The sequence below is a fragment of the Mobula hypostoma genome, chromosome 17 (assembly GCF_963921235.1).
Source record: "Mobula hypostoma chromosome 17, sMobHyp1.1, whole genome shotgun sequence".
Classification (NCBI taxonomy): Eukaryota; Metazoa; Chordata; class Chondrichthyes; order Myliobatiformes; family Myliobatidae; genus Mobula; species Mobula hypostoma.
The window spans coordinates 10646651-10790829 of record NC_086113.1 but is presented as its reverse complement, the minus strand read 5'-3'; the positions used below and the strand labels follow the sequence as shown (position 1 = coordinate 10790829).

The 144179-nt window shown below is 39.8% G+C and overlaps 7 protein-coding genes and 1 long non-coding RNA gene across 9 annotated transcripts; 1 reads left to right on the top strand and 7 right to left on the bottom strand.

Moving 5' to 3' along the window:
* Positions 1–69574: 69574 nt before the first annotated feature.
* hoxa1a (homeobox A1a) lies at positions 69575–70958 on the bottom strand. The gene is made up of 2 exons (XM_063069297.1): positions 70334–70958; positions 69575–69927 (listed from the first exon to the last, which is right to left on the bottom strand). Exons 1-2 carry the CDS (start codon positions 70956–70958, stop codon positions 69575–69577), a joined length of 978 nt encoding a protein of 325 aa, XP_062925367.1.
* A 3963-nt stretch (positions 70959–74921) lies between these two features.
* Positions 74922–84237, bottom strand: hoxa2b (homeobox A2b). Its single transcript, XM_063069710.1, has 4 exons — positions 83750–84237; positions 81487–82255; positions 76514–76887; positions 74922–76000 (listed from the first exon to the last, which is right to left on the bottom strand). The coding sequence occupies exons 1-4, from the start codon at positions 84204–84206 to the stop codon at positions 75261–75263; spliced, it is 2340 nt and encodes a 779-aa protein (XP_062925780.1). The 5' UTR covers positions 84207–84237; the 3' UTR covers positions 74922–75260.
* Positions 84238–93435: 9198 nt separating this feature from the next.
* Positions 93436–118533, bottom strand: LOC134357839 (homeobox protein Hox-A6). Its single transcript, XM_063069549.1, has 4 exons — positions 117897–118533; positions 117407–117711; positions 112346–112454; positions 93436–93543 (listed from the first exon to the last, which is right to left on the bottom strand). The coding sequence occupies exons 1-2, from the start codon at positions 118324–118326 to the stop codon at positions 117452–117454; spliced, it is 690 nt and encodes a 229-aa protein (XP_062925619.1). The 5' UTR covers positions 118327–118533; the 3' UTR covers positions 93436–93543; positions 112346–112454; positions 117407–117451.
* Positions 100553–102501, bottom strand: LOC134357837 (homeobox protein Hox-A4). Its single transcript, XM_063069547.1, has 2 exons — positions 102018–102501; positions 100553–101668 (listed from the first exon to the last, which is right to left on the bottom strand). The coding sequence occupies exons 1-2, from the start codon at positions 102433–102435 to the stop codon at positions 101343–101345; spliced, it is 744 nt and encodes a 247-aa protein (XP_062925617.1). The 5' UTR covers positions 102436–102501; the 3' UTR covers positions 100553–101342.
* LOC134357838 (homeobox protein Hox-A5) lies at positions 112817–117400 on the bottom strand. Its single transcript, XM_063069548.1, has 2 exons — positions 114845–117400; positions 112817–114389 (listed from the first exon to the last, which is right to left on the bottom strand). The coding sequence occupies exons 1-2, from the start codon at positions 115428–115430 to the stop codon at positions 114139–114141; spliced, it is 837 nt and encodes a 278-aa protein (XP_062925618.1). The 5' UTR covers positions 115431–117400; the 3' UTR covers positions 112817–114138.
* Positions 118534–124671: 6138 nt separating the features above from the next.
* LOC134357840 (homeobox protein Hox-A7) lies at positions 124672–127944 on the bottom strand. The gene is made up of 2 exons (XM_063069550.1): positions 127445–127944; positions 124672–126484 (listed from the first exon to the last, which is right to left on the bottom strand). The coding sequence occupies exons 1-2, from the start codon at positions 127836–127838 to the stop codon at positions 126252–126254; spliced, it is 627 nt and encodes a 208-aa protein (XP_062925620.1). The 5' UTR covers positions 127839–127944; the 3' UTR covers positions 124672–126251.
* A 141-nt stretch (positions 127945–128085) lies between these two features.
* LOC134357676 (uncharacterized) lies at positions 128086–130346 on the top strand. Its single transcript, XR_010020694.1, has 3 exons — positions 128086–128193; positions 128932–129127; positions 130217–130346. It is a non-coding gene; the product is annotated as an uncharacterized LOC134357676 (long non-coding RNA).
* A 4092-nt stretch (positions 130347–134438) lies between these two features.
* LOC134357836 (homeobox protein Hox-A9) lies at positions 134439–138904 on the bottom strand. Of its 2 annotated transcripts, XM_063069546.1 has the most exons (4): positions 138233–138904; positions 137925–138129; positions 136629–137195; positions 134439–135769 (listed from the first exon to the last, which is right to left on the bottom strand). In XM_063069546.1, exons 3-4 carry the CDS (start codon positions 137167–137169, stop codon positions 135528–135530), a joined length of 783 nt encoding a protein of 260 aa, XP_062925616.1. In that variant the 5' UTR covers positions 137170–137195; positions 137925–138129; positions 138233–138904; the 3' UTR covers positions 134439–135527. The 2 variants fall into 2 exon arrangements, with proteins under 2 accessions (XP_062925616.1, XP_062925614.1); XM_063069544.1 differs by lacking the exons at positions 137925–138129; positions 138233–138904 and having other exon boundaries at positions 136629–137291.
* Positions 138905–144179: the final 5275 nt, after the last annotated feature.

Genomic DNA, 144179 nt, shown 5'->3' with positions numbered 1-144179 from the left:
CGGGTAAATCTCGCCTGTACATAAAAATTATTTTAGTAATATCAATAATGTGATAGCGACATAATGTTTTTCAGCACAGATACAGACCCTTCCTCCACCCAGTCTCTACTAAATATCAAGCACCCATTTTAAACTCATCTGCGCCTATCGTATTTTATTCTCCCCTACATTTCCCTCAGCAGCACTGGCCCCTGCCAGATAGTAGTACGTCTAAAATTAGAACGCCCACCCCACCAGGTATTACCACACACCCTGACAGCCAGCTACTACCACACATCTACAATTACAATAGGTACAATTTACAACAGACAAATTAGTTACAGCCCGCATATCTATGGGATGTGGGAAATGGCAGTACTCTCTGAAGAAGCCCATATCATCAAAGAGAGGTCATGCGAGTTCTACACAGACTGCACCGGAGGTCAAGACTGAATTCAGCTTGTTTGAGTGATGATGAACTGGCTTGGCAAATTGTACCATTATGCTACACAAGATTTCACATTAATTACCCAATCTAGGCAATTTCTTTAATTATCTGTCGTAGGCAATAACCAGCATATTTTAGTTTAAAAGATCAGCATAGAGAACAAAAATTTATACAGCACTATGCAAAAGTCTGGGGCACATATACAAAGTAAGACTTTTGCTCAGTACTAGAATAATTTTATATATTGTACGATACTGCAGAAAAATTTCATGATATACGTGAGTGACAATAAACCTGATTCTGATCTGGGTCTCTACTGTGGACTGAGAGCGGGAAGGGGGCAGGGAGAGAGGAATCATGTTTGGGAAAAGGGGAAGGGAGAGGGGAGGGAGTAGGAAGCACCAAAGAGACATTCTGTAAAGGTCAATAAACTAATTGTTTGGAATCAAATGGCCCTGCCTGGTGTCTCAGGGCTGGGTGTGTCTGCACCCTCACCACCCCCCTCCTGCGGCACTCCACCTTTGCCTTTCCCAACATCCTTTGCTCCTGCCACGTTTGCAAACTCGCCCTCCACTCCACATTGACAAATACAGTACTAGGCCCATATACAGTGCCAATAAAAAAGTATTCACCCCCCCCCCACTGGAAATTTTCATGTTTTATTGTTTTACTACATTGAATGACAGTGGATTTAATTTCGCTTTTTTTTGTAATTCAAATTTTGATTATTATTTATTCTTATTTTACAAAGCAGCACAGCATATCATAGAGCAGATAGATTACAGCATATTTACACAGCCATCCTATGACAGGAAAACAAATGAAACCTAGAAACAGAAAGAAGTTCTAATTTAAGTTTAAATTAACATACAACCAATTGAGCTCACACATCTTGCACTTTTCCCTCCCTGTTAACTCTTCCCAGCATGTGTTCATATGATAAAATCTTAATCATTTCCTCAGTCCATTCCTTCACAGTGGGACATCTGGGTTTTTTCCAGTTTTGCATATAACTCTTGCAGCTGTGATGAGACCCACCTTTAAAATAGTAAATTTGTCATTGTTCACATTAGGTCTCATTGTCCTATCACCCAGGAGACAAAGCCATGGGCACAAGGGCAGTGTAGAACCCAACCAATTCCCCAATAGATCAAGAACTTTGCACTAAAATGGACGAACCATGGAACGCTCCCAAATCATGTGAAAATACGTGCCCACTCATTTTTACATTTCCAGCATAAATTATTATCAACAATCCCCATTTTGTAGAGTCTAGTTGGTGTCCAATAATATCTGTGTACTATCTTATACTGAATAAATTTCCCTCTCGCTTCCTTAATATGTCTACCCACATTTGATAAAATATTTGACCACTCATTATCTTCAATATTGCTTCCAAGATCCTTCTGCCATACTGCTTTGAGATTGTTACACGATTCACCCACAGAGTGCTTGAACATTTTATAAAACACTGATACTTTATGAACTTCCTGTGGTAATGTATTCAGTTAAAGGGTTACTTTGTGGGTCACCATTCTTGAATATACTACTAACGCAATGTTTTATTTGTAAATACTTCCAAAAATTCCCTTTATCTACAAAGTTATATTTCCTCTGTAAATCCACATATGACATAAAAATCCCATTCTCAAAGAGATCACCGACTGTATTTACACCTTTAATCTTCCATTCTTTCCAGTACACCATTCTTTTCCCAATGCATATCTCAGGGTTATTCCAGAGTGAGGAATATAACTGGTTTAAATGTGATATTCTACAGGCTTTATGGATTGTACTCCACACACTCCTTGAGTGAAATAGTATAGGATTTAGATTAGTCTTGTTTCCACATGTTGTGAGAGGATGTTAAGTGGAGAATGTGGTGCAGCCAGGCTCCGCTCTATAATTACCCAATCTAAATCAACATCAGCCCTGTCCCAATGTTTAGCTAACTTGGTCATTTCAAAGGATAATTTATATGCCCTGACGTCTGGTAGACTGAGCCCACCCATGTCCCTGAACATACACATCTTACTCATTTTAATTCTGGGCTTCTTCTTATCCCATAGAAAATCACTAATAATTTTGTCGTACTGCTTGTAGTTAATTTGGCTTTTTTGACACTGATCAACAGAAAAGACTATTGTTCAAAGTGAAAACAAATTGGTCTAAATTTATTACAATTATTAAACATAAAATAATTGATTGCATAATTACTCACCCCTTCAAGTCAATATTTAATAGATGCACCTTTGGCAGCAATTTATGCTTTGAGTCTGTGTGGATAGGTCTCTATCAGCTTTGCACATTTGGACACTGCATTTTTTCCCATTCTTCTTTACAAACTGCTCAAGCTTTGTCAGATTGCATGGGGATCGTAGGTGAACAACCCTTTTCAATTCCAGCCACAAATTCTCAATTGGATTGAGGTCTGTACTCTGATTTGGCCACTCCAGGACATTAACTTTGTTGTTTTTAAGTCATTCCTGCGTAGCTTTGGCTTTATGCTTGGGGTTATTGTCCTGCTGGAAAACAAACCTTCTCCCAAGTCACAATTCTCTTGCAGACTGCATCAGGTTTTCCTCCAGGATTTCCTGTATTTTGCTGCGTTCTTTTTACCCTCTACCTTCACAAGCTATCCAGGGTCTGCTGCAAAGAGACATCCCCACAGCATGATGCAGCCACCACCATGCTTCACAGTAGGGATGGGGTGTTTTTGGTGATGTGCTGTGTTTGGCCAGAAAGCCCAATTTGGTTTCATCAGACCATAGCACCTTCTTTCAGCTGACTTCAGAGTCTCCCACATGCCTTCTGGCAAACTCTAGCCAAGATTTCATGTGAGTTTTTTTTCAGTAGTGGCTTTCCCTTTTCTACTTTCCCATAAAGCTGCAACTGGTGAAGCACCTGGGCAACAGTTGTATGTGCAGTCTCTCCCATCCCAACCACTGAAGCTTGTAACTCCTCCAGAGTTGTCGTAGTTCTCTTGGTGGCCTCCCTCACTCATCCCCTTCTTGTTTTTGAGGACAGCCTGCTTAGGCAGATTAACAGCTGAGCCATATTCCTTCCATTTCTTGATGATTGACTTAACTGTACTCCAGGAGATAGTCAGTGACTTGGAAATTGCCTTGTATCCATCTCCAAACTTCTGCTTTTCAATAATCTTTTCGTGGATTTGCTTCGAGTCTTCTTTTGTCTTCATGTTGTAGTTTTTGCCAGGATATTGACTCACCAGCAATTGGACCTTCCAGATACAGGCGTACTTTTACTGCAATCAATTGAAACACCTTGACTGCACACAAGTCTCCAAAAACAGATCTCATGTTTAACTAATTACGTGACTTCTAAAACCAGCTGGCTGCACCAGTGATGATTTGATGTGTCATATAAAAGGCAGCGAATACATATGCAATCAATTATTTTGTGTTTTATATTTGTCATTAATTTAGATCACTTAGTAGAGATCTGTTTTTACTTTGACACGCAAGTGTTTGTTGATCACTGTCCAAAAAAGCAAAATTAAATCCATTGTGTTTCAATGTTGTAAAATAATAAAACATGAAAACCTGGGGGGGGGGTGAATATTTTTATAGGCACTGTATATAGCTAGGGCGCCTAAGACCTTTGCACAATACTGTATATTCATTTAAGAATTTAAAAAGCTTATTGCAATATTAAACTGAGTCAGCAATCCATCACATTAATCTAAATAGCTGAATTTATTCTCAGCAGCAGCTGTTTGAGAATAAATTTGCCTTTCAGCATTGTATGTCCTCCAAACAGCATACCTTCTAGCCTGGTGGGACGGGTTGATAGGGTGTTAAGGAAGGCGAAAGGCACACTTGACTTTAGTAGTCGAGGAATAGAATTCAAGAGTCAGGAAATCAAGTTGCAGTATTATAAAATTCTGGTTAGGCCACATGTGGAGAGTTGCATTCATTTCTGGTCGCCCCACTGTCGGAATGGTGTTGAAGCTTCAGACAGGGTGCTGAAGAGGTTTATCAAGATGCTGCCTAGATTAGAGAGCACGTGCTATAATGAGAGGTTGGACAAACTTGGGCTGTTTTCTCCGGAGCAGTGGAGGATGAAGGGAGACCTGATAGATGTTTATAAGATCATGAGAGGAATAGTTAGAGCAGATAGCCAGTATCTCCCCAGGGTCGTAACGTCTAATACCAGAGGGTATGCATTTAAGATGGGAGGGTAAAAGTTCAAAGGAGACGTGTGGGTCAAGATTTTTTGCAGAGTGAGTGATGAGTGCCCGGAATGCAATGCCTAGGGTGTTGGTGGAGACGAATGTAATAGAGGCTTCAAGAGACTCTTAGGAACATGAATGTGAGGGAGGTGGAAGGATTTGGGCATTGCATAAGCAGAAGGGGTTCGCTTAGTTGGGCACTTGATTGCTATTTTAATTGGTTTGGCACAACATTGAGGACCGAAGGGCCTGTCCTGTGCTGTACCATTCTATGTTCTAATTCACCTTGCCTATTCAAGTCACCTAGAAACTACACATTTTCACACATTACATACTACCTTCAGTCACAGTTAATCACAGTTAAATCAGAATCAGAACCAGATTTAGTATCACTGGCATATGTTGTGAAATTTGCTGTTATGTGGCCTCAGAACATTGCAATACATTATAATAAAAGCTGCAAATTACAGTAAAAGTGTGTGGGTGTGTTAAAGTAAATAAGTAGTACAGAAATAGGAGGGAAAAAAGTAGTGAGGTGGTGTTCATGGATTCAATGGCCATTCGGAAATCTGACTGCAGAGGGGAAGAAGCTGATTGTGTCCCTTCAGGCATCTATCCCTCCTCCCTGATACTAGCAATGGGAAGAGTGCACGTCATGGTGATGGGGTCCTTAATGATGGATGCTGGGGAGGCTAGTGCCCATGATGGAGCTGACTGAGTTTACAACTTTCTGCAGCTTGTTTCAATCCTGTACCAGATGGTGATGCAGCCGGCTGGAATGCTCTCCGTGGTACATCTGTAAAAATATGCGAGTGTCTTTGGTGATATACTAAATCTCCTCAAACTCCTAATGAAATATAGTCGCCGCTGGTCAAAGCAAGTTTATTAGATTAATCTAATAAGATTGTGGGCTCTAACCTTCATTGAAGAGATTGTGATTTATGAACCCTCCAGGTAGGCAAACCTAGTTGGAAACTTCACATTTATGGATGAATTTACATCTGTAGATATAAAATAACTTATATGCTGGGTTAACTTAAAACTTTTTAACCAAAATATTGACATAAAACATAGAATTAATTTCCAGAGATGTGTGTGATATGTCCTGCAGCAAATCTCACCCTTCTAGTAATTCAGAATTAAGCGGTATACTGTCCTGCCTTCTAATATGATAGATTTCTCATTAAAAGGTTGCAACTCAGAAATATAATCCTTTACTAAAATTGGTCGTAAAATGTAAGTCATTCACCTGTTTGCAGGTGTCCCAGTGAAAAGTGCCATTCTTAAGCTCCAGTGAATGCCACATTTGTTTAGGCTTTTCAAATGTATTGTAAAGATATCAGGTTGTACCCTACCTTAAGCATAATGTGCAAACATTGTGTCCCTTGCCTTGTCATTCTATAGTACAACAGTCAGTTGTAAAATTTTAGGATGAAGACTTCAAATTTAATGCCTTTTTTTCTAAGTATGATAGAAGTAACTGTCAGCAATATGATGCAACTGTTGTCTAGACTTTCTTGCTTTCTATCATCACACAGGTATCATCATCTCTAAAGGCAGTCTCTACATTTCACTGCTAAGATACTCTACTGGGATTTTGCAGCTGAGACAGTAGGTTGGAGATCACAACCCATTATTTTCATCATGCTGACTCTCTGGCTTCAGTGATACCTTCAGGAGAGGCTGAGGGCGGGTTTTTCCCATGAACAATCGTCAATACTAGAGACACCTTGGACCACTATCAGTATTTCCCAGCAGCTTGGTCTATAGGGCAAAACCTTTTGTCTCATTTGAACTTACGTCCATCACTCTCCATATTTAAACCTGCAAAATCTAGCACACAATGATCTGTAAGTCATGGTTCTACCACAGAATCACACAGAATCAATCCAAAAGCTGTAACATCAAATTTGGTATATCACCAGATCTCCGACAAATTTCTACAAATGTGCTGTGGAGCGTATTCTAACTGGGTGCATCACTATCTGGCATAGAGGAGCCAGAAAAAGCTGTGGTGGGTTGCAAACTCAGCCAGCTCCATCGTGACCACTAGCCTGAGGACCTGTTCAAAAGCCAATGCTTCAGAAAGGCGGCATCCATCATTAAAGAACTCATCGCCCAGAACACGTCCTCTTCTCATTACTACCATCAGAGAGGAGGTACAGGAGCCTGAAGACACACACTCTTCCCCATTCCATCAGATTTCAGAATGGACAATGAACCCATGTACACTAACTCACTAATTTTCCTTTTTTTTCTCTCTGTTTTTGCACTACTTATTTAATTTGAATTTATTTATATATATTTGCATTTTTATATATATACTGTATATATATAGTATCTATCTGTGTGTGTGTATATGTGTGTATGTGTGTGTGTATATATATATATATATATATATATATATATATATACACACACATATATAACTTTTATAGTCATTTACGGCATTTTTTATGTATTGCACTCTACTGCTGCTGCAAAACAACGAATTTTATGACACATGTCAATGGTAATAAACGATTCTGATTCTGACATCACACATCCCTCCCTCCCTCCCTCCTTCCTTCCTTATCCTTTCTTATTGCACTACTGCATGTCACATCACACAAGCTTCTTGCTGGAGTGACATTAATCGACAGGTTGTTAAGGAAGGACTGACAATGTAGAAGACATCAGTTACCAATCCAAAGACTCCATGTTTTTATCTTTGCTTTCAAATCCTTCCCTGTTTCCTCCTCCCCGTTACCCTCTGGTCTATGTATCTCCACAATCCCTCCCTTCTGCCGTTCTTTTCCCCTTTTATATCATTCCACTATTATTCACTGCATTCGCAGCTGCATGGAGCCCAGGCTTTAAAGTTCTCTCCTCAAACCTCTTTTCCGTAAGTGTCCACTTAAGCCTGTTTTTTGATGAAACTTTTGGCCTTTTTCCAAATGCCTCTTTAAACAGGACAATGTCAATTTTTGCATGATAATGCTCTTGGGGAGTGCTTTCTTAAATAACGGTTTCCCATTTCATAAAGATCTTCCCAAAGTCCTTTGCCATCGAGTAAAATTGTGAAAGTCCTTCTGGACCAACGCATTTCAGTCTGAAAAATGTACAGTAATTTGTTCCCAAAAAAGCTCAGGGAAGTTAAAAAAAGAGTCCATAAGAAGTCCCAATCAAACATCTTGCAACATGTCATTGCTGAGCAATGTACCACACTAGTCAGCGAACAGCTTGGGAACTATTTGCAGCTCTACTCAACACATCACTGGGCATGTCTGATTGCACTAGAGAGGTCACACAGAAGATTTATGAGAATGCCACAAGAATAGGAAAATTGTAGCTATAAGGAAAGATTGGATAAGCTCAGCTTGTTTTCTTTGGAACACAGGAGGCTGAGGAGAACTTTTGTTTAGGTGTGTACACTTACAAGGAGTCTTTTGAAGAAGATATCTCACAATATATTCTCTCTGAATACATCATCAGTGATAGAACCTGGGGTCATCGGATGTTTCTGGTCTTTCAACATCAGACACACTCACCCAGGCGACCCAGCCAGGGTTGATCAAGCCATGACTTGTGTTCAGGTAGCATGCGCTCTAGATCCCTCGGGACTTGCTTTCTTCACCCAGAGCCATCTTACTTTACTTACTTTATACTTTATTGTCGCCAAACAATTGAGACTAGAATGTACAATCATCACAGCAATATTTGATTCTGCGCTTCCCGCTCCCTGGATTACAAATAGATAGTAAATAATAAAAAATGAAATTATAAATCATAAATACAAAATAGAAAAATGGAAAGTAAGGTAGTGCAAAAAAACCAAGAGGCAGGTCCGGATATTTGGAGGGTACGGCCACAGATCCGGGTCAGGATCCGTTCAGCAGTTGGAAAAAAGCTGTTTCCAAATCTGGCCATGCGAGTCTTCAAGTTCCTGAGCCTTCTCCCGGAGGGAAGAGGGATGAAAAGTGTGTTGGCTGGGTGGGTCGTGTCCTTGATTATCCTGGCAGCACTGCTCCGACAGCGTGCGGTGTAAAGTGAGTTCACGGACAGAAGATTGGTTTGCGTGATGTGCTGCGCCGTGTTCACAATCTTCTGCAGCTTCTTCCGGTCTTGGACAGGACAACTTCCATACCAGGTTGTGACAGACCCTAGAAGAATGCTTTCTACGGTGCATCTTGAGGCTTTCTCTGCTGCCTTGGAGATTTTGCTAAAGGCTCTCATCCTCCTTGTACCAGGGATACCCAATGCGTTGAGTGCTCCGTAAAGAGACTGTCCAGTGAAACCACAGCAGGCCATTTCAATGAGCATGCACTTTGCCTTCCAGCCCTGCCTACAAATTTTGCTGACCAGTTCCCTGTATCCAGCAAGCTTCCTCTCATGGGTATCCTCCAGACGTCCCTTCCAAGGCACTGTCAGCTCCAGCAGAACGATGTATTTTGCTGCCTCTGTGACTGGAAGAATATCTGATATACAGCAGGATGTACTGCTTCCTTTATCAAAGGGTTCAAATGTCAGGGGGAATAAATTTAAACTGTTGGAAAGATTTTTAATTTAGAGGATAGGAGGGGTTTGGAGCTCATTGCTTGGAAGGGTGTCAGAGCCAGAAGCCTTCAGTGCATCTAAAACATACTTATCTGTGGAGCAAAAAAGCCAAGAGCTGAGGAAGCTAAGGCCCTTGGACTGGAAAGTGGGATTTGGTTGGGTAGTATTCAACCATAGTGGGCAACAGAATAAATTACTTCCTTTTGCATCATAAGTGTTTTATGAGTATAAAGACTGACTTTGACATTCCAGAAAGTTCATGGGAAACTTTAAACCATTTCTGCAGAGACACGAGGGGTACAGGCACTTGGTGCACAAATAAAACATAAAAACTCCAGCATATGATCTGAGCCACGTAGAACTATGAAACATAAATCAGCTTGGTGCCTGATTCACATTATGGGAAACAGCCTCCCCTCCATGGACTCTGTCTACATTTCTCGCTGCTTCAGTAAAGCGGTCACTATAATCAAAGTCCCTACCCACCCCAGCCATTCCCTCTTCTCCCTCCTCCCATTGGGCTGAAGATACAAAGGCCTGAAATCACAAAAGGCAGAGTCAAGGACAGTTTCTATCCCACTGTTACAAGACTATTGAAAAGTTCTCTAGTATGATAAGATATCCTCTTGACCTCCACAATCTACCTTGTTATGACCTTGCTCCTTTTTGTCTACCTGCATTGCACTTTTTCTTGAGCGTAAAGCTTTATTTGATATTGTCACTGTTTTGCCTTGCACCACCTGAATGAGTTGTTGCAATGAATCGATTGGCATGAACGGTGCAAGACAAGTGTTTCTTGTACCTCTGTACATGTGACAATAATAAGCCAATTTACCAATTTAAGTACAAGGAAGATACCAGTCTCTTATTATGGAGTAAAGGAAATTACAGTGGTATGAGAGAGGAGTCGTCCAACGTAAATTGGAAAGAGATGATGGCAGGGATGACAGCAGACCAGCAATGGCATGAATTTCTAGGAAAAAAGAGGTAGGTGCAAGTTAGATATATTCCAAAAACATAGTCAAATAGACAAATAGTAGAACTGTGGCTGACAAGGGAAGTCAAAGCTAATGTAAAAGTAAAAAGGAGGGCATACAAATTAACAAAAAATAGTGGGAAGACAGAGGATTGGGAAGCATTTAAAACCCTGCATAGAGCAACTAAAAGAGTCATGGTGAGGAAAAAGAGAAAATATGAAAACAAGCTAGCAAACAATATCAAAGTGGATAGTAAAAGCTTTTTCAAGTACGTAAAAGACAAAAGAGTTGAGAATGGATATAGGACTGCTAGAAAATGAAGCTGGAGAAATAGTAACCGGGGACAAGGAGATGGTAGATGAAGTAAATGAGTATTTCCATCAGTCTTCACTCTGCAGGACACTAGCAGTGTGCCAGGTGTTGAAGGGTGTGAGAGGAGAGAAATAAGTGCAATTACTACTACAAGGGAGAGGGTGCTCAAAAAGCTGAAAGACCTAAGGGTACGTAAATCACCCAGACCAGATGAACTGCACCCTAGGGTTTTGAAAGAGGCAGTAGTAAAGATTGTGGAAACATTAGTAAGATTTCAAATATCATTGGACTCTGACATGATGCCAGAGAACTGGAAAATTGCACATGTCATTCCACTATTTAAGAAAGGAGGAAGGCAGCAGAAAAGAAATTCTAAAGCAGTTAGTCTGACCTCAGTGGTTGGGAAGATGTTGGAGGTTATGATGAGGTTATGGCGTACTTGGTGACATAGGACAAGACAGGACAAAGTCAGCATGGTTTCCTAAAGGGAAAATCTTGCCTGATGAACCTGGTGGAATTTTTTGTAGAGATTACACATAAGATGGATAAAGGGGATGCAGTGGATGTTGTATATTTGAACTTTCAGAAGGCCTTTGAAAAGGTGTCACATGTGAGGCTGCTTACTAAGTTAAGAGGCCATGACATAAGAGGAACATTACTGGAATGGTTAGAGCATTGGCAGACTGGTAGGCTGCATCTTTTTACGCTATATATAATTGATTTAAATGATGGAATAGATTGCTTTGTTGCCAAGTTTGCAGATGATACGATGATTGGTGGAGGGGCAGGTAGTGTTGAGGAAACAGGTAGGCTGCAGAAGGACTTAAATAGATTTGGAGAATGGGCAAGAGAGTGGCGAATGAAATACAATGTTTGAAAAGGCACGGTCATGCATTTTCTAAAGTCATGTGCAGGCTATTTTCTAAATGGTGAGAAAATCCAAAAATCTGTGAAGCAAAGGGATTTGGGAGTCCTTGTGCAGAACACCCTAAAGGTTAACTTACAGGTAGAGTCAGTGGTGAGGAAGACAAATGCAATGTTAGCATTCATTTCTAGAGGTCTAGAATACAAGAGCAGGGATGTGATGCTGAGGCTTTATAAGGCACTGGTGAGGCCTCACCTTGAGTATTGTGAACAGTTTTGGGCTCCTCATCTAAAAAAAGATATGCTGGCAGTGGAGTGGGTTCAGAGGACATTTACAAGGATGATTCCGAGAATGAAAGGGTTATCATATGAGAAACGTTTGATAGCTCTGGGTCTGTTCTCACTGGAATTTAAATGGATGAGGGGGGATCTCATTGAAACCTTCCGAATGTTGAAAGGCTGAGACAGAGTAGATATGGAAAGGATGTTTCCCGTGGTGGGGGAGTCTTGGACAAGAGGGAAAAGCCTCAGAGTAGGGGGGGTGTCCATTTAAAACAGAGATGCAGAGAGATTTCTTTAGCCAAAGGGTGGTGTATTTGTTGAATTTATTACCACAGGCAGCTGTGGAAGTCAGGTCATTGGATGTATTTAAGGCAGAGCTTGATTGGACTTGACATCAAAGAATATGGGGAGAAGGCTGGGGAGTGGGGCTGAGTGGGGGAAAAGCTGATCAGCTATGATTGAATGGCGGAGCAGAATCAATGGGCCAAATGGCCTAATTCTGCTCCTATGTCTTATGGTCTTATCTATAAAACAACTGTCTTACATAAACTACCAAACAGGAAATTCTGTCTGCTGTTCTACATCCAAGTCAGACATATAAAGGAAGAAGGTTTTAACCCTCTTTGATGGCAGAGGGCCAGTCCCAATCTGCATGGCTTGGGAGATGTGAAGTGGAAGGAAGCAAAATAGAACTAAAAAGTGAAAATCCAAATAAAGTAGGAGAAAGAACATTGTCTCAAATTAATGTGATTTGTTCAGCGTGAGCTGGAAAACTGCTGGTTTTTTTTTGTTTGTGTTGGGTCCAGTGCAGTCAATGTGACTGGGCAGAATAATAGTTTGGCATGGACTAGATGGGCCAAAGGGCCTGTTTCTGTGCTTCAGTGATCTGTGGCTCTATTATACTCCCTACGTTAGTGGTTTAAAACTGCAACAACAATAAATTACAGAACTTATATGTCCCACCACAACCCAACATCACTTTAACATACCCTATTAGTTGTCTTATGTATAGATGCTCCTGTGCCTGGTGTCACTTTATCAGCACACTTTACAATCAATCTACCGTACTGTGCAAAATTCTTAAGCACATATATATAGCTAGGGTGCCTAAGACTTCGACACAGTAAACATGGAGTGGAGAGCATGGTTGTAAGTCTGGAGGGAGCAAAGCATGTTGAGAATGGCGAGGATTGAGCGCTGCAGGAGGGGTGTGGGACAGATTGAAGAAAAGGAGTGCCAGGGTGGGGTGAGGGGGTGGGGGTGTTGAGGGGGGATGGAGTCACACCCAGCCCTGAAACACCAGGCAAGGTCATTTGATTCCAAACAATTGGTTATTGATCATTACAAAATGTCTCTCTGGTGCTTCCTGCTCCCTCCCCTCTCCCTTCCCTTTCTCCCAACCATGATTCCCCTCTCCCTGCCCCCTTCCCACTCGCAGTCCACAACTGAGACCCATGTCGAATCAGGTTTATCATCACTCATACATGTCATAAAATTTGCTTTCGCAGCAGCAGCTGTAGGGTGCAATGCATAAAATTTCTACAGTACTGTGCAAAAGTCTTAGGCACCCTAGCTATGTTTTTCTGCCTAAGACTTTTTCACAGTACTGTATGTATCTAAACTATCTTGCGTATTATTGTGTTTTTTATTATTGTATTGTTTATTTTATTGTGCTTTCTTGTGCTGCGTCGAATCTGGAGTAACAATTCTTTACACTTGTGTACTGGAAATGACTTCAAACAATCCTGAATCTTGAAATTAATTTTCAGAGTTTAACCTTGGTAACTCTAAAACCAACAGAACAGTAACATAAAAGGGAAGGGTTTCAACTTTCAGGATAGACAATTCTAATTGTAAAAATTGGATTGTATCCAAAGTTAACACTTTCAGCAGAGGTGATGAAATTTGAATGGACATTTGAACCAAGCAGACGTGACGTATATTTGACTGCAAGTGTCTCATATTTTCCGAAGTAAGGTGTAGGGAAGCACCTGGAGAATGTTCCCTGCAAGCAGCTGTTGCGAGTTAAAGAACCCGGTGTTCTCTATTACAATAGAGGTCTGCCTGTTTGTTTCCATGCACTTTTCTCGCTGCTGTCATCGGGAAAGAGCTACAGGAGCCTTAGCTCCCACACCACCACGTTCAAGACTCAAGATTGTTTCATGTCATTCCCTGTATCCAAATGAAAAGGAAAGCAAACAACTGTTACTCCGCATCTGATGCCACACACAAAAAAACACATACAATAAAGAGCAGAAGAATAATAATAATAAAACACAATAAATACATCGGATAGCTTATATACATAGAGTGGATTGATTGTATCTCCATAAAGCGATGCTAACCACATGAGTGCCTATACATAATGTGACTAACAGGAAATAATAAAGTGGTGGGGGTGTGGAGGGGTGGGTCAGTGGCTGGAGGTGTTGATCAGCAATACTGCTTGGTGAAAGTAATTGTTTTTATGTCTGATGGTCCTGATATGGGATGATACGTAGCCTCCACCCTGATGGGAGTGGGACAAGCAGTCCATGAGCAGAGTGGTTGGGATCCTTCATGATGTTAATGGCCCTTTTCTGGCACCTTTTTGTATATTTGTCCTTGATGGTGGGTGATGTGTAGGGCATTTTTGACTACCTGCTGTAGATGCTTCCTGTCTGCTACAGTACAGTTTCCGTATCAAACAACGTTGCAGCTTGATAGGATGCACTCTACTGAGCATCTGTAAAATGATGTAAGTGTGGACGTGCATAGTCCAGTTCTCTTCAGAAAGTAGAGGCATTGGTGAGCGTTCCTGACTGTGTAGGATGTGTTCTGGGACCATGAGAGGTTAGGTGAGATGTGCACACCCAGGAGTTCGAAACGGCTCGCAATTTCCACTGCCGTGCCATCAATGTGAAGGGGAATGTGAGTGATGCGAGTTCTCCTGAAGCTGATAACCATCTCCCTTATCTTGTTGACATTAAACAAGAGATTATTTTCCTGGCACCAGACCTCAAGCTCTTCCACCTTCCTTCTATAGGCCATCTCATCGCTGTTGGTAATGAGCCCACCACTGTCGCGTCATCACCGAATGTCAATGAGAACAGTTATTACTCTTCAACCATTAGGCTCCTGAACCAGCATGGATAACTTTAGTCAACACAACTCTGAACTGAATCCACAAGCAATGGACTCACTCTCAGGGAGGCCACAACTCACGTTCTCAATATAATTTATTTTACTTATTATTTTATTTGCACAGTTTGTCTTCTTTTGCGTGCTGGTTCTTTGTCAGTCTTTGTGTGTGTGTAGCTTTCAATCGAATCTATTGTAATTCTTTGTCTTACTGTGAATACCTGCAGGAAAATTAATCTCATGGTAACATATGTATACCTTGGTAATAACTTTACTTTGTCCAAATATGAAACAGTGCCGTGCTTTTTCGGTTCACATAAGAATCATAGTTGTATCATGGCTTTCTGTAGTTTTCATTTGAAAACAGAGAATTTTCATCTGAATTCAGAAAAGAAGTGGCTCATCGTGGTTAGTGTAATGCTATTACAGCCTCAGAGGGTTCAATTTCCACCGCTGTTTGTAAGGAGTTTGTACGCTTTCCCAGTGACTGCGTGGGTTTGCTCCGGGTGTGCCGGTTTCCTCCCATGTTCCAAAGACGTCCAGGTTAGGTGATTAGTGGTTATGTGGGCATAACTGGGCATCAAGGGCTCGTTGGGACAGAAGGGTTGGTCACCATGTTGTAACCCTAAATAAATAAATATTTGAAAATGGAACAATTCTGAAATACACATGAAACATATTTCATGGGAATGAGGCTAATAAAATAGTTTGGTTGTGAGCTGGCATGATGTTGATGGGCTGAAGGGCTTCTTTCTCATTTGAGTGAGTATTAGAAGTATTAATGTTGAATAATATATGCTCTTTATAGCAGAAAGTAAATATCCAAGACCACAAATGCATTTTGTACTGTGAGAATCCGTAGTGAACTATTACGTAGTGGTGACCTTTAGCGTTTCTGGCAGTTTCGTTACTGAGAAGAATTGTCTTCCCCTACACCTAATCTGTCAACTGAGGGCACATGACTGTTATTCTTGCTGGCGAAGATGTGGTGAAAGGGGAAAAGGTGTTGAGAAAGAGTGGAATGAAGTGTAACAGAATTAATCTCCTCAGAAAAATAAAAGTAGAGGAGAAAGATACATTTGATTGAGATTTTGAACTTAATATGGCAGAAAGTTTGCTTTGGAATGCAGAGCCTCTGCTGTTTGTCTGATCTGAATGCAGGAGGCAAAGTTGGATACAAATTATAAATTCGACAGGTCAGGCAGCGTGTCTGGAGAGGAATAAACAGCATATGTTTCAGACTAAAACTATTCATCAGGACTGATAAAGTGTCTTGGTCTGAAAAGTCGACTGTTTATTCCTCTGCATAGATGCTGTCTGACCTGCTGAGTTCCTCCAGCATTTTACGTGTGTTGCTCTGGATTTCCAGCATCTGCAGAATCTTTTGTGCATATAAATAGTTAAATGATTTCTCTAACTCTGGTAATTTCTCCCCATCCACCCTCTCTTTTTTTCAATTCCCCTTTCTGGTTCCCCTCTTAATCCTTCTATTCTTCTCACCTGCCCATCACGTCCCTCTGGTGAACCGTTTCCTTCCCTTTCTCCCATCATCTCCTCTCCTCTCCTATCAGATTCTTTCTTCTTCAGCCCTTCACATCTTCCACCTATCACCTCACAGCTTCCCACCTTCCCCCTCATGTGGCCTCACCTATCACCTACCAGCTTGTACTCCTAACCCTCCCCTCCCACACCTTCTTATTCTGGTTTCTTCCCCTTCCTTTTCCAGTCCCGATGAAAGATATTGACCCAAAATATTCAACTGTTTATTCCCTTCCATAGATGCCACCTGACCTGCTGAGTTCCTCCAGAATTTTGTGTGTATTGCTCTACAAAATCTCTTGTGCATACAAATTGTTAAATCACTTTGTTTTACACAAAGTAAATAATCAAATTTTATCTTGATTCAACTAGCCATCTTAAAACTCTCCTCTAGAGTAAGGAATGCAGTTAATGGTCTGACTTATCCTTTCCTGTTTGGCTTTCAGATCCCACCCGGGCTCGAACTTGGTACGAGCACAATTCCCCTCACAAGGTCAAACATTCAAGCTAAATACTATGGGTTTTATACTTTTTATAGACACTATACAAAGTGCTATAGACACTACTTTGTTGACCCACTCCCACTCTGTGATTAGCCTATCAGTAAAACAGCATTTTTTTTCATAAACACAAGAGGTTCTACAGATGCTAGAAATCAAAAATTATGAATGAACAGCAGCATCTATTGAGAGGAATAAAGACTCAATGTTTTGGGCCAAAACCCACATCAGGACCCAAGTTTTTCTTCAGCTCTGGGCTGTGAATTTAAAGGGAGCATCATTTGTGTCAGAATATTATAACTAAGAATGTCTACTAAAGGATTATTTACACCTGTTTTCAGTTCTTGCAGGCTCAGTACACTGCAGATGCTGGAAGCTTGATCAATATCTTCGGAAGATCAAGTAGCATCTGTGTAGACAGATCAAGACTGAGGGCATAGAGGGGAGATGGCCAGTAGAAAGAGTTGAGAGGGAAGGGTGAGTTCATGGTTGGCTGGTGATAAGTGGAACCAAGTGTGGAGGGACATAAAGGGCAGATTGAGACAGGTGGGAGAAGGGGAAGGGTGGTGTCAGGAGACAATTGCTCTTGTACGAATGGTAGAGACAGATCCCAAACACAAGAGATTCTGCGGATGCTGGAAATCTAGGGCAACACACACAAAATGCTGGAGGAACTCAGCAGGTCAGGCAGCATTTATGGAAATGAATAAACAGTTGAAATTCTGGGCCGATACTCTTCTTCAGGATTAGAAAGGAAGGGGGGCAGAAGCCTGAATAAGAAGGTGGGAGGAAGGAAGGAGTACAAGCTAGAAGGTGATAGGTGAAGTCAGGTGGGTGGGGGAGGGAGGTGAAGTAAGAAGCTAGGAGGTGATAGGTGAAAAAGGTAAAGGGCGGGAGAGGAAGGAATCTGATAGAAGAGGAGAGTGGATCATGGGAGAAAGGAAGGGAGGGCATCAGGGGAGGTGATAGGCAGGTGAGGAGAAGAGAAAGGGTAAGAGGGGAGCCAGAGTGGGGAATAGAAGAAGAGGGAAGAGGGAAAAATTACCAGAAGTTAGAGAAATCGATGTTCATGCCATCAGGTTGGAAGCTACCCATATGGACTATGAGTTGTTATTCCTCTAACCAGAGAGTGGCCTCATCATGGCAATAGAGGAGGCCATGGACCAATATGTTGGAATGGGAATGCGAATTGGAATTAAAATGGTTGGCCACCAAGAAATCCTACATTTTGTGGATGGAGTGAAGTTTCTCAATAAAGCTGTCATCTAATCTTTGCCAGGTCTCACCAATGTAGAGGAGGCCAAATCGGGGAGGGGGGTGAAATTGCCATACAGAGGAAATTTAAATACATTTTTAGCAGGATTCAGGGATTGCTGGAAATGTATGACTAATAGATCAATGCTCAAAGAGGCAGATGGTTTTTGTCTCGGAGGGTGCCAAGTTTCAAATCATTTAACCAAACAGCCTAACAGCAAGGTCATCAGCTCTTTGACTTTAATGACGATGAGCTGTTGCTGTGGTACCATTCAGCCAGATATTCAATCTCCCTTTTATATGCCAATTTATCATCTCCTTTAAATTGGCTAACAACATTTATGCGTGTGCTGCAATGGGTACTTCCAACTTATTAACCAAGCCTTTATATTATACTTTGTGCAATTATCACAAGCCTTCCTAACCTTTTGAAGGAGGAAAGAGCATTGATAAAGCAGCTGGTGTGTCAATTGTACAGTGCGAGGGAACTCCCTTATCAAAGTCTGGGTACTCAAACTGAGCATCAGTGACAAGTTATTAGTGAATAAGTTCTCTTTGAACAGCTCCTTCTATAACTTTCCTGAGGATTAAGAGAGACAGATGGAGCAGTAATCGGCCAGACTGAATTTGTTCAGCTTTTGGCAGGCAGGATATAAGTTGACATTTTCCACTTTGTTGGATTGTTGCCTGTGTCGTATTTTAAGAGTCTGAATGGAATCCAAGAATCTTCAGTACTAGAGCTGGGAATGTTCACTAACTTTCACGGAGAAATACAGCCGTCAATCTTCCACTGATTCTAATCCCAATTAACCTCAATTTTTATTCTCCATGTCACTACCCTCAAGTTCTACAACTTAATGGGGCAATTTACAGTGACCAATAAACCTCTCTGGCTGACTCGTTTGGGGCCTGGATGGAAACTGGAGCCATCCAGAGTAAATCCACACAAATACAGCCACAGGGAGAATTTTCAAACTGCAGAGAGACAGCACCTGAGGTCAGCACACTCCTCAGTCCTCAGCTGCTGTGAGGCAGTGACCCTACTAGTTGCACATCTCTGCTGCCTTAATGTAGCTTTGTTGTATCTGAAGGACTGAACCATTTCCTGATAGCGTAATTGGCTGAAAGCTAAGTTTTGTGTTTGCCAGGAGAGATTTAGAGAAAGGGATTAGCTTTATTTGCCACATGTACATCGAAACATACAGCATCCAGGACTTCTTCAAAGGGCGATGCCTCATAAAGGCAGCTCCATCATAAGGACCCTCACCAGCCAGGACATGCCCTCTTCTCATTACTACCATCAGGGAGGAAGTAGAGGAGCCTGAAGACACACAATAAAACTGATTCTGGTTCTTAAATGTGTCGTTGACCTGCAGAGTCCGAGGGGGCAGCCTGCAAGTGTTGCCATAATTCTGGCACAAGTGTAGCATGCCCATAACTTACTAACACTAGCCCGTACATTTTTTTTTTGGAACATGGGAGGAAACCAGAGTACCTAGAGGAAGCCTTTGTCGTCATGGGGAGAACATACAAACTCCTTACAGACAGCGGCAGGAATTTAACTCCAATCGGTTTTACAGCTGGTGGTGTAAGGTGCTGCCCTAACCACTATTGCCACTGTGTTACTTAGGAAACACACTCACTGACTCAAAAGTATTTTGGACTTGTACAGCTTGCTTTATAGAGTGCTGCACTATTCTGCAGTGTGAAGGCCTTCAGCAGTGTGCTTTCTAGTCTACCGCATAATGCTGGTTCAGTTCGTTTTTACACATGCTGTTCACCCTTAACCTGCACCTCTTGTATAGCTGGAAGAGTAATGGATGAAGGCAGGAGAAAATTAGTGTGACAGAAAGAATGCAGCTTGTAAATCAGTCAATGTTATGGAGGGAATTTAGTATGTGTGAAGCAAAGGAAGGTAATGGGATTCTGTCATCTTTCAGCTTTGCCATTGGGTTGGACTCTTAGATTTATTGGTAAGCTAAGTGGGTAACTTAATGGTCTTGCATCTAAAGACCTGGGCTATTTATATGGAAGGGTAAGTTTAAATCCCACCACTATATCTGAGGGAACTCAAATTAAAGTAATTAAATACATCTGGCATTAAAAGGCCACAGTCAGTAATGGCCAATAAGAAGTTACAGATTTTTCACAAAACTCTGTCTGGTTTACTGAACTCCTTCAGGGAAGGAAATTGTTGTTCTTTGCCATTCTGGTCAAATGCAATTTCGGACCCACAGCAGAGGTGTGCAGAGTGAAGTAGATATAAACAATGAACATTGGCTTTGAGAGTGACATTTACAAGCTCTGAATAAGTCAAAAAGAAAGTTCAAAGTCAATTTATTATCCAAGTACATATTTGTCACCGTATACTACCCTGAGATTCATTTTCTTGCAGGCATTCACAGCAAATATAATAGAACCAATGAAAAACTACACACAAAGACTGATAAACACCAATGGACAAAAGAACTGGGCAAATGCAATAAATGAGGAACGGAAAAAGAATAGATAGATAGATAAATGCTGAGAAATGAGTTATAGAATCCTTTAAAGTGGGTTCATGGATTGGGGAAATGGTTCAGAGTGGAGGTGACTGAAGTTATCCACCCTGGTTCAAAAGTCTGATGGTTGAAGGGTTGATAGCTGTTTCTGAACCAAGTAGTGGGGGACTTAAGGCTTTTGTACTTCCTGCTCAATGGCAGCAGTGAGAAGGGTTAGTTTCGGGGGGGGGGGCGTAATCCTTGATGATGGATGTTGACTTCCATCGTGCTCAATGGTGGGGTGGGTTTTGATTGACTGGGCTGTATCTGCCACATCTTGTAGACTTTTCCATTCTGGGGCATTGGTGTATCCATAGCAGGTTGCGATGCAACCAGTCAGAACACTCTCTACTGTACTCGTTTATTAAAACTGGTGACTGTTGGTATAAAATGACACAGATTCACTTGAGCTCTGCTAACTACAACTGTCGGTGATTGTCCAGCAGCTCCTCCTGCGGGAATGCTTAGGTGATGATGTGCAAAGTTCAAAGTAAATTTATTATCAAAGTACGCATATGTCACCATATACTACCTCGTAATTCATTTTTTGCAGGCATTCAGAGTAAATACAATAAAATCAATTTTAAAAAACTACATAAAGACCAGCGTTGATGGAATAGTTGGTGGTGTGTGCTATGGTTGAGCTGTGACGTGACAGTTGCTGCACTATTGCCTACATGGATATTCCGAGCGTGAAAATAAGGGTGAAAAATACACAACTGCACCCTGAGAAAATGAGAAGATGAAAGGGAATGTGTGCAAGGTCAGGTGAATAGAGATTGCAGTGGTTAAGTAATGGAATTGAGGTGCCTTGGCTACTGTCTGAGGGCGATACGCAGCTGGTGAGCAATGCTATCCGCCTGGATTATAGAGCACGTTTTACGAGGATAGGTCAAGAGAGCTAGGGCTTTTCTCTTTGCAGCGAAGGAGGATGAAAAGTGACTCGGTAGAGTGTACAAGATAGAGGCATACATCAAGTAGACAGCCAGAGACATTTTCCCCAGGGCAGAAATGACTGGTACGAGGAGGTATAACTTTGATGGAAAGTTGGGGGCGGGGTATATCAAAGGTAAGCTTTTTTTCCAGGGCAGTGGGACCAGGGGTGGTGGTGGAGGCAGATACATTAGTGACATTTAACAAACTCTTAGATAGACACATAGATGATAGTAAGATGGAGGGCTATGTGGGTGAGAAGGATTAAATGGATCTTAGAGTCGGTTAAACGATCGATACATCATGGGCCGAAGGGTGTATGCTGTGCTAAACTGTTCTATGTTCAATGATCTAATAGTCATAATAATTATGGCATAATTATAAGTCTGGGGTGTACGGGGTGTCCAGGGAGGGGTAGCACCTCTGGTGAAAAGGCTTGTAATGTCCATTCAGGGGCAGCTCACTCACCATTGGACACTCAGATCTCACCTGTGGCTCCAGGTAGCTTTTTGCATGTGACAGCAGCTGCACCCCGGGACACTGATTCAATAGGAGGGCTAAACCAGGAGAAGGTAGCCGGTGGTCTCATACTCCAATGAGATGGGGACATGCCTAACCTTGCATGAGAAGCCATCTCCAGTGGGCTGGGTGGATAAGATCTACAGTGAGATCCAACGGCTAGGAAGGCAATACTGGAACGCTCCATAGAGAATGAGTGAAGGGCATGATGTCATGGTCATCCACTGCAACCGAGGAAGACCCCAGTAAGTGACGCTTAGTTCGTACCGCTGGTTCTGGACTTTTGAGGTCGAGAGAGTGGAACTACCCCAGGCTAATGGCTTTTCCACTTTAAAAACTCTCCCACACAGGTTTCCTGTCATCGTCAGACACGATAGATAGCCACCACTTAAAAATCCATAACTTAATTGTTTGGATTTCTTTTTACTGACCTATTGCTTAAAACTAAATACTTTATGCTGCTGGCATTTATGGCAGCAATGAAGGTTCTCCATCCCTGGCAATTTTCAGGGCTTCATTGATCATGTCAGTAGCTCAGCTTTCACTACTGTCAGTCATGCAAGTCCTGGTGGAGACTCAGAATATACTGTCGCACTTTAATGTAGAAGGATTCTTCATTGCTGTTTCAGAAACAATTCTGTTTTACCATATGTACCATATGTAGTCAGAGTTGTTAGCTCTGAGGTGAACACCCGAACCTAGAGGACCAGTGGATTAAAAGTAAATGTTATCATCTACTTTTCATGACCATTCTGTTGCACAGAGGTTTGCACAATATTGTGGGCCAAAGGGCCAGTAAAGTGATGTTATATTCTGTGTTGTGCAGCTCCAGCAAACTCCTTTCAGTATGACAACAGGTAAAGCAGCTGATCTCTTTACCTTGCCCAGCTTTTCAGTTCCTGTGTTTTCTACCACTGATGATAAAGGTTCTCCAGTGCACACACTCCATACTCGAGGATATTGGATCCTGGTAATTTTGTGATCCAGAAGTTCAGAAGTCAAGAATGAGGCATAAAACTTGATAGTTACAGCTGGTTTATCAAATGTTGAAAGGCCTAGATAGAGTGGATGAGAAGAGGATGTTTCCTTCGGTGGGGGAGTCTAGGACCAGAGGGCACAGAATCAAAATAAAGGGACTTTTAGCCAGAGAGTGGTGAATCTGTGGAATTCATTGCCACAGGCAGTTGTGGAAGCCAGGTCACTGGGTACAATTAAGGTGGAGATTGATGCCTGTCTGTCTAGGTACCATATCCGATGCTGACTTTGGTGACCATGGTTTTCCATATAGATCTATCCTTCGTTTTTTGGATGACTTCCACTTCCCCGATGTGTAGCCACCTGGCTATGCTTTTGATGTACATAAGCCGAGGTCTTCCTCTAGGTTTACTCCCCTCAATCTTTCCAGAGACTATGAGTTTTTCTAGTTCATCTTTCTGAATGATGTGTCCTAGGAATCTGAATTGTCTTTCTCTCATTGTTGGCGTGAGTGATCGAACTGCTTGGGCTCTTCTGAGAACTTCTTCATTTGATGTGTGTGTGGTCCATGATATTTTTAGCATTTTCTTGTAGGACCATAATTCAGCTGCTTCTAGTCTCTTTTCTGTTGCTGGGGAAATGGTCCAGCATTCACTTCCATAAGTCAGGATAGAATAAATGTAGCACTGAAGTATTCTGATTTTAGTGTACGTGCTCAGCTTTCTGTCTGTTAATATGGTCTTCATTTTTTGGAAAGCTTCTTTTGCCATTGCTGTTCTGTATTTGATATCTGTGTTGCACCTGCCATTCCTTGTTATTAGATTGATAGATTCTTGATTAATCAGGGAGGGAATGGTTATTGAGAGAAGGCAGAAGAATGGGGTTGAGAGGAAGATGGATCAGCCCTGATGATAGAGCATATTCAATGGGCCCAAATGGTCCTATTCTGCTCTTATGGTCTTATTAACTGTTACAAGAACAAAGAAGAAAAACAAAGAAAGGAGAGAACAAAGAGGGCAGCGGTCCAGTCTAGACTCCTTTTCCTGGGCGTTACATTTCAATTTTTTTACTGTTCGTGGAGGGTCAGGGAGTCCTAATGGGTGTGCACACAGGTGTTGAGTTTTGTAAATTTACGTGGTTTTTAACTGAGCCAATAACGGAATTTGCCAGTTTATACGGATTCTCTCTGTGACTGTCCTGCGATGAGGCTAGGGTTTTAGTTGGATTGCTAGACAGCGTAGCTTGTTGGGCTGTTCAATGCTATATTGCTATTTAAATAAGTAAAATTAAATAAAATTATAGTTGAAGGTTGATACTTGTAACAAGAAGGATGTCCCTTTCGAACAGAAATGAAGAGGAATTTCTTAACCCAGAGAATGGTGCAAATGTGGAATGTATTGCCACAGATGGTTGTGGAGACAAATCATTGGATATATTTAAAGCAGAGGCTAATAGGTTCTTGATTAGTAAGTCCTAAACACAAGAGGTTCTGCAGATGCTGGAAATCCAGAGCAGCGCACACAAAATGCTGGAAGAACTCAGCAGGTCAGGCAGGAACTATGGAAGGGTTAAAGAGTTGACATATTGGGCCTTCCAGTAAAATTTTACCCCTCCACCTTCTTCTTTTTCCATTCCTCACTCTGACTTCTCTCTTACCTCTTCTCTTCTCTTCTCCTCACCTGCCTATCACCTCCCCCTGGTGCCCCTCCTTCCTTTTCCCCCATGGTCCACTCTCCTTTCCTATCGGATTCCTTCTACCAGAGCCTTTTACCTTTTCCATCTTCCAGCTTCTCACTTTAACCCCCTTTCCTCCTCACCTACCTTCCCCCTCACCTGGCTTCACCGATCACCTGCCAGCCTGCACTCCTTCCCCTCCTGCGACCTTATCACTCTGGCTTCTTCCCTGTTCCTTTCCAGTCCTGATGAAGGGTCTCGGCACAAAACTTCAACTCTTTAAACTTTTCCATAGATGCCGCCTGACCTGCTGAGTTCTTCCAGCATTTCTGGTATGTTACTCTTGAGAGTAAGAGTGTCATATGTTATGGGGCAAAGACAGGAGAGTCAGGTTGAGAGGGAAAATAAATCAGCCCTTAATGAGTGGCAGAAAAGACTCGATGGGCCGTTGGCCTAATTCCAGACCTATGTCTTGCAGTCTCATAGTCTTCTGGTCGTGCTGTCTTATACAAAAACTAGCTCTGACTAAATACTGAGATATTTCTTAGGATGTGCTGGCACACCTCATCAGTGATGTGACCTGGGGTCGTTAGGTGTTTCAGGTCAGACACATTCATCTAAGCAATCCATCCAGGGTTGACCGGGTCCCGGCTTGTGTCCCAACAGAACCAGTCCAAGGCTCACACCTCTTGATCCATAGACATCTGAAGGCTCGCTCAGCAGCCTCTGTGACAGCCCGTTTGGCTCTTTTCTTTGCAGCCCCTGTAATGCCAAGGAGAGAGTAGATTCTGCAGAGCAAGCAGCTAGCAAAACCTCTACACTCCACCTCTATAGGCTCACATCATGTCCTCCACCCCTGTCTCTGCCACTGCTCTACCAGTTCCAGATACTTGGCTTTCTTACATTCAAACACCTCCTCAATCCAGTCTGCCCAAGGAACTGTCGGTATATTCCATGGATACCAATTAACCTATAAAATAGCCGGATTCACTTGCTGCAGAAAAACTTAGAAGCTTCTGGAAAAATACAGAAGCAGCTACTGTATATTACAATTACTGAAAATTCACTAAACAATTACAAGATAATGGAGGATTTTGGCAAGCATAGGAAAGTTTGAACTATGAAAAACGTCCACGAAGAATAACAATTCTGCACCCTAGTGCAACAAGGCTAATGTTTAATGAAACATTGCTACAAATGAGGACTTTTCTGGGAAAATGGGAATGTGTGACCTGGACATCAAAACTAAATAATTAAATAATTGGATTCCACAGCAAAGGAGGTAGGTTCCTAAGTTTATCCTCCCCACCACTGGCTGGCATATGTCATTTATCCACCTGCTGAGGATCCAAGACCTCTACCTTCCTCCCGTCATTCTGAACATTCCTGAATGCAAGGTCCCTTGTATCCCTGGGTTTCTATATTCCCTTATTAAAGCCCCTACTCTCACCATCACAACCTTCCTGTGTTAAAGATTAAAGATCAGCTTTGGTTGTCACATGTACATCAAAACATACAGTGAAATATGTCATAAACACAAAGCCTGCAGATGCTGGAAATCTGAAGCAATGCACATAAAACGCTGGAGGAACTCAGCAGGTCAGGCAGCATTTATGGAAATGAATAATCAGTCAAAGTTTTGTGCTGAGACAGTGAAATATGTCATTTGCATTCATGATCAACACAGTCCGAGGATGTGGTGGGCCAGCCCACAATTGTCGCCATATTTCCAATGCCAACATAACGTGTCCTGAACTTGCTAAATCTAACCTGTACGTCTTTGGAATGTGGGAGGAAGCTAGAGTACCCTGAGGAAACTCATGCGATCACGGGGAGAACATACAAATTCCTTACAGGCAGCAGTAGAATTGAACCTGTGCTACTGGTGCTGTAATTGTGTTAATGCTAAGGGTGACACTACCGTACCGGGCCACTCTTTCTATATGCTCAACATCATTGCTCGAGATTATTTATTTGAGCATTTTTGTACATCCATAATTTATTAACCACCCAGTCTAGAATAGAGTGAGGAAGTCTGCCCATTTGATTCAGATTATGCCTCTCTGGTCTCTGAGCTTTGCCCCAACTGCTAGCCTCGAACCAGCTGAGCTGGGGTCAAACACAGGTTGGGCTGGTGAAAGGTAGTTGTCATTTCACCACCTGAGTCACAAGGCAACCAGATTCCTGAGTGTTTTATCTTATTTATATTAGTGAGTGTAAGTGTATACAGACCACAGGAAGAAAAACATCTCTAAGTTCATGACATTTCACAATACTGCAAAGGGCATTATAGGATTTCTTTCTCGTACACAGGGTCTATTGTACTGATGCAGCGCTGTTCACTGCTGCTTTGCCCCTAGTTTTCCGACCAGATCTGAGCAGATTGAATGACGGTTAGGCTTTCTGCTATAACAAATACTGGAATAAAGTAAAGAGGGAGAATAAACTGCCACAAGATTTGCTCTTGGCTGCTGGCACTTTGATTATAATCCAGATACTGACTTATCTTTAATTCTGATTCTGAAGAACCAGAATAGCTAGGCTTATTGTCACTGACTTGTATGTCATGAAATTTGTTATTTTGCAGCAGAAGTACAATGCAAGGATGATATAAAATTACTAGAAATTATGAAATAAATAGTGCGAAGTAAGAAATAATGAAGTAGTGTTCATGGACCACTGAGAAATCTGATTGTGAAGGGGAGACCATTATCTTTTTAAATGGTAAATATGGTAAACACAGGTAATTATGCCGAGCCTTATATGCTGAGCTTTTCACAATCAAAAGCCTGCAAGTAAGTTTGGCAGAGCCACATTACTCCATAAGTGCCAGAGATGCGTATAAAATGCGAGGGAAACCTTAGGGTCAAAATTGTGTTTTGGCAGCACAGCAAAATAATCAAGCACTTTACCACTGCTTTGAAATCTGTTGAAAAGAAAATTGTGTGAAGGTGTAGGTCAGTTTTCACGTTTGTTCATTCTTGGCTTTGGGTTGGAAGACTGGATGTAACTTCTAAATGCAATCTGCAATGCATTAATTGCTTGAGAATATTTAGGTTATCTTTTTGCTGGAGGATCTATGTGGTTGGAACTATTCGTGAGAAAATGAAAGATCTCCCATAAATTGGACTTTGTTGTTCCCTAAATACTCTTTAGAATGCTATCTCTTTGGCTGTTTATACAACAATATAGACCACACAGTAATCTTTTTGTTTACACAACTGCTTAATGTTGCTTAAAAAGTCCTATTACATGCATAGATCTAAAAGATCTCAAAAACATTAGTCGCCAGTTGTAAAATAATCTAAATTTATTGCTTTATCACAGATCTCCAATTACGATTGTCCAGTATGGATAATATTTTAAGGAAGTAGAATAATTAGAATTTTTGTTTACTTATTAGTCCAGGTCAGAGTGTTGTACAGAAACAGGCCTTTCGGCCCATCATATCTGTACTGTCCTTTAGCCACCCACATAAGTCCCAATTGCCCGCGTTGTTTTCTGCCTGACCCCACTGTAGCCATACCCGTTTTACTTTAACACACACAAAATGCTGAAGGAACGCAACAGTTCAGGCAGCATTGCTAGAGAATAATAAAGAGTCGATATCAGGATTCCTGTTGAAATATCTTGGCTTGAAACTTTGACTCTTATTCCTCTCCTTAGATGCTCCTGACCCGCTGAGTTCCCCCAGCATTTTGTGTGTGGTGGCTCTGGATTTCCAGCATCTGTAGAATCTCATGTGTTTATGATGTCTCTCTTCACTTTGCCTGATCCAGCAACAAAATCTTCCAGTTCTTCCTGCTACACCGTATGGCCAATTACTCTTGCGTATTCCTTAACTGGTTGCCTCTTCGCTCGGCCCACCTTGACTCCTGGTTCACCCTACACGGTTCGCTCGGCCTTCACCCCGTCAGGTCCGCATCCAGCCTGTTTTTGCCCCATCAGGTCCATGTTGTGCCCTGGCCCTCCTTCACACTTCCAGGGCAGTTTGCCCTAAAACCCACCACCTCTGTGCCCTCGTAGTTCATTCTCACTTCGCTTGCCTTCTCTGTCTGTTCATGCTTCTCCCAAGCTTGTGCGCTGGCTCGTCGCCCTGCGCGTGTTTGCATTGCCCGGTCCACTCCCTACCACCCTGCTCCTCACTGTTTCATTCTGCAGCTGAACCCTGCTGCCCGTTTACATCGTCTGTCATCAGCAGCCAACAGGACCATCACCATTTCAGGTCCGCATCCACCCTGATGGTTTCCTTCCAGGTCCGCTTGAGTTCCACCCTGCCTTCACCTTCTCAGGTCCATTTGATATCCACCCTACCTTTTACCTCAGGCCTGCACACAACCATCCTGCTCCCCCCGTGCTTCTCCCTACTGCCCATTCTGTGTCTTCATATTTCACTCATGCGTCACCCTGCCTTCAAAGTAGGCTGGTTCATGGCTTTCTCCTACCTGCCGTGCAACCTCGACGCCCTGCATTTCTTTGCTGTCCACTGTCAGTCACCCATTCTCCTTGTGTTTGCCGCTTTATTGCTCAGCCCATCTGTTCACCCTTCATGGCCCACTATTCCATCGATCCCTCAGGTTGGTGTGAGCTCCACCCTGCCTTCTCCCTTTGCATTCTGTGTGAGGAGCTCCACGCTAGTGAGACCATTCATCAGGACTAGAAAGGAAGGGGACAGAAGCCAGACTGGGTCTGCTTTCGAAACATCAACTGTCTATTCCCTTCCGTAGATGCTGCCTGACTTGCTGAGTTCCTCCAGCATTTTTGTGTACGTAGAGAAGAGAAGCTGGCCAGTACAGGGAAAGTAGAGGAAATAAGCAGAATGACAAGGCTGGTGAACATTGGAGGAAGTCTGAAAAGTGAGACCTCTGCAGAATCCAAAACTGAGGTAAAAAAAATCTTAATGTTGAATCTCAGAGTTTTAAGATTTCATTAAGACCAAGATGATAGAGATATTTACCTTACATAGCTCAGTACATGAGCTACTTCGAGTAAATGATATCACAGGACAGCAACACTGCCGGTTTATAACAAGTGTTACAAACTTCTGGGAGTGTACATCTCACACAACCTCTCATGAGTCCAGAACACATCTTACGCAATCGGGAAAGCTCACCAATGACTCTACTCTCTGTAGAGGCTGAAGGAGCAGGACTATGCTCATCTATACTCATATCCTTCTTCAGATATGCAGTAGAGAGCATGCTGCATCACTGTAAGGCACAGAGAATGCACGACGGTGGACGGGAAATCTCTACAAAGGTGAGTCAAAACTGCCCAAAGCATCACTGCCCAAGAGAAGGGCCGATAGGCTGGTGCTAGAAATGGACCAGGAACATCATGAGGAATCCCAACCACTCTGCTTATGGTCTGCTTGTCCCACTGCCCTCAGTGGGAAGGCTACTGGCATCAACACCAGGACCACCAGACTCAAACATGGTTACCAATGAAACGTCCTCCTTCTGCAAGGAAAGGGGCTTTCCTTCCTCCACCATCAACACTGCCCTCACCTGCATCTCTTCCATTTCACGCATGTCTGACTCACCACATCCTCCAGCGCTGCGACACCAGGAATAAGGTCCCTCACTCTCACTTACCACTCCAGTAGCCTCTGCATCCAGCTCATAACTCTCTGTAACTTCCGCCATCTCCAATGGGATCCCACCACTAAGCACATTTTATCTTTCCCTCCCCCCCCCACCTTCTGCTTTCTGCAGGGATCGCTCCCTATGCAACTCTCTTGTCCACTCACCCCCACCCCACTCATCTCCCTCCTGGCACTTACACTTGCAAGCAGAACGTGTGCCACACCAGGCCCTACACCTCCTCCCTCACTACCACTCAGGGCCCCAAGCAGTCCTTCCGGGTGAGGCGACACTTCACCTGTACATCTGTTGGGGTCACCTACTGTATCCGGTGCTCCTGGTGAGGGCTTCTTTATATCGATGAGACCAGATGTAGATTGGGAGACCCCTTCGCCGAGCACCTACACTCTGTCCGCCAGAAGAAGTGGGATATCTGGTTCCCACCCATTTCAATTCTACTTGCCATTCCCATTCCAACATGTCAGTACATGGCCTAGCCTACTGCTGTGCTGAGGCCACAGTCAGGCTGGAGGAGCAGCACCTTATATTCCATCTGGGTCGCCTCCAACCTGAAGGCATGAACATCAATTTCTGGAACTTCCAGTAATTCCCCCCCACCTCCTTCACCATTCCCCATTCCTGCTCCCCTCTCTCATTTTATCTCCTTACCTGCCCATCACCTCCCTCTGGTACTCCTGCTCCTTCCCTTTCTTCCATAGTCTTCTACCCTCTCCTATCAGATTCCCCCTCCTCCAGCCCTTTATCTCTTTCACCAATCAACTTCCCAGCTCTTTACTTCACGCCACCCCCTCTCCCGGTTTCACCCATCATGCACCTCCTTGTACTTCTTCCTCCCCTCCTCCCACCTTCTTACTCTGACTTCATCTGTTTTTCCAGTCCCTGAAGGGTCTCGGCCCAAAAATGGTGACTGTTTACTCTTTTCCAAAGATTCCGCTTGGCCTACTGAGTTCCTGCAGCGTTTTGAGTGCGTTGCTTTGGATTCCCAGCGTCTGCAGATTTTCCCATGTTTGTCACTTTAAGGAGTTTATCTTGTTGTTTTATGCTCTTCCTATTTATTGCTCTTTATTTATATTTGCACTTGCACTGATTGTTGTTTTTTATGCTCTACTTGATTTTTCATTGATCGTGTTTATTGTTACTGTTCTATAGATTTGCTGAGAATGCTCAGAGGAAAAAGAATCTCAGGGTTATATGTGGTGACATGTATGTACTCTGATAATAAAATTCACCTTGAATTTGAACTTGGGTGTATTTGGGTGCTGTGGCTCGTTGGGAAGGGCGGGCAATCTGCTGCTAGGCCGTATTTCTAAAAGCAGAAAAGAATCTGGTTACACCCATCACCTGATAGCTTGTACCATTTCCTGCACCACCCACCCCACACCTTTTTAATCTGGTTTCTTCCCCTTCCCTTGCAGTCCTGTTGGGAGCCAGCCTGAAACGTCAGCTGTTTATTCCCCTAAATAGATGCTGAGTTCCTCCATTATTCCGTGTTTGTTGCTCAGGGTTTTCAGCATTTGGAGAATCTCTTGTGCTTGTGACGTGGGCTTTGGTCACGGAGGGTCCTATCACCTCTCAGCTTCTCACTTCATCACACTTCCCCCACTCATCCACATATCCCCTCACCTGGCTTCACCTATCACCTGCCAACTTGTACTACTTCCCTTCCTCCCCCACTTCTTATTCTGGCTTCTTCCCCCTTCCTTTGCTGTCCTGATGAAGTATGCCAGCCTGAAATGTCAACTGTTTATTCTCCTCTACAGATGCTGCTTGACTTGCTGAGTTCCTCCAGCAACCTGATTTCCGGAATCTGCAGAATCTCTTGTGAATATGGTCACAGATATGAACGTTGGAGGATATGGAGTGGTGGTGTTGAGCTTAGAACAATACAGCAAAATTCTGTATTCCAGGTGTAAACCTGGAGTAACATTTGGGAAAGGAACTGCGGTTGAGCCTGTGTATGCAAAAAATCAAAGAGAATGGCTCATTTTTGATATTTATTAAAGTCACCAAGCTTTCAGTTGTTGTTGGTAAAACAACAGGAAATTATGGGAAACCTGCGTATATGATGCTGTGACTGACCAGTCAAAACTATGTTTTGTCCTTTAGAAAATAGAACATAAGACCATAAGATATAGGAGCAGATTTAGGCCATTTGGCCTATCAAGTCTGCTCCGCCATTTCATCATGGCTGCTCCACCATTTTCCCTCCCAGCCCCAATCTTCTGCCTTCTCCCCACATCCCTTTGTGCCCTAACTGATCAAGAATCTATCAAACTCTGCTTTAAATATACCTAAGGTCTTGACCTCCACAGCTGCCTGCAGCAACCAATCCTGCAGATTCACCACTCATCTCCATTCCAAAAGGACACCCCTCTAATCTGAGGCTGATCGATCTTAGACTCTCCCACCGTAAAAAAAAAATCATCTCCACATCCACTCTGTTGAGGCCTTTCAACATTTGATAGATTTCAATTAGGTCACCATTCAGTCATCTGAATTCTAGTGAATACAGGCCCAGAGCCATCAAACGCACTTCATCTGGCAAGCCTTTGTCATATGACAACCGTAGGCTATTACAGCATGGTACAGACCCTTAGGCTAGATGCAGAAAGATTGTTCCCGATGTTGGGGAAGTGCAGAACAAGGGGTCACAGTTTGAGGATAAAGGGGAAGCCTTTTAGGACTGAGATTAGGAAAAACTTCTTCACACAGAGAGTGGTGAATCTGTGGAATTCTCTGCCACAGGAAACAGTTGAGGCCAGTTCATTGGCTATATTTAAGAGGGAGTTAGATATGGCCCTTGTGGCTACGGGGATCAGGGGGTATGAAGGGAAGGCTGGGGCGGGGTTCTGAGTTGGATGATCAGCCATGATCATAATAAATGGCGGTGCAGGCTCGAAGGGCCGAATAGCCTACTCCTGCACCTATTTTCTATGTTTCTATGTTTCTATGTTTCTCATGGCCCCTCATTGTTCTATCATCCATGTGCATATCTAAGAGTTTCTTAAATGTCCCTAATGTATCTGCCTCTACCAGCACTCCTGGCAGCGCATTCCACACACTCAACACTCTCTGTGTTTAAAAAAAAACTACCTCTGACATCACCCCCTCTGTACTTTCCACCAATGCCCCCGCTGGTATTAGCCATTTACTCCCTGGAAAAAAGTCTCTGGCTGTCCGCTTGATTTCTGCTTCTTATCATCTTGTATACTACCTCCATTGTGTCCTATCATCTTCCTTGGCTCTAGAGGGATACGCCTTAGCTTACTCAACCTATTCTCATAAGACATCCCAATATCAAGGACATCACCAAAGTCCCTCACCATCCAAACCAGTACTCTTTTCACTGCTGAAATGAGAAAGGAGCTACAAGATCCTTAGGCCCCACACCACCAGGTTCAGGAACAGTTATTAACCTTCAACCATTAGGCTCCTAAACCAGCATGGATAACTTCACGTATCACAACACTGAACTGATTCCACAACCTACAGACGCAAACATGAGAAAATCTTCAGATGCTGGAAATTCAAGCAACACACACAAAATGCTGGTGGAACGCAGCAGGCCAGGCAGCATCTATAAGAAGAAGTACAATAGACGTTTCGGGCCGAGACCCTTTGTCAGGACTAACTGAAAGAAGAGATAGTAAGAGATTTGAAAGTGGGAGGGAATGATAGGAGAAGACAGGAGGGGGAGGGAAGAAGCTAAGAGCTGGAAAGTTGATTGGCAAAAGGGATACAGAGTTGGAGAAGGGGGAGGATCATGGGACAGGAGGCCTAGAGAGAAATGAAGGGGGAGGGGAGCCCAGAGGAAGATGAAGAGCAGGCAAGCAGTTATTGTGAGAGGGGCAGAGAGAAAAGAAAAAAAGAGGAGGAATAAAAATAAATAAGGGATGGGGTAAGAAGGGGAGGAAGGGCATTAACAGAGGTTAGAGAAATCAATGTTCATGCCATCAGGTTGGAGGCTACCCAGACGGAATATAAGGTGTTGTTCCTCCAACCTGAGTGTGGCTTCATCTTTACAGTAGAGGAGGCCGTGGATAGACATGTCAGAATGGGAATGGGATGTGGAATTAAAACGTGTGGCCACTGGGAGATCCTGCTTTCTCTGGCGGACAGAGCGTAGGTGTTTAGCAAAATAGTCTCCCAGTCTGCATCGGGTCTCACCAATGTATAGAAGGCCACTCTGGGAGCACTGAATGCAGTATATCACCCCAGCCGACTCACAGGTGAAGTGTTGCCTCACCTGGAAGGACTGTCTGGGGCTCTGAATTGTGGTGAGGGAGGAAGTGTAGGGCATGTGTAGCACTTGTTCCGCTTACAAGGATAAGTGCCAGGAGGGAGATCAGTGGGGAGGGATGGGGGGGACGAATGGACAAGGGAGCCGCGTTGGAAGCGATCCCTGCGGAAGCAGAAAGAGGGGGGGAGGGAAAGATGTGCTTGGTGGTGGGATCCCGTGGGAGGTGGCGGAAGTTATGGAGAATTATCTGCTGGGCCCAGAGACTGGTGGGCTGGTAGTTGAGGACCAGGGGAACCCTATCCCTAGTGGGGTGACGGGAGGATGGGGTGAGAGCAGATGTGAGTGAAATGGGAACGAACTGTCCAGCTCTTGGCTCCATCCCTCCCCCTCCTGTCTTCTCCTACCATTTCAGATCTCCCCCTCCCCCTCCCACTTTCAAATCTCTTACTATCTCTTCTTTCAGTTCGTCCTGACGAAGGGTCTCAGCCCAAAACGTCAACTGTACTTCTTCCTATAGATGCTGCCTGGCCTGCTGTGTTCCACCAGCATTTTGTGTGTGTTGCCACAACCTACAGACTCACTTTCAAGGACTCCACAATTCATGTTCTCAGTATTATTTATTTATTTATTTGTAAATGATTTGCACAGGCCTACAAAAAGTAGTGGATGCAGCCTAGTCCATCACAGGTAAAGCCCCAGCCACCATCGTGTACATCTACAGTACAAGGAGCACTGGCACAAGAAAGCAGCACTTATCATGGGCCCCCACCACCCAGGACATGCTCTCTTCTTGCTGCTGCCATCAGGAAGAAGATACAGGAGCCTCAGGACCCACAGTACCAGGTTCAGGGACAGTTATTACTCCTGAACCAGCACAGATAACTTCACTCACCTCGACGCTGAACTGATTCCACAACCTATGGACTCACTTTCAATGACTCTGCAAATCATCTTCTCCATAATATTTATTTGTTTATTTATTTTTAGTATTTGCTCAGTTTGCCTTCTTTTGCACAGTGGTTGGTTGTTTGTCTTTGTGTGTAGTTTTTTCATAGATCTCTTTGTATTTACTGTGAGTGCCTGCAAGAAATTGAATCTAGGGTAGTATAGGGTGATAATAAATTTGAACTTTAAACTTTGAATATGCTGATATTCTGTGGTTAGCTGTGAGCACTCTATAGGTACGTCACTGTGGATTGCCAGGGAGTCTGCATGCTGTGAAAGGGTAGCCACGAATTCTGCTGTGAACTCTATTTTACTGCAGTGATACCAGCTCACTTGATGCTTATACAATGTTGGAATCATAAACTGTTCACATTACCACTGCTTTTGATTTGACTCAAGTAACAAAAACTGTTCTCCGTCACTGATTCCATGATGTTAGGCCAAATACCACTGTGATCCACACTGACAGCGAATTTGGCCTTTTGCTTTTCCCTGTTTCTTGTCTGCTGTCAAAGAAATCTAGCTGACCACTGCAACAGCAAATGATTTGATGAGGGGGTTTGTCCTTTTGCTCTTTACATGGTGTAAGTGATGGAGAACACATGTGGCCTAAAACAGTGCAGTGTACATTCTGTTTACAGGGACCTTTAGAAGTGGCAGCATCTTTCATCACATGCTAAAATGGCTGCTACAATCTAAGGGTTCTTCTGAGAATCACAATGAATTCTTCACATCCCAGTAAATGATATGCTCCACCAGACTGTGCACTGACAGGGAGAAAGACAGGAATACCCAATTGTTTTTGCTACATTCCCTCCCCCTCACATTTTCCCAGTGTAAGTCGTCAAGTGCTGTGAGGTTGTTTGCTTACAGTGGTAACGAATGTAAGAGCGTATTTCAGGGTAATTCACAAGGTGCCTTTTCCGTGTATTTCTTTGAAACAAACTGGAGCCAAGTGAGGTACAAAGGGTTAGGTAAAATATGGGAGAAAAAGAGGAATTAACCTGCCAGTATATCTTGGTAAATGTACAATCTTTAAACAAGGGAAATATTTTTGCTATTAAATTGTCTCTCAACTCTCAAGGACTCTTAACAACTCTTTTTTTTTATTTGGCCGATTTATCTTCTTTTGCACATTGGTTATTTATCATGACATAAAATTTACTTACATTCATGAAGACTCTATATAAAAAACATCCAGGTCATGCCTCCTTCTCACTGCTGCAATTGGGAAAGAGGTACAGTAAGAGGTTAGGTCCCACACCACCTGGGTCAGGAACAGTTATTACCCTTCAACCACCAGGCTGTTGAACCTGCGTGGGTAACCTCATTCACCTCAACACTGACCTGCTTCCACAACCTGTGGACTCATTTTCAAAGTCTCTACAACTCATGTTATTTACTTAATTATGTACTTTTTTTTGTATTTGCACAGTTTGTCTTCATTTGCACATTGGTTGTTTATCAGTCTTTGTGTGTAGTTTTTCACTGATTCTTTGTTTTATTGTGAATGCCTGCAAGAAAATGAATCTCAGGGTAGCAGATGATGACATATGCAATATGTACTTTGATAATAAATTTTCTTTGAATTTTGACTTTATTTTCGGTAATAGTCTGCAAGGAAACAAATCTCAGTGTAGTATATGGTAACACATTTGTACTTTGAATAAATTTTACTTTGATTATGGCTTTGAACTGACCACTCTGTAAACCTACCATACCTCCCCTACCCACCACCTTCACAGTATTGCAGATTCCCTAAGGCACAGATCAAAAGAAGAAAAAAAACTTTATTTTCTCAAAACTCAAAAGAATCTGAACAAGATGAATCATGATAAAATAATGTAGGAACTTAAGCAAAAAAAATTGCATCTGTCATTTGACTCCCCTCCCCATCTCTTGCATCTGCTCCATTATTCAATAAGATCATCGCTGTACTTTTGCCTCAGCAGCATTTTCTTACAGTTTCTCCACATCCCTTGATTCCCTTTGATCTACAGTACTGTGTAAAAATCTTAGGCACATATACATAGCTAGGCTGCCTAAGACTTTTGCGCAGTTCTGTATTTTTCAGCATGGAGCGGAGAGTGAGTTTGTAAACCTGGCAGGAGCAAAGGGTGAGGGTGGAGTGCCACGGGAAGGGTATGGGATAGGTGGCTGAGAAGGAGTGTCAGGGTGGGTGATGCAGTCATACCCATCCCTGAGACACCAGGCATGGTCACTTTATTCCAAACAATTGGTTTACTGATCAGTACAGAACGTTCCTCTGGTGCTTCCCACTTCTTTACCTTCTCTTGCCCTTTTCCCAATCATAATTCCCCTCTGTCTGCCCCCTTCCCACTCTCAGTCCACAATAGAGCCCCATATCATAATTATAGAATCATAGAAAAGTACAGCACAGAAACAGGCCCTTTGGCCCATCTAGTCCATGCTGAATTCATTTAAACCGCTTACTCCCATCGACCTGCACCTGGACCAAAGCCCTCCATACTCCTCCCATCCATGTACCCATCCAAACCTCTCTCAAACATTGAAAGCGAGTTCCCATGCACCACTTGTGCTGGCAGTTTGTTCCACGTTCTCATGAACCTCTGAGTGAAGAAGTTTCTTCTCATGTTCCCCTTAAACTTTTCACCTTTCACCCTTAGCCCATGACCTCTGGTTGTACTCCCACCCAACCTCAGTGGGAAAAGCCTGCTTGCATTTACCCTGTCTATTTCCCTCATAATTTTTGAATGCCTCTATCAAATCTCCTCTCCATCTTCTATGTTCTAAGGTTTCAATTCTAACCTATTTAATCTTTCCATATAACTCAGGTCCTCCAGACCCGGAGACATCCTTGTAAATTTCCTCTGTACTCTTTCAACCTTGTTTACATATTTCCTGTAGTTTGGTGACCAAAATTGCGCACAATACTCCAAATTATTCCTCAGCAACTTCTTACACAACTTCACCATAACATTACATCTCCTGTACTCAGTACTTTGATTTATGAAGGACAATGTGCTGAAAGCTTTTTTTATGACTCTGTCTATCTGTGAAGTCACTTTCAATAAATTATGTATCTGTATTCCCAGCTCCTTTGGTTCTGCCACACTCCTCAGTGCCCTACCTTTACAGTGTAAGATCCAACTAGGTTATTCCTATTGAACTGCAACACCTCATGTTTATGAGAATTAGGTACTGTACACTTGTACTCTTGCTCATTAATGCAAATATCTAATCAGCCAAATCATGTGTCAGCAACTCTGTGTATAAAAACATGCAGACATGATCAAGAGGTTCAGACCAAACATCAGAATGGGGAAGAAATGTGATCTTAGTGACTTTGACTATGGAATGATTGTTGATGTCGGACAGGACGGTTTGAGTATCTCAGTAACTGCTGATCTTCTGGGGTTTTCAAAGATATTGTTTCTCTTCTGAAAAACTTCTCTTCAAATGACAAACCCATTATTCCAAGAATTAATAAGATGAACCTTGTCAGCATTCCCTCCCATGGAAGTATGTTTCCTAGGTAAGAACTGACCCATGCATAATATTCCAGACACTGTTATACTAGGAGCCAATATTAACTTACAAGAAAGGGCAACATACTAATTCCCTTTCTAATAGTTTGATGAGCCTGTGTGCTAACTTTTAATGATCCATATATAATGATGTCCAGGTCCCTCTAGTCACAAACACCTTTCTGTCTCTCATCATTAAAAAATACTCTGCCTTTTAAAATTCCCCAGGCTATTTTCAATCTTGACAAGTCCTTGTCCACTGACTCACAGCTCCCTGGAGCCTCTCTGTCTGCTTCTTGCAGCCTGTTTTGCCACACATGGTTATATTATCAAAACCAATATATTGCAATATAAAAAGTAAATATGAAGATCAGTTTTATTTGTCACATGTACATCGAAATATACAATGAGATGTATTGTTTGTGTCAAATCAAATCAGCTAGTATTGTGCTGAGCAGGGGCCAATGTCACCACACTTCCAATACCAATATAACATGACCACAATTTACAAATCCTATTTTCTACATCTTTGGGAGGAGAAAACCAACTGTATGCCATCACGGACAGAACATACAAACTCCGTCACAGAGAGAACATACAAAACCCTTACAGACAGTGGTAGGAATTGAACAAGCCACAGGTCAGAGATTCCATTCCTAAACTTTTTCATCATTTAAGATAAAACTTAAAGTATCATCCTTTGACCAAATTGTATAGTTTCTTTAAATATTGTTTCATAATGCACCAACAAAATCACTTCAAGCACTTTTCTTTGGTTAGAGACTCTGTAAAAATGGTAGGTAAAGAATAAATTTCGACTTCATATGGTCCAAGATCTTCACAGAAGTGTATTCAGATAACAGAATGCTGACACAAAGAAAGAGATAACTAGCACAGACGATGAAATATTTAGTCCTAGGGGAGGCTTTTGATGAAGACACAGAAGGAAATGAAGAGGAAAAATTGAGAAGATTCAGAATGTTAGGCCTAGATGGCTGATGCTACAGGCAGCACAAGCGAAAATATTAAGAATGCACAAAAAAAACAGATTTGAAGAAATACAGAACAACACACATGAAATGCTGGAGGAACTCAGCAAGACAGGCAACATCTATAGAGGGGAATAAAGAGTTGATTTTGTAGCTGTTTCATATATAGAGAGGAATAAACAGTCGACATTTTGGGCTGAATTATTGGCTGTTTATTCCTTTCCATTGACACTGCCTGTCTAGCAGAGTTCCTTCAGCATTTTGTCTGTGTTGCTCAAGGTTTCCAGCATTTGCAGAACCTCTTGCATTTTTTAAGAAATGTACATTTCAGAGGATTAATGGCCAAAAGAACACTAGAGAAATAAGAACACCATAAGCCGCAAGAAACTGAATTTAAGCAAAAAGATGTGAATTTAAACCTTTGGGGACCAGGAACAAATGCAGATTACCAAGAGCACACTTAGTGAAAGAGTAGCTCTTAATTTCAAACAAGATGATAGCAATTTGTTTTGGATGAGCTGTTTTACGAGAATAGAAAATGGGAGACAATGCTTTTAGAAGAGATCAAAGTGTGCTAAAGGGAAAATGGGGAATGACAGAAGTTGAAGCCAGGTCCAGGGATTCTTGAAAGAATTTTATCTCTGAGTGAAGAAGAAGCCTGATGTAAAACTTCTCTCAATCTAAGTGACAAGTAAGTCTGCAATATTAGTGACTTGTCATTGGAGCTGAAGCTTCAAGGGCAGAGTAGAAAGAAAAAAACGAGGCAGTGATTAGGAAAAACATCTATGATTTATCTCTATTCTTCTTGGAGTAATACATGTACTTGTTTGAAAATTATTTATTTTGAGAGACAAAAACTGCATATGCTAAAATAATAAAATAAAAATAGACTCAGGAGATTCCACAGATGCTGGAAATCTTGAGCAAAACACACACAAAATGCTGGAGCAATTCAGCAAGTCAGGCAACATCTACGGAGAGGCATGAACAGTTGAACTTTCAGGCTGAGAAGCTTCATCAAGACTGGCAAGGAAGGGGAGGAGGCAGCTGATAGCTGAGACCGGGTGATGGGGAAGGTGTATGGGTGGGAGAGGGTGGATGGAATAGGGACTGTAGAGCAGAAGGAGAATGTTGAATGAACTCTGGTTCAGCTCCAGCATACTCTGACTCCAACTCTGATATGATAAGGCAAATTTTCATAAAAATAATCATGCTTCCCAAAAGCAACACACACAAAATGCTGGAGGAACTCCAGGCATCTTGTCTTGTCCTGTCTTGTCCATACTGCACCAACCGCTGCCGCTGGACTATAAACATGCAGGAGCAGTGTGTGGTTAAGTGCCTTGCTCAAGGACACAGTACGCTGCCTCAGCTGAGGCTCAAACTCGTGATCTTCAGATCACTAGTCCAATGCCTTAACCACTTGGCCACGCGTATCTATGGAAAAGAGTACAGTCAATGCTTTGGACCAAGACCCTTAATCAGGACTCCTGCTTCAGCAAAGACTAGTATTACTAATTCTTCCAGCTTTCCATCTACCACCACAATACAGACTTTATGTTTATCCATTTATTTATTTATTTATTTATTCGTTCATTCATTCATTTATTTATTTATTGAGATTCCATGTGGAATAGGCCCTTCCAGCCCTTCAAGCCAAACTGTCCAGCAATCCCCCGATTTGCTCCTAGCCTAATCACAGGACAACTTGCACAATTGACAATGGCCCATTAACTTACCAACTGGTATGTCTTTGGACTGTGGCTGGAAACCTACACAGTCACTGAAAGAACCTATAAACCCTTTGCAGGCAGCAGCAGTAATTGAACCCAGGTCACCAGTACTGTAAAGCGTTGTGCTAACCATTACACCACCGTGTCGCCCTATAGCAATATTTATTGTTCAGTATTAGATTTATTATCACCAACATATGTTGCAAAGTTTATTGTTTTGCAGTAGCAGTACGGTGCAGCACATAAAATATACTATAAGTTACAATAAGAAATATGCACTCAGTGGTAAGTTTATTAGGTTCCCTCAGTAGTTAATAAAGCAGTCACTGAGTGTATGTTCGCGGTCTTCTGCTGTTGTAGCCCATCCACTTCAAAGTTTGACGTGTTGTGCTTTTCTGCACGCCACTGTTGTAATGTGTTTTTTGAGATACTGTCACCATCCTGTCAGCTTGAACCAGTCTGCCCATTTTCCTCTGACCTCTCTCATTAATAAGGTGTTTTTGCCCACAGAGCTGCCGCTCACTGGATCTTTTTTTTTGTTTTTGCACCATTCTCTGTAAGCTCTAGAGACTGGTATGCATAAATATCCCAGGAAATCAGCAGGTTCTGGTGTACTCAAACCACCCCATCTGGCACCAACAAATCATTCCACAGCCAATGTCACTTAGGTCAAATTTCTCTCTGATTCTGATGTTTGGTCTGAACAACAACTGAACCTCTTGACCATGTCTGCATGTTTTTATGCATTGAGTTGCTGCCACATGATTGGCTGATTAGATATTTGCATTAACAAGCAGGTGTAAAGTGGCCACTGAATGTATATATTAAAAAAATAAATAAGTAGTGCAAAGAGAGAGCAAAAATAGTGAGGTGGTGTTCATGGGTTCATTATCTATTCAGAAATCTGATGGCAGAGGGGAAGAAGTTATTCCTGAGGTCTTCAGGATCCTGTACCTCCTCCCTGATGGTAGTAAATATAAGCGGGCATGTCCTGGGTGGTATGGGTCCTTAATGATTAACGAACTTTTGCTCTTACCTTGGTTATACAGTACATCCTAAAAGCATGTTACTCTATAACATTTAACCAAATCTAAATCTAAATCTAAAACTCAACACCTTCTATGCCCACTTTGAAAGGGACAATGCAAATATAGCTGTGAGGATCCCTGCTGCACCTGACGACACTGTGATCATCCTCTCAGAGGCTGATGTTAGGCTGTCTTTAAAGACAGCGTACCCTCACAAGTCAGAATGTCCCGATGGAGTACCTGGTAAGGCTCTGAAAACCTGTGCCAACCAACTAGTGGGAGTATTCAAGGACATTTCCAACCTCTCACTGCTACGGGTGGAAGTTCCCACTTGCTTCAAAAAGGAAACAAGTATACCAGTGCCTAAGAAGAATAATGTGGGCTGCCTTAATGACTATTGCCCAGTAGCACTCACATCAACAATGATAAAATGCTTTGAGAGATTGGTTATGACTAGACTGAACTCCCGCCTCAACAAGGACCTGAACCCATTGCAATTTGCCTATCGCCACAATAGGTCAACAGCAGATGCAATCTCAATGACTCTCCACAGGGCTTGGACCAACTGGACAACACAAACACGATGCTTTTCATGGACTATAGCTCAAGATTCAATACCATCATTCCCACAATCCTGATTGAGAAGTTGCAGAACCTGGGCCTCTCTACCTCCCTCTGCAATTGGATCCTCAACTTCCCAACCAGAAGACTACAATCCGTGTGGATTGGTGATAATATCACTTTCTCACTGACGATCAACACTGGCGCACCTCAGGGGTGTGTGCTTAGCCCACTGCTCTACTCTCTACATACACATGACTGTGCGGACAGGCACAGCACAAATACCATCTATAAATTTGCTGACAATGCAACCATTGTTGGTAGAATCTCAGGTGGTGACGAGAGAGCATACAGGAGTGAGAACACATACCAATCCTCATAGAGGAATCAGAAGTGGAGAGAGTGAGCAGCTTCAAGTTCCTGAGTGTCAAGATCTCTGAGGATCTAACCTGGTCCCAAAATATTGATGTAGTCCCTAAGAAGAACCATGTGGTAACTTCTACTCATTTATCTTTCTAACTAATTTGGTCAGATACCTGTGACATAAGACAGGCACGGGAATAGTTTATTGGAACATTAGGATGTGTCAAGAGGAAGAACTGTTCAAGCTTGTGATAGCGTAGCCATCATGACTGGCACAGTAGCATAGTGGTTAGCAAAATACCAGTACAAGGCCAGCGACTCAGGTTCAATTCCCATCACTGCCTGTAAGGAGCTTGTACGTTCTCCCTGTGAGCAAGTGGGTTTCCTCTGGGTGCTCTGGTTTCCTCCCACAGTCCAACGGTGTATGGGTTACTAGGTTAATTGGTTGCATGGGTGTAATTAGACGGCGTGGGCTCATAGAGCCAGAGGAATAGCTCTAAATAGAAGTAAAAACAAAACCATAACAAAATGTTACAAGGAAATAAACAGTGGAAATAGTGAAACCATAGACTCAGTCAGCCTCCTTCCATTCTGTAAGAAGCTATGAGAAACAGAAATAAGATGAAGGGGACTGATCTTAAGGTCGGGATTTGGAAGGACCGAGAACCAGAGAGGGAAGAAGATAAAGGGAGACATAGAAAATAAAATCAATTTGCCCAGTTAGGATGGTGAATGATTTATTAAGATACACCTTTCTGCGATAGTTAACAGAAAATGGATTGTGGAAAATAGAAGTAGCCAAAAAGAACATAGGAGAATGAGGGGAGGTTTAACAGAGGTGTGCAAAATTATGAGGGCTATTGATAGAGTAAATGCAAGCAGGCTTTTTCCACTGAGGTTGGGTGAGACTAGAACTAGAGGTCATGGGTTAAGGGTGAAAGGTAAAATACTTAAGGGGAACATGGGGGGAAACTTCTTCACTCACAGAAGTGGCAGGATCAATTGCAACATTTAAGAGAAACTTGATAGGTACATGGACAGGAAGGGTATGGAGGGTTATGGTCCAACTGCAGGTCGATGGGACTAGGCTGATTAATAGTTTGGCACAGACTAGATGGGCCAAAGGGCCTGTTTCTGGTTCTGTGGTGTTCCTTTTATTTATTCATTCATTGGCATACAGCGTGCCCCTTCGAGCCACCCAGTATCCCCCAACTTACCCCAACCTAATCATATGACAATTTACAATGACCAATTAATCCACCAATTGGTACGTCTTTGGACCGTGGGGGGAAACCGGAGCACCCAGAGGAAACCCACGTGGTCATGGGGAGAACGTACATACACCTTTCAGGCAGGAGTGAATTGTACCCCTGTGAAGCCTTGTGCTAACCACTACGTTACCGTGCTGCCTCTATGACTCTAAGATCAAAGTCCGGGCTCTTGTTTTGGAACAATTTTTGATGGAGTTAAGCAAAATGAGAATGGTGGAGATTATCATAAGATCAATGCATGGGAAAGAAATGTACTTTGGCCCAGAAGCGTGAAACTCTAGCCAGGAAACAGGCTGTAGCTCAAGCTGAAAAACCAGTAAAACAACTAAACCAGTCACGGACGTAACAGCAGTGGCAGCAGGGCTGTTGCCTAACATTTAATCAACTGAATAGTAGGACACCAAAATAGTTTCTGGGCCTAGTAGTACAGCCCAGTGTAAATCTGAAACACAGAAAAATCAGTAGATTTAGAAGCCAATATTGTTGAAATTCAATGGTTATTGAGATAAAAAAATATAAGGGGCCAAGTTCAGAGATGGTCCAGATAAGTTAACAATTAATGCAGTTAATTAATTTATCTATCCAGTACTTTTTGTAGGATTTTCTGTTTGAGGGGATTGGTGTTTCCATACCAGGCTGTGATGCAGCCAGTCAATGGGGGAAGAAGGTAGAATAAGAAGATGGGAGAAGTGGAAGGTGATAGGTGAAGCCAGGTGGGCGGGGGTGGTGGATGGCGAGAAGCTGGGAGGTGATAGGAGGTAGTAAAATAGTTTCAGATTATGAGAACACTCAGTCCTCTTTTATCGTCATTTAGAAATACATATATGCATTAAGAAATGATACAATGTTTCTCCGGCATGATATCACAGAAAACAAGACAGACCAAAGACTAACACTGACAAAACTAAATAATTATAACATATAGTTACAGCAGTGCAAAGCAATACCATAATTCGATGAAGAACAGTCCATAGGCATAGTAAAAAAAATAGTCTCAAAGTCTCGAGTGGATCGAAAAAGTCTCGAGTCCCCGATAGCGGTGGCAAAATGGAGAAACTCCCTGCCATAAACCTCCAGGCACCGTCAACTTGCCGATACCTTGGAAGCAGCCGACCACAGCCGACCCTGAGTCCATCTGTCCGAAAACTCCAAGCTTCCAAGCAGCCTCTCCGATACAGCCTCCCGAGCGCCATCCTCTGCCAAATGCCTTTGACCTCTCCCTGGCTGCTGAAACACGCAAGGCCAAGGATTTCGAGGCCTTCAGCTCCAGAGATTCCGGTTACCACACAGTAGCAGCGGCAGCGAAGCGGGCATTTCAGAAGTTTTCCAGATGTTCTACTGTGCTCTCACGTCTGTCTCCATCAAATCAGAATTGTGCACGGTCCCCTACTTGACAGATAACAGATATTCATCACCGGAGAGGCCACACGCACTGCCGTCGCACCACCATCTTCTCCCCTCAAGCACTATTTCTCTCTCCATAGATACTGACTGGCATGTTGAACCCTACTTTTTCTGTCATGAGCCTACGGGCCTGTATGGCTTGCCATAGAGCATTGGGCTCCAAGGTTTCTAGAGCAGCTGCATTTGTCAATTATTGTCTTAACTAGAGTTGTTAAACCTTTGTGCCTTCTCTTTAATCTTGTCAAGCTTATTTTGATAGGCACGGGTTTTCCACGTGCTATGATTATTTAAAGCAGACTCCCGATCGGCGCCTATCAGAGGGTACCAGTTTTGAGAATGATCTGTCTCGTGGTGAAGCTTGGTTGAGTCACTGATGTTCTGTTGGAATTTCAATGTATAACCTCTTGTTTCCGTCTCTACGTGGAAGTCTGCCCTTCCTCCGCACCTGGGTAGATTCGTTGCCGGCGTACACCGTGACATTTCCAATACTTTCTGTTTTTGTTTTAGGTTGTCTACATCAAGAAAGCACATCAGTGCACATACTTTCTTAAGACACTATGATGATGTGATTTGTCCACAAGGGTTCTCTCAATCTTCTACAGATAGAAAGTATCCAGACAGGTTACATCCCAGCCTGACATCGCAACCTCATATGCTAAGAGTGAAAGGTGAAGTGTTTAAGGGTAACATGAGGGGGAACTTCTTCACTTGGAACGTGGTGAGAGTGTGGAATGAGCAGTCAGTAGAAGTGGTGGATGCAGGTTCGATTTCAACATTTAAGTGAAATTTGGATAGGAAATGGATGGGAGGGGTGTAGAGTACCATGATCCATGTGCAGGTAAATAGGACTAGGCAGATTAATGGTTTAGCACAGATTAGATGGACCAAGGGGACAGTTTCCGTGCTGTAGAGTTCTATGACTCCATAAAACTCTGTTTCATTAATCTATCATCAAATCCCAAGCATGTTAATGTTTGATGATCTGCATGGCTGCCCAGAGTCATTTTTAAAATGTTCATCCTTACATTCACTCCTCCATAATCAAATCCCTTAAAATATTGGTAACTTCTTCATCAGAATTTGCTGTGGTGTGTTGGACTGTGCCCAACATTCAACAAAGAAAAGCAACTTTCAACAATTATAAAGAGTAATTGGGGAGCCCGTAGTGTAGCGGTTAGTGCGACGCCATTACAGCTTGGGTCATTGGAGTTCAGAGTTCAATTCTGATGTCATCTGTAAGGAGTTCGTATGTTTCTCCCTGTGAACATGTGGCTTCCTCCGGATGCTCCGGTTTACCCCCACATTCCAAAGGTGTACCGGTTAGTAAATTCCCCTGTGATCTGGTTAGGGCTAAATAGGTGGGTTGCTAGGCGGTGTGCTCATTGGGCTGAAAGGACCTGTTCTACGCCGTATCACGAAATAAACAAATAACTCTCTGTGTGTTTGTCTGTATATATACAATACTGTGAAAAATCTTATGCACGTATATATAGCCAGGGTGCCTAAGACTTTGGCACAGTACTGTATTTGTCAACGTGGAGTGGAGAACGAGTTTGTAAATCTAACGGGAGCAAAAGATGTTGGGAATAGCGAGGATGGAGCTCCACAGGAGGGGTGTGGGACAGATGGCAGAGAAGGAGTGCCAGGGATTGGGGTGGCCCGGGTGGAGACACACCTAGACCTAAGATCACAGGCAAGGTCATTTGATTCCAACCAATTGGTTTATTGATCATTACAGAATGTCTCTCTGGTGCTTCCCACTCCCTCCCCTCTCCCTTCCCCTTTTCCCAACCATGATTCCCCTCTCCCTGCCCCCTTTCCCCCTCTCAATTCACACAGAGACCCGTATCAGAATCAGGTTTATCATCACTTAGCATACAGCAGCAGTACAGTACTGTGCAAAATTCTTAAGCTAAATATATATGTGACTAAGCCTTTTGCACAGTATATGTGTATAAGTATAAAATATGTTAGAGTTTAAGCTACGGATATGGAATAAAATATGCATAAATCCCACTGTATATTTTCAATAACAACTTTATAAAATTTGCCTAAGTGTTTACTGTGCAGTGACTGAGATAATAGATAGAAGAGGGTGGGGTGCTAAGTAGAATGGTTGATCAGATTAACCTGCCTGGACGAAGAAACTTTTAAGATGGCGTTAAGTTTTTGTTTGTATAGCCTTATAGTGCTTTCCAGTAGAGTTCTTCTCGGAATTGGGAAACTGAAGATAGGCAAACCAAATGATGTATGATCTTCTAAGTGTTCAGGAAAATAGTCCAAAATGCCAAAGTACCAACTATTATCATCTTAGTATCGAAGTCATGGTTTAAATAATGTTGAGCTCTGCTTATTATTATTTGTTTTTGTGTGGAGTCAACTGATTCAAATCTAAATGATAAAAGGCTACAATGGTAGTCAAAGTGAATACATTTATTGAGGGATTGGATAATGCTCAAAGCATCTATTACAATGAGAAACTGTCTTCTATTCTTGTTGATACCACCTCTTTATTGATTAATATAGAATTGTGTGAAATGAATTCCAAACTGAGACGATCTGTAAATGAAAATCAAAAAAGAAAATTATGAACGAAACAATACTGGAAGTATCAGCAGGTCACCCCTAGATTTACCCTATCAGACACAACTTTCCTCCATTTTCTCTGCAGATTAACAATTTTTTTGTCTCCTTCCCAGTTCTGATGAAGAGTCTTTCATCTGAAATAATAAGATTCAAGATTCAAGGTTCAGATTTATTTATCACATGTACATTGAAACATACAATGAAATGTGCCATTTACATTAACAACTAATACACATAAAGGTGTACTGGGGGTAGTGTGCAAGTGTCGCCACATATCCCAGCGCCAATTTAGCATACCCACAATGCTTGGTAGAACTATACAGAACACAACAAGTGACAAAACAATAACAGCAAAGTAAGTCCCGTTCCTCCCTCCCACTCACCCAAATAGACAGTCCTCTGACCCCAGGACAGGCCACTTTTGGCTTCCAGTGGACTCGGATGCACAAATATTAGGCCCTTGGCTTTCCCAGCAGACTCTCAGATACTCACAGATCCATTTGGCCTCAACTTCCTGACTTACGATCGGACATCAGGCCTGGATCCTTGGCATTGGCCCCAGGAACCACCGATCACCCAATACTAGGCCTCAAATTGTCTTCTTCTGCTTCTATTCTCTCTGCTTCTGTTCTACCTGCAACCTGGCCTGCTGAGTGTTTCTGTCATTATCTCTTATTTTTTATTCATGAAGTTATGTAATTCTGAGGTAAAGTTTCAATACTTGCTAGCCAATTTAAGTTGGAACAATCAAACAATGAAGATAAAGCTTTATAAGCCTGCTCTGATGGAAGCACAGTGGTACATGCTTACTTTAGCTGGCCATATAGGATTGACAATAGTTTATCACCACGTACCATTGGCATTTCTTGGGATGATGAAAAGCATTATCAGACCCAATTCTTAAAATAGTGGTAATAAACTGGTAGTAGTGTGGTAATTAGTGTGATGCTATTACAGCTCGGGGAGTTCTGGAGTTCAGAATTCAATTCCAGTGCTGATTGTATATTCTTCCCATGACATGCAGGTTTCCTCTGGGTGCTCTGGTTTCCACCCACAGTCCAAAGAAATACCGGTTTATAGGTTAACTGGTCATTGTAAATTTTCCTGTGTTTAGCCTACTGTTAGGCGAGATTGGGGATTTGATGTTATTGTTGCTGTTTTTTTTCCCCAAGTAGGTGATATGTACTTTTTTTTGCAAGGGAGGGGTTGAAGGTTTGGGTCTTGTGAGTTTTTGTTTCTTTTACTTTTTTGTGTGTGGAGGTGGAGTTGATGTCTTTTCTTTCAACAACTACCATGGCTGTTTCGTGACTATCTACAGAAGACAAATCTCAGAGTTGTATTCTACATACATACTTCGATAGCAAAATGAACCTTTGAACCTTTAATAGATGGGTTGTTGGGTGATGCAGCTCATTGGTTTGTTCCGCAAAAATAAGTAAAAAGCACCCTCCGTGGGCCCTGTTGTGTACTAGTCTGAATTAATTTGTAAAAACAATTATGATTTTGCTCCAAGCATGTTGAGTAAGTCATATCCAATGTGATTTTCACTCAGATTGAAGCAGAAATCAATGGAAAGTTGCTATGTTGTTATTCATAGAAATGTTGATAATTTGTCACATTATCCAGTTCTGGTTGTACATGTTGTCAAATACTAAAAAGATGATGAAAAGGATGAAGCTCCCCGAATCCTCATAAGACTCATGATTGTGCATCACTGATGCCTCGACTTGAAATCTCAAGGCAGTACCAAGCATCAATAGTTTGTAAGTCCTTGCTGAGTCCAGTAAGAGAGGATTAATCAATTTCAACCTATGTAAAGCTTAGCTTGCTGACAGGGACATCAAGAATATAAGTGGAAAAAAATCAATGATTACCGGTTTGACTATGATTCAAGAAAATCTAGCCAGTGTGACCACACAAACATACGAGTACAATGAAATCAATCCTACCAGACTGATCTCCTTCCTTTAATATGCAAGAATTTGAAAAATGTTGCGAAAAGGTTTCATTTAAATCATCTGTTTGTATCAAAAAATGCAAGTGTGTGTTGGCTGTGAAAGACTGACTGGAAGAGGTACATTCCACAAGGAAATCAGAATGCAAAGGCAGGTTCCAGGACCTGGTATCTACCTAAGCAACCAAAGTTGCTTAATGATTAGATATGTGGATTTATTAATCCCTTTATTAACTGAGGCGTTTAAATGAGAAGAATTCCTCTTCTCATTACTATCATCAGGGAGAAGGAACAGGAGCGTGAAAACACAGATTCAACATTTAGGAACAGCCTTTTACCCCTCTGCTTTCAGATTTCTGAATGGTCCATGAACTTACAGAAACTACCTATTTTTGCTCTCTTTTTGCACTACTATATATATATCTTTTTGTAACTTAGTACGTTTTTTGTATTGCACTGTACTGCTGCTGCAAAACCACAAATTTCACGACATAAGTCAATATTTTAAAATCTGATTCTGTTTGTGATTGTGAGGCTGAGAATGCAAGAGTACAGAGTCATGCTAGAAACGTACACAGTACGTGTTGGCTTGAGTTAAATCCCCACATTATCGGAATGACTTGGTTGTGCTGCAGAAGGTGCAGAGGAGACCTATGAGACTGTTGTAAAAACTGGAAAATTGTAATAGTAGCAAAGAATGGGTAACACACATCAAAGTTGCTGGTGAACGCAGCAGGCCAGGCAGCATCCCTAGGAAGAGGTACAGTCGACGTTTCAGGCCAAGACCCTTCGTCAGGACTAACTGAAAGAAGAGCTAGTAAGAGATTTGAAAGTGGGAGGGGGAGGGAGAGATCGAAAATGATAGGAGAAGACAGGAGGGGGAGGGATGGAGCCAAGAGCTGGACAGGTGATTGGCAAAAGGGATATGAGAGGATCACGGGACAGGAGGCCCAGGGAGAAAGAAAAGGGAGAGGGGGGAAAAGCCCAGAGGATGGGCAAGGGGTATAGTGAGAGGGACAGATGGAGAAAAAGGAGAGAGAGAAAAAGAATGTGTGTATATAAGTAAATAATGGATGGGGTACGAGGGGGAGGTGGGACATTAGCGGAAGTTTGAGGAGTCAATGTTCATGCCATCAGGTTGGAGGCTACCCAGACGGAATATAAGGTGTCGTTCCTCCAACCTGAGTGTGGCTTCGTCTTTACAGTAGAGGAGGCTGTGGATACTCATATGAGAATGGGAATGGGATGTGGAATTAAAATATGTGGCCACTGGGAGATCCTGCTTTCTCTGGTGGACAAGCGTAGGTGTTCAGCAAAACGGTCTCCCAGTCTGCGTCGGGTCTCGCCAATATATAGAAGGCCAGAATGGGTAAACTAGGTTTGTTTTCTTTGGAAGTGGGCTGAAGGAAGGCTTAATTTAAGTGTTCTAAATTATGAGATATCTAGACAGGCTATATAAAAAAGACCTATTTCAGATTCAGATTCAGGTTTACAATATTTAACATGTGTACGTTGAAACATACGGTGAAAAGCATCGTTTGCATTGACTGCTGACATAGCATGTCCACAACTCTCGGCAGAACAGCGCAGAACACAACAAGTCGGAGCAAGCAGCAGAACAACTAAAGCAAAACACACAAAATGCTGGAGGAAACGAGCCTCTTTACTCCCTCCCACCCAGCCATGCACACGGACCGTCCTTCAGCTGCAGGATATGCCTTCAGTCTCCAATCTCCAGACCCCGGTCTCCAGCCTCCAGCTTCAGTCATGGCCATAACAAGGCTCTGGAATGAAATACTGCCAGCAACGTCATTAGTGAGTTTGCACTGAGTGACTGAAACAGTCGAAGAATGCTTAGAAAACACTCATTGTTAGATGTAACATGTGATACTGCATGTAGATTTTGGATTTGGCTTTTCCATTCCCCACTCTGGCTCCTGTCTTACCCCTTCTCTTCTCCTCACCTGCCCATTACCTCTCTCTACTGCCTATCCCTTCTCTTTCTCCCAAGGTCCACTCTCTTCTCCTACCAGATTGCTTCTTCTTCAGCCCTTTACCTTTTCCACCTATCAACACCCAGCTTCTCACTTCCCCCTCACCTGGTTTCACCTATCACCTGCCAGCTTCCCCTCCCCCACCTTCTTATTCTGCCTTCTTCTCTCTTGTAATCAGCTCTGAAGTCATCCATTTTCCTCATGTCAACAGTGCTCCTTAGGACACAAAGTAACAAACCTGCACAAAATGCCCTGAGTTATACTGATACCCAACAGTCAGAGATTGCAAAGACAAGAGATTCTGCAGATGCTGGAAATCCAGAGTAACACATACAAAATGCTGGAGGAAATCAATGGACTGTTTGACTCATTTTCAGCACCTATGGACTGTTTGACTCATTTTCATAGATGACTGTTTGTTAATTTTCATAGGTGCTTTCTGACCTGCTGAGTTCCTCCAGCATTTTGTGTGTGTTAGACAAATCCAGTTCAAAACTGCAGAGAGTGGATACTATAGAGAGGGTGCAGAGGAGCTTTACAAGGATGTTGCCTGGATTGGAGAGCATGCGTTATGAGACTATGTTGAGTGAACTTGGCCTTTTCTCCTTGGAGTGAAGGAGGATGAGAGGTGACCTGATAGAGGTGTATAAGATGATGAGAGGCATTGATCGTGTGGATAGCCAGAGGCTTTTTCCCGGAGCTGAAATGGCTAACATGAGGGGGCATAGTTTTAAGTAGGTTCAAGGGGGACGTCAGAGGTAAGTTTTTCACACGGAGAGTGGTGGGTGCATGGAATACACTGCCAGCAACAGTGGTAGAAGCGAATACAATAGGGTCTTTTAAGTGACTCTTAGATAGGTACATGGAGCTTAGAGAAATAGACGACTATGCAGCAGGGAAATTCTAGGCGTTTCTAGAGGTTACATGGTCGGAACAACATTATAGGCTGAAGGGCCTGTAATGTGCTGTAGATTTCTGTGTTTGTATGTTTCAATACAGGTAGCTTGGATATGTGAGTGGCTGGGTGGGTTGGTGGTAGGGGATGGGGGGATGGAAAAGGAGTTTATTTTGCTATTGAAAATTTGTTTTGTGATTATTGCTGCTTGTGATGTTCTCCTCAACATGGCAGGCATGCTGTGGTAGCACCAGAATGTGTGGCAACACTTTGCGGGCTGCCACCAGCTTACCCTTGGCTGTGCTGGTTGTTAACACAAATGGCACATTTCACTGTGTGTTTCAATGTACACATGATAAATAATTCTGAATCTGAATCTAAATCTGCAGTGGGTATTGCTTAAATGGTGACATCATTAGATGTGCCCCTAATGCCAGGAAAATATTAGATGCACTAGCATTAAATGCACTCAAAGAAGCCAATCAATTTTCTCAAAAGCCAAAGTGATCACCATCAGATTACACCTATTTTTGCATCTGAAAAGCAAACAAGGTTTACATAGGGAAGTATGTCAGTGTTCTAATGATGTACTGAGTATGGTCTCCATTGTTTGATGTGACTTTACACCCTGAGACCATAAAACCATAAAATATGGGAGCTGAATTAGGCTATTTGACCCACCAAGTCCTTCCCTTTTAGCTCCAATCTCCTGCCTTCTCCCGGTATCCCTTCATGCCATGATTAATCAAGAACCTATCAAACTCTGCCTTAAGTATACCCAATGTCTTGGCCTCTACAGCCACTCTCTGGCTGAAGAAATTCCTCCTCATCTCCATTCTATCCTGAGGCTGTGTTCTCTGGTCTTGGACTCCCCACCATAGGGAACATCCTCTCCACATCCACTCTATCAATGCCTTCTCCTAGATGAGCTGCCAACCACAGCTGATGAGCTCCATCTACCCAACATGACTGGTTTAAAGGCACCAGTAACCGGCCTTTGTTCCTTCTGTCAGTAGAAGTGGGTCCACAGGGTTTAGTAGCTTAGCAGCTAAGCCACGCATGAAGGCCAGGAGCAGGACTTGGTTGACAAAGGCTAATTGAGGCACAAGCCATTGGTTGCATTTAATAGGTAGTGAGAGCTTATCCCCACTACCAACCCCAGCAATGACAACCTTAAGGAAACTTTCTTAACTAATTAGAGAACCAAACTTGAAAGTTAATGAATGAATGTGGTACTATTTTTTTAAAGCTCACATACTGACTTCTTGCAAGTTTTCTGCCTACTAATGTCCCTCCCCATTCCAATCACACCAACTCCTGGCTCCTTGTGCATCCCAAAAATGCAGCCAAGAATGTTGCTGATATAGCTGAAAAACTATTTTGGGAAGGTTAAATAGGTTACAACTTTATTCCCTGGAGCACAGGAAAATGAAGAGTGACTTGACAGAGGCATACAAAACTGAGGGGTATAGATAGGATAAATACAAGTGGGCTTTTTCTGCTGAGGTTGGGTGAGACTAGAACTAGAGGCCATAGGTTAGGGGTGTAAGGTAAAATATTCAAGGGAAACATGAGGGGGAACTTCTTCACTCAAAGGATGTTGAAAGAGGAGAACAAGATGCCAACAGAAGTGGGAAGTTTGGATAGGTACTCGGATGGGAAGGGTATGGAGGACTATAGCTCAGGTGTGCATTGACGGGAGCAGGTAGAGTAAGAGTTCAGCATGGAACAGAGGTGCCAAAGGACTTCTTTTTGTGCTGTAATTCTCTATGAATTTATGACTGTAACTAAGCAAGAGAATGAGGAAGATCCTGGTGAACAAGGGCGAGGGATGACTTGTGTCCAATGAGAGGAGGATTGTCTCTCCAAATCTCCTGTGATTTCACAGCTGGTGTTGCACAACTGACCCCATCTCCTCCTCCAGCAAGCTGCATTCCCTTCCTCTTGATAACTCCTGTAAGCTGTCAGCACAACTTGGCCTAGATTCCTTTTAAGACACCACATATATTCCTGTACTAAAATGCTACCTTTTATATCAAGAGGGCTTCCCAAGAGTCATTGGGGATATTGTTTATTTTTCTGAAGAAGAAAACTTTCACAAAAAAACTTGAATCTTTTCACTCCAATGTTTTGGCATTGACGTTGAAGAATATCCATCTCTCTTCAAAATGTATTTGTATTTCATAATCATTTCTGTTGCCAGCAGCAGTATGACCATATAATGTGGGGAACATATCAATACGTTACAGAAGTGAAGCCCTCCACTGGTTACGGTTAACCATGGATGTTGTGTTCTAGCTGTCTACATGATATGCAAGCCAAGGTAATATGATATGGAGTGTAAGCTGTTGCCCATGCAATAGGCTCCCCCGCTCCATGCAGCTGATGAATCCAAAGGAACTACAGAAACCAATATAATATGGCACCAGCAGCATCACAGGAGTTGCCAGACAATGTTGAACTCAATGTAGAACTGCCTTTGGGACTCCAGCTCTGTTTTTATCTTTGGGGTTTACTCCCAAAGCCTTCCTCCTGGGTGGGTGTAGCCGCAAGGCAGCCAAGGTTTGAGGTCAGAGTTTTCCTTCTCCGAGATGAACTGCTAACCACGGCTGATGAGCCCAAAGTGATTGGTTTTAAGGCACTAGAAACCTGCCTTTGCCCCTTCTCCTGTTGGTAGAAATAGCTCCACTGGGCTTAGTAGCCACACACGATGGTCAAGGTCTGGACTTGGTTGTCAGAGGCTATCTGAGACACATGCCATTGGGAGCATTTAATAGTTAGTGGAAGCTTATCCTTACGACCTCCCCCAGCCATGACAACCTTATGGAATCAATACAAAAGCTACCTTCTTGGTTGTATGTAATGTTAAATCAAGATCCCTTCTGCTCTCCCACATTGGCATAAAATATGCACGAACAGCATTTGAAAGAGACCAGGGACTTTTTTTTCCTTAGCGTCTTATGCAATATTTATTATGCAACCAGCAGTACCAGAAAACAAATTGCCGGATTCCTATTTTATTTTGAGGGTCTTGTTGAGCACAAATGGGTTCTGCATTTCTTAGTTTACAGCTGTGATTAATTTTTAAAATGCTTCTAATGGCTTCAAAACACTTTAGTATGTTATGTGATTGTGATTTGCAACATATCTTTACTTTTAGCTTCTGAATTTGTTCTTAACGTGATCCATCTTTCACTTTAAATTTGCTTGTGAATATGTTTTAAAATATACCAGTCACTTTTATGAATTATTGCTCTGAGGTAGCCAAACAGACTTCTACATTTTTGCCAACTGGTCCATAATAGGTAAAGGATGTATTAAATAAACTTGCTGGGTTATTAGTTGCCAAGAATGACATAATGTCACAAAGTACCTAATGTATCATACATCAAAAAATACCAGGCCACAGAAGATCAGTCAGCATCAGTGAAAACACAGATAATTAATATGCTTGGATCATGTTCTTCAACAAATAATTCATCACATTTGCTTCCAAAAGTCAGATCGAAAATGCAGCATAAAATTGGCAGCTACAAAACATTTATTTGGAAATATTCTCTTTCCTCTTTCAGAATTACACTCTGATCGCATGCCACACATGGCCTAGATTTGGGGATTGCAATGATCCAGAAACTATCAAGAGGACCAGGGAGGCACAGCCCCAGAATAGAAGGACAATCCTTTCGAACAGAGATGAGGAAGAGTTTCTTTAGCCAGGGGGTGGTGAATCTGTGTAATTCATTGCCACCAATGTCTGAGGAAGCCAAGCCATTGGGTATACTTAAAACAGAGGTTGAAAGATTCTTGAACAGTAAGGGCATCAAAGTTTGCAGGGAGAAGGCAAGAGAACGGAGTTGAGCGGGATAATAAATCAGATATGATTGAATAGCAATGCAGACTTGAAAGGCCGAGTCTTATGGTCTTATGGTCTAATAGTCTATCATCACTCAGATTAGCTTGGCATTTGCTGTGCATATGTGGTTAACTTTTCCCACAGATGGTGCTGCTTTGTAGCCTTCTAACTCACAGGCAATCAAGACAGTTTGGCTAAATTGTTGAAAAATGCAGGTATTTTTGAGTTATTCTCACTGCAAAGACCCCAGGAAATGCTACACTTTGTTGCATAAGTCAAAGTACTTTTTAAATGATATACCAGACCATAATAGAGAGTGGTGGTTGTGTGGGATGCACTGCTGGCAACGGTGGTGGGGGCAGATAAAATACAGTCTTTTAAGAGACTCTTCGATAGGTACATGGAACTTAGAAAGATAGAGGGCTGTGCAGTAGGGTAATTCTAGGTGGTTTCTAGAGTACGTTACATGGTCAGCACAACATTGTGGGCTGAAGGGCCTGTAACATGCTGCACGTTCAATGCTCTCTAATAATAAATTCCAATTTATGGGGAACAGGGTTTATGGGGAAAGGTGAGAATTGAAGATGTTTGCTCATGATTATGCCATGTTTAGTTCCATTTGCAACTCCTCAGCTAATGAAACAGACCTTGCCTACATGGAGCAAGTCCCAGAAAGCATTCAAGAATGGGCGATAATTAACATGTCATGAAGTGCTGGGCAATGGCGAACTCCAACAAGAGAGATTCTAACCACTTAATCTTGCCATTCAATAGCATTATCCTTACCATTTCAGATAGGACCAATATCCCAGTATCACCATTGACTAAAGTTCTACTGGATCAGCCACATAAATATCATGTGTGGCTGCAAAAGGAACTTGAGGCTAGAAATCCTGTATCAAAGTATTTCCACATCTACAAGGCACATATCTTAAAAGAATACCCTTCATTTATTATTATGATGATTATTATGATTATGAGGACACGCAGTCCCCTTTTTATTGTCATTTAGTAATTCATGCATTAAGAAATGATAAAATGTTTTTCAAGAATGATATCATGAAAAACACATGACAAACTGACTTAAAACTAACAAAAACCACATAATTATAACATACAGTTACAACAGTGCAAAGCAATACCGTAACTTGATAAGAACAGACCATGGCACAGTAAAAGACTCAAAGCTTCTCGAAAGTCCCATCATCTCATGCAGACGGTAAACCTCCAGCACTGCCAACTTGCCGGTGCAGCATCCCGGAAGCATCCGACCACAGTCCGAGTCCGAGTCCACACGAAAAACTCCGAGCCTCTGACTCCGACCACCTATTCGACACCGAGCACCGAGCACCATCTTTGCCAAGCGCTTCGACCCCAGCCCCGGCAACAGGCGATATGCAAAGCCGAGAGTTTGGGGCCTTTGTCTCCGGAGATTCTCGATCGCACAATAGCAGTGGCAGCAAAGCAGGCATTTCAGAAGTTACTCCAGATGTTCCTCTGCGCTTCTCATGGCTGTCTCCATCAAATCCGGATTGTGCACGGCCCTAAGTTACACATACGATTTGCCTACATAAGTGCAAAGTTCAAAGTAAATTTACATATAGTATAAAAAATACGTATATGTTACCACATACTACCCTGAGATACATTTTCTTGCAGGCATTCTCAGTATGACAAAGAAATACAACAACGTCAATGAAAAACTACACACAAACAAAGACTAAGACACAATGTGCAAAAACTAAATGCACAGGTACAAAAAAACAAATAATAATAATATATAGGACAATTCATAACAGCCATCCAGATATAATATTACAGACCAAACAAGCAAGAACAAATTACTTAATCAATATAGATATTTCAAACACACATAACTACAGAAATTAGTAAGTGAAAAACACAAGAAATATGCTGAATTAAAAGAGGAAATTGAAAGACTATGGAAGATGAACAGGGTATATATACATTGTCCCAATAGTAATATCTACAACTGGTATCATCCCAAAATTGCATTAAACAATTAGGCTTACCCAGCAATATTTATGGAAATCTTCAATAAACCACAATAGTAAACAACCACTAGGATAGTCCAAAAGTTCCTAGCAATTGAGAAATAAGCCTGCTTGGCTATACCTGTACTTTAGATTTTACCAGCTTGAGCTGAGAAAAATAAATAAAAATAATAATACTAAATAAATAAATAATACTGCAAACATGAGTTGTAAAGTCCTTGTAAGTAGGGCCATAGGTTGTGGAACCACTTCAAAGTTCAGATGAGTGAAGATATCCACTCCGGTTCAGAAGCCTGATGGATACCAACTATCAGGAAATTCAGCACCATTCTGAATACTTGACTGGCTCCACAGCTACCTCACAAGACAATTATTCCCTCCACTGTGGGTACAGAATGGTTGCACTGTGTACCATCTGCAAAATGCGTTGCGATTGTTCACACAGCCTGCTCCAACAACACTCTGCACACCCATTGCATCTAGGACAAGGGCAGAATGTGCATGGCGTTGCTGCCACCTGTACAGTCCCCACTATGCTGAACCAGAAATATGTCACCAGTCCTTCACTGGTAGTGTAGGAGTGCCTTCTCCAGAAAGTCCATAGATATTCAAGAGGACAGTTCGTCACCGCAATGTTCCCAGAGGCAGTTAGCAAATGCAATAAATGCTTACTGCATCAACAATGCAGAGAGTCTGAAAATTCCTGTTTTCCATACTAAAAAAAACTATGACATTTAGTTTCTAAGTTGTGACCATGAATGTGACCATCTCAAGAATTAGAAGACTGGGATATTATGAAAAGTAGAAGAATCTTGGCCTGCTCAGCATTTAAAGAAAATGACAGATGTACTAATTCATTAGGATAGAAGATGCCACCTCAAGCCACACACCCACTAAAATGTTGACTGTTTATTCCCCTCCATAGATGCTGCCTGATCTGCTGAGTTCCAACAGCATTTTGTGCGTGTTGCTCTGGATTTCCAGATTCTGCAGAATGTCTTGTGTTTAACAGATTGCAAACACAAGGAGTGCAAGTCCAGCAGTACATGAAACTAATTTTAATGAGTTTTCAGGACGACCCTCGGGCTAGTTTGTATGTTTCTCAAGAAACCCATTGCAAACTAAAGCAAAATTAACTCTTTGCATGAATGTTTTGGTGTGTGCAAAGCACCTCTTCAGGCCAATAGAAAGAAAAGTCCATGGAGTTAGTATAAGAAGCACATTTCTGTGTGTAATTGCACTCTAAATTTCAAAATTCAAAGTACATTTATTATCAAAGTATGTGCAAGTATATGTACCATTTACTGTAACACCCTGAAATTCATTTTCCTGCAGGCAGTCACAGAAGAACAAAGAAATACAATAAAATCAATGAAAATTACACTGAAGTAAAAAAACTGACATGCAACCAATGTGCAAAAGAAGTTTAATTCTGCAAGCAAAACAATAAATAGCACATCATACTGAGAACATGAGTTGTAGAGTCCTTGAAAGTAAATCCATAAGTTGTGGGGTCACTTCAGTATTGAGGTGTATGAAGTTATTCACTGTGGTTCAGGAACCTGATGGTTGTAGGGTAATAACTATTCCTGAACCTGGTGGTGTGGAACCTAAGGCTCCTGTACCTCCTCCCTGGTCGCAGGAGCTACAAGAGAGCATGGCCTGGATGGTGGAGGTCCTTGATGATGGATGGACGCATGTGGCAGCTCTACATTACTATTACCAGATATCAATCAACGAGCTGTAAACTCGGAATGTTACATCTAAAGTGAGCAGGGGTTCTGCAGTAACATTGACGATTTTCTGAAGGTTCTTCTCCAGAGGTGAGGTGATCATTAGCGCTGGAACTTGCACGATGATGGGCTGGTGCAAACTGAAAGGGCTATCTCGAATATTTCCTCAGTAAATCAGATAAAAACCATACTGTCTGCACTGAGCATTGCATGCTTTAAAAAGACGAAATGACCGAACTACTCATCCCCGTTCTATCCTCCCTGGAAACCCTCCCTCCAATATTATCTGTTAATACTACAATTTAACACGCGTGCAATTCAGTAACAGGCTCCAGTTGTGTTTTGAGAAAGCAAGGTTATTATTTCCCATCAGCTGAACTCTAAAACCATCAACTCTTCTGTGCATTGCCCCAGGTGCACGCTTTGCATTGATGGCAGCTTGTTCGCGCTGTCTAAATGCAGTTTGCATATAGTATGCCTTTGAAAGGGTATCAACATAATAATGAAATTATTATGTCCAAGATACATGTCGTTTTACATTTGAGCGATACATCTTGACGTGCATTTCACTTACCATATCTCCATTACATTTTTGACTGACCTTCTTTTGGGAATTTACTGGGGTCTAGTTTCTAAATTTACAGTTCCTACCCGGTTTTGATTAAAAAACGGAAACTGCATTTGATTTTAAATTAAAACGGGCGCGTATTTGATGTACACTAGGTGCCTGCACGTTGCATGTACGTTATGTTATTTTGTAAGTTACGTCAAACTGATCCCAAAACTAATCTCGGCTATTACTTCCTATTTTCCACAATGTGTAATATATCAGAGAGCTGATATGCGACGCGTCTTTTAAAAAGAAACGTTTCTGAAGAACTGTTTTTCAAGACGATTAGAAATCTTCTTTAAAAAGTTACAGTACACATTAATAATCCGGTTCAGTATTAAACCCAATGATCCTTCTATGTAAATATCATCGATTTCTCCAAGAGCTCATTGCACACAAAGAGCTGTTTTTTTTCTCTCTCTCGCTTGCTCGCACTCGCCAGGTTCTGCAGCTGAACCCATTTCTGCACCAGGGAATATAGGATGAAAGTGGGTCAGGATGTTCTATAATGTACACAAAACAGCACACACAAGATCTTACGCAAAGCAGCACAAAAAAAAATCGTACATAACTCTGTATGCATAACCGAAACGATTCGCGATAAATATTTTCAGTATTCTCTGGCTAAACCCGACTCGCCCCGAACATTATAACTGAAGTATAAACCCAGATGAAAAGCAAGTCCTGCGCAAGTTTAACCTGCAAGACATTATTAAGTAAGTCACGTCCCTTCGCCTTGCTTGCTTTCTCCAGTCTTCATCAACTCTGCGCCAAACTAAATTCGTCTTCCTAACAGTCAAATTCCAAAGCCAAAGGCTGCGGCCCAACCGGGTACTGAAAAGACACCTATCAGAGAATGTTCGGGTTATAACTGCACATGAAAACATCAAATGTTTCAATTGACGACTAAAATAAAGTTAAACCTTCATTCATCACTCCAGTCTTCGTGGGAGCGGGTGAGGAAGGGATTGTTGGGGGTGGGGAAGAGGGGCGAGCTGGCGTTATCAATTACCGTCCGGTTTCACGGAGTCCAGTGTTGTATCAGAAGCATTATAAAGATTGCCCTTAACGAGGGCCATTGGTAACTGATGCAGCTTACATCAATAAGAATAGCATAGAGCATAATTTTCCTCATGTAAGGGCTGGTTAACCTTTCGAAGTGGGGAAAACACTGAATTTGTACGAAGGTTTAATTTACATGTTCAGAAATGACATAGTACTATAATAGGAGCATCCTGTTTAGCACAACTTGCAAACCTACAGGTAGCATGGGACAGACATTTAGACACATTCCGACCGACTGTGCCAACCAACAGAAACGGCATAGCTCTTGTTGGTGAATGGTGTAAAGTTATTGCAGAAGTTTAATCTTGCTCTCGGGTTCCAACGCAGTGAAAGAAATATTAAAAGTAACACTTTTTAAAACACTAATTCATACTTTTTCCGTTGTCTCTTATATTCATTCAACACCAGCTAACATTGCAATTCTTGTTAGAATTCCCGAAAATGTGAGCGTTTCGTGAAATGTGTATTCAAAAATGTAGAATCCTCTGAGCATTTCATCCTGATTTTCGTATCTTCGTGCTTGCAAAATGAAATTCGTCTACTTAGATGGAAAAGGTTTGATTCTGAAAGTTCACTATTGCACCGTTCCTATCATAATGATAGTTACACCTCTGAAGTTAAGGCGTAAACATGTCTATCCAATCAATTAAGAATTGTGTCCAGCATTCACTTCAAATTCAGTGAAAATTTGTTTCAAACGCCGTCAATGGAACGAAAAATGACTTAACTTCTTTAAAATTCGATTGTATTTACAAAATAGTAATCTTCATTTTGCAACTTTTTTTTAGTTTTTGGTCTTAAGCGTGTAAACACCAAGGGCTTATCAGTTGGTTGCGAAGTAATCGAGGACGTCTTGAAAAGGCATGCCTTTCTTATTTTCCTTTATTAAGGACCCCCGTCACACAGGACATGCCCACATCTATTGCTACAGTCAAGGAGGGCGCACAGAAATCTGTAGACACATACCCAACGTTTTAAGAACAGCTTCTTCCACACCGCCATCAGATTTCTCAATAGACAATGAATACATGTAGACTAACCCACTAGTTTTCTTTTCTTTGCCTTTTTGCACTTCTTATTTAATTTTAATAATTATATTTCTTATTGTAATTTATAGTTTTTATTATGTATTGTAACGTACTGCTGCCGAAAAACAACATATTTCACGACATATTGCAGTGATATTAAATCTGATTCTGATGATCTGTACACCATGACCGATATCGATTTTATCTCTTCACACTTTCTGCTATTAACTGGGAAAATTATGTTTAAACTATCGATCCATGCTATTGACTTTCAAAATTTTATATTAATATTACAGTGTAAGAGAAGGTCCGATCGATGGTCTGTGTGTAAATATGCAAACGGACATTTGACTACATCCACAAATATTATTGTAGAATAGAATAAATTATGCACCTCGTCAGTAAAATTAAGTACATTTATGTGTACTCTGAACATGGTTTTATTAATAAAAAACGAAATGCTTAATTACCAAGTTTGATTAAGTATTTCAACTTTTGGTTTATAATTTGCGTATATTTTCAGGCATAGATACAAACGTGGTTGTTGAGTTTCTTTATTTTTAAATTTTATTTATTAGCATAGTGTCATTTGGTACATACTATTAAACTCTCCTATTGTTTCCAGATGTAAAATATTTGCTATCACGCGCGACCAGTTACTGCGCGGCCTCTTAAATTGATGAATCGGCCCTTACGTCCTGGAGTACGTTTGCTTAACCTTATGGGCAAAACTATCAAAAGGTCAAAACTGGGATTGTCCGGTATATAGACCCAGTTGATTATTTCGAAACAAATTACTGTTTTATAGCGTAGATTAATACTGTACAGGTTGATAAGCTCATCCGTTGTTAATAAAGTGGATTTACAAATGCAGGAAATGCTCCAAGCTCATTGATAATATCAACTGCAAACGAAAACAAGCATGATGACCTGAACAGGTATAGATTGAAAATAGTTCAAACGAACTCTCCACCACCCCTTCAAAAAATAAAGATCTCTTTAGCAGGTCGCAAAATAACAAGAGAATATTGCTTAACCCCGGATCAAATTCACACTTTTCTGACAGTTTATATATGAACTTTAACTTGTTGATTGTTTCCGAACGCGAAGTGCGTTAAAATAGAATTTCGTCAATTTATTAAAGATGCGCTTTCAATGACTTCATTTGCCCCTGAGTTCGGTGCAGCCGTCAATACTGTGTTGCTGTTGAGGCAAGAGTCACTTCCGCCATTACTTGTGTAATTGGTACGTCAAAGTATACTCGAAAGAAAATGTAGCGATTTGCTATGCAATGCTATAGGAATCATCTTTCTGTGCTAAGTCGTCCAATGCGTGCCTTTCAGTTGAAGCCTTTCTTCATGCTGTCAGATTGCCCTACTTAATCTATTCATTGACGACTAATAATAACTCGAGGGTTGATTTGACTATTTTAGAGGTCACTTACTATAGTGGCAGAGATTTTTCGCTATCACTACACGATTGTATAAGCAGAGCAGTGAATTCGCTATCACCAAAAGCTGAATGGTTTGTTTTAACATATAGATCAAATGATTGTGTTAAATATTCGGGTTGAAGGTCCATTCAGTCCGTTCAATTTGTAGTTCTAGGACCTAGAATCTAGGTGCTGTTGAACCCCTTCCATAAAATATATCACTCTCAGAATCCCCATTATACGACCTCAGAGCACGAAAAAGAACAGAAGTATTTTTGAAATTCTGCTGGAAGTTAAACCGGCATGGAAGTTCACAAATCTACAATACAGGAAAATGTTCCCAATAATTTACGTAACCATGCGTTGATATTCAGTTTTGGGAAATCTTATTGTATATTGTTGTTACGGGTTTTATGAATACTAAATAATCGGAATTCCATTGCAACTTGTCATCTTTCAACGAAATAAATCGTTATATTAAAGCAATAGCTGTAGACAATGAAGTCTAGTTAGTCTTGCAATAACGGCTGACAATTTCTGTCTCAGTTCTGTCATAAAACTAAACCCTAGTATCGATTAGGACGTCAATGTTTATAGAGAAGATTACTAAGAACGTGACCTGTCATTAGAATAGGGCAATAAAGTATAATTAAATATTCATTTATTCGGTGGTGGGGTGAACTTTGACCTCAAACAAGGATAACAATTTGCTTAATACCCTGCATTTTTCTCTGGATTCTGCGAGGGTTTTTTGGTGTGATTGTGCGTAGATTGCTTACACCATATCTCTGGTCTAAGATATTTGTCTGGAGTTTGATGTTTGGGCTTACTTCGGGCTACAAACAAGAGGGCTAATTTGAAAATGACCCAACACTGAATTAATTCGGCTTGAACTTTCAGTGAACTGAAGATTACACAGGGTTGAACGCGCAGAGTGGAACAGTTTCTTAGCTATAGGGTTTTCAGGCAACCTTTCACACCGAGTAAATATTGATCAGCTTTAATCTGATTGCCCTGGAGGGAAATGCGGAGTCTCTACATGGAAAAGGTAAATTCAGGAGGATGAATGTTACAATGGAATGAACGTTTGGGCCATCTCTGCCTTATCATTAGGTGCTCTAACTCGTGACCGTTTTCAAACAAATCATCATCTAAGAATGCTACTGTGTTCATGACAGATCAATTCAACACACAAAAAGTCACAAAGTACACGAATAAAGGGCACAATATCCTCGGTGTTCATCAAAAACTTGACCCCTACAAGGAAACAAAGCCTAAATTAGAAAAAGGTCATCTCTTGATCTTACATATTAGTGGATTCAGCAGATTTAAAATGTTACGGCGAATTTATATCTTAGTTGAATATATATTCCACATCAGTTATAAATTCTACATCAAATTAAAAGAATTGTAAATCTGACCGAGGTATCTTATGCCCTTCGGTAAATTAGAACATGTAGAAAAGTCATAAACACAAGAGGGGTGGCTGTTTGCCTACTTCCATGGATGCTGCCTGACCTGCTGAGTTCCTCCAGCATTTGTGTGTGTTGCTTTGGATTTTCAGCATCTGCAGAATTTCTTGTGTTTAGATTCTGCAGACAGTGGAAATCCACGGTAACACACACAAAATACTGGAGGAACTCATGAGGTCAGGTAGCATTTATGGAAAGGAATAAGCAGTCGACGTTTACTGTCTGACTTGCTAAAGGCCCTCCAGCATTTGTGTATGCAGAAATGTGTCAGCATATGACTTCATTATACTTTTTGGAGGGTTTTATTTTATAGGGTTTGTGTAGGTTGTAACACGCTTACAGACGATTTTTCTCGAGCGTACACAAAATTGATAGGCATATTCATTGGCAAGAAGTCGTTAAAGGGCTCGACTTCTTTTCCATATCATGACGCCGAGTGTTTAGAGTAGCGAGGGCTAAAATCTGAAGAGTGAGAAAGCAAACGGGATCAATTAAGGATTGAATTTTGCACCTATTCAACAGCAACAGATGGCCAGATATTACAGTCGTGCATAATGTCCGTGCAGACTTTTGGTAAAGTTTATGTAAGAGTACGTAACCATAATACGTGAACTTTTATAATATTGTGGAAAGATACAAATACAGTAACTATAAAATGTAAATTTACCTAATGAATTATCTTTCTATCTTATTTAGAACCATCGTATTTCCTACGTTGATAAAACTTCAAAAGAATTTCAGTGGCCGTAACGTGCTTAGAAGTGTCCTAAAGTTATGAAGAGTGTTACATTATTGCCCTTCTTCTGATATCGTCTCAATTATTCCTTTTTTCATATTGGAATCCAGGTGCGTTCAAGAATATAAATAAAAGCAATATATTTGTATTGAACGAACATTTAGCCGGCTCATTAAATAAAGGGAACGAAGAGGTAGGTTGGCTTTCGCCTTGTGAATTTCGTACAAGTTTGTTTACTTTTGTCAACAAAACGATATTGGGCCTTTGAGTAACATATAAAGCAAGTGTTCGTTTCTTTGAAGTTCTCTTTACATTGACTGCAATCTTCCAAATGCGGGCAGCTTTCTCCATTGATGTGGCCGACGTGCCCTAAAACACCATCGACTTCTGCTATTGACACCAAAGTGCATCTAATCGTGTTGATTCTGAAGCAAATGCCAGTGACATTCTAGTCACGCGGCGTCAGCAGCTTGTTCCGTCAAAACAATATGAAAAAAAATGATTTAGGTTAAAAAGTTAATTCGATAATCTTATGTTTTTTATCCTGTGCGTTTTGAATAAACTGTTTTTACGTGCATGTGAAATCAGCAAAGGAAACTTGGTGCAATAATCTAAAGCTAGTTGGTGGCAGTGTTTTTGGAAAGTGCGTTGTTTACATATATGTAAATAAGTTGTTCAAGGTGAAAAGGTCACTCTGTCGATCTGGTATGTGTGGCATTTAATGTTGATCTGAAAGGGGTCCTTTAAAGAACCGCTGTTTTTCCTACGAGCAGAAAACGTCCCTTTTGACTTTTGATTCGGTTTGCTTGAATCGGCAAGCTTTAACCTCAGTTACTTTTCCCCTCTCTCTTCATGTCTTATCAATTAAGAATCTAAAATAAATAAAATGCATGTAATGTAAAAAAATTGGAGAAAAGGAAAAAGAAATTTTAGAAATAGTATTACTAAGTAAGCAAGTTCAGGAAACGACAAGGAAAATACCAGATTATAACGAAGAAACGCAGCATTTTAATAGAATTTATTATCTGGACCCGTAAATTCTGTTCTGGATTTCAGTCTCAAAAAAAATCTCAGAACTGTCTCAAATCACGTGCTGATTGTATATAACATCTAGTCACAGAGAAGAACTGATAAAACTCAGTAATGTAGAAGAAGTACACACTGACAGCATTGTATCATGCAAAATTCTAGACACAAACCACAGGGGGAAAGAAAGAAACGTTCGTTTGGCTTAGATTCTTAATTAACTTACTTTAACAGGTAGCTCATGACATTAAGCCCAACAAATATCTGAGTAAACGTGATCATTCTGAGGTATTTTAACAATGTGCTGAGGTAACCAACTTACATTTGGAAGGGGGAGGGACATATACTTAACATCTTTCACCTTTCACATTTTACATAGCCCAGTGCAATGAAGTATACAATAATTCCTGTACACATAACCTTCCACAGTGTGGGCAGAGCACCTCTATTCACTCAGCTCGACATTCTGCATGAACAAGAAATGCATAATTTCCTCTCCAATTCATCGATTACATTTTCATATAAAATCTCTACATCTACTTCATATAAGGGCCACGTGACCCTGGCTCTCAACATGATTTTTTTTTAGAAAATATTTGTAAAAAGATAAAACTCTTGACAATATATACAGCCAGCGCAGCTTACAATATATATGCAACACGTTAAATTAAAATAGGACAATTATATTATACAGTAGTTGTTTTTTCTGTGTAAACGCTTTTCAAATAGTGCATCTCTGGTTTGCTTAGAGATTGGCAGATTATTTTCCCCAACCCATAATGTTTCGTTTAGTTAGTTTCCCAGAAAAATCATATGGAGTTACATCTTGTTTTCTTTTTAACTAAAGACAACTGGTAAAACATTTGGTTTGGTGTTTGGAATGCTTTAGCCTGAAGTATTGAGAGTTTCTGAGGTAGATGATGAAGGGGAGGGGGTCGACGAGGTAGAGCTTGATTTGTCTGAAGCGTCTTCTGTGTTTGCTTCACTTCCAGGTGTGGCCGGAGAAGCTGAGGTAAGACCCTCTTTTTCGCGCTTTTTCTGCTTCATGCGTCGGTTCTGGAACCAAATTTTTACCTGCGTTTCGTTAAGCTGGAGGGCAGCAGCGATTTCCACCCGCCTGGCCCGGGTCAAGTACTTGTTGAAGTGGAACTCCTTCTCCAGCTCGGTGAGTTGTTTGGTGGTGAAATTGGTTCTCACCGTGTTGGGCTGACCGGCAAAGCCGTACTCACCAGCCTTCCCTAAACCAGTAAAAAAAATCACAGAACAAATAATTAAGTCAGAGAGAAGAAAGTTATAATTGCTTCTAATTTCTGGTCAAGAGTTGATGCACTGATAAACCAGCAGTTCCACGTAGGTACTTAAGACAATTTTACTTACTACTGCTGCATATCGTCAACTAGTTGATGTTTAAAATCCACTTCGGTTGAGGTACAGAAGACATAATAGATCACAGGAGAAATAATCAAGGCAAGAGGTGGGCTCACCGGGTCATCTTTACCAATATGCAACAGGGCAAGATTCATTGTTTTCCACCAGAGCTGACAGATTTGGCAGCCACTTTTCCAGCCCACTTAGCGAGAAGTTGGCTTCATGTTACCTTTATCCGTAAAACAAACGGTATATGGCAAGATAAATTCAACTCACCTGTCTTTGGCGGATTCCTCTTCACTTTCATCCACTCAAAGGTCTGTGCTGGCGGAGAGGTTTCGGCTGACGGGGAGCAGCAAGCCTCCTGGTGAGTGCCAGGAACGGGTGACATAGGGTGACAGCCTGTAGCGAGCACCAAACTCTGATGCTCCTGCCTGTAAGGGTGATGGGCATATTGGCCTGCTCCCACCATCCCGCCAAAGCCATGGTGCTGCGGGCTAATTGCTGAGGCGAGGTTTCCGGGATAGACGGCAGGATTGCACTGAGGATAACCTCCGTTGCCATCAGTCTCTTGGTTCAGTGAATAGTGATGGCTATAGCCTGTGTTAAAGCTTTGTGCTGGGTATCCTGTCCCACAGTTAGGGTGGGCACTATAAGGAATGCCCAGGTTGTTATGTGTGTAGCTGGCATGTTGATGGTGGTGATGATGAAGAGGAGCACTTATCTGGACACCTCTGCTCACGATATAGCGCTCATCAACGTTGCTATTATTATTGCCAACGGCACAAGACTGATAAGTTGTAATTCCTTGCTCTGCATGGTAACTTCTAGAAGAACAAGTCCCAGTGTCTCCGCTAATGATGGAATAGTCTAGAAAGGAGTTCATCCTTGCATTGTCCATCTGTCATGGGATAACCAGCATATAAAGTGACTGTCCACCAACCTGGATGGACCGTGCCAACTTCCCCACTTCCTCAATAGAGCTGAAAGAAAATTATATCAATATACAGTGAAGTGTGGCCACGTGACTCCGGTTGGCCAATTGCGATGCTCGCTGCGAAGTTTGCATGCTCTTGGCGGTGATCGATCACTGTAGTGGCATTTAAATTACAAACGCTCTTCCATCAAGGTTGCGAACATTATTAGCCCACGAATGCATTATACTTCAAAGCATGCCCGGCAGAATGCAGCAGGAATTTATTCAAGATGCACGTACTGCTTTGCTCGGGTCTGCTACGGTATTAGTGTAAGCGCCGATCGCACGTCTACAATGGGGAGATGTCCGCCTTCTTCCGCACAGCAGCCTCGCAAACAGGTAAGGAAAGCAACTCGCTGATAATATTAAAACTTAGCATCTAAGAAACTCTCGAGGGGAGGGTCGTGTTTTTGTTGACCTATGGGATTAATTATTTTCTGGCCAGTGCCTCAGATATAGCAGGGTGGGAGAACAATGTTTTAATTTTTATATTGGAGCCCAGCTCTGCAGTCTTAGGTCGGGAAAGTCTGTGCGAAACCTATTATGTGTTACTCTGGTTCTTGCACTTTAATACAGGTAACTGATGCTGTTCGATCTGCACAGGATCGACAGTGACTGATACTGCCCTCAGTGCTAATCCGTGAGGCATAAGGGACGACCTCAAAGCAGCGGGCAAAATGATTAATTGGACTGAAGGGTGTATGATGTAGATATTTATAATTAAGCTGTGTGTGGTGTGGCGTCCGATTGTAAAAGGAGGCGCCATGTCTTCACTGTGCACGAATGTCACCGCAGCCTATCAAGGCCTGGCCTGCGTCTATCCTCTGCGTTCCAGCTATTGGCATGGAAATGAGCAACCCCTTCCATCGAACACAGGCTGCTGGGAGCAGCCCCCCACCCCCTCCCTTCACGAAAGGATTACAAGCAGCCAGAGGATCTTCCTTGTATTGGCGGCCTGCCTATTTATTCTGTTTGTTGCGGGAATCAGAGTGTACATTTTTTTTTAACACACAGTTATGAATAATAACTCCACTTGGCCGTAGCATAATGCAGGCAAACGCGGTCGATTCGAAGGCGCTGCCGGCCATCTGTCAGCTTCCTGTAGAGGCCTCTCGAAGCGGAGAGGGTCGGTCAGAATTTCAGATCAATCTTTTGCGCATTACAGACCGACGTGGATCAGGTTTACAGACAATAATTTACTCGGAATAATTAATTATGTCAAGCGGCGGATTCTAATCCCACTGTAGAACTGGGGAATAACGACAGGACGAGGAAAACTGGGACCATTTCGGTACTTGCTCCAGAGCATCAGCATGGAGATTGCCAACAATGAAAGTATATGTTCCTTTAGACTTTAGGAAACATTCAATCTTTTCAAATCAATCAAACGCAGTATTATATTTACTTAGATATGGCAGTGAGGTGGTCGTTGCTATTTACGGCCTGTGTGTTTGAGTATAATAAATATACGTTATTAAATGAAGAATATGATGAAAATTGCCGGATAACATTTGCCCCAAACTAAGGAATTATTATACTCAATGTTTGTAAAACAAAAATAATTCTGCAGTCTATCGATTAGCTTCAGCAAAGCTCCACTTTAAATTTAAATATGGTTCAAACACTGCTTAATATCGATATCGAATTATAAAGTATCGAGGAAAATGCGAGATACTTTGTTTCAAAGGTTATCAAAATTTCTTTTTAACTGGTTTCAATAGTACGCTTTGTTGATTCATCTTAAAATATAATCTCTCCCGTCCTGTATTCCTTTAAAAAATACACCCTTTCCCCTCACGTAATATGCGGCAATCAGAAGCTGCAATTAGTACATTTTTCCGCCTTCCATGTGCTAGCAAGTTCAAACAAATGGAAAGCTTTACTGTAACAAACAGCTCCGCCATTTTTATTCTCTGGGGTTGAACAATCAGTGCAGAGGACGCTGCCTCCTCAAGAAAGATGGATTTAAAGGGGGAAATAATGTTGTAACGCCTTATGAACGTATTGAATTCTGCAAAGAAAAGCAATTCTACCCGACCGTGAAAGGAAAATAGTGATGCAGATTTCCCAAGGACCCGGTGAATAAGTCTCCCACCCCACCTTACACACACACACACACACACACACACACACACACACACACACACACACACACCCTCATCCCAGAAAACAAGGCCGATATTTGGATTTCATTGGAATTTGGACATGGAAGGAGAGCCTATAATTCAGAATAAATGAGCAAACTTCTCTAGTTATACTTTCACAGAAAACAGCTAATTTTCTGGTAGCCTGCCCATTATGTCGTGTAAAGATTTGCTTCATAGAGACGTGTTATTGACAATGTGTCACGGTTTCCCGTGCGGTTTGCTTTTAATAGGGAAGAGTATTGTCTTCCCAGTGGACAGGATACAGTAGTCTGATCATGTAACATATTAAAAAAACACTTGGACACAGTGCCAGTAATAGTAAGCAATAAAAATCCATTTCCGCCATTTCCCTGCTTAATGATTAAATAATTGGAACTCCAGAGTAACAGTAGCGTCGCTGTAAATCCTTAAGTAGTTTGTTCAAATTCGAACTGTGTGTCAGGGCAGCTGTAAGAAACTGCCGCGCTCTGTAAAAATGAATTACGACTGAACGCCTACAACTTACAAACTGACAGGGGATCCCCGACTGGCCAAATACGTAAGCTAACTTTTTTTTTGTTATGTGCTACTGCGATTGATCCATTTCATGACATACTCATTCATAAAGGAGGGTTGATTTATGAGATTGGGAAGTATTACCTCCAGAGCGGTTCCCGTCACCGCTTATGGAAAAGCCCAACGTGCTCGGGACGCGAACACGAGCGCTGTGCATCGCCGCTCGTACTCAAGTTTCTGCTGCATCGAAACAAGAATTACCACAAATTCTTTGAGGGCCGGCGTGAAGCTGGGGGGTGGGAGTAAGGAATTGTTATAGGAAAGTTAAAACAAAAAAAAAGGAATGGCTGCCTATAAATCCCAGTGCACCACGAGGAAGCAATCCCACAGTGATTTTATTGACAGAAATACAAACGTGAAAACGAACTGGAATATGTGTCGCCTTTTATAAAATGTGGACAAAAATCAGATCATAATTACTTTAGACTTATATCAAAAAATAATTTTATAAGAAAGTTGAATAGATTTTACGTACTACACTCTCTCAAAGCTCGTTTTAAAAATGAATAAAATTGCACTTCGATATTTACCTCAGGTGGCATGTAAATTGAAAGTAGTTAACTACGTGGCAATATTATGAATTCTTAAGATCTTTTTTTTAAAAAAAAAGATCAGGTTAATCGCGCATGGCGTGGTAAAACATATGGGAATCTATATTGCTGATGATGAGTGGCAGCAAGCGAGATAAGGGATAGTGGAATCGGCACTAAAGATTAGCTACTGACATCAATAAATAAAGAGCGTTGTTTGATAACAAGTGCACATGGCCATGAACACTTAAACTTTTTCCCTTCTTTCCTAGATTTTCAGTGGTGGCTGATGTTTCCATGGGGTGAACTTAAGAAGATTTTTTTTTCCCGTGAAATATTGTTGATTTCCATATGTGCCCGCCTGTTTGCCTTTGTACTGCTCATGAGAGTGCCAATGTTTTCTGTGATTTAATAAACGCTACGTTATTAGATTTCCCTAGTCCCTGGCTCTGTATCACAGTTTTGATAAGTTTTCAACCACATTTTTATTCCTTCTTTTGAGCCTTACAATAAAGGTACTGGATTGTTTTTATTTTGCACTTAAATACTATTAAGAAGAAGTAAAGAACGAGACTGACCAGGCACTTCGATTTCATTAATGAATTTATGTCAAAAAGAAAACAAAGAATATTTATTAAGTGTAAATAGTCCTGAGAGATAAAATGCTTCAGGGTGGCTACCTGTAGCGTATAATACTTTACTCTATCAAATTATTAATGGCAATGCACCCTAACTTAATACAAAAGTAAAAGAGGTAATAGTAGCAACTGGTCAATATCTTCAAAGTAATTTTCACGTAGACCCATGTATTGCTGAATTAGCAAGTTGTGAAATATGAGGGAAAGCCCAAATCATCTTTGCAAATTATAGGTGCTCCTCAACACATTCAAGTTATTTAAAATGGGGGGGGGGGGGAATACTGACCATTTGAAAGGAAATGAAGGGAAGGAAACGAGTTTAAAAGAAGGCATATTTTGCTTACAGCGACTGTTCATTTAGTAGTTCAAATGTTGCAAATCGATTGTAGTTAGAGTATCCGTAAAAAAGTCAAAACTGTCAGCAGAAAGATCCACAGGGCTGTCCAGGGACCCTGGTAAACTCGGCGATACTCCGTCTGAAAGCTGTAAGCAGGATTCTGTAGAAAACACATTAAAATCCTGTAAAGAAGGGACATCAAGGGCCTCTGGACTGTCATTGTTCAGGCCAGCTGCACAGTTCTGGGCCATTGTTGACAGGCAGTTTTGAACAGTGGGTGACTGTTGATGAAAATGTTTTAGATTTTTCTCATTGCTGGGTAAAGGCGAAACTGGGAAACTTTGGGATTCTCCATTGTGTAAATTCTGGGCCTGCTGTTGAGTCAGTGCATTGGTTTGAAAAGTATACCCTTCCCTATCCAAAAGAGCGCCAGTAACATTGTTGATGCCCTGCTCGAAGAGTGACTTCTCTTCGTCATCTTCAGTCTGCCCACTGTCCTCCAAATTCTTAAATTTACCATCTCCGTTTTGGTTCTCTTTGCATTGGGTCTGTCTTTTGTGCTTCATTCGTCTGTTCTGAAACCACACTTTCACTTGTCTTTCAGTCAAATCGAGCAAGGCTGCGATCTCCACCCGCCTGGGTCGACACAGATACTTGTTGAAGTGAAATTCTTTCTCCAGTTCCAAAAGCTGTGTGTTTGTATAAGCTGTCCTTAACCTCCGCGATCCCCCACCTGTATTATCCGGAATTTCACGAGTTTCTACAAATAAACGGACGCGAAAATTAATCATGAAACAGATTATAACCACTTGAACCAAAATAATATAAAAAATAATCTGTTCACTGCAACAAAATGGCCGCCTGAATGCAGCAAATCCATTGTTTCAGAGTCTGCGACTGTGGCGTCTGCTTCTTTCTAAAATATTAAAGATATTGTAAAATCCACGTGTGCAGTAGCCCCAATCTTATAGCAAAGTTCGCAACAGTCTTTGCACATTTGGTGATCTCTGTATCCGCTGCTTTACCATGAAAGCGCGCTCATCTATCACTCTTCATTACTGTCAAATATAAAAACTCTGGGATGGGGAGAGCACAGAAGGTCATTTTCTGACTAGCTCGCCAAATAAATCATTCTCCATTAAATAAGTAGGCGAAAGTGCTTCGATTTCATAATTATTACCTAGTAGCCAAAATAAAACTGATTAAACACTTCATGCAAATAAGTTAGACTAAGTTAAGACAATCATTAGAAATGAAACGTCTTTGAGCTGACCTTTTTGGGAAAGACGGGATTCTGCCGGTCCAGAAGAAGCGGGCAGGTGATTCTTCTTGGAGTTTTTTTTCTCTTTCATCCAGGGGTACTCCGGAGGTAGAGACGCGGCTGGTAAAGGACTTGTGCCATTTGGGCTCTGTTTTGGCCGGCTTTGGCGAGGGTGACTGCTGGGATTCAGGCTAGGGATGGTTTGCTCAAAAGGAGGAGGAATCACTGTCGAGTGTGAAAGCGTCGAGTTCTTGATTGATGAACTTTGAAATGTATCACCGACAGGGGGAAAAGATGTCAGGCACTCAGCAAGCGACGGCTGGCTATTGATAAAACCAATTTCTCGTTCAAATTCGTAATTCATTGCCGTCTCCACAGAACGTAGGGGGAGAAAGTTAGGTGTTAGTTATTTTTTGGGCCGTTTTAAAAAAATAAATATCGCTGCTGTTTTTTTTCTAATTCACTGATTACAGCCGTATGGGGACCGTGCTACTATTAAACTATTGAATTCATGGAGACAAGGTTGAAATTGGACCGAATTCGCTGTCACATGATTGCGTCTGCCCAATGACAATTTGGGGTTTAATCAAAAGAAGGCACTGTCTATGTGATTGATCCAAAAAGTCAGAGAGGAACGCCTCATTCTGGGCCAGCGGTGTTTTGATTTCTACTTTTTGATATCTTCCCATAATAAATGTGTAAAAGATTTCAGTTTTAAAGCTCCTGGTAATCAGTTCACACAGCCCTGCTTGTTTCTTACTGTCTCCCTCTCTGTCTCCTGCACACTTGCTGGCTCCTTTTTCTCTGTGTGTTACCGACTGTCACGAAGACGACTTGCACCTCACAAATCATCTTGCACCTAAATCTGACGCCTAGAGTCATTAACAAAGTAATCCATTAATCTTCAAAGTTTTGACATTGGACCCCAGAACCCAGCCACATAAGAAGTTACACAAGGCGAAGCTACAGCCATTTGCTTCCATGCTTTCGCTGGGAGTTCGGTCCCCCCATTATTATATTTGTACTGTACCGGATATTCTTTGATTTTTATTCTGTATGGAGGCAATAATTCACGCAGGACATCGAATGTGGTGGTGATTCTGGATACAACATTACATGATTTTTTTAAATAGCCGTTTATTTATGGCCAACGAAAAAAAGGCATATTACTGAAGGTATTGTATAATCTTATTTTGTGAAATCTGTAACATCTGCGGATTAGCTCTTCGTGATAGTAGGCCACTGAATTTAAATCATTCGCAAAGCACCGACACACATGTACACTCAAGCATCCACGCTGATAAACTCGCAGGAATAGAAAAACAGATGAATAGATAGAATAAAGATATGACTTTATTTTATATGAAACGAAAGTTTCAGTTAAACGCGACTTTTCGTAGCATAACTGAAGCAGTAAACTGATCGTCTGCTTTCAAGAATTTATCTTTAAATTATCTTTATAAAATTAGTTATACTTTAATATAAATTGTGAAGGGCGGGTGTGGTGGTGGGGCGGGGGAGGGGATGAACGCTAAGTCACGATACACTTATATTCGTTATGCCCACGCAGTATTTTATAAATACACCAGCACGTCGACAAAATATCTTTCGCGAACGAGGAATTCAAGGGTGCTGGGAATTTATTGGAACAGGCAAAATGGAAATGGTAGTGGTTTGCTGGGCCTCAGTATTGCTTATACCGCAAACAAAGCTGAAAGGAAGTATGCGCGCTATCAATCTTGCTCGGCTAAAGGTCTGACAGCTTCTGGCCCCCAAGAACACATTTAAAGCTTCTCGCTGCAATGTCGAATATCATCAAGAATGTGAGAACCCTGTTATGGTGCTTAAAATTGTTGCAGGGAGTATTTTGCTTACCCTCATACCATAGTCAGCGCTACTCTATTATTACACCAAGCGGTGAGTTCGTTTAAAAAGAAACATTTAATCATTAACACTAATTTTCCCTCTTTCAAGTTTGTAATGATGATTTTTTTTGGTGCTAACGTACAAATGAAAAGAGCTTTTTGCAATTAAATGGAGCTTTTGTATGTGAAACTTGAGTAGGCGTTGGCGTTCTGCAAATTTTCAGGGTCTCTGTGGCAAGGATATGTGGGCGAAAGCAAATCAGTTTGTTAGCAACACCAAATGGTATGGAATAAAAAGAAGTATATTTTAAGATTCGGAAATGCTGATTTTATGAATAACTTTGCCATTTGCAAACTGTAGCAAAGGATAGATATGCGGGGAGAATCGTTCACTATTGCATCTCAAATATTTTGAAGAAAACATACAAGTCCTATTAAAACGCTAGCTAGATTGTCACTTGTTATGGGTAAATCCTTACTGTGTTCTGGGAGTAATGGTTTGTTATAAGCGTTTTAAGTATTTAAATTAATTCAAATTTGAAAGTTTAAAATATCATTTAACGATAAATATTGAGTTAGAATGGCTCTTTTAAGGACTGTTTCGTTGCGATTTAACCTTTCATTATCAATTAAATGGGATTTTAGTTTTCAATTGTACAAAATTACAGCAAAATCACATCAGAAAGGTGCTCTCGTTAAAATACATTATTTATAGCTAATATGCGCGAAAAAAATGTTGAGGTTTCTTCTCAGGTTACCCGTAATGATTTCGTTCGATCTGAATTTACGAAACTCGTGCTTTATAATAAATTCTTGGAGTATTGCAGCCCAGGTTACAGTTCAATTCCATGGTCCGCACTTTAATAGTATCACTTTTAAAGCATTGCGACTCGAGTAAAGAAGGTCGTGCGTGTATTTTGGATAGGAAGATAAATTAGACCACATATCCTTTGGGAAACTCCGACAGAGAGGACACCGACAACATGGCGTCTCCTTTCTGAGCACTCCTGCTCTATCAAATGGAAACTAATTCCTTTTATTGAAAATGTAGCATACCAAGTATAAGCTCTCTTTTTCTTGTTTCTTCCACATTTTTAGAAGCACACGGGAAAATTTGCAGCGCGTTAATAAATTCTCCAAAACCATATTTCTGCCTATATATCAATATACACTGCACACATATATATTGAGACGTAGTTTGATAGATCATAAGGTTATGTGATTATTAATGCATGCCTGGAATTAAAATGCCTTATTTGAAAATTAATAAACTACATAAAAGTAATTTTAAGTAACTATCTGACAACAAGGAAGTCTATCCGGATACTTTTATTTTCAGTTCTTGACTCGGGGAAACATGCAATGGGAAGAAAAAAATCCTGAACTAACATTAGTTGCTGTAACTATTGAATTACTGTATGGAGTTTACATTACAGTTTATAACTTAGGTGCAACTGATTATAGCTGAAGTAGTAAGTGATAACTTCATTAACTTTGAAAATTAAAAGGGCATTTTAAAATAAATAAGCCAACATTGTTCGTTCTAGTCTTTTTTACGTTGAACGGTAGGCGCTTAAGTGTCTCAACCCGAATGCATGACTGTTTTTCTTTCTTCATTATTTAGAATCGGCTTGTGTACGAATTTTATGCATTCATCAGCTAGAGTTAAAATCTTTTCCAGCAATGTTTCTAAATCAGATATTAATTTAAAACCATGAGTGACAAACGTTTCTGAATCCTGACATTTTCTTTTTTCTTTCTCCTCTCAGCACATGCATTGTACGTTGGAAAACGAACGAGGCGACAATAGCTGGGCTTCTCTCCGATGGTGAAATATTTTCTGTGCAGTGTACTATCTGTACCTTTTATTTGTAGTGTGTATTTGTCTTGATCAAACAAACTATTATTAATTATTAAATATAATAAATCCAACACTATTTTCTTGTAGAGTTTTTCATTTCCTACATGGGGGGGGGGGGGCAGAGAGAGTCCCTTCCCTTTTGGACTTCAATAAATGCAGCATTGGAGACAGATGCCAGCCACATGAAAATGGATGATGTTACAGTGTGGGGGTGGAAGACTTGGTTGTAGCCACACAACACAAAGGAAACCTGATTACAGGGCTGTGTGCTTTACTGTGTGTTGCTGAGCTGGTTTGCATTTTTACAAGCATTTCAGAAGGAAAATAGTGCATTGATTTGAGCAGAGTTAATATTTCAAGCAACACAATATTGCTGACAAAAAAAATTTATTCTTCAGAACTAGCTGTTCAACGGGTATTTCATTTGCAGCATGGAATGCATATCTAAAACAAAATTGTGGCAATGTTGTGTTTCATTTTAAGAATACTACAGTTACAGACTAAATTCTGTTTCCTTGGCATTATTCCCACAATTGACCAAATTGCTTTCCTTTATTACATTATGGACAGAAAACTACTTTTCTGTGTATCTTACAGGAATTTAAAAAGAAACATATATTTACCATGACTTAAAACACAAGGCTGAACATAACCAAGTAAATAGTTAATGTACAGTTTTCTTTATAAATATGTGTCAATGGGGATAAATAATATTTTAAACACTTAGATTATTCTCCTTTGAAAGAGCAAATAAATAAATTTGAATGTTCACCAGCATACACACATACTGAAAGATGGACAAGAATTTCTATTTGCCCAGGGAGACCCTGTACAAGCGCATCGATCTCGTTTAACCATTCAATGTAAAGAAGTGCAATATAAACCATTTTACTGTTCCTCATAAGGAAAAATAAAGCACGAACAAATTCACGTTTAGGTATTTTTTTTAGAAAATTTGTTCATATACCCTGTTCCATAAGAGTAGAAGATTATATATGCAAAGTTCTGGAAGCCTTAGTACTTCACTTCTACTACTGAATGCTAAGGCTGGAGTCCATGAGAAGAACAACCACGAACCAGAGACAGAGCAATACAAGCAAGGATTGGTTGTCTATAGAAACACCATTACATGTAAACTATAAAGATTGATACTAAATCAAAAAGGAGAAAGAGGTGAAAGGAGAAATGTAATCATAAGTTTAAGATGACATAAATGCATAAGACAGTGATAGTACACCAGGAGCCAACCGGTCCATTACAGATGGGTCAGTTTCGGTGCTTCCTGAATTCTTCCCTGAGACGGATGGTGTGAAGAAAGGTCTGTGTATGTGGGATGTGGGTCACAAGGTCCATGATGATGGTTGCTGGTCATTGGCCCTCCACCGTTATAGTCCATGCTTCCAGAGGGAGGGTGGCCAAGGTGGGTTAAGCTGAAAAGAGAAGGCCCAGAGCTTGGCATGGATTCTACAAAGTTCCCTCCAACATACACTGGGCTACCCTGTAAATGAGGAGTCCCATAGCTGCCATTACCTTGAAGAGGGTGCGAGTCATATTCAGGTGTCACAGCTGTTGTCCCAGCGTATCTCTTCTGTGGAGGTGGGCAATTGTTGAGAGGCCCAGGATAAGATGTAGGAATACCATATGCATTTTGATGAGGTTTGCTGAAGGAAGTAGGTGAGTGAGGATCATAGGGTGCACTGGTCGCCAAGGAATGCATCGAGTTTGCATATCCTCCCGCTGCGGAAGGCGGGATGGGGCTTCTGCATGGCGACTGTCCTCCAGAGGAAGTTAGCATACCTTTTGCCTTCTGATCTTTCTTGTACTTCATTCTACGATTCTGGAACCAGATTTTGATTTGTCTTTCAGTGAGGTTTAACAAATTGGCCATTTCGACCCTCCGGGGCCTACAAAGGTAGCGATTAAAATGAAACTCCTTCTCCAATTCCACCAGCTGGGCACTGGTGTAGGCTGTGCGTGCCCTCTTGGACGCTGGGCCAGGTGGACTTTTCTCACCAGCAGAACTTTCAACTATAAATAAAGGAAATGGCCATTAAGTACATCTGTAAGGATATACATCAATATCTACATATCTAAGTATCTATCTACTTTATATTTTTAAGAAGTTACAAATAAAATTGGCCATTGGACCTTTAAGAACTGTAACACATGCTACTCTGGGCTATACTGAATACATACATAGGTAATCATAATATTGAGTTATATTTAGAAATGAACACTGATTTCTAGCACCTGATCTACTTTATATAAAATACTAACAAACCAACTTGAAGTGTCCTTCAGCCTCTACAAGAGATATGCTTGTTTATGTCACTACAGTTTCTAACATGGCATGTTATTTCAAGTTATTGAGTGGTTACTTAAAAAAAGCACTGGATTGCATATAATTTTCAGTGGTTCAAGAAGGTGGTTCACCACACATAATCAAAGGCAATTATGGATAGGCAATAAATTCAGCTCTTGCCAGCAATGCACACATCCAATAAATGAACAAAAATATATTCAATATGGATAATGATAATTCATAACTACTGATCACAATTTTCAATTGCAATGCCATATGTTGTTATGGTTTACAGAAAATTTATCAAAGCTCTTATTAATGTATTTCTCAGCTTGTGAATATAAATATATGTTTGCATATATTTGGTTGTGACCACAGATGCAAATCTAAATTTTAAATATTTCCAAGCCATTTTAATTTATAAAAGAATCACGGCTGTCCACAAATCATGCTATTAATCATATAATAATACATATATTTTCAGGGATTGCATTTAGATAACAGATAATTTAAGTTAAACCACATTTATACTGGTCATTAAACCTTGAAATGAAATGAAGATTATGCTATTCACTGTCCAATCCTTGGATTGAAGACATACTTAACTACCCATCTGGACATTATTGAAATTAGAACAGGTTATATATATATATATATGATTCTAACTTCTGATCAGTATGAACATATACATAAATAACAAATATAATATTCAAATAAACCCAGTATAAATGAAGTAGAACAAAGTTGTGCTAAGATTTTAAATATGTTAGAGATAAAAGATCAGTGGGAAAGAGAGAGAAAAGAATGGGGGAAGAGGGTTCAACAGGGCTGTGGAGAGAAGGTGAGATATAATTGCTTCTCGCTCTCTCACACACATACGTATACACATATACATACAAATACACATATACATATGCATACATAGATAGATAGATTATAGATATAAATAGATAGATATAAGCTGATAGATAGATAGATATAGATATGGATAAATATGTACCTTAATTTACCTAAACTACATTTTGGAAATAATGAAATTTATTGGTTCTTTGTCTAATTATTGTGTGAAAATGTTCAAACCACTTTTAAAGGCTACATAAGCCACACAATTATTTGCTTGACCACCTGTGATAGTGATAATGAGATTGACTTTGTTAGCATGTACTCATTGCAACTCTGTCATGACAAGTAAGTCAAAAGAAAAACAGGTTAAGTTATACCTGAACTAGAACTGCTGGTCTTTTGCTTGGCATTTTGGCGTGACTCTTTCATCCAAGGGAATATTTGTTTACTAATGGTGGTTTGTGAGGTAAGTGTGGGGTTTTTGCTTGTGCTAGATTGATTTGAGTTGCTGCTGGCATTTTGGGGTGGGGATACAGATGGTGGGGGTGGGGGTGGTGGAGGTGGTTGCGGCTTCTGTTGCTCTGCAATAACAGGGAGATGGCTCGTTTGGTTGGCACTGGTTCGCATGCAGCTCTCATTAAGATCATTGGGCTTGTGATGAGGGGCAGAGCTTGCAGGTGACTGTAGAGAGCAGGCAGGCCGGTGGTAGTCATTTTCCACATGAGATGAAGGCGGATATTGCTGCTGGCTGGCATTGTAGTTAAAACCATTTGCTCCTTGGTACGTGTAACCACCGAAAATCGCAGAGCTGTCGTAGTATGTTGCTTTTTGCATCTCGTTGCTTCCCAATATTTATTTCGCAAACTGACAGGGTCTTGACACCCTTATAGAATAACATTGGCACCCGGTGTCACGTGACTCTTCTTCCAATGGCCTCTTCGGGTAGACCTAGGGTTACAACAAACAAAACCATAATGGTGAAATGGTACAAATCCATCTTACTCTCAATAGCAGCTGACATCAAAGCCATAAATGAAAAAAGTGTGCAGCAATATTTGGTCACACAGCTTAGCCCTAGGCGTTCTCAGTATAACAGCAGTTTAAAACTGACCCTCAGCACTAAATGCTCAGTGTGGGTGAGAACCAAACATTGAGTTCCTTCAGATTCTGGTTTCTTGTTTTATTTTGTCTGATTATGGAAATACAATACTACTTCTGGTTTCCTGTGAACCATGGATTTCGGGAGGTTGACCTAAAAGCAGACGGTTTTTTTTTCCTTAGGTAGTTAAAAAGAAACACTGCGTGCGAATAAAACAAATGTTAAAACTAATGCTTTGTGATTTTTGATTTGTGTATATCCGTTTAAATTGGTCGATTTTAAATAGGCCGATCATTATATAAAGCAGATATATTGACATAAGCTCACACAAATGATTGAATCATTTGAAATATTTGTTCAAAAAAATAAAACCAAAGGAAAGCAGTTTTTGGAACGCTAACTTTTCAGCAAGGATAAATACAAAAAGTAAACACTAACTTGTGCAAAGTTTTAATTTATGATTACGATTAAATTGATAACTATAAAGTTAATTATCGGCAAAGTACCTTTTAAGTAACTCTTTAAAACTATTACCAAACTTTATTGCAGACTGTATTTCCGTGTTGACCAGTATTTGAACATTCCTGCCAGATAGACACTAATGGTATTTACGCGGCTCCGGAGAGGAGCTTCGTTTTAAAATGCTTAAACTCTGAGCCTTGGACAAGAATTTCAGTTCTCGCCCTGCACTGAGTGCATTGTTTTCTAAATAATTTAACTAGTGTTTGTTTTGACTATCCTGATTTCCCCAGACTGGCGAGCAGAAATGTCTTGCTTTTTTTGTTGGTTCCACTTTTAACGGGTCACCATTTGGTCGGGCGGAAATTTTCAAGCCTTCTTTTTTACTGTTTGAATTCTACCTGTTAAATGCATGATGGATCGGAAAGCGCCAGGAACCTGAAAAACTGGCGTTCTTCTTCATGACCACGGTGTGAACTTTTCTTCCGACCAAACGATAATAGGCTCTGTCTCTGAAAGTGCTCGTAATTTGATGTATGGGGGTCACTAGGCCGGGAGAAGAGTTGAAAACCCAGCCCACAGAAAGCGCCTGCATCACGAGAAAGGGGCAGTAAACAACCCACTTCAAACCTTTCAGTTAATTATTATTTTCCTAAAAATACAACCATACCCGTGGTTAAAGAATAGTTTTAAACTGTCGCGCGGAATAAATTGATAATGTTGAATTATTTTTGCATTGGATATATAAAGCTCGCTAAGGCCTACAGATCACTAATTAATCTAGAAATAATGTTCGGATACTTGGTCATTGATGGGTTCCTCTGGTAGGTTAATTATCCTAAGGATCCCTGCTTACACCGGAGTATTACTTTCTGAAAGAAGTTAGCCCTATCGAGCAAACCATTGTTTCCATGGGGTTTCTTTGACTCGGTCACCCTAATACAAAGCGAATCTGTCTGAAAAGCCAAGAACTGCAGATGATGAAAGTCTGAAATAAAAGCAGAAAATGCTGAAGATGTTCAGCAGACCAAACTGAGACTAGTTTCAAACTACTTTCAAAACGGTCATTCCAAAATGTTTTCTCCGCGTTTCGTATAAAATTATTGACCGGTTAACACTGATGAACTACTTGGCCCTTCTGTCCCCCTGTACATCCCTATTTTTCAATAAAACATAACTCACAGCATTCCAGTGAATATGACATGAACCTGGAGCTGTAATTTTTTTCAGGTCTATAAATGAAAACGAAACTACCGAGGTCAGCAGGCGGGATAAACTTGCGCTAAGGTTTTAAATGACACCTTTTGTGCGTTTCTGAAAGTGGGCGATTCAAACGCTAAACTATGCTTTTCAAAGATACATTTAACCTCCTGTCTTCAGAACAAGTCATGTGCCATTGTTGACAGCAGCACATAATGGTCCCAAAGCATTTAAAATATTGAAATCATAAAATAGCGAGTATTACGCATCAGACTCTCCACAGCTGCGCCTGAAACCTAAACCCTGCGACGATTTGCTTTAGGAGCTAGTTATCGCCATATGTATTGAGTTATTGGGATTTAATGTTAAGAACTTGTCAGTAATTTGCCTTATATCCAGTTCTTACTATATGATCGAAACTGTTTCACAAGCATGCATAAATAAACCAACGGGGAAAGGTTGTGAATTTTTCATTTCTTTTCGACGAATAACTAATAGAAACCCCTGTGAATCACTGCTCAAACATCAAAAATGTCTTTTGCTCTCTCGGCCCTGCGTGCCGTCCGCCATTTTCCCTGAAGCAACAACCACAACTTTACTCACCTGTGTAAGCGCTATGATTTAATTCTACGTAATTACACTCCGATATTTGGCAAAATAATTTTTGTTCTAATTTCTATTTTAAGGGAAATTATTTACTCTCGAATTACTCTGGACTCTCGTTTTGTTTGTGTGTCTGAGTGCAGAGATGGTTGGTAACTGGAAGCACATACGCAGCACAGATAATACTGCATATTCACGTGTGTGCGTGTATATTAACTGCCATCTGGCCAAAGGGTTGTCAACTGAAGTAACAATATAGAGTTCACCTAACAATCCTTTCACCAATTTAGAAATCTCTTCAAATTCTAGGAGTATTTTCTAATTTATTGCACAAATAACCCTAAGCTACGCACACTGAAAGTTAAAAAAAAACGCCTCCATAACAGCCTTCAGCGTTCACTACATCACTAAGGTTAGAAAGGTGGGAAGGTCGAAAAAGAAAGCATTGGAACTCAGCTTCTAACAGGAAGAACAGAATGAGTATCTTGGTAGGTGTGTGGTGGTGTGCCCTAGGCTACGTTGTAGGCAATAATAAATTCATAAAACTCCGAAAATGCAGAGGGAAGTAGCTCAAAGAAACCGATCAAGGGCGAAGGAGAAGCAGAACATTGGAATGAAAGACTTGAATTGGAAGCCTACGAGTATCAGTCACGATATGAAAGGAAACTATAGCATGTGAACTTTTCTTGAACCGAGATTTAAGTCATATGGTCATAAATCACTGGGACATAAACTCCGCCATTCACGAGTGATAGCCTATTTGTGTCCAGCTTACCTTAGTCTCTGACGATAGGCGCAGACCACGGCACAATATTTTCAGATTCACCGGGGGAAATCGATAAGCAGAAGTTTCAGAACTTCGGAATTAATTGGAATGAAGGCAAACAATTACTCTTGAGCGCTGAAATTCGACAACGGCAAATGGGAAAGGAAAATGGTAGAGCTGAAAAAAAACTGGAGAGAAGGGCTGTAGCTTTTGGATGGCCACCCTTGTGATTATGGTAGCGCGCCCTGGTCAGGGAGATAAGACTACTATCAGCTTCCTTGGCTGCTCTTATCTCATACCAAAGAAATGGGGTATGTTTCTTATGAATATTGAATGCTAAAAGCGCGGATTTTAAGTTTGCTGTCTGGCAGTACTGAACAGACAGGCTGGGTAAACTCCCCCGAAACATAGCGTCACAACTGAAAAATTATGCAAATTAACCAACACGGAGAACACAAGCGCCTGGGTTTGGCAATCACTGAATCTATGCAATCAAACTTGAAACGAGCTTGTCCCATTTAAATCCACGCACTTTTTAATAATCACTCAGATCCGAATAGAGTTTTGCCTTATTTAAATGTGGACGCACACTTTCGCATTAAAAGTACTAGCTTAACTTTTTATTAACCCCTGGTTGCAAAGGAAGGCCTTTGTTTGAAGGTACAGCATGAGAATAGTTAAGAGGAAAAACGATGCAGGAGTAAAAGTCCAGCCGGTTTCAAACCGGTTCAGTTGAATGTAAGGCACATCCAGTATTTCGGTATTCCCGAAACTAGAGGTTTTAGAAATGTTAAAATCAAAGTATTTCAGCTACAAGAGTAAAAAGTTACAACTGGGGAGGAAACGAAAGAGAGAAGGCGAGCAATGAAAGAGTATATGAGCTATAGACACCCCTTATGCATACCAATGCTTCTGTCGTTTATGGCTACGTAAGATTTATGACTTCATGCACTAAGGCTGTAAACAGAGCACTAAAGAGAAAACACTTGCCCCTATCGCTTATTGCGATGCAACTACATGAAAGGGGAAGCCAAGCAGCGTAGGAGGGAAGATAGGGCCAAAAATTCACTCGTATGCAACTTTGCAAGTAAGCCGCTCAATGTTTTTTTCTCTCTCTGTAGTGAAGTACTTTATTGTCAATGATCAACCCTTCCACTATCTTAATGTGCTGACTCCAACCTTTTCTTCTCTCGTGAGATCGTACGAAGGTGGGAAAATAGTAACGCCAACGGATGCTGGATCTTTCCTTTAAAACTTTCTACCTCTTAAGTTTGGCTCCGTGAATTTCAGTTCAGAAGCGACTGCATAGAAATTGAAGGCCCCGCTTATATCAGCGAACCTTGTAAAGTCACTATCCTCGGATGTAAGAGAACTGCAATATTGGATAAGAATCTATTTTCTTTAACGGATGCAAATATTTACAAAGAGAGAGTAAACGGAGAGAGGTGGAAGTGGCGACTGCTTGATTTGACTTGATATTAGCAATAGATGCCAATATTTTTAAACAAAGAGTCTGTATAATTTACTGCAACCGTCACACCTTCCATTGTGAAGGTATATTTGTTCAATATAAAGGGAAATATTACATTTCCAATCGATGTTCTAATGTTCGGATAATGCTAATTACTATGGTATAGCATCCATGTTACCATCTATAATATGTTGAATGTAACTTCCTCTATAACTGGTATGTGTCTTTTTATATCCAATATCCAAAAGCACACGTGATTTAAATTGTAACAACCTATTGCGGTTCATTTGTTAGAAGCTCAAGATAACCCGTCGCTTGAACGGGAACTAATAAAGATGACACCTTGCAGTGAGAGCATTTTCTGTCCTTAGCCACCATATATCTACTTAGGTATCATAAAAGTTTAGAAAACTCACCGAAAGTTTGTACAGTCTCTGCGTTTGCTTGTGTAAGTGTTATTTAGGACAAAGTCTGCAACGAAATCGAGAAACCATTAATTTCCACGCGATAAAAAGAAAGGCGCCGGGATGCTAAAAATCCTTGTTTAAGAGCATCGACTAAATCTACATGAATTATTAACGGACAGAAATCAACCTAAGATCTCAAATCAATTACACGAAGATACAATATTCCAATCAATGAGAAAAAAAAACGTCCAATATGTACGGATCTTCGTTGTATATCGAACGGATTCTTCTAAGTAAAGATTTATCATAAACCCAACATGTAAACCTTCTGTCCGTCATCGCCGGTGTCGTATTTTATGTACGCATGTCTTCCCAAATGCATCTGTACTAACCCAACTTCTTATTGTTCTTTAAACATGTAAGACGCTATGAAACTGTGTGTTGTATGTTTTAGACATGTTAAACTTGCTTCAGTATTGGATAGTGGGCAAGAAAGGAATTGTAACTCAAGAGCGATTAAAAAAAATTGAAACCTTCATGAAAAATCTTTGTCCAGTGTTTACATTTTATATTGGGGTGACGGGGTTGTAATAGAAACGGCAGATGGGACACACGAATTTAAATAGGCAAACAAAACCCTGCTCCAGAGTCCAATTAGGGCTAAAAAAAATACTAAGGCGATGATCACTGTATGTGCATGGAACCTTTTGTGAAACAACTGTTTGCAAAGTCGTGATAGTGTTCAACACGTTTATTATTCAATTTTTGTTTTAATCGCATAGATCCCAGATACGAACTTTGTTTATTGGCAATTATATTCTAAACATCACTACCCTCCTCCTCCTCTCCTCAGCCCACGCAATACCCCACACCCACCCCACCCAATACTTGGCTTAATTTTGCACGATTGGTAGAATTTAGCATTGGTAGGATAACCGATCAGGCTATCAATAATTGCCAATGTGATTTGTCATATATAAAAAGAAGTAAAGCATTCGTTAAAGCAGATTGCATTGGCATGACTGTCCCAAAACACCGAAAACATAAATCAAATCGCAGCACTCTGACCTTTTCTGAGAAAGGCTCACTGGTGGGTGCATTTTTTTTATATAACATTTGCACCCACCAGCATAACATAAGGAGTCTTTTCCTGCCTTTTTCACCGCAAATGTACTCTTAAGACAATGGCAGTATTGAGTTGGGTTCCATCGCCTATTAATTTATTTCGTTAATTTCTTTATGCAGTCAATATTCCAACACAATGACGGCCTGCTAGTAAATAATACCCCAATACAACCTGCTTTGTACCTCAAGTTGGTCAAATATTACCACAGTGACGATGGAGAAATGTGGGCAATTGTGTTTAGATCATCCATTAAAGAGCTTGCTTGTTATTTCCCCCCATGAAATAATTGTGCAAAACACACACACACACACACACACACATACACACACATACACACACACACACACACACACACACACACACACACACACACACACACACACACAGAAATAGAACATTCAATGCTCATCCATGAAGCGATGTGATTCATTGCAATTTCGGTAATTCTCACATAGTAAGGAAAAACCTAGTAACCTAAATTTGAAGGACACAACAATTCATAAACTAGCTGGCAGGATTTTTAAAATGGACGATGAACCTTTCATTGTAGCTTGTTATATAAAGAATAAAATGTCAAAAAAGTAAATGTACATTAATGCCCATGTGTTATAATAATCATTTTATTATTGGCTCTTACAACCAGAAATATTGGCGTCGAATTATATATAATAAACATACATTGTTTTGTTTGTACTTATTCGGACAGAGAGCGGCCATTGACAGGATTTCAATATTCGATTGTTCATGATTTAAGGAACAACACATACAATACATGTGATCCGCACACTATTGTACAAAATAACTTCTTTTATATTTACCATATGGAGAGCAAACATTACTGGAAATGGACTATGCGCCGAAACAGGCAGAAAAGAGGAAACTAAGCGTGTTTTGGCACAATCTGACACCCGTAAGGCTTTCCACTGACCTTTGCCTTGAACAGCAATAACTCACCATATTAATGAACAATCAACGGAAGCATTTGAAATACCTCAAAATAAAATCCATTCCGCTAAATGCAGCATCTCTCCCTGTTCGCATATATCCCTTCATGTGAAATCCAGCGCCCAGAGTGCAATCTCTTTAGAAGAAAAAAGCTGGCTCTTAACAGAAAGTGGAAAAGCGTAATCACAGCCGAAGCCAGCCTGGGTCTCCGATCCAAATGCCACAATAATGCGCTGTATTATGTGCTCACGTGGTCATACGTCAACTTAAATCCTTTTATTTGAATTTGGGAGATAATTAAAGGAATACTTTTTTTTTCAAAGTCTAACTTTTTACCCAACAAATCCTAAGAAGTTTCTTAAGCTCAGTTTTGTTGGTATTGCAGAAGGTTGTTCCGTGATAATTCCTTGCAAGAAATCCGCGATAAGGTAAGTTGGGTCGACTGTGTCTCATGGTGTGAAAGACCTCCATCCGGAGCATGTAGGCTGAACTACTTGGAGCAGACGAATAGCTGTTTGTAATGGACTAAAACTGGGGTCTGGAATTTGAATCGATCTATAAGAAAGCGAGCACTCCACATTTTCAACCCAAACAATCAGGGAAGCCCCACAGCTGTTAAGCTTGTGTGCGACTGTCCCTTTTTTTCTGGGCGTGCTTTTTAGAGCGCTATTGTATTGGACTTGCTTAACACCCACACGTTACACCAAGCTAGTTATGAGGACTAGATAAGGTTTGTATTTACCTGACAAAAGGCAGACAGGGAAAGCTAAGGTGATTTTAGTCAGTGCAGCACAGAGTGAGGGGGTAGACTTGATAAGGACATAATGATTCTGATTTTCCCCCCAACTGAATCGTAAATCGTGCCTTTGGGGTCACTAATGCAAAATGTATGCTTAGATGCTTCAGGGCAAGTTGATAACGCGCAAAATTTCTTGGGGGTAAGAAGGCTAAAGTAGTTTCAACATGAGACTTGCCAATGATCATTGGGAACCTTTGAAGAGAATTAGACAATTCTATTAATTCAATAGAACTGAAACTCTTTATTTGTTTTTTTAAGCTATGTAAGTGCACCATAGATTGAAAGTTCAGGAACATAAAACATGTAAGAGATAATATTGGTACACTTAACAATTTTTTTCTGGATTAAAATTGCTAAAATGCGTTATGGCAAGGGTTGGTATCTGGTATCTTTCTACTCCAAGCACGTAACTTCATCACTTTAATTTTATTTGTAAAACGTTGTTTCCTTTTGTAAATTCTGTCCTTAACAGATAGCTCTTATTATTTTTCTTTCTTTACGTTCTTCTACATAGCATTTTATGTCTTATCATTTTATATTTCTAAAAGTCATTATTTAAGCATTCATTCTAATCAGTTTTACACAACGTGGATACACATTCTTCAACCTATATTCTCGTCAGTAAACATTGTCTCATGCCACAAATGGTGCAACATGGCTCTGAATATAACATTCATAAAAGTTTTAAGAAAACTCGCACACCTTAAGTTTTCAGTTCCGCAGTTAAGACGAGCTGGCAATGAATTGATTAAAATTATGATCGTTACTATGTCTTCCAATGAAGGACGAAGGACAATCTGTTCAACCTTTAAACTGAACATACTTTATGATTGCACATTCTCTAGATTCTTAACTCGAACCAAAATCCGTGTTCCAAAAAGGCCGGAGTAAAACTTTTAACATTGAGTAAAACATTAATGAATTATTGATTAACGTCTTGAAGTTCGAAAGTTAAGAAGCACGTTTACATAAATAGTTGAATATATAGTATAACTAAACATATGAATGATGACAGATAGGCAGATAGATAAATAGATAGATAGATAGACAGATAGATGGATAGGTTGATAGATAAATGGCTAGATAGATAGATAGATAGAAAGAAAGGAGTCGATCTTTTATTCCAGCTTTCTTTGCAGAAGGAAATATCCTGTTGTTGGGACGTGGGAAGGTCAAAAAATTAGCGTAGAGAAATTAAAAGAGTGAATTGAGCAGGGGATCCATCCAGGCAATGAATTCGCTTAAAGTTCAGGGCATGTCGTTAGATACTTTTCGAAGTCAGGCTGTATTTCAATCCTAGGAAAGTCAGAAAAGACTTTTAGGAATACAAAATTCAACCTGAAGATATTCGAGAAAATTGCTTTTATCAACACATGCATTATAAAGAGTGAGGGATCCAAATAAAGGGGCCTTCGGGCTTAACGATAAGCAATGACTTCCCTTTCCTTAGGTCAAATTTTGAGTCATCAATTACTAACTGAACTGGAATTTTTTTCCTCTGTGCAGATAGACAGAGCTACAAAGAAGTCTTATAGCTTACCTGACAATTCAGCCAAATCCAAACCAGCCTCAAAGGACAGATAAAGACTGCTGTGAAATTGATAATGTGCTTTCAGGGGAAAAGTTTCAACGCACGCTGAAGATCCTACATTTTCCAAATTATCCGGTCGTTTTGAATATCTTGCACTGTGCTTGCTGCAGGCACATTTCCTTTCTACAAACCTCTCTCAAAACAGAAAGGCCGGAGAATGAAGTTACTCCCCTAATACTGATTCGGCGCCCTGCAAAGTGCTGATCTGTTTCCCTTATAGGTTTCTGCAGCCGTCTGGGGTACTAGTTTTCTGTGAGATCTGTGTATTAGAGAAAGAGAGAGAGAAAAAAAAGAGCCCGGGAAACAAGTAGGGCCAAGCCGAGGGGGAAAAAAACCTTGTGGAATCCGTTCACGTGACTTAAAAATAATTGTTAGCAGAATCTGGATTAAATTTGGTTATTAACCGCATACAATAAAGTTTCTGTGGTTCATTGTTAAGCGAGTATGCTTGCAAACTGACATTGCATATATGCGAAGTTGATTTAGGAAACAGCTGCACCAGGCTTGAGAAGAGCTCAGTCCAAATGCGTTACTGAGGTAAGGGTGAAACCTTGCAACAGAGGAAAGGGGATTTGCACTTTAAACCCTAACCACTGCCACTCGTTCATTGACTTTAAAAAAAAACAAAAATCTAGATATTCGTATTTAACAAACAATATAACCGGTTAAGATAATTTATTGCGTTGAAATCCCACAATTCACGCTGCTTAAGAAAGAGAGAAGAAAACTATTTTACTTGGACCTCAAAACAGTAATTAAACTGGGATTCCATGCACATTTCTTTCTGACGTGCATCTGCTTGAGAACCCAAGAATTTATAAACCATTCAAACAAACGAGAGGGCCAAATGAAACAATTGTATTTGGTTAAATCTAATTGATGTAAGCCGTAAAAGGAAGGTCTCTTTTAAAAAAAGTAAAGCGGTTTATGTACCAGTAAAATTCTGGTTGGTTTTCATTTTCAGAGTGGCATATGAGAAACTCATTTCTGTGTGCGGGTCCAATTGACAAACCCATCACAACAAAGCATTAAGGTCGAGTAATTTATTGCACATCTCATTCCACGCCATAAAACTACTCCAGTTATCAAACGACAGTTTAAACTAACCAGAAAATTTGAGCTTTCTCATTACTTCTAACCTAACAAAAATTTGGCAATAATATTTATTCGATTTACTGCGGGCATAATATTACCATTAATCCAACGGATTTTAAGGAGTAAACAGACAGATTAAGGGCACCTCTGCCATTCTATCCCAAATCGATTCTTTCTTGAGGGTCTTTCTTACTAGCAGCCTCTTTTTTCTTAGAAACTTGAGTTTTATTTCCCATTTTGCGCGCTGTTGAAAATTTCACATCCCGGCCTAATATTCTAATCCCAACTGGATTTTCAATGTTCCAACACGGGAAGGTCGTAAATGAATATTCACTTTTAAACTGTATTTTTATTCTGTCTATGATAAAACTGCAAATCAAATCGGAAATGCAGCGCTTGTAGATAGTTACATGAAACGGGAAAAATGAGAGAAACGGAAATAGGCGGTGGCTCTTTGAAGTCCTTGTAAGTCGAGTAATAATTAAACAAAGAAACGCGCTAGTATTTCAACCCGCTTCACTGTATTTTGTTGATTATAGCTGGGGAATCGCGTGTTAGCTTCAATAAATGGGATGAAATTTGCTTACTAACTTTATAAACACAGACATTAGGGAGGTTTACATTGGAATAACGCAGGGACCAGATGGCAAATAAAGGGTAGTTGCACAAAGCACTTGTATTTTGCCAATTTTTTTTACAACAAATTAACATGTAAAGGAACATAACTGCCCTGCACAACTGCAGTTAGAGGAGGTTTCCCCACAAATGTGTCTGGAAAACATAGGGATGTTAACCTATACTTATTAGTATCTTGAAGTTGGTTTTCCTGGAAATAATTAGTGGGCTCCACATTTAATTCTAGAAATGTTTAAATAAATCAAGCTGTATGTTTGTGGCTCCAGTGAATTCTTTGAGGTTGCTGTGAACCCCTAACAAAGGAAGTACCCAAGGCTTTTGTTCCCTCAACTAACCACCAAACTGACACTCTCAAATGGCTCCATGACTACCTTATTTTGCGCCTGGGTAATACATTTTAACGCGGAAGGAATCTGATCTGCCGAGAGCATACCGCCTCTCATCTTATAACACTCTTGGAAAAATAAATGACATTTTCATTTAGTGTCCACTGATTCCGATGAACTGTAGCACCTAACCACCTGTTACTCCCAAATAAGTGTACCTGAGACTAGCCATGGAATTTCGGCATTACACCTAATTCCATTTCATTTTTTTACCTCCTTAACTCTGGTCTCTAGCCCATCTCAAATCCCAATTTGGTAATCCTGGTGCTAGCCCTGTTTCTGAATAGAGAGATCCAGATCTGTAAGAAGCATTCAATGTTAAATTAAAGGACAGTTGCCAAATGTGCAACTCATAATGTGTTTGTGCTGTTCCAATTTTAGGAGGTGGATCCAATTACAGAAGTGTTTTATTGGAATGCCAGCCCGGAAGTTCAAGCATTGTACTAGCCGGTATACTGTTGCAATTATCTTGTTTTGATTGATCATAACGAATAGTAGGACTAATAAAATGTACTTGAATGGAACGATAAGACATTTAATTAAGTGCTATGTACTTTTACTAATGATAGTTTGTTGTAAATATTGGGAGCAGTACTTAATTACGAGTGCAAACAAATGCACATTTTATGAATGCCCTTTCGCCAGGTAACAAAATCAAATCTATCTGTTAAATAGGAAAAGAATATTGAAAAGGATGAATGTATTCTCTGGCGAAGACAAATTTCATCTATATGAGTTCAAAGTTTATTCCAAAAACGGATGAAAATAAATGAATTTAAAATTTGAATAATCAACAGGGCTGGGGAATTATCGCAACATATAATAAAGACAGGTGTTTCTATACAACTCTGTAGTCTTATGTGTATTGTTCATAGTTGCAAATCAGGTCTAGACAAGAGCCAGGCAGTATATAGTCAGAATAAGTGCATCACTTTGTTCAGAATTACATATGTTAGTACATTTACTAGAGCAGCATAACTCTGTCATTTATTGTAAATCGCTCAAATTAATGAATCATAGAGGAATTTAGCTGATGCCTCTTCATTTCCAAACGCTCCTGCCTACAGTTGCAGCCCTGCGCATGTAAGAGATGGTGATTTATTAACGACAGGAAAATTGAACAAAGCAGCTCAGCTACACCGTGGTATCCAGGCATACATACTGTGAACTAGAACATCATCATATGTGTTTGTATTTGTTGCAATTAATCATGAAAAAATCTAAAATATTACTGACACGCGAGAGACTGACTAAACACCATCACAGACATGCCGTGATTTAAATCTGAATACTAAAGGGCGCTATTCATCACATTTATGACAGTTTTAAGAAATAAAAAAAATGTTAAAACATAAACAGAATAAAGGAATGATCATAAAAACACTACTTACCACAATTCTTAGCTGATCTGTACCACTTCACTCTGAGACAGATCTTCCAATTATAGACTTATTTTTTAAGGAAACTTCATTTTCACATCAGACTGAAACAGATCTAGTGCGAATACTGACGACTACATATCTATTCCGGACCGGCTGCATTAATTATTTAATGAGTCACGTGACGGGAGAGATTAAAATTTCAATACATACACGGAGGAGACGCGTGACCCTTTATCTTGGAGTGTGGAGTTTTTTTTTCCTCTTTGCGCCCTTCTTACTTGAATCTTTATTGTTCGTGGGTTTCTTTTAGTGTTTGGATGCTCGCTGGTAAGTGATAATGCAAAAAATGACTGGCTTGTCCTGATCCCAGATTTGACAGGTCCGCCATTTATGTCACCTACATTTCGAGCTGCCTCAGTCCAATATTCCTGGGCATTTCTTCAAGCTGTCTTTATTGTTCGCCTGACAGTTTGATATTGAAGCTCAGTGTTACAGTACCCCGCATACATAACAGTCACAGGGAAGGCTAACTCTTTCATATGTGACTTTACATCCCCATAAGGCTGTTAAATTTGACACCGAATCGACCCTCACTAGCCACAGTCGATATTTTATTATACCACCCAAATGTGTATTAGGCTTTATTTTGTGATTAGAGGTCTTCGACATCCTACGATTATCATGGTACACACACTGGTTATTTTAAGTGTGACAAGGAACATTGTGCAGCAAAAACAGTCGATTTAATAACAGTCCCAGTAAATTTAATGGTTTGGTGGCAATTTTGCTTACAACCTCAGTTGGCTTTAGACTCAACCCATTTTGTTCTGGGCACTTTGCACTTGTGACTCCGTTTACATGTTTCGAATGAAGAAATGTTTTTACAATAAATTTAATCAGTTGCCAACAACTCTCGTAAATGTCGACTGCAAAACATATAATATCAAGAAAGTAAGCACGTGTTTGGCCGAGGAAAAAAAGTAACAGTTATTCTCTTCAATAATCCGAACAATGGAGTGCTCCGATAGGTGAATTATCTCACGATTACAAGTGAAGGATTGAATCCATTCTCTTAAGTCATTAACTAAAAATGTGTTATTAATTAAACCATTCAAAACAACCATTGTTTCTTATCACGTGCAACTTTCCGAGCTTGTATATAAATCATTGACAAATCTCCTTTACATAAGCACACGCCGCACATTTAAAAACATGAAGTTAGATACAGTTGATCTGCGTGTGCGTGTATGTCCATGAATGTATATGTGTGATTGTGCTTTATTGCGTGTGTAATATTCAATATTGTTGGATACATCAAGGTAGTTTAAATGCACATTGCTTGGACATCTTAGACAGCTTTTTTGATAACGAGCTGTATTCTTTTAGTTCCTATCTGCGGGCATAGGAAATAGTGGAAAGAGCACTGTCCATCTCTTAAAGGTCAAGGGTTTGAGGGGTCAGTCTGCAACGCTAAAAACGGCTAATCGGTCAGAAAATTTGTCCTCTTGGTGAACTCACTCTGGTTGCCCAGCCGTTGACAAACAATGCAACTTTTTATTACAAAAGGCCGTTCGATTTACAATAAACTAAACACATCAAAGAGAAAGAAAAAGATGCAAACTGGGGTTTCATGTGTTCAAGGCACCTAAAATTTGGTCTAATAAAGGACAGGCTATAATCAACTTGCACTTTGCAAAACTGCTTTTATATATTGTAAATTGCCGCCTGCCTTTGAAATATGCGTCCTATGATTTCCTGCTGTAATAACGTTGTCCAGCTAAAACTCCACAACTTTTCCAAGGATCTTGGGGGGGGGGGGGGGTTGCAGAGAGGCATGGTGTGTGTCGAGATGGCCACATTTTATTCAAGAGATCCAATGTGTTCATACACTTCTCTAAAAGAACACCCTTCAGACTTGCTGTTGAAGTATACAAAGAAGTATTTATTGAATGAGGTGATTAATGATTCTGGGTAAAATCTGTTATTTTCAATCTGTTTAAAATTCCTTTTTCAGATAAGCAAGCACGGTTGTCTAATGGCTGAAGTTTCTCGTCGTCCTTTCTTTTCCTTTCTATATTCGTTTGCAGTTGTCTTAAAGACCTTTTAGAAGCCGTGTTTTATAAAGTTTCTGTTTGATATTAGCTCTGGTTATTTGCAATTTCTTTTTAAAAAACAATGTATTTTAAAAGATTGCGGTTAGAAAGTAAAATGTACAATTCAGTTTATTTTTGTGAAATTCCGGGAAAAGCTTCTGATTGCTTTATTCGTGAGAATTTTGTGCGTGACCACAGATTATTCCAGTTTTTAGGCAATAATTTTAGGAGGAAATGAACCCAACGCGCTTAATTGCTTTCCCTTCGCCACAATGTGGTGCATTCGGTATATGGACTTTGTTTGTTCTTGTTATATTTTGTAGAGAAATAATTTTTTAAAAAGGAACGAAATTTCCTTGAGTGAATTTTAAACAATTGCTCTAACAAACTATCATTTGAAGAACGCATCATTTAATACACAGAAAAAAACTACGCTGATTCTCAGGAACGCTGATATCAGCGTTGCTTCAAACAAACAATATAATCAAGCAGATTAGATTATCGTAATGTTAGAAATCGATAGATACGACTTTATATTTAGTGAATTCTTGCTTAGCTAGCCTCTTCTACAAGATTAGCAAAACTATATAACAGTAAATATTCGCTTTATGCTCCCGCAATTTATGTTTCCCTGACCATTGAGAACAAGTAATGCTGGTTAGCGAAATTTAAATTTAGCATTTCCCTGGCCCGTAGATGCAAAGTCAATCTAAAGAATAATTTCACATGATTATATATACCCTATTGCAGGATCGGAAATATAACAATTAGCTTTATAAAAGGCCCTATTCGCCACCTTGCAGATGACTTATTATTTGATCGCCTCACATTTTACTGCATTATTTACGACCTAGTGACGTAGAACTTGATGTGGAAAGGCTGTAGAAAGATGAATTATAGACCCAGACAATAACTTATCCTCTTTCGCTGGATTATTCTTAGGAATCACGGGCTATTCTTTGCAATTTTTTTTTAGAAAGCTAGATTTTTTAGTTAAGAACGTGAACAATCACTTAAATGTATGGTCACGTTTTGGAGTGGAAGGAGTTCTCAGCTTCGGTGTGTTTACCAAATCCTCGCTGCAAGTAAATTGTACACATAAGAACTGAGATGGTCCACGAATTAACGTTTTATTTAAAGCCTGGGGCTTTGGTTTATACACTGTAAATTATGTCTTTCGTTTCAGGAACATTTGGCACTGCACATAGCACACTGAAATATCCACAGAAAATACACAAATCTTACCAATGATTTGTACAGTTTCGTCACACTTGGACTGTACCAAAATTGTTAAATATACAACTCGTCTGAAATCTCTGAATAAGCTTCTTGCACATTCGTTATACTGATATCAGTACCACAACTATATAGAGGATACAGATTTAAAATAAAGAAAACACCTTAAATAACGCTGGCGACATAATTTATTTCCTATATATGTAGCATCTGAACAGTTTATTTGCTCTAAAAACCATTTCCACATCCACAAATATTGCTGCCCTTCTCATTTTCTAAAACATGTTTATTCTTATATTCTCACAAATATTTCAACAGACTACACTAGTTGAAATGATGACGCTTACGGTTCCTCACAATATCTATTATTCACGGTCCTTTGCTCTTTTTGCTTTGAATATCATGGTAGAAGCCACTTTGACAGAACTTAGCATCGGTTCATGTAGGGATATTGAAGGATACAGAACGTACCCAATGAAACAGTAAAACATTTTTAAAGTCTGCTGAGAATGGGTTAACACAATAGAAATGCGTGGCCCTAATGAGGTTAACAGCATATTTCCTTTGGAAGAAAATTCTCATTGCCAAGAAATCCTTCCACATTCAAGTCAATTATGTGGCGAACACATTTTGGTCCAAACTATGTTGTGGGAGAGGGGTTGGAGACTCGAAGCAGCTATAGGCTTGATGAATTTGGTGCTGAACCATCTGGCTGTGGGCCCTGGGAGGATACTTGTGTTTGCTGGCTTGTAGAAGATGATGAGCTAGCAGAACGCATCTTAGTGTTAGGCAGTTTGTGATCTTTCTTCCATTTCATCCTTCTGTTCTGAAACCAGATCTTCACCTGGCGTTCAGACAGGCAAAGAGTGTGTGCAATCTCAATGCGTCGACGCCTGGTTAGGTAACGGTTAAAATGGAACTCCTTTTCCAGCTCTAATACTTGTTGTCTCGTGTAAGCAGTTCGAGACCGTTTGGGCTCTCCTCCAGTGTAATTTGGGTTCACTGAACAAAAAAAAAGTACCAAACATAAATACAGAGACAGGCACGAATCTGACAATGGGATTAGATGCACGTGAATGAAGGTTATAAAAGTCCAGAGTTTTTTGTCAAAGTGTTCTGACAACGGAGAACAATCTACTGCAATAAAATGGCTCTGGGTATTTAGGTTAGAAAAGCATCAAAGACACATGGCCAGAAGCGAGATCCAGAGCAATCAAATTTATGGGCTCTGTAATTACCGACCTAACAGTTAGGTGATCGTAAATCTCATGAAAGGGCTAGTTACAGAAAGGGTTCCGCACATCCGATTTCAAGTGAATTTTAATTGTTTCAGTTTGCTTTAGTTACTTACCGGTGGTAACGTGAATTTTCTTCATCCACGGGTAAACTATGGGCTCTTTGCTGAGAGTACCCTTCTGGGCAGTGGGATTTTTCGCATTTTGGCCACACAATGCTGGTGTAGCTACTGGGACCACTTCACAAAGCTGATTCTGTCTCGGTATGTGATTTTGGAGGCTAGTCTGCGACTGCATATGACCCCTTTGCGACATGTCCTGGTTGCCAGTGCCTTGGACATTGTTGAAGCTGTAGGTCGGCTCTGGGTAGTTTGATTGTGGGTATAGTGCCTCATGATGGAATCCAGTGTCCCGCGGCCGCTCGTAGTATTCAGGAGATTGGCTTGGTATGTAGTTATTTTGAGAATATTCCTCACAAGGTGGAAATTTTGGCTCAACGTAGTTGGAGTTTATCAAAAACGAACTCATGGTCATTAATTTCTGAAGTGCAAAATACTAATTTTTCTCGCGTTGTCGTTTTTCTGTTCCATAAAACCCTCCTACTTGCTGTCAAGTGTATAAAGTTAGCTGTTCATGTGATGTAAGCAGCCAATGGGACGAGTGGCTGTGGGTCCCGGATAAGGAAATACACCAATGATGAATGCATGGAGTCCAGTGAAAAATTCCATATTATCATTCAAAATCTCGTTTCCCCGAAATTATGTTGCCGCATAGATAGAAAAAAAAACCGTAGTAATCAGGAAAAAAACCTAATTGTAAAATAATTTTAAATAGGCAATGATGTCACGATATTATACAGACAACAGATATTTGCAAGATGTGTGTTAACGGGGGAAAATATCACAAGATAGTATCAAGAGCGGTCTGATAATGTCTTAAATAGTTTACTATTTTCTGAGAATGCGACTCTATAAGCATTTTCACTTATATATCGCAGGGAAGTTAAGGCTATTTGGTGGCATAATTCCGAGAGTTCACTGGAGTAACAGATGCCATTGAAGACATTCTGAGATTCAGCCTTTGAAAGAATTCCCATAAAATTCTAAAAAATATTAGGTTTAATGAAATAAAACTTGTGTCTTTTCGAATATCTCAGTAAGATTTCAATGTAAAATCACATTCGCTAAGTGTTGGAAGATTGTGTCCAACTGCTTCATGTATACTACTAAACGTGATGTAATCAATTGATATCAACAACATGATACAATAAAATTTTGTTAAAACTCCCATTTAGTTGTTCGATTGTGCAATATTTTTAATTTAATATTGTCCTATGATATTATTTTTTAAAATCTGATTTAATTGAGCTAGGTGAAATACGAGTGACAGAAACGAACATTGTATTATTGGAAATGGATTGTTAAAATGTATACTGATTGCATTACTTTTATGTATAAAAGCATGCAGAAAGCACAAATGCTCAGTAAATCGATTAATTTGAATGGATATATGTTAAAGGGAATTTACTAAACTTTGTTAATTTTGCACATTTCAATCTGAAACGAAGCTTATTTCATCTCCTTGCATAGCTAATTACTGAAAAAAACAATTAATTTCCAGGTAATTCTACAATATCACGGTTAAGAGTGGATGAATGAAACATGTAACTTTAATAAATGCTGTCTGTTAAAGCAATGCATTAAAATATCAGTGGTATTTGATAAAGCCTTCTAATGTTTGCTGTCTTTTCCTTCAAAAGACAATAATAAATTGAGCACGCTGATTAGCGTTTTAGATTAGTTAACCTGATTAAAATTCTATCATGCTTACATGCGAATTCTGATATTTTTCGAATACATGCAATAAGAAGTTGCCCTCAACAGAATAAGTGCCAAGTTGCTGCATTGCGCGTTACATTTCCAAAATAAGCATATGCAATATGCTTTCTGGACTGCCATAAAAGTGATTCATTAGCATTCGTTCTTGTCAATAAGGGATGCGTTAAAATCTCAATTTTATTGTTTGAACGGCACACTGTATCCAGGCACATTTGCTCACATTTTATTAGAGTGAATCTTTTCCATGCACTGGAACACATATTTAGTAGAGTACATTTACCAGCCCAGCCTGTTCTGCAGCGGAGTGTAATCGCCCATTAGAACGCGTTCAATTAAACACCATGCTGTAAAAATCAATTGACTTTCGGTGTAATTAATACATGCTTATTTCCACTGCTCACTGTACAAAGAAGGGACAACTTAAAACAGCAACATACATTTCTTGTGCGAATTTATTTTGTACACCCCCTAGAATACATTCTGTGCATGTTTATATTTAAATTAAGTATAATACGGCCCACAATGTTATGAAATAATGTGGTCTAGATTATGTTAATAAAATCTTACTTCCTGTTAAACAACGCCCTTTATAAGAAATACAAACTTTCTAAAATTATTGTGCCCCCCACCACCACCACACGCCCCATGATTTTCCTTTGGTAGGCTTAGAGTGCATCGTTTTGCATTAACCAAATAAATTGCCAGTAAATAAAGCAGTCTACTAATTAACTTGGGTGATATCTGTATTTACGTTTTTTGTCGAAAAATGGGGAATTAGAGCTCATCGTATAAACACAGGGCGTTTCTGAAGACGAGCAAATGTAGGTCAGTCGCCAAAGCATTTTTTCCATAATAAACACAGATAGAGCCAAGACCCCCAAGTGTTAGCTCGCCTGCGTGCACATTTGACATTTTTACTGCAAGGGCAGATTTACAGCCATTTTAAAGAGAGAGGCAAAGTTAACGCTTTTTTACGACATTTCCAAAACCTGGGGATCTTAAGAACTTTCACCAAATTTTAATTTTAGAAAGAGTCGAGTTCATGAAATCTGTTTCACGTAAAAGAGGATCCAAGTTCTGAGGCACTAAATGGAAGATTTGTTTTCGCGTTTTAATAAATCAGAAATTACACTTTACCAGTCTTAACTCTTCCGAACAGCAAATCAGTAGTTTAGATGATTAAGAGTTTCATATTTTCTTCATTAGGCGTCCGAATCCATCTCGGGATTTATCAGATAGATTGCATCATGCCAAAGTGTACTTGTTTCGCATCTCTATCTGGGGCATGTGGTTAAAACAGCCGGTCTCCGAGTCAAAAACAAAATAAAACAAATAAAATGATACATTTCGAAGATACATCTTCGGGCAGGCTTGCACCGCATCCCACAGAGCTGCACAACTGTGCATTTATTGGACTTCGACACGGGAAACAAAACAAAAGGTTTTATTCAATGAAATGAGATTTCGTAAGGGATACGCGAAGCTAAGTTTGGAAGTGACCGAAAAGTGACACCGTGTGCATTTTGTTTCTTATTAATCTTATACATTGACAGTCTTTGTTAAGTAACAAGGCGTGCCATTCGTGAGGCGACATTTTCATATTTGTTAGACGCGGTGACCTGAATTTCACCTCGGCCTTGGACTTAGCCATTTCTAAAAGGCCTATAGTGCTCTTTCAAATACCAGAGTGTTTTGCCCAGGTCATTACCTTTGTGGAGGGGGGAAAAGTAGCCAAAATGCATGGGTTCTATACAGTCCCGAGTGTCGCAATAGCCATTTCTGTAGCGTGCTTCAATGTTTGTAAATATAACTTCTAGTGAAAGATCAATGCATTTGTAAAAATCTGTTTGATCAAACTCAGAAAAAAATAATTCTGGAAAATATTAAATAACATTTAAAAATACCAAGGATCGGATAATTTTCTTTTTAGATTTGATATTAATTTTAACATACAAAAAAGTTGCACAAAGGGCTGTATTGTGTTACTAATACATCTGCATTTAATTTGAAATCCACTCACTCGTGCCTCCATCCCTCTACAAACTTCATCCCCAATATATTATGTCAGAATGTCGTGCTCATAAAATAAATCTACTATTTTAGGGAACACGTTTTTCATATATGACCTTCAATTTTGAAAATTGTGACAAGATGTCCTGTTTCCTAATTTCACCAATGGAGTGTTCCCTCTCCAATGATTTCCCGCTTCTGAAAACGTTTTAATTTCCAACAAACTATTCTAGTAACAAGTGTCAAAATTGCAAAACGAAATTATTCGTTTAGGATAAGCTTCCCATCTTTCTTAGCGAAGGAAAAAAGGTCCATTTATGCATGATGGATTCCTGTCTTCTCTTTATTCGTATCTGTTATACAATATCATACCGTTTCCTTCTTTCACCAAAATCCGCCACTTTTCTATGAGTCCCTTACTGTGTCAGAAATGTTATTCCTTTTTATCCATACATACAGTAAATAAATATAATCTGAAATCTGTAAGTTTCAAGAAGAATGAGATGGAGGAGTGGGTGGGGGTAGGGGGTGTGAAGAAGGTTATATGGACTCCGAGTAAAGATGGCTCCTTGACCTACTGAATAATGCATTTGTTTTTGAATCACATATGAAATAGATTGGGTTTTTTTTGCAAACTGTTGGTGTACTGATTATGCAATTTGGCCTGCTCCTAACAAACATTAATTTCGTTTATCCCTACAACACTATGCTTTTTTTTTACTTTCCTAATCCATTACCTGTGTGTTAATGATTTTCGAATGCACGCATTCTCCAGTTTCTAGGTAGAACGCTAATATTGGTTTACAAAATACGCTGCATCCCGTTACTCATAATTTGCTAACTATGATGAAAATCAGGAAATATAAGACGTTTTTACACGGCTTTATATTCTCTATCGGTATCTTAAGCTAAGACGTATTTGATCATGATCTATAACATGACCAAACGGCGGCGGTGCTATTTAAATGCTTATATTTGTATAAAATATTATATCTGGATTTAATGCCCCAAACAAAATTTGACCTTCTTCTATGATTTAGTCGTTTACTTATTAGTTTACTTAGTCGTTAAGATTACACGCATAGCTAAGATTAGTTTGTAATACATTTAAAACACTGGCCGTAATCCTGTAATGATTCTAATGTTAGCTTGTGTATTTATCATTCTATATATAATTTATATTCTTCATATTATCTACTGAAATTTATTTTAGGGGGTGAAAAAAATAAGAGAGCAAGACATAGCTAAGGATTTGTTCAAATAAATAGAAGTAATTGAGGAAATAACTAAGCTTTTTTAACAGCTTTATATGTAGTTATTTCCCTCTCAAATGTTACACTTCCATCGATATGAACAAAACGGAAATGAAAAGGATACAGAGTAGGACACATACCTATATAATTTTATGATTTAGCTAGGATGTCAGTGCAAACATATGTACTTTTGAAATGTTCATTAATTCTAAATTAGCAGCAGTTGTTCTACATTTCTTTTTAAAAGAAGGTTTCTATGAATCTAAATTTAATTGATGTCGATCTTTGCCTAGGGGAGGACTGTGTACCCTGTTGTATATTGGAATTCGACAGACTTCTGCTGTATTTCAAATCCTAAAAAGCGTATTTCAGTGCGAACTTAAATAAAACAATTGAATTATCTTTTTAGACAAAGGTCTCTTGATTTTTTTTTGGTACAATTTCGAAAGATTTACCTGCTACATTTACACGGGAGATAGGAGAAATACCGTGGTCGATTTTTCAATATGAAATACAATGTGTCTCCATCATGAAAAGAGCATTTTTTTTCTTTCCTTTCGTCAGTAATTGAGGTCGTTCAGTCGCTAGGGTTCACCTGGAGTCCATTGCATGATACACGGGTAACTCAAAGCTATTTTATCTTTTGTGCTGATAGTCAAGATCGCGCTATAACATTGACATCAAACTCTGTCTGAGCAGATGATTGCAAGTCGGGCAAAACGTAAACTTTTGACCCTCAACTTTTTGACCCTATAGTTGTACCGCCCTGCCAACCACCGTACAGGGAGCCTTTTTCAAAGCCCCACTGAGGACTAGATAATATCCCCTTTCGTTCAGTATTTTCATGATGTACTGCTAATTTCAAGTTTTGGAAAGCTAAAGCAGTTGCATCCATTCCCTCTCCTTCTGTCCCACACCTAACCCCCCCCCCAACCCGTCCCCCCATAAGTGAAACGTCCTTTTAATCTTAAAAATGGCATGAAACTCAACAGTCTGCAAGCTGTTTATTCGAGTGCTCCTTTATTTTGTTGGATGTGCAAAGAGGGTAAGTTTTTTTTATCATTGCAGCGACCAGCCAATGTAATTATAGATAGTGTGGGGGAGAAAAACAGATCAATTTAACACGAGTTTACTTTCGCATTTTCGTTCTTTTCTGTTATACTGATAGAACAATGGGTACGCAAGCTTCCAACCCCTGCTAATACTGACTGTGAACTTGGTCTAAAGCGAGCTCTGCTGGTGAGTTGCAGAGTGTGCAGATACCTCTTTCTTCCCTGAAAACATGCCCTTTTTTGATTTAAGGAACGAAAATCCTCCAATCAATGAAATAATCCCCATCCAAATTACATAATTTTTGTACAAGAGGGGCGCATTCTGAACTCTCCTTGCCAAAGACGCGTGACTTTAATATGATACCCTCTTAAGAAAAAAAAAGATGCATTATTAATTAGTTTATGTCGCAACTGTAAGCAGTAGATGAAGCAAACATAAAAGGAGGCGGGAAAATAATAAAACTTTGTGAAATTTCCTTTTGCGTATTGATTCTAAGTGAACTCTCTCTAAAAGATTGTTTTAAGCTACTGATTCCTTCCTCCAGAGAAGAAGGTTGACAAATACAAATGCATAAACATAATACATACTGCTATTTTAATCTTTGCGTAATGATACCCTATTTAGATAAAGTGTGTATGATAACTACTTGCATCGCCCTTTTTTTGTGAAGGACATGTCTCTAGTAACAAAATAAAAAATATATATTATGGTTTATTTAGTGGGTTCGCCTGTTTCACTCCCCCCCCCAACCCATTCCATCTGTAGCAAGACATACTGATGTGAACGGAATCTTTCAGCGTTTTATTACAACAATATCTTCCATTCCAGTAAACACACCGCGGTTATTAATGAAACCATTTCAGGAAGACTTAACAAGTTCTTTATTTCTACAAGGTCATGCTGCAGTCAAAACTTTACGGCTGAAAAATTCATGGCAGCGTATTTAGTAACAATCTGCTTCTTTAGCTCATTAGTTGTCTCTGCAGAAATACAGTTAATTCCATGAACCTGAGTGCCAAGGGACTTCGAACAAAATAAAGAAATAAAACGTGAACGTGACGGAACTCCTGAGAGCATACGTGTGTTACTTTCTTTTAACAACCCTCATTTTTAGACCTCAAATATTCCATTTAACAATATCGCCAAGAGTCAGATAGATGGACTAAATGCAACTAAAAAAGACAACTACTCGGTTAAGCACTTACGTAGCTTGCTAGATAATCTGAACTGATATGTTAGGTCATCATGTGGATAATATTATCACACATGCATTTCTGCTTATTTCAGTGAGCTGTATGGTAACATTTTATGCTCATAAACAGAGCAATATTGCCACTCCCTTTTAAAGTTATTTTAAGATGCAATGAATACCAAGTCAATTATCTTACTTTAATCATAAATAGTTACTCTCAACACTGCCAGCCGCTCTTTCCCACCCACCTTCCCACCACCACCACCACCACCAACAACAACCCCAGATCCACTGAGAGGGCCCCCGAGAAATTTGTCCCTGTCTCACATAATACAAAGATGCATACATTTTAGAGATTACAAAAAAGGGACAACTACATCAAAATCCTTGTAACGGGCTCTTGGTTTGATAAAGAATCTATTTGTTGTGGTTAGAGAAACTTCTATTCTGTCCAAAAGCAAACTAGCATAGATTGCAATTGAAGTACGTGGTGCCCTTTCGATGCCCTTAGCACAGAAGAAACGTAAGCACGTCGCATTCCAGGTTTTTTGGCGTCCATCTCTTTACCACTCAGAACTTCTCATTTGTTTAACATTTATATTTTTTCTTCACGATAAGGGAATTGTTGGCTGAACCACACAGAAGCTGCTTTTAATTTCAACCACTGATTAATGAGATGGTATGTTAAAGGGTAGAGATATGTTACGTTAAAGCTCTCAATTAAACGCCTCAACTAAAACTTATCCATTGCTTCAATTTGAGAAAACAAAAGATTTTTCACCTATATCCGATTTCTAAATTGAACAACAGCTTTTTGAATGAGGGTTCATTCACTACATTTTCAGATTAAACATTCTGTCTTGTAAGAAATTGAATTTATTGACAATTTGTGTTTCACAAACTGAACAGATTGCCTTTGTACTCCGTGTTATGTCTTTGCCAAGGGCCTTCTTGAAGAAGACTTTGTAAAAGGCATATCAAATAATGAACCGCTGATTTTGTTTTGAAAATGTGTCTGTAATCGTTCACGTAAAATGGCAGCCTCAAACCATTGAAAGGATGCTTCTGAAAGGCAAATACAGTTCTCCTCAGAAACTAGTTAAACTCCCACTCTCCCTCTCTCAGTCTCTGTCTCTCTCTCTTCCTCTCTATCTCTTCCCCCAACACACACACACACACACACACACACACACACACACACACACACACACACACATACACACCCCCTCCCTCTCTCCTACACCCTCAAGTATACAGATGCAGTATACTAAATGGAGAAAGAAGGCCTTATAGAAAATAGTAGGTACCTTACCGAGGAAATCTCAGAACTCGGCACTTTTGGGGGAGCACCCTAAGCCATTCTGTATTGGTCCCTATAGAATATCTGCATTGCTCAAGGGTGTGCAGTTCCCATTTTAGATAGCATGCATACGTTTAATCCTTAACTTGACAGCATGCTCCTCCAACTTTTTGTCCAGTTTGGAGTGTAGAATGTTTTTTTATATATAAATGAAATGTCCCCCCACCCCAAGTTCAGCAAATTATATCAAGTGCATAACCCTTTGAGTAATTTGAAACGAAATAAAACATTACCACTAGGGTTTAGGAATGCATTCGCAAGGAAATCAATTGTAACTGTAATAAGTAATATGTAATGTTTGTCTGAATGGTACTCCAGCACTGATTGAAACTAAAGATCGTTTTGGCTTGTTATAAGAGGCCTTTAAGTGATCTGGACAGATGATATATTAAACTGTCATATTTAAATGTAAACTAATACAAAGGAAATTACAACAGATTGACGCGATTGACATGGCCGATCCGGAACTGCTGTATTGATACAGGGGCCGATTTCCTTTATTTACTGTTGGGTTTTATAGCACGTCGTAAAACAGACCTAATTGCAGTGGAATGTTTTGAGTGTAAGTTCTGGAGGGTAATTGCTTTCAACCTCTTTAAATCTGTAGTCGCCTATTATCTCTACTCCTTATAGTATAGGTTTGCTATGACATTACAAACGAAAATGAAATATCCAGAGAAGTTAATGAATTTTGCTCTCAAAAAAAACTTCCGTTCTTCGGAAATACTGTTTTCAAGCATTCTTCCTTTGATTATACATGTAAGCCTTCATCTACATTCTAGACTAGCGGAAGCTTCAAAGAATAAAAAATCGGTCATAAACTTTATGGTTCGTCAGCCACTACTGTGGGAAGCCTGCAATTCACGAGAAAAACAATGTTGGCGTTACAACAATTAAGAGTAAAAGTTGCAGTAACTTTTCTATTGGGCGTATTTCAGATGTTATGTTATAAATAAATTTGGTCTTTCTGTGGCACATGTGCCTAAGTTTAGATCTTAAGGATGTTTTTCTTTGCAGTAACATCTTTTGTTATATTACCCGTACTTCCATTCCTCAAAAGACTGATGATTGTCGCCATAAAAGTTTAAATTACGATTTCGAGGAGGGGGCTGGGGGGAGGGGCGGTTTGCTTGGTTACGTGAAAGAATCATGTAATACAGTCTGTGTACCTTAATCAGCTCATGTGTGCAGACTGGCTTTATTTTGGAACTCTTCAAACCACACTTACACCCTACTCATTAAAATATCAGTACCCCGTAAGCTCCCGAATTGCTTGCCAATGAATACATTTGAAACATATACTTTGAAACAACACCAACAAGAGACTTGTCACAACAGCAGCAGAACACTCCCCTCAAACAAATCACAAATAAACACATTAAACACCACTATCAGAGTTTGCGGGGCAAAAAAAAAGTCTGTCCACAGTATAAAGTACTGAACAATAACAGTAGCTTTCGGTAAGAATTAATCGTGCCTTGCAAAAACCTGTTACATTTTTAATGGAACACACACACTCCTCCCTCAAAGTTTTTTTTTCTTTCTTAATCTTTCATTTTGGCACGACTTGATTTGTTAAAAAAACAGAAGCTTCATTTGAACGCAAAAAGAAACTAATTCGTAGCTCACTCAGACTTTTTTCTCTGCCTCAGTGCACTCTGGGTGCCGCTCAAGGCCTGAGTTACTGGGCCAAATTTCTTGCTGAGAATTGCAACGATAATATTTCAACAGAATTTACCTTGTATTGCAAGAAAACACAACTTTCCTGTATACTGGAGTTGTGGAGCTGTGGATAGTCCTCTGAGCAAGAAGATTAGCCATTTGAGTGGCCTGCCTGCACACGCAATCTGCAAAGGAGCCAAATGAAGTCCAGCGTCAGTGAGATTATATGTTATGTAGAATATACTGTTCCATGTCAACTCCCCAAAACCATAAAACTTACTTTAATGACACCACGTGATTTTTTATAGCCAGTGAGGCTATCAGTCTGTGCTATGGATGATTTTACGATCTAATTCATAGACAAAACCCTATTCATTTGGCACCCAAATGTCATATAGCCGGAACTGAGGTGTATAAAAGTTTACTGTTTATAACTTTAAAGGACGAGCACTCACTCAGCAGAAAGGGTGAAAGTACTGATCCCCCTTGCTGTCAGGAGCTAAGTGGTGACTTTTCTGCCCTGCTTTCACGCGGTAAGTGAAGTTAACTCTGTAAAGTGAAAATACCTGTTGGAAGAGGTTTACGCTACACTTTAGAATGGGGGAGTTGAGAGATCGTGGGCTTAACGCCTACCTGCGGAACAAAAGTGGTTGGAATGCTTCAGGGTGCAATCTTTCCTCAGACCCACACTATAGAGTTTCAGAGAAATCAGGTCTATGAAAAGGGTTTGTTCAATTGCAAGAACAGCAATGGAGGCAGCAAGGAAATTGGCGTTTTAGCAGGAGAAGGAAACGGTGCGCAAAATTCAGAGCGCAAGGACTGGGATTCAAGAGGCGTACGTATTCACTCCGAAATGCGTAAAAACACCAAATTACAATATAGCACCACGTTCAAATATTCACTGAACTAATTCCTACCGAATTCCGCCATTTGCAATAATCATAAATTTCGAAATGCATTTGTTAGAGACCCGTCTTTACAAGTTTGCGCAACTTGAAACCCTGTGGTTAACCAATCTGCAATATTTTCATCTAGAGCAAAGTTATAAAAATTATGCCAAACTTTTACTTTTTTTTGGACAAAAACTATGTTAAGCGTTTGTAGTGGAAACATTTTAATTCACAAGACAACAAACGCAAGAGAAATACTTATCTGGGAGTCTAAAGAGCAGGAAAGTTACTATAGAAACTTTATTTTAACTTCCAGTCAGTTTTAAAAACAAATACAAAAGCTCATCACTAATTTCTTAAACTGCCAGTCTTTTAGGCTTTATAGTTATCCTTTGTCACAAAAAAACATACACCGACGCTGCGCTAAGAGCCACTTATTGGAATTCGTGCAAAGTCATACAAAGGCACAGCATAGACATACAGTTCAAAGTCGCAATACCCTTCACAAAATTCACTGCTCACTAATAACACAGAATAGGTAGCATCTCAGTGATTTAACACTACGATATCAAATACAGAGGACGATGGTCTGAAATTAAATTCGTATTGCAAGCTTGGAGCTATTTTGACATTTAGCAACACTAACACATACATACACTTTTTTTGCAGAGTGCAACACATAATTACATTTTACTAGACGATTTTATACAGTTACTTCAAGTAATACCGCTTGTATTAATATAAATAAGTTAAAACAGCTATAATTCACAAGGCTATCCTATTCCTAGACAATATACTGTAAGCAATGACTTGTACAGGCAACAGTACGACCAGAAAGCAGACTAACGATGCAAAGATTGGAATACGGCAACATGGAAATGCTTTTCTTCATAGAAGTAACACGGGAAAAGAGTTTTGGAAGTCAGTACTGTATTGACATTATGCTAATTGGTCAGCTAGTGGCCAGTGCTTCTATTGATCAAGGGCGATATCCGCCTCCTGCAGCGGCCATGCTCATGCTTTTTAACTTGTTATCTTTTTTCCATTTCATCCTCCTGTTTTGGAACCAGATCTTAATCTGTCTCTCGGTTAGGCAAAGAGCATGTGCAATTTCTATCCGTCGTCTCCGGGTCAGATATCTATTGAAGTGGAATTCTTTCTCCAGCTCCAGCGTTTGGTATCGGGTATAAGCGGTTCTGGCCCTTTTACCTTCTGGTCCTCCCATACTGTCTGTAACACACACACACACACACAAAAATGAATCCTTTGTTTAGTGCAATCAGTGTAATATGAAATACACTACAAAAAAAAACACAAGCTGAATGCAGGAGACTGAAATTTAAGCACCCGCCTGTCTACGTTAACCTTTGCGCTCCTTCTATGCCTTAATAGCAAAATGACTTTAGAAACTTAACTGGAACAAAATGTTGAAGTCTCCACTTGGACGAATCTGCCCCACTATTAACCACACCTTTTTCAATCTAACAATTCTTATTTACCCCCACATTATGATACGTAACTGGATACTAATATTATCCCACCCCGCAAATGGTTACAAATATAATTACAGCTTAAAATTATGACCCTTACGGAAGTCTTAGCGTATATATTTAGCGTTTTGATTTACAACGCGTAAAGTAATTTAAGATTCCACTAATGCAAGGATGAAAGAGGAGGGAGTTTACCGTGACTTATGTGCAGTTTTCGCATCCAGGGGTAAATCTGAGGCTGCTGCTGTGCTGTGCCTTGCCCGTTCTGTGAACTTGGAGGGTCGCTGCTTGCCGGGGTGTCATCCTCAGTACCAGGCGACGTGCCAACCCCATCTCTACTGATTTGACTGCTGCTGCTGCTGGAATTTGAGGAGGTAGTTGGGCTTGCTATGGAGTTTTTGATTCCGGGGTGGTTGTCACTGGCAGGCGGACTGACCACGGCGGAGCAGGGCAGAGGGTCAGGTGAAGGAGACTGAGTGGACGTGGCAGGTTGGTTGTACCTGGTGTCTGCCCCTGCTTCTGGTCCTGCTCCTGCTGCTGCTGTTGTTGCTGCTGCTGCAGAGTAGCTTCGAGATCTTTCACTGGCATTAAAGTGGTTAGATGCTGGACGACTAATGCTGAGATCCATCCCATTGTAACCGTAGCCGTACCTGCTGGAATGCATCGTTGCAGAATCCCTGTATTGCTCGCTCACCGAGCTATGATCTCCATAATTATGTAACTGGTAGTCCGGGCCATTTGGATAGCGACCGCAGAATGAGTTTACAAAGTAAGAGCTCATTTGATTTTTTTATTTATTTATTTTTTACTTGATTTGTGGCTCTTGGTCGTTTGTGCGTCTAGCACCCTGCACAATTTATGATGAATTATGGAAATGACTGGGACATGTACTTCGTTCCCTCCTACGTAGGCACCCAAATATGGGGTACGACTTGAAATCACGTGCTTTTGTTGTCCAGTCGTAAATTCTCGCTGATGACCTCTAGAGGTAAATCCGTGCACTGTGGCTACAAATTGGAAGGTTGCGAGGAAGAAAGAAAGAGGGTGGCGCGCACGGGGGCGCGCCGGCGGCTCCCAGCACTGGCTTTGGGTTGTCCTTGCGCGCCACCCTCTGGAGACAGAGGCTATGCGACTGTGGTTGTGATGAACGGGAAAATCGGCCTCGGGTCGAATTAAGGCTACCACACATTTCAAACTTAACCATTACATTTCGTAGAATAAATCACATAAACCAATGGGAAGAGCATCTTTCAAAAAAAATCTACGTCGCACAGCAGTACATTTATTTAACCCACCAGAGATGTTGGGTTTTCTTAAGATAGAGCTGATGGTGGTACAGATAGGACTCGACGTTTTCTTGTAACTGGCTTGTTTTGAAATTTTTAAAATTAGATTTAATTTTAGTTATGTATTCTGTGATTTTCGTACGCTTCGGGTACCATCGCTGATTAGTTCAGGGGAGAAACGGTATCGTACAGCATCAAAATGCTAATTCTTTTAATCTGTTACGCCGTTTTAAATTTTTATTTTGTCTGCATAGCTCACAATGTTAGAGTTCACCGTGTATCTGCGGAAATTTCGAAGCCACCCCGCACTTAAACTCTCAAGCCAATTTTCGCGTTCTTAAAACTCATGTCACGTATATTGAAGATGCGTTTAAATTTTTCCAATTTACTTTATTACATATTACATCCTAAACAGGGACCCCTTTTCGATTGGTATATAAACGTCGTTTTGTGCCCAGTTTACGTGGAAATAATGTTTTTGCACAGCATTTTGCGTTGGTTCGATTAGTAAATGCTGTACATTATCTAACAAAAGGCAGCGCACTTTACAAATAGTCATCCACCTAATCAAAACATCAGCTTTGTGCAAGACCACTATTTCTAGGTTTGTTGTAATAAATATCATGAAGAACGTTTTACAATTTAAACGCGGCTCTAGCTACGTCTTTACTTGTGCATTTAGTGAAAATTGCCCTATTTAATGAACCCAGAAACCAAATAGTCATTCTTACCACGTATACAGTCCATTATTTTCCTCTCTGAAACAAGGACATCTACCGATCAATTTCACAGTGCTAAGTTTCCTTTCACAGCTTATTTAATACAAAAAGTTTTCGGCAGCTTTTGCTAAAGGCTAAATTCTTACAAATTGGGCACCTTGCTTTTAATTATATATTAATGTATATCTTAATATATATTTAAGACATTTTTATCCTCAAAACTTCAATTTAAAGCGAAAGCGTTACCAACCTAGCTTAGTTTATCGTACGAATGTCAGGATAAAAGGAAATATAATTGTTTTCTTTGTAAGAGAAAGAATGACACGACCTGCCTGAATACTGTGCCCTCTTAATATTCTAAAAATAACAAAAAATGGTGGCAAATTGTGGACATATACAATGCAATATTTATCATTAGCAAATGGGCATATCTACTACGATCATTTATTTGGAGACTGTCAAATTATACCTACGGAGCAAACTATCCATTGAAACAATTGGGTCATTATTTGTGGTGCAACCCATCACATAGTAACGACTAGAAAAGCAGAAACATTCACACTTCGCATTTATAAAACAATTAATCCTACACCGTATAATTATTGTATCCTATGGAATGCGAATTATTTGAACAATTCCTCTACCAATTATACATAGACACAAGCTCAAGAGGAACAACGAAAACAAACAGATATACGATTATTTTTTTCTCTCTCTAAACTGTTTAGCAGAATGAGCACATTGTAACTCACTACCAAACAGAAAGGCCCAGGGTAACTTCCTTTGAATTTGCGCTCTTACTCCCCTGTTTTATCTTCTGCTTCTTCGCTGTTGGATTCTGTTGTGTTTAGAAGTTTGTTTTCCTTTTTCCATTTCATTCTCCTATTCTGGAACCAGATCTTTATCTGACGTTCTGTGAGGCAGAGTGCGTTGGCAATCTCTATCCGGCGGCGTCTAGTTAAATATCTGTTAAAGTGAAATTCTTTCTCCAGCTCAAGTGTTTGGAATCGTGTATAGGTCTGTCGTCCTCGACGCCCATGAGGCCCAAATACAGAACCTACATGGTGGAAACACAAACGTCAAAGAAATTCAAAACAGTAAAGTCATATTATCAAATCAACCATATTATTCAATTCCCCGATTCGACCCAGAGTGCCCCATTTAAACACTGTAATTAACATATGTAAGCACTCCTCTAGTAAAGTTGGAACAAAGTGTCTGTAGGCACTAAAATATACTCACTGGAACTTGAATTCATTCGTTGCATCCAAGGATAAATTGGAGTACTGTACTTCCGGTCGTTTCCTTCTTCACTCAAAATTTTGTTTTGCGCACAATCTGTTTTGTAATGTTGGTCTGAGGAAAAGAAGTCATCCTGGGGTCTATGCTTTCCACTACCGGATGGCGAGATACTGGCTAGATCCTTTTCAGGGTAGAAACAAGAAGCACCATAATCATACGATGCACGATTGCAAGCTATTACTGAATTGGATTGTTGATAATAACAAGGTGAAGAGTAACTCTTATCCTGGAGGGTGGTTGCCCCATAGGAAGCTGGAAAGTGCCTTAGAGCATCATAGCCCGTTGTATAAAGTGGGATCTGTCCGAGGAAAGAGTCCTGGCCACTAGGCAGTGAAACAGGGAAACTGGGGTTCACAAAATACGAACTCATTTGCTCCACACTCTGTAGTAATATGATTTGTTATGTATTAGTACACAATGTGGTTTAGCTATTAGTAGTCATCGAGGTGGTTTGTTTCAGGATGGCCGAGCGCCAAAGCGACAGCAGCAAATATAACCAGCTGATCAGTGTCTGGCCAATAGAAAACGACTTTAGTTCAAAAAACTCCCTGGAGATCCGACGACTGTGCTAGCAAAGTTACAAACAACCAAATCAGTTCTGAACTATAACAGAGGTGGTTCTAATAGAATATTAGTGGCCCAATGAGAACCGTATTAGGTTACAGGATATAGTTATGCATGCATATTTCATATAGTCTAACACATGAAAAAATGGCTCTGCGTCACGTATTTAACAATAGCTCGATCAACAGTGATTAGAAGACAGATGCGAAAATAAGAAACAGAATAACAAATTATTATTTCAGTAAATGTGTTTTATATGTAGATGAACATTGTAATTTAGATAGGTAAATAACAGTTGTGAGAATAGATTTTTTTTTTCATTCAGTTCTCCATTTGGGTTTTTTTCATTGTACAAGCATAATGTCCCTTTTTCTTAGCTTGTGTAGACTAGGGAAACATCAGAAATCAGTCTCTGGAATAGTGTTTCTCTGACTATTTTAAATGCGGTAAAGAACAACAGCGTCTACACCTAGTGGGATAGGAAACACCAACAGTCTCCTGATTTCTGCTTTCAGTAAATTACCCCTGCTTAAAAGAAAGGGAAGAACACAGCCATAAGAGTATGTATTCAGGGAGATGATTTATAGATTTAATTTTGATATTCTTGCAAAGAAAATCCCAACAGAAGAGCACAACGCCATATCTTAGCTTTGAAGGATTTCACAGTAATTGTGCGTGGGAGTGATTGTTATTGCATCAGCACTCTTCATTAAAGCGTGCATGTATCTACATGTGCATTTGGTGTATAAACACTACAGTACTTCAAGAGAAAAGTGTTGAACAAAACGTTCACCGGGATTGTTCAAATGTCCAACCGATCTGCAAACATACAGGAGCTCGGATTTATACTTGATGTGTCTGCATATGGGCTCCCTTCCATCACAATGTTATTTTAATTGCACGCGATTGAAATTTGCTAATACTCCCCAAATCCCAAGTTCGATTTTCCATAATTGCACGCTGTTAAGGTTTTATCGACCATAAAATAGTGGAATGTTTCTTTTGCAATAATTAGGCATTTTTGAAGATCTCGATGGAGTAATTTGTGTTTTGGAATAACCGAGTACTTACTGCGCCCTTAGCGCGGCATCAGATCGCAGTAAAAGGACGGAAACCAGGGGCTCCTTACCAAAGATCTCATTATCCCGTTAGATTTCTTTTCGTCAACAATAGTAATACAGAGATTGAAATATCTAAGCTGGAGTAAACAATGCACACATACAATGTGTCTGTTTATCTATTTTAGTGGGGGTAATTTAAGTGATGTGGTAAATATAGTTACAGACCCTGTACCCGAACTCGAAACAAAGCAATTATAGGACAATGATTGTAAGTTACGGGCGAGTCATAAACGCGGTTGGTTAGTGGTTGGACAATTTTACATTTTCGAATGTTATAATGTCTTTCTGGGGAGGATGTTATTTTATTTATTGTAAGTTGTTGAAATACCTCGACAGGTTAATATTCAGTACTGAACCCTTATATATCTGTCTTTCTTCTCTACATATAGACTGGCTTTATAAAAACAAACAGAATGCCTGCCGAAATCAAAATCTGTAGCTGTTGGAGGTGTGAGTATAAGTACAGCGGGACTGTGGAGGGAAATGAGCAAGACCACGCTAGTTCGAATCCTCTTAATGAAAGGCCGTCGCTTGCCGCTTTCCTCAGTAACAGCTCTGTAGTATTTTACCTTGTGTTGCAATTCCTCGTGTGTGCCTCCTCTTGCAATTGTACCTAAGATTTTAATAAATTTGAAATTATCTCATCCACGTTTGATCTGTTCTGCTCATGATTTGTTTTAAATATTATTTTCGCCTTTCGTTTATTCATGCCTCAAGCATGACAGCTAGTTTTTGAAGACCCCCCCCCACCCACACCCCACCCTCCCCTCCCACCACTACCACTGTATTCTTAAAAAAAGGAAATTTTCACAAGTTGGTAAAGATAAAATATGACACTTTAAGATGGATTAAAGAGCAATGTGGTAACCTATATCCATTATTTTCCTATTAGGTGATATAGCTAATAACCACTTCACAATTGCTGCTGGACCATGACTTAGGAAAACAAGCCAATAAATATAATGAGAGCATGAACGCAGAATAGCGTAAATCTGAATCGAAGAGCTCAGCAAATATATTAAACAGTAACAATTTCATCTTGTCATTAAAACGGAAAACAACGCAGACCAATTTAAATACTGCACTGCAGTTTTCGGCTCAGATTTTTAATTGGCATGCATCTGTTTAGAGACAGAGTACTAATTAATTTTAACTCTATTGCGACTTGCAACTAGATCGTAACTGGTCTGGGAAAGGTTAAAATATCATTCCGTTAGTCTTTCCGTTGACGTACTTGCATTTCCTTGCAAATAGCAAAACCTTCCCAAAGCTGATAATAACCAATATATTGCAAACTCATTCAGTTTAGAAATTAATGCTAGGAATTTTCGTACCTTTAAAGTTCATTTTTTTCATTAAAGTTATATTACCGTCAACGCAAAGATATGTAAATTAGATTTTATCATCTGGTTAATGAGAGGGAATTTTTGGCAAAGACTTTTCGTTCTGGGGGTGATTAAGTTTAGTATAATCTAGACAGTCGTAGCAGATGTAATTCCAGTCATAAATACCTTGCGCTCTTCTTGGCCTATTAGGTATATTTGGGGCCTTGGTTTGGCGCTTACAGTTAACGTAGAATAGCATAATCACTGTCCCGACCAATAAATATTTTATAATATAATAACACTTAAACACACATTAAATCAAACATCGCATAATTTCTAAATAATACAATACAGGCCCTGAAACTACGAAATTCGAGGCCGTGATTCAGGATGTTACCCACTTGGCATTTTGTGTTAGTTGTTGATATGTTCACATCTCGTTAACATTCTGCATTAAAAATGTAAGTCAGGAGAAGAAGTTCCATAATCTCCCAACTATTTCTATTAATTCCAACACATTCGAAAAAGTAGGCAGTGTAAATTGATTGAAGGTAGTGTTTGCAGCCTCTTGATTATGAAGAGTTTTAAAATAAATTGAGCTTACAGTATTTATACAAAATTTGTCTGGTCATTTAATGTTCGATTAATCGAAAACATACTTCATAGTCACTTATTTTAAAGCTCTAGATTAATTTAATTTTTCGCTCTTCTTTCGGTCCCACGCCTGTTTTAAAAAATCTCTTTGCCACCTTAAACACTGATTGTTAGTAACATTTAAGACTATTATTTAGAATTACACTGATTTATAGTAAACGGGGATATATTTCTCTTAGTTTTCATTAATTACAAACTCCTTATTAAATCTAATTTTCTATTCTCACCACAACTATGTTCAAACTACGGTTGGCATAAATATTATTGGAGATCACATAAAGTTTAATGCCTAATATAGGGGCGATTTGTTGATGTACAAATATTCAAAATCATTGCATGCTGCTGGTGGTTTTCCAAACATGCACTTCACAAAGCTTATTATTCTTTTGCGCGCAATTGGACGATCAGAGCTAAAGCCGTTTAAAATTTAATACATTACTTTCGTGTAAATGAGCTTCGCCAAGCTCTTGGATCGAATTCAGAACATTCAGACATTATGTAAGCAAAAATAATGATTACTGGACGAGTCCACAAAACAACTTACATAACGGTTAATTTGAGAACTGAACTCAACCATTTAATCAACAACGTATGACCAGAAAGAGACGCTGGGCTGCTCCGAGCGCAGGTTTTGTTCACACTCCAAACACAAGATGGCAGCATCGAGTCCAAAAACATAGCCAACATCAATATCCACACATTTTCACATTTTAAGTCAGACAACAGTGTTTCAGTGCCAGAAAGACAACCACCGCGCTAAGATCCAACAATAACAGGCACTTTTGTCTGCTCACACCCAAAATAGGTTCTCTTTGATCTTTCCTTACATTCATGATCAACATCAGCGCAGCAATAAACCTCTAATAATTACGGATGGCGTCTTCAAGTAAACGCCAACAGAGAACGTTCATTGCGTTGCTATCGGATAATTTCCAACGAAATAATAGAAATATTATTTTAAAATATAGTATCTTAAACTAAAATTATTAATTGATAAAAGACGATTCAAAACAAATAATCAATTCATTGGTGCAAGAAAGCCGTCGCAATCACTGCAAGCGGCACCTTATTTTAAACTTAAGTAGATGTACGTTTCTCACTCTATAAAGTGTGCAACAGCCGTGGTTAAAAATAAAGCAGAATTGTTACCATACGGTATCTTCTTGAAAACAATACCGATCAAGCAATATGTTTCACTTCTTCAGATTTGTTCTGTGTTTTCCCCCTGAAATACTTTGAACCAATAAGCCGGAGTCGATCAGATGAACCAGAACATACCACGTCAATAGTATTATTCACACTCTTTTTTAACAAAAGCATACTTCACAATTTCAAAGAATAAAGCAGCCTCTGACAACACTCAAATTGCTTAAAAAATGCATAACCAAGTGATATTTGGAATTGGTTATTCCGAAGGTCGTTGACCCTTTTACACAGTGGACTTTAACTTTGACAAATTAAGAATTTTAGAAAGCAGGTTTTAGCATAATATCTTTAAAAGGTTTTTTTTAACGGAATTGCTAGGTGACGAATGGGGAGAGGGCCTTACCTTGTCGCCGAATCGATCTCTCGGGCTGGCTTTCCCGGGCACTGCGCAGGCCGTGCGGAGGGTTGACTCATCCCCATTGAGACTGTGTTGTAGAGTCCGTGTTAGTTTGACAGCTGTCCGTTCAGATCCAACCCGGGCCAATTGCTCTCGCATTCCGCCAGCGGCGTTTAGTGACGACTTGCAGGAAACTGCCCTGCGGATAGCAGCCGGCTCTTTTTAGTCCAATGCTCCACCTTCTGTGGAGGAATTCGAGGTTGCCTGCCATGAGATCTGTGCTGAAAGCTTGGATGCATTGAGGCTCCATGGACAATAATCAGTGCGCTGGGAGGGGGAAAAAAAGAACAAAATATGCGGCGAAAATAAAAGCCTCCAAGCTCTCACATCCGAACCAAGACGCGTTTAGCACAAGAATGCAGCTCTATAGTCGCAAGGGAAATTATAAAAAGTTCATGTTCACGGTTACTCTCCACATGACTTTCAGCGGCCAATGGAAAAACCGAACAACTCGTAAAGTTCTATTGCAAAGTTGTAAATTTTCATAAAACAACAACGGATTTATGACATTTCCCCATGACTATTAGGAGGCAGGTCCTAGACGCCATTTTTAACAAAGAGACAAGTTAAAATTGCGAAATTATAAAAGATTTTTTCCGCAGTTTAAATATATTTTTCCAGTTTCCGAAGACAAGTTATCATGATAGTAATATTCGTCTCTAATATGTGGGTTTTTTTTTACAGGATAATACTGTTACCGCACCCAGGCTCTTATTAAAGCGCATCAAGTCGGTGTTAATGTTTAATCGAAGCTTTCCATTCCTATTTTCCTCCCCAGTTTTCCATTTTATTTTAGTATGGTGCCGTTGGAAAATGAACCCCAGCTCGTTCATACCGTGCGACACAACTTCAGGTCGCACTGCCGCACTGCATCCACAACGTATATAGATGCACTTGCCCGAAAATTCGTTCAAAGGTCGCCGATGATAGAACACTCGGCTCTTCACCCCACTTCTTATTTGTCTTTATACTGAGTCCTAGTACAATATTGCTTCATTTTTTTAAAAGTTTTCTTCCAATGTTCCCAGATTGATAAATGGGCACGATTTAGAATCGAATGTTGAATACTCAGCTACAACTTTTCCCGGATTTCTCAATTCGAATGTATCCCGTCTGAATATTGACATGCTCAAAATAAAACATCTGGCCAATTATAATCACAATTACCCACTTTTAACAATCCACTTTTCTTACATGTGTTTTAATTAATATAAAGATTTCCGATAAGGTGTTTTAAAACAATGTTTAATTTAATATAATTAAAGTGAGATTATTGGAAGGTGATGGGTGTATGACGATGTATGAAGGGTTATGCATAGATTTAATGTTTATATTTAATTCTTGTTAGTAATTATCTATCCCATACCTTTATAACGAACCATATACTCACTCATTTGGCGGTATATGGCTCAGACAAGAAATTGAGACCATGTTTATTCAAGCACCGTTTTAATGTTTCTGGGTTTTCTTTGCTTACACAGTTTCCATTCAAAGTATACATGTCAAGAACGAATATATATATTTAAATAGATTGCACCTTAAACCTTTAACATCGGTTATTATTGAACAACACATACACAGACTACAAAGCAAACTTTCGATTGACAAATACCACACCGAATATGGAACCACAATATATTCAGCTGACGATGCAGTTCGGGTTTTCTATTATTACATTTGGTTATTAATTTTTTTAATATAATTTAAACAGTACACATGTCTAAGACAACTGATACAACACTTAAAGAAACACGATTACATCAGTCAATAATACAAGGTTTATTGAAATCTTTAGCAAGTATATATTTTAATGACACCCATCAAAAAGTAATAATGCAATTTCTCCCTCCTAATACAACTATTTTGCTTTGTACAGCATAGTATTGAAGCATATTGCGAAAGGATTCCATTCGCGTTAAACGTAAACTGGCTTCTAGGTAGTATTCATTATGTTTCTGTTGTAAAGTGACTACATACACACCTCATTAAAATACACACATATCGGAATATATTTCACTGTCGTACTCTCATATTATGGTACTGTTATAAGAAGGGCGAAAAATCAAGACTCCAGAAGAACATTCTCAGTCTAGAAACAATTTTTTTAAATTAATCCATTTAGGTAGTTTCCATAAACGTGCAAGATGTCCACTACTGTGGTATAGGTAGTTTACATTTAATTGCCAAGTGAATACAACCCATTGCTTTACATCCCTGGTGGGACGATACATATAAAAAGACACACTAGTAACACAATAAACAATCTAGAGAAAAACGAGGAATTGAGCAGAAATAAACCATTTAACTCATCAGATCTTGCAATACATGATAAGAGTGGCTCAATACTTGGTTTCTGGTTGGATTGGAAATTAGCCTCTAAAGTCACGACGTTCTTACTTTGTGAATGGTATGCAGAAATGTTTTAAAATATTTTAGGATGCGAATTAATAAAGGTAAAATAAGACTGCTAAATAGCTCAGTGCATGAGATATATCTTATATCACAGAGTGGTAAGTGAATTTAATACAATGGCTACCGTTTGTTTTTTTTTAATCGGTTCATATTGTTCCTATCGCTCCACTATTGGAGCACAGAGTCGGGATCCCATTCCCTTATTTAAGTAGAGTGCAGAGGTTCAGAATTGTCCTTTCATTTGTGTGTTTTTTTTAAATATTGCAATAAGAGATTCTCGGATTAGCTGGGGAAAATACGTGACCACCGGGCAAAGGATCTACAACCATTTGCTTTCACTTTAGTATTGAAAGAACTTATTCTGAACCTATTTCCTTCTTATGGTTTTACTAATGCCGATCAAGATTTTGGATTTTTTTTTATTAAAACCAAATTAGAGAAAGCAAAATTATTATTTATTTCAGAAGACTATTGAAACATATAGGTAGTATAATGAGTGCCAACGCACAACATTTTTTTTAATAGTCCACGACTGTGGCTAGGTAGTTAAATGTCATTGTTAGCTGTTGGGAAACAGCTTTGTACATTCGCACAGTTCAAGCTTCAGATAGATATTTCATTCCTGTTTCTCCTCGGTTGTGGTGCTAGAGCTGCCAGCTTTGGTCTCCTTTTTCCACTTCATCCTCCTGTTCTGGAACCAGATTTTGATCTGCCTCTCAGTCAGACACAGAGCGTGGGCGATTTCGATCCGTCGCCTGCGAGTCAGATAGCGATTAAAGTGAAATTCTTTCTCCAGTTCCAGGGTCTGGTAGCGGGTGTAGGTTTGCCGACCTCGCTTTCTGTCCGGGCCTGGGGTACAGGAGAGGAAATAGAATAAAACAGTAATTATATCTGTGTTTAAAATAAAGTTTACTAACTAGTAAACATAGATAATCTGTCTAATTCACGACTGGACGCTCTAACTTTCCCCACGTCTGCTTATTAAATTGTCTGTGGACTAATTGTCTCTTTCATTAAATTGTCTATGGACTAAATTTAATTTCTAAATAGCTTTAGGATGCAAATGAACAATTTTGATCGAAGCGTTTCTTTCTTCTGGCTATGTATTCAAGGAGAATAAGCTTTAATGGAGGCCTCTGTAGTCTTTAAGAATTGTTATTAAGTAGAGTGAAATAACGTTAAGGATCTACACATTTCACTCAAGATTATGGATATCAATTTAATCAGAAAATGCAGGTAACTTATGTCTTACAGTTTCATTAAAGGTTCTTCAAGTATGTTGACCAGTAATAGAATCACACAAATCCGGGCAGATTTACACTTGCATTACAGTACCTAATGGTACGTTTTAAAGATGAACTCACATCTATAGGGTTGAATCTTTACATAGGTCAAGGGATCTTTCTTGGGGTAAAATACGTATAATTTTTTCAGTCTTTCGACTGTGTTTTAACTGTAAACTTACATTAGACATGGAATATATCATTCCATACGCTCAAGACTATATTGCCTCCCGAGTATCAGTTTTTAAAAAGCTTATTTGATGTTGACTAAAGTGAGTAAATAAGCAATATGTGCCTCGCTGTTAACCTTAAATGAGCGGATGTCGAGTGCTTTTACGAGGATTGTACTGATTAATTGTGCAATAAAAGTTTTATGATTGCTATCTGCATACAATGCCACATGCGTTTGAGGAACTGTTCCGCAGCTATCATTAAAACTCTTTAACTACTTTCAGGATGTACTGGCTCTCATCTTAACTGGCCGCTTGCACGTCTCCCATAGCCGAGTTACATTCATGTCCCATACCTGCATTCCTCATCCAGGGGTAAATCCGGAAATTGCTCTCTGCTTGAGGGTGCACGCTTGTCTGGTCCAATTTTTCGCAACCCTGTTTGCTCAGATCGCTGCAAAGTACTGGAATGTTCTGGTCTAAGGCGGAGCAGCGCAGGTTGTAGGAATCTGAATTTAGGTTATAACCCGTGTTGTACATGGAAGGGCCGTGATAGATGGCACTGTTAACATTGTACAACCCGGCCATCGGGGTTGGGAAGGCGCTCGCGCTCGCTCCATAGCTCGATCTCTGAGAGTTCGCGGCAAAGGCACAAGAAGTTGCTTCAGTAAAGCCACTTGTGTTCTGGAAAACGGATGTCCCCGCCGTATATTTGGGAAAAAGAGCATTCACATAATACGACGAACTCATAATTTTGTCTGGTGATTTGTTGGCCGAGACTCCTCAGTGTCGGTTTTACGAGATAGCGTGATATATGGCAGCATTACACCCCCGATTTACACCAAACACCCATTTTCCTTCGGCCCGACTTATTTCTATTCACGTGACCCGACCATGTGATCCCGTCGCCCAATAGCATTCCGCATCACAGGTGGTAAAAATCATGTTATTCGACTATTTTCAAAATAAATTATGCAAGTATCATATAAAAGATTGCATTATTAATATAGATAGGTTGTGGAACTTTCCAAAAGTAAGTATCTTCTAACAAGTTCTTGACAAGCCAATCCCCCTCACACGTATGTGAAGATTTTTCTGAGCGCAGGTATGTCTGCAACGCTTTTGAAAATGAGATGCGCGATGAATTTGGAAATGTAATGAAAGGTTTTCTTTGATACAAAAAAAAAGGAGACACGTTGCTTTTACTTGCTGGAATAGCTAAAATTCACACACAGAAGAAAACCGATTACATCAAAATTACGAAACATCTCCTACACTTTCCTTTTTAAAAGTAGACATTACACGGTTTCAATTAAAAGACAGGCGCTCTTCCATTGTTCCACACACGCTGTCTGTGCAAGAGTTTGCTGTTATTCGGCATTATGAGTTCCTCTATGAAATTAGAGGGATATGGGAATGGGGGAGGGGTTGGAGGCCTATGGTAACCAGAGCCCTATGGAATTAATGATCAGGTTCATCTACCTAATCTCTAGATTACGGGATAATCTGTGTGATTTTGATGGGTAATAGTAATGCAAAAAGGAGGTAGAACCCGCAGTAACGCTACGAGGAAATTGGGCGGGGCGTCCCTGTGATATCAGCTCCTGCTATGAACTCTCGATCTTTTTATGTATTCAATCACGTTTGCATACTGATGTAGCAAAATGCATAATTTCATTTTGTAAACCACCGCATTTCCTCTGCCACAGATATTCTGTGGAAACCTCTTGGAGTTGCTAGGTAATCTGACTAGATCCCCGCAGGGGCTTTAACCCGGCATCATTTCCTCCTTCTGTTTTACAACTTTTTTTTCATTCTCTCTGTCTCCTAATTCTCTCATTAGATCATGGAAGGTGTCTCCGAAGCGAGTTTCCTTGCAATTGTGACAGTCGCTGTACTTTGGCTTTGGTTGCTTCCTAGCCGAACTCTTGCCTCAGTGCGCAAGATTAACTGTTATATTTGTTCGATGTTATACGTAGGCAAGGAACCCCAGGCCACTGTACATACAGCAGGCACACAGTCTAACAACGACGCACCTGGTACGTTAAAAGTAAAGGCTTATTGCAATAAAATATGTTTCTGCATTTGAGTCTGAAATCCTTTAAGAAGCACTTGCTTTCATGTTATTAAATGTTATTTTCTTTTGAATTCTGGTTCTCTCCGGCTAGTTCTAGGCTTTCCACCCGCGAAGATGCTATATCGGGAGGTTGCTGGATTGCATTCGTCCCTCGATCGTTAAAAAAATAATCTTTAGTTTATATACCTCCAGGCTATAAAACTGCTGGTAATCTCCATATTTCCTGTACATCCCTAAAACGAAACGACGTGCTAATGTAAATACCGCAGGAACCGCTTGAGAGATGGTTTTATGTTCTAAACTTTTCCTATAGTACAAATAACTTAAAATAAATCCGAAAACGGGCTGTCAAAGATTGTTAACACACTGACAGGATGCCGGAAGAATATATAAAAATAATTTTTTTAATAGATTTAATTAACTTAATCAGAACGCATATATATAGCATAGAGAAGAACCATCACATAACGTGTAAAAATCATATTTTCTAAGTCTAAACATTCCTCGCAGAAAATAGGTTACCGCTACCGATTGTTCTATGATTAGAAATAATTGATCTCCGACGAAAACTTGAAGACACACTAGTCAATAGAAGGGGGGGGGGGCAATTGAATTAAAAAGTAAGGTAATTGAACGGAATAAAATCAGCATTTCATCTATGCAAAATTACTTCAATAATAATAAAAATTGTGCTATTAACTGAAGTCAAATACACGCCAAGAACACCGACGTTCCTCAAAGTTCCATAAAATCATTTTCAAATAACATGAAGCAGAAAAATGGCAAAACTATTTTGTTCCAATTTTCTTTGGCACAATATTTTTCTATTTACCAGGATTGCTAGTTTCTTCGTACGGTTGTCCAATGATCAATCCGAACGCATGGACCTAGTTGCATTTGTTGTTAAATATAGAAGAAATAATAATATTCCGTCCAACATCGTCAGTATGCTTATATTCTGTTATCTAACTAAATTGTAACCTTCCCTATCAAGCACTGATGCTGTTTATTTATCAACAATGCCAAATTCTTATTTTCTTTTTATTACCAGGAATCCATGGGTACATTATATGCAGCATTGTTGTAACAGATCGAATTGAAGGACGTGCAGAAGCGAAGAAAGCGAGATACACGTTAATGCGATTATATCAAAACATTGTGGCCGTAATTCCAAATATTGCCAAAATTTTAGAAATAAAAATGATTTATAAAGCTTTGCAATTATTGCTGGTCTCTAAGCAATTCTGCTGTTATATCTTCAGCAGTTCTGGCATATTTAATCTTGCACGATTGAAAATCGATAAATATTCAATTACTAACAATTTCTCAATTGCATAAATAGATAGACAGGAAAACAGACAGACAGAAAGCAGACAGGCCAGCAGAGAGGGAGACGGACATCGAGACGGAAGGACGTATTCACAATAATGGGTAGCAACACAATATTTAGTAGAAATTTTGGCAAATTTCATGTCATCTGGAAAATTTTGCATTTTTGGAAATCCTATCCCGTTCAACGATGAGCATTTTTTTCTATGACATTTAAATAGACATTTAAATGTTATTGGCAGCCGGTTGCAAATACATGAAAAAAATACTTTATGGAACATTAAGATTATGTTGCACAGCAACAGATCATATTGAAACTGCAGCTGTGAACTTTACACTTCAATAGACAAAGTAGCAACGAGCACTTGATCACGAAGCATATATTTGAAATGCGATTGAATAATAATATATATCTTGGCTGTCAACATATTTTGAAATACCTTTATATCAAATTCCATTACAACTCATTTGCTGTAGTTTGTAATCTCTTATGGAGCTGTAAAACTTCCAGATTCCTCGCTGCAGCTTATTAAAAAAATGGAAGCCTAGTTTTGCTAAATTAGCATAGCATTGTGGCAAGAATGTGCAAACACACGCGTACGGATACAGGTTTAAATATATACAATTTACGAGCGTCATTTTTGAAAATATATCGTGAAATAATTATCATTCACGTGTTCGTAATTCTGTGGCTATCCGACGAACTTTTGAATCCATGTACACCACTTTTCAGCGTGGTGAAAGAGCCACGGCTTTGTTCCAAAAGGTAAAAGCGAATATGCTTCCAAAAAGCGGTTGTGCGTTTTTGACTTTCAAAATAAACTTGAGTGAATTTCTTTAAATATTCCGATTCTGGTAATAAATAGGCCTTCTTTAACGCCGGCCGCCCCCTCATTCATTCCAAGACCAATGTGGGGGAGTTCCTATAGAGACTGCCCTTTAAAAAATTATATGCTTAAATGTCGCAGTTTGACCCAATGTTAAAATATTATGTAGATGACCACGTATATGTAAAAATAAACGTGTATCCCCTTAAACCTTTTTATTTGGTTACCATTATCAAATTTAAATAAATTATTAATGATTTCATGCAGATTCTAAAACTTATTTGAATGAATTTACCGGGTATTTCACGACGTCCCTATTTAATACTTATCTATATTTAAAATGCACTAGCTTATGTTGCACTGAGTTATCATCTTTGCAATCTATAATTTTCTGGCTTCATACAAAATAAAATTATCGCTTATTTCAGTAATCTCTTGTTCTCATTCAGACCAGATCACAGCCGCGCGAGTGCGCGCTCACGCACGCGCGCGCGCACACACACACATACACACACACAACACACACAACACACACACACACACACACACACACACACAAACACACACACACACACACACACACACACACACACACACACACGCACACACATTTTTTTGCGTGTATCATTGGGCGAACTTATCCTGCCTAACTATATATTATATATTTTTAGTGTCAGGTTGGTGTTTTTAAATATAATCATCTGAATTCTGATTATAAAATATATGTGACATGGATTTTATTTTCCTTCGTTGTGTTACATTTAACGAGATTCCTCCTGCTCTTCTTGAAAAGGAAGTCACCATAAATAATTAACGTGCAATCATATGCATGAAACTGCTTGCGTATATGTCTGAATACATGCATTTGTGTTATATTTGCGTGGATGAGCGGACGTATTGTGCACGTAGTTTATATGCACGATTTTATGTGCAGATATTTAATGATTCGTTTTCAAGTAACTTTTAATTGCTCTCCAGTACTGCAAACTGCACAGTAGGGCTGAGGAATAGAGTGGAAAATAACCAATTTAAAACGCCTTATTGTACATTAAAAATAAAACACCAAAGTACAAATGGTTTTCAGACCCTCTGTGAAGTGGAATTAATCTGTTCACAAATGAGTTGATGGATTCAAAATGAATATACTCCATCGACCACAGTCCGAATTTACAAGTGTCATTTGTCGTAGATGTTTTCATCCTATTTACAACCTACTGTATAAATAAATCCCGGGGTATAACAGTATTTGCACTTTTTGGCAGCTTGGCGGCACTCTTTTTAAACTCTTTTGTGGATTAATACTGCCATCTTCTGGCTGTAGGGAGATCCTGCTGCAAAGAAACTGCTGGCTGGGAATGCCCAGAAAGCCTTGTCTAAACTGTGTTGAATCTAATAAGTCTATCGATTTCACTCAGATATTTTCTTATATCTACCCAATTAAATATCGAGCATTTTAAAAACAGACTTAAAATAACTATATATCAGTTATTTTTGCCACTAGACGCAATAAATTGGTAAAGAGATATGTGAGGGGCCCACGTTAGAGACGAGACTAATAAAGGTCGTTATTTCCGCAGACCCTTTTGTCTAAGCAGCCAGACAAAACAAATGGATGGCCTTCCCTGGAAAAATACTGATTGTAGCTGGACAGTTGTAAACTCATTAAAACCTGAATTCCAGACGGCTTGCCAGACCCTTTATTTTATTGCAAGTCTCCCTGTTTAGTCTTTGAAGTTCCATATGTAACAACAGAGGGCGTCGCAACATTATAACCCTCCAGACTGAACACTTTAAAAAATAAAATAAAGCAATTTCAATTTACCAACTGTTTTAATATCATAATAAAATTTTATTTTAATTACTGTAAACCCTATTCGCGTGTTTACCCTAGACATGAAGAATACTTCGATCGTCAGTGTCGTGTTTATGTACTTCGCCCCTTAACCTCCAGCGTTTTACACCCCATAAACGCTTACAGCAGTCATTTTATTTTATTGCGGTACACCACTCTGAATTTTACTAACGACAGCCACTGCCAAGACTTGCAGCTACTCGGGCCTTTGCGTCCAAATTCCAAATCGTTTGAATCCCACTAAATCCATCCAAACTGTCTTCGGGGATTTAAAAAGTTTTAGGGATCGTACAATTAGTAAGGAAGTTGCACAAATGGCCAAATCGTGTACATTTTGTTAGGGGAGGAAAGTCAAAGACTAATTTAACTTTCTTTGCTTTCAAAGGCTCCGATTCTTTTGTGCTGATATGTTGAGGAAATGGCGGCAAGGATTAGTGCTAGACTGATTTTTAAAAAATATATAGATATTCGTTTCATTATAATGTGATAAAATCCCAATAACATTGGAGGTTTTTTTCACGGGCAACCGGATCAAGGTTATCTATTTCCACTCCGAGTAAAATTACTGCATTTCTTGCATAAGTAACCCACAACATATCGTATAAATAGCCATCCGCATTGGAGCATGGCCAAGCGACAAATACAAGTTGTTAGTGCGCTTTTGCAGGTTCTCGGGTTAATTGGTGATAACTGGGCGTTAAGCTCAAATGTATTCAGACCCTGCGTCATCAAATCCGCTTCCAAAACAAAGCTACTACTTCAATGTTTATGATTCTTTTTTTCCTCCCCCCGGAAACCTCGAACTCTAGTTTTAGTTACGAGTAAACATCTCATGTTTATTCCGGGAAATCCAAAGAGTAGATCAAATTTTGAATGCCAGAACTTTGGAAAGAAACCTAATAGCTTTTGTTGAAATAATCGCTAAATGTTACAAAACTATGTGTTGATATCACAGACTAAGTCTTGGTGCTGAACGGATTTTTCCTTGAAATTGATATATATATAATTTTTATTTCATCATCCCTTTTGTTGTAAAAATTTGGGTTTAATTCTAATATTTTAAACCCGTAAAGAATAGTTGGCGAGTTTCGAAAAATTCTGGAATTAGGGCTCAATAGATGAAATATATTCGGGGACAGAGTACCCCGGAAAGCATTTCCGTACATTAAATTCCATGACGAGAAAACACGTGTATTATGTAGTGAAACATATATTTTATTAGACAACAAATAAAATGACATTTCATTACAAACAGTATAGTTTGGTCAATATGACACGAGGTATTCATTTTAAACGTGTACACAAGTTTAAATGTGTTAGCTTGGCAGGTCTAAAGAAAATCCCATTTAAAACAGATTAGTGGTATATGCTCTTTCTATTGCACCCAAATATTTTCCTTGTATTGTACACATTACCTTTATTGACAATATTGTTTTCTTTCCATCGCATAAATGCATCTAGACAGTTTTTAAGAGTGACATTTACACACGAAACATAGGTAGTTACTAGTTATACATATAGGTAGTTTTAAACCAAATCTTATACTTTTCTTTGCACCACAACACCGATAAATACAAAGTGTCTGAGAACTTTATTCGTGCTTTCATCACAATAGACAATAGTATCGTTTAGCAGAATGTTCAGCGCCGCTTTTTTATTTTAAATAAAACTTATATTAGCATTCTATGCAATTCAGTTTCATATACTTGCTGAAGAACAACACAATCGTCATGCACCCAGGCAAGGCCGTTACTCAGCCTCACAAAGACAGCATAAAGCCCGGCGTTTTTTTTTACAAGTTAATTCACAGTGAAAATAATACAATATATGTCCCAAGTTCACCACGAAAATAACATTTCATGTCCAACACACAGCCTGTTAGTTTTATATTAAACATCCTGAGTTGAGCTGAGTTTTTTCTTTTGTTGGTTTACACGATCTTAACTCAGACACCGCCCAAGCACATAGGCCCAGTCACAGAGATAATCACGACAGACACAGGGATTCAAGTATATAGGCAGCCTCGTTTGCTGCGTGTAAAACGAGTAAATATTAAACTAATACAGTATTACTGAATTACTGCCCGCACAGAATAGCGGTAGATTAAGAGAAGGTAGTTTTCATGTAAAGGTAGCTTCCGTAGCCACAGACTTAACCTTGCCGTAGATGTCTCCATCTTTGGTTCCCATCTAACCAATGCATTAGTCTTTCCCACCAAGTGTAGTCCAGAACTGGCAAAGGAGTAATTTGTGCTAATGGTATGATATAATGTTCTCAATGTCTTTCTAAGCAGGGTCCGTTTCGATTGTATTTGTGAGTTAGTCCTTTCCCCTTCCAAGATATTTTAATCCGTGTCACCGGTCATCTTTAGGTCGTTCCTTGTTAATCTTTTTCATCTTCATTCTTCTATTCTGAAACCAGATTTTAACTTGCCGTTCGGTGAGATTGAGGACTCTGGCCACTTCGTATCTGCGGTCTCTGGTGAGGTACATATTAAACAAGAATTCCTTTTCCAGCTCCAGCGTCTGATGTTTAGTGTAAGGACAGCGTTTTTTTCTGGTGGACCTTGCATGCAGCCAGTTAGCGGAAGGGTTATCTGAAAGTGTAAAGGAAACACATTTACTTTATTTCCCTTCCCATGTTGGTCAAATATTGCAATATTCCCAGAATCAAAACACCTTTACAGATAATAGGGGGTGGGCAACTCTGGGTTGATGAAACTGTTTTCTGCAAATTCATATGTTCACACTGATTATCTTATGTATTTACATTTATCTTGTTTTTTAAAAATATTATTTTTTTCTTATCATATTGTGTTTTTTGTGCTGCATTTGATCTCGAGCAATAATTATTTCGTTCTCTTTTACACTTGAGTATTGGAAATGACATTAAGCAATCCTGAATCTTCAATCTTTGAATTATTATACTTTTACACGCATTGTTCAGTTCAATGAAGAAAGTCTCTGCACAGAGTTTAAAACGAAGAGATAAAATAGCAGTATTAGACAAATTGTTAATCAAGGTAAAACGTTAGCTAATTGCATTGTGTGTTGCATGCATTTCATCTTTCCAGTGAACTTATCTCCATCTCATTTACTTGCACTTGAATTACGGGGTCTGCAATTAATATCTTCCCCTTCCTCTGTTATAACGAAATGCATACTAGTTCAGTTTACACACGGTTTCTGTCCATGGAAATGCCCTAAAACGTACAAATGAACCTTGATCAAATACCTTGAATTCATGCATAATATTCCCTTTCTCTCTCACACACACACACTCACTCACTCACTCTCTCTCTCTTTCAGACACACACACACACAAAACGCATAATTAGAAGGAGATAGATGTTTTTTTATTACTGCACGCAATGAAAAAGTCAAGTATATAAAATGACTCTAATTTATAATCCTTAGAAAAGTTTTTAAAAAAAGACGCGAGATTTCCATACTTACTTGGATCCAAGTGCAGCTTATCTGCGTTTGGCTCAACCTCTCCATTATTTTCAGAAAAGGAAATTTCGGCCAGACGTTTATCACCGGGAGATGGTCCACAAGGATAATCTGAGAGGGCTAACGTGTGTGTTTCAAACGTAGTACAGTCATTCCTGCGGGCAGCTGCGGGCTCAGGTTTGATACCGTAGTGTCTACTGGAAGGTAACCCGGGGAAGGACAAGGTTCCCGGCATGGGATCTAGCCAGGAGCGCATGTACCTACCATCAGGCGTAGCGGCAATAGGTGCCTGGTGCATGTATGGGTGATAAACGGCGGGCATGTTGGCAGAACTCTGAGCATGAACCGGGTTCCAGGACGTACTGAACACGGTCGCTTTAGATTGGAAGTTACATGGGGAAAAATCGGGGTGCTCAGCGAGAGGTGCCTGCCTGGAAGACTGAGCCAATGGACCCGAGGCATATCTGGACGACAGCAGATCCTCGTTTTCATGCATTATAAGAGAGTCGACATAATAATTGCTGATAGTCCCCGATGTCGACATTCTCGGCAAAGACACAGCAAGCGCCTCTGAAAATATGAAAGAGCAGATTTCAATATAACAACTTACCGCCGGGACAAGTACAGTCCGCTAATATGGTGCAAGCGCACTTCCACGCCATTGGATAAATTACCCACGTGACTCAAAAAACAACAATAAAAGATAAATCAATCCGCAGCTTGTAGCGGGGTCAATCTTTTATAGTCATAATTTTATATAGCAAGTTCATATGTTTTTTTATGCAAAGGGATATAATTTCTTCTATATAAACCCGTCGATTTGTTTCTGGCAACTGAAATGTGAAAAAGTATCCGGTTGTATTTCTTTTCTGAGGGGACTACTTTATATCATAATCAATCTTCCCCTCAGATGCTCGTTTTTTTTAACGAACACCTTATAATCGTTAACCTTCTCATAAAATATTATGGAAAGAGTGAAATTATAAACTGCATAAAAACAACGAAGAATGTGTGTTCGGGCAGGTATTTATTATTTATACTTGGTAAAAACTAAAATTCAAATGCATTTTTAACAAATGATAATTGTTAACGAAGTTTTAAAGACTACCCCTGAGAAGTGTGTGTACCTGTATCTTTTATGCATCGCTCCTTTTAAAAACGAGTTCCACATTAAACCCACTGTGTCAATCTCCGTTTTATAACCGTTTGAGCAATTAAACTACATGTTAGCAAACTATGGCCATTGCAAAACGGCTCTTTACCTACAGTAAACCATAATAAATTACAACTTCCGCGTACAACGTGCTATTTTTGGTAGACAGATGCAGATACACGGGGGATATTAATTTGTTCGGAAATCCAGTAGTCCACACATCTTTCTCTTCGGATTCGTGGACAATCTCCTTCATACATTCACTGGAGGATTATGTGGGCGAAAATTGCAAAGCCTTCCTTCACTGACGGTATTTGGAATTCTCGTCTCTTATATGATTCAGATAGATTCCTTTCAATGGCAAATGAAAACAAACCGTTAGACATTGAACAAATATACGAGGCCTATTTCTGTGGATTTCGCCAGCATCAGTATTAATGGCTTCATTTATTACCTTTTCCCCTCGGCATATTAAATATTACAACGAAGTACTGTGCTTTAAAACCTAATTGGGCCTAACCATCTCTCTCACGCACACACGTTCTACCGATATATGTAAGATGTGTGAATGTGTATCTCTAAAGCGACGGATGATTTTACTCAACAAGATTAAAATTAACATAAAGGATATTCCTGAAGGCCGGTATTATGGCCTGGTTCAGAGTTTAAGTAAATAAATATACAATATATTTAATAAAAAATCTGTGAAATTACTTCAGAAATATTTCGTAATACTTTTCCGTTATTATTATAACGTTTTTGCGTAGAATAACTTGTCATTGCCGTTCTAACAGGAAATATTTTCTTTTATAACTAATGATCACACGTCGATTCATTTATTTGTTTGGCTTTCCTGCGCTATATTCGCAGAATAAAATGGTAGTTTTTTTACAGTGTCTCATTGGGACAGCTTTTTAAATGTGCTTGTATGGAGGAAACATCTCAGAATCTGCGAAAGAATTAATAACAGCTATTCTAAATGACTGGCATTGAGCCTAGTTCTGTTTTAATTAAAAATACCCTTGGTCTTTCAGGCCAAGTAATTAGATTTGGCTGTTGAAGCTGTCGATTCACAACTCAGCCGTAATGTTTCAGTTTTAATTTTTATCTTTGTTTGCGGCTATTTGGCCAGCTATATGCGGTTAAAAATATTTCTTCTGCTTAAAATGAAGGTGGAAATAATCTCTTGGTGTACCTCGACAGTAGCAACAAAGTCCTCCCCCGCAATCAATGTGAAGTACTTGAACTGTGCGTTATATCTGATAACGCAGAAATAGTGAAGACACAAAGACAATTATCAGATGCCACTTAAAGCCAACGTGCTATCGCGCTTGTGGTGAATAGATAGCTCCCACACATGCACCCTCCTTAGTACGGCTGCCCTTACAACCATCCGATGATTGTATAAACCTGCAAATAACTGAAACGCAGCGATCTTTCCTCTGGATTTCTTTTAATCTGAACAATTATATTTTTGTTCTTACTCCTTCGACTTTTCAGCGTTTAGGGAGAGTGGGCCAGGAGGGAGATTTTTTTTTGTCTGGGTGGTATGCTGGTGTTACGGGGGGCTGTGGGGGGGGGTGCTGAAGTCTGAGTCTAAAGTGTCTGTGGGCGAGGGGTGGGGGCGGGTGTTGGGGAGCTTCAGCGGTCGTTTGCGAGCGGACATGAGTATCTAGACAGCGCAATGTTACATTGAAACTGGTGGAGTGATGAGGTCGAGAGCAGAATCAAGATCCATTCAAGTCCAGTGCTGAGCCTAAGGGAGAAAAAAAGAGACGTTTGCGTTTCCTGTGCAGATTGTCTGAAATTGGGATAAAAATGTTGATTTTATATATACATAAAGTGAAGCCACGGGGCCCTGAATCTGTACTTCGCTAAACAGAGCCGTTCATCTAATTAAAATTAAGGTTTTTTAAATGAGATTTTTAAAAAAACGACTAGCCATTAAAACAAAAGTTGGAATGCGCCGCGTCTAGCTGTGATCCTAAAGATTTATAGTTTGTATGTAATGCTTGATTTTAAACGATATAGTTGAATTCGTTGCAAGTAGTATAATCATTACTTTTTTCCTACCAAAACCTAATCCATTCCCTCACCCCCCACCTAAAATATAGTTACGAATTTTGATGGTCTGTATTTCAGTTTAGATATACAGTTGCGACTTTTGTTCAGGCGTTCTGGACGGGAAGCTCACATGTTGTTTGCAAGCTCCAGCTCTCAAACAAGGGCATTTTAAAAACAGCATAAAGACAGAAAATGTATGACCGTTCTTGGATGCAATTCCTTAAGTTCTCCAATAAATTGTTACAATGCGGCAAGGATGCAGATAATTCAGCGTAGAGGAATGCAACAAGGCATCCACTTCAAGTTTAAGATATATTTGGTAGACAGATATTTCGTATCTCATTCTATGACAAGGCGAATGGATTAAGTATAAAGCTAAATTGCTCTTCCTGTGCAGTGTCGAATTGGTCTGGTTTACTTCTACTTTAGAATTACGTTTATTGTAAATAAATAGCATATCGTTATGAATTCGTGCAAATATTATATCAATGAAAGTTCGGACAAAAGTATTATACCGATGTTTTCTCAGCAAAAAAAATATTTTAATGCTTTATTGAATTATCCAGACAAATTGGATATTCATTGAATGCACATTGTAGTCAGACTAATTTGGAAAGACTGAGAGAAAGCTGACTGATAAAATTTTTAAGGTTGACATAGCCTGGAAATTTTGACTTTTTAGAGGGACTTTACAGCCTTATCATTTAAAAAATGCTGACGCCTATGTTTCCGTTCAGATAACATCTGTGTAAAATTGCAAGGCCCAATTTGTACACTCACAGTACGTGAGGACGATAAACATCTTTCATCGTTTTCGTGTCTAATTTGCTGTAAGCAAAATAATTTGACCAAGACTCAACGGTGTATAAACTATATGATTTGCATGCTGGCGATATCTACATGGGAATCAAAATTGGTCTGAACGCTTTGGAGCTAAACGCTCACGTTCAGTTGCAAACAAGTCATGTCTGATGATTGTCTGAGAAAAAAAAACAAACAAAGATTGGAGTGTGGTAAGTTTACGAATAATTGAATCGCATTTTAGTTCATTCGCAGCAATCCGAAATTAAATACTCAATGTAAAACTGTAGAGGACTGCATGCACTGGTCTTTAACAAAAAGGAAAGCGAGCTTTTAATTTAACATTAATGAAAGCGACAACAAAGCTGTCGCGGTTTCCTTTTTTATAAGATTATAAATCGTATGAACCTCGGAGATGACTGCGAACAACGCAAACGTATTATAATACAAAATGTAACCAGAATGATATTTTAAAATAATATAATTTGTACTATCAGATTTGTCAAATAAGTCGTAGTTAAAGGACATTAAATTGGGAAAAATAGCATTAAAATATGGATGATATAAAGCACAATTCGATATTTATTCGGATGCGTAATGATTTAAGAAATATCTCCAACTTCTTGGTAATGTATTCGTCTATAGAATCGAGTTAAATGAGAGGAAATGCATTTAGTCAAAGGGCAGCGTTTACAGCATTTTAAGTAGGGTCCGCCAGTTACCAGAAGGGATGACCAGTACAAACTTGACTTCCTTCGCGGGTCAATAAACCATGCCGTCGATAGCTTAAGGTGGCACAGCGGCATCAGGAGAATACGAACCTGCTGTGGAGAACCAACGCACTTATTTTTTTTTTCGGAAGATCTTCTTTTATATTGAACTGAGAAAATAATCAAGATAGATATTTCTGCTTTACGTAAATTCTCCTTCGACAACATGCTGGATGACATAATTTAATATTGCAGATGAGCCTTTACCCATATATGAATTAAACGGAAATAGTTTCCTCGCAAAGCTAATTTCCAATCGTTTACAGGAACATATGGAAAATTGTATGTAAGGATATTTTCTTTTTACAATATGCAAGTTCTGCATTTTCTCCATTAATTTATTCTGCTCGTTTAACTTCAGAACAATTACTGAATATACATTAGATGAACAATGAATTTAATTTTGCATTCATAAAGCAGGACAAGAAACTATGTGGTTATAATGATCCTTGCTTTGCATAATGACATTGAAACATCCATTTTAAATAGTTTAATTCCAAAGGATGTTCATTTAACTTAACCAACAAAATAAAGCACCAGTGTGCTTATTTACTTGCTTTGCTTAGATTAAAGCTTCTGTTTGTCTGGTCTAAACAACCCAATATAATGGAACAAGTCTGCTTTCTGTGTTTAGTCTAGTTTCAGCAGAGCCTGAGCCTCCGACTGAGCAGCGCTTCCACTACGCTCCGCCGAGGTCGCTGTTTCCAAGAACAAACCAAAATTACGCGCCTAGGCGCCATGTAATGATCATAACCGAGGCCTTGTGCCTTTCAAGTAATTTCTTTGTCTTGCACATGGTAGAATACATATGCATAAAATGCGTATCTTAAATCATGTTGCAAGGACCTTTTTTCTATTTCAAATTTTCACCGCGAATTACAATATGAGCCATGCACAGAATGTATCAAGCATATATGAGACTTTTTTTAGCTATGCTAATGTAACTTGGAATATTTATCACTAACAAAATGGAAATCTGAAATGCATCGATTACGCCGCCGTACGTATGAAACTGCGGCGATCTGCAGCAGGGTACCGCGGACTATCATCGGTGCTTTCAAATAATGTTTCGACAACGCACACATATTGAAGGGAAATCGAAATGTATCATATTTAATTTAAACATGAACTTGATCCTTCTTAGGAAAAACAAACAGATCGAATGTAGAATGTTATATTCAGGAAATTCCACATCGTTCGGAAAGCACAATCCAGCTTCAGTTTATAAAATAAAGAAGAATCTCTTGTGCTCTTTGAAAAAAAATACCATTGCATTAATTTCGGAATGGGCGGGGGTGGAAAGTTATAGAATAGCTATCTACTATATCGTTTTGCTACACGTTTTTATTCCTGTTACAGAACTTTACCGCTGGCCGTATCAAACCAAAAGCTTTTAATTTTTTTCTTGCTTTTTTTTAAAGTATCTGATGTTTCTTTCCAAACCAGCTCAAGAACTCACTGGCGAAGACGATAACTGCAGTAATTCAGGCAGTTTCGTGTTGTAGAGTTAGACTTTACCCCAACAACATGAAACTACCTAAATCACAGGTCAGTTCTATCTCAGATCTTTAGATTCCTATCACTGTACATAAGTAGGGGGCAATCTGAATGCACATTCAACAAGCTTACTCAGATAAAGGTCACAATCATTGCGCTTCCCGTCAAAATCTTGCATACATTTACCAGAATCGAAAGACGCTCCAACATGCAAGGCTGTTTGTCCCTAAAATTATTCCCAAATAATCGAGGGGTTTTCGGGGTTTTGATGCCGGATTCCAATTCAAATGAATAAATTGAATTGCAAATTCAGCACGAGAATACTTGTTAGACCCCACTAAATATGGCGGGGTTCTTTATTATCCTTGTGCAGGATTTCACGCGATCTCTATACATGTCATTCATTCTAGTAATGATAAGCTATTGTAACTTGCGTGCACTGCAATAATAACGAGTTCAAGGTTTGCCCGAAGAGCTAGTCAGATGGCACAGACAATAAATATATATTTTCTTTTTCTTCTTCTTCCATATCCCCCACCCAAAAAGAAAATAACCCATACAGTAGCATTAACTTTCCTTTGCTAAAACCACAGATTACATTTAAAATATACCAAAAACACGTGTTTGTTATACATGATCCCTTACCTATTGGTTTAAATATACGATAATGGACTTCGCTCTTCATACAGATCTCACCTTCATCCTGAATACTTCCAGATGTTTGATCTGCTAGAGTATTTCGATTCTTCAAACTCTTCTGAATTTTGCAGATTTAAAGATCTGGAGTGCATTTTGTTCGAAGAAAACCAATTTCCTACATCCGAGCGGTGCGTTGCTTCCTCTGTCTTCGTGGCTGTTCGCTCAACTGAAACCACTCGTCCAAGACAGCAACAACCCAGATATACTAGCAAGTCATAAAACTCAACAAAAGCCGACAAACGTTACAGCACCATTGCTATATAGCCCAGACAAATTACGACCGTCTAGGTAATATTTAAATAGATTGCAACGGTAATTGCCAGTCTTAAACCCACCATTCCTGTAGTAAACCTTCTCAACAGATAAAGGTAAGGAAAAAACACCGAACACAAAATGAACTTTAAAAAAACAATGTGCATATACCTATCTCAAAGGACTCCGACGAAATACGTTTTATTCATCTTCCAGGGAACACAAGATTTTGTTAACGTACACAGTGCAGCGGCAATTGGATCAAGCAATTTCTGAGTTTTCCAGTAAGAATATTTCTCTTTTTTTTTCAAAATCAAA

What these genes read in the sequence shown, in the direction of transcription:
- LOC134357836 (XM_063069546.1), bottom strand. Translation starts at nt 137,169, where the DNA reads ATGTCGACATCGGGGACTATCAGCAATTATTATGTCGACTCTCTTATA. An exon ending in TAAGCTGCACTTGGATCCAA is followed by an intron (nt 135,770 to 136,628) that starts GTAAGTATGGAA and finishes TTACACTTTCAG; the next exon opens with ATAACCCTTCCGCTAACTGG.
- LOC134357838 (XM_063069548.1), bottom strand. Translation starts at nt 115,430, where the DNA reads ATGAGCTCTTACTTTGTAAACTCATTCTGCGGTCGCTATCCAAATGGC. An exon ending in AAAACTGCACATAAGTCACG is followed by an intron (nt 114,390 to 114,844) that starts GTAAACTCCCTC and finishes TGTGTGTTACAG; the next exon opens with ACAGTATGGGAGGACCAGAA.
- LOC134357837 (XM_063069547.1), bottom strand. Translation starts at nt 102,435, where the DNA reads ATGACCATGAGTTCGTTTTTGATAAACTCCAACTACGTTGAGCCAAAA. An exon ending in GAAAATTCACGTTACCACCG is followed by an intron (nt 101,669 to 102,017) that starts GTAAGTAACTAA and finishes TTTTTTGTTCAG; the next exon opens with TGAACCCAAATTACACTGGA.
- hoxa2b (XM_063069710.1), bottom strand. Translation starts at nt 84,206, where the DNA reads ATGCAAAAAGCAACATACTACGACAGCTCTGCGATTTTCGGTGGTTAC. An exon ending in GACCAGCAGTTCTAGTTCAG is followed by an intron (nt 82,256 to 83,749) that starts GTATAACTTAAC and finishes CTTTATTTATAG; the next exon opens with TTGAAAGTTCTGCTGGTGAG. An exon ending in GCACCGAAACTGACCCATCT is followed by an intron (nt 76,888 to 81,486) that starts GTAATGGACCGG and finishes TAACTTTCTCCC; the next exon opens with CCTACGTTCTGTGGAGACGG.
- LOC134357839 (XM_063069549.1), bottom strand. Translation starts at nt 118,326, where the DNA reads ATGAGTTCGTATTTTGTGAACCCCAGTTTCCCTGTTTCACTGCCTAGT. An exon ending in ACGAATGAATTCAAGTTCCA is followed by an intron (nt 117,712 to 117,896) that starts GTGAGTATATTT and finishes TCCACCATGTAG; the next exon opens with GTTCTGTATTTGGGCCTCAT.
- hoxa1a (XM_063069297.1), bottom strand. Translation starts at nt 70,958, where the DNA reads ATGGACAATGCAAGGATGAACTCCTTTCTAGACTATTCCATCATTAGC. An exon ending in GAGGAATCCGCCAAAGACAG is followed by an intron (nt 69,928 to 70,333) that starts GTGAGTTGAATT and finishes TTACTGGTTTAG; the next exon opens with GGAAGGCTGGTGAGTACGGC.
- LOC134357840 (XM_063069550.1), bottom strand. Translation starts at nt 127,838, where the DNA reads ATGAGTTCGTCGTATTATGTGAATGCTCTTTTTCCCAAATATACGGCG. An exon ending in CCCCTGGATGAGGAATGCAG is followed by an intron (nt 126,485 to 127,444) that starts GTATGGGACATG and finishes CCTGTACCCCAG; the next exon opens with GCCCGGACAGAAAGCGAGGT.